The sequence below is a fragment of the Schistocerca cancellata genome, chromosome 5 (assembly GCF_023864275.1).
Source record: "Schistocerca cancellata isolate TAMUIC-IGC-003103 chromosome 5, iqSchCanc2.1, whole genome shotgun sequence".
Taxonomy (NCBI): domain Eukaryota; kingdom Metazoa; phylum Arthropoda; class Insecta; order Orthoptera; family Acrididae; genus Schistocerca; species Schistocerca cancellata.
In genome coordinates, this window is record NC_064630.1 from 304,289,367 (window position 1) to 304,433,545 (window position 144,179).

Sequence of the window (144,179 nt, forward strand, 5' to 3'; positions counted from 1 at the left end):
GGATGTAGCAGAGACATCAAAGTTCGATGAGGGCGACCGTGAAGCAACTCAGCCGGCGAGCGACCATCTCGAGGCTTAGAGCGATACGAGGACAAAAAGAGCAATAACGCGTCCTCCCGAGAATGCGACTCTTTTAACTTCAACATCTGTGACTTGAAAGTCCTGACCAAACGTTCAGCGGCACCGTTTGACTGTGGCGAAAACGGCGCGGACGTCAGATGTTGAATACCATTGGCCTTGCAGAATGACTGAAATTCTGCGGACATGAATTGTGGGCCATTGTCGGAAACAATAGTCTGTGGAAGACCTTCAATGCAAAAGATGGTGGATAACGCTTGGATGGTGGCAGAAGACGTCGTGGAAGACACCCGGACAACAAAAGGAAAATTACTGAATGAATCGACCAGAACCAACCATCGAGAATTCCAGAAGGGACCAGCAAAATCGATGTGTAAGCGTTGCCAAGGGGTAGTGGCTTTCGGCCATGCAAAGAAAATCCGCGGTGGTGCGTATTGTTGTTCGGCACACGCCATGCAAGAAGAGCACATATTCGTAATCGCAGCATCGATTCCGAACCAAGTACAGTGCTGACGAGCAAGTTGTTTCGTTCTCACTATACCCCAATGTCCTTGGTGGAGAAGCTTTAAAACAGAGGACTGTAACGAACGTGGGACCACTACTCTGTACTGATCATTATCAGAACGCAACAGCAAAACATCACGTCGTACAAAAAGTCTCTCCTTGTGAGCAAAAAATCGGCGAACCAACGGATCCTCGATCCATGACTTTGACAAGGGCCATTGCGTAGCAACAAAACGCAGAACGGTAGCAAGGACAGGGTCGGCAGCTGTGACTGTAGCTACACGACGAAAATCAATCTGAAACGATTCGACCACGTCATCGGTTTGCGAATCAATGAACATGCAAGCAAGTTCGAAAGAATCGAATGCTCTATCCTCAGCAACAGGCAAACGGGACAACGCATCGGCGTTTCCGTGCTTAGCAGTGGACCGATACAAGATAGCCGGCCGGAGTGGCCGAGCGGTTAAAGGCGCTACAGTCTGGAACCGCACGACAGCTACGGTCGCAGGTTCGAATCCTGCCTCGGGCATGGATGTTTGTGATGTCCTTAGGTTAGTTAGGTTTAAGTAGTTCTAAGTTCTAGGGGACGTATGACCACAGCAGTTGAGTCCCATAGTGCTCAGAGCCATTTGAACCATTTGATACAAGATATCGCAGCTGTACTGCGAGAGGAAGCTAGACCAGCGAATGAATTTCTGCGCTGTACGTGGAGGTACAGGCTTGGTCGGATGAAAAAGCGATGTCAAAGGGTTGTGGTCTGTGATGATGGTAAAGTGACGACCATACAAGAAATCATGAAACTTTGTAACACCAAATACGGGAGCCAATGCTTCTTTCTCGATCTGGGAATAATTTCTTTGCGCAGACGACAGAAATTTGGACGCAAAGGCAATAGGGCGATCGTGCGAACTATCTGTGTGCGCAAGCACAGCACCGATCCCGAAATCCGATGGATCCACCATCAACAAAAGGGGTTTCTGGGGATCGAATGGCATAAGGCAAGTATTGGAAAACAACGCCGATTTCAACTGGCGAAAGGCGCGTTCGCATTCCGTCGTCCAGACGAACGGAACACCTTTACGGCAATAGCGATGAAGCGGAGCCTAAATGGAAGAGGCGTGGCGCACATATTCATGATAATAATTAAGTTTTCCCAGTAAACTCTGGAGCTGCTTCAAATTCTGCGGCGAAGGCAAGTCTTGTATGGCACGGAGGTGCTCTGGACTGAGATGTATGCCTTGGGCATTGAGTACATGTCCCAGATATGGCAAATCACGAGCAAAAAATACACATTTGTCCTTCCGCAAGCGAAGACCATTTTGTCGCAAGACCTGAAATAATGTTCTGAGATTGGCTAAATGTTCGTCTTCCGTCTTGCCAGAGATCACAATATCGTCCAGATAGTTCGCTGCAGTAGGGACCGACGCCCAAACAGTTTGTAAATATTGCTGAAACAATGCAGGGGCGGATGCACACCCGAATGGCAGTCTTTTGAATCGGTACAAACCAAGATGCGTGTTAACCACCAATACGCGCTGGGATTCTTTGTCCACCGGTATTTGCAAGTAAGCATCTGCTAGGTCCAACTTCGAAAAATATTTAACCGGGCACAGTTTGTCAAAAAGATCTTCCAGGCGGGGTAAAGGAAAAATTGCAGTCACTAGTTGTGGCTTCACTGTTTCCTTGAAGTCCACACAAAGTCTCAATTTTCCGGAAGATTTTTGCAAAATTACTAAGGGTGATGCCCAGAGAGAAGCCTGCACACGTTCAATTACACCTTGTGATTCTAAATCGTTTAATGTTCTTGCAACCTCATCACGCTCTGAAAAATTTCTGTTGCGTGGTTACTTTCAGTTCCAAATGTGCTTCATAGTTCTTAGCACAACCAAGGCCCGGTGCAAAAATGTCTGCAAATTCTTCACATAGACGAGAAACACTGTCTGAAGGCACAGTCTGGTTCATTGATAGGACCTGATTTACTATAGACAAGTTAAACAACTGAAATAAATCTAAACCAAACAAGTTCACTGCAGCAGAAGAACGAAGGACGTAAAATGACACAAGTTTTGTTTGTCCCTTGTATGTTGCAAGAAGGCTGCACTGTCCTAACACAGGGATCGCCTGTCCAGAATAACTACTGAGCTTAACATTTGCGGCACGCAACGGAGGTTTGCCCAGCTGTTTATACGTGTCGTGATTGATTAGTGAAACCGCAGCTCCAGTATCGAGCTGGAATGGTATCACTGTGCCGTTAAAGTCCAAGTCTACAAAAAGTTTGTCCTGCCGACGACAAGAGCGATTGTCTCGTGCAACGTGAACAGACACTGGTACAGAATCACTTGCGACGTGACGGGATTTCCGTCGACGTCGACGCACACTTTGTGTGGGACGAACACAGTCACTATTAGAGAGAGGAGCACTGGACGGAGTGGCATGAACTACATGAATGTCCATGGGCGACGGTTCACGAGCCCGAGTATTCTTGGTTCCTCTCCGGCGTGGAGCAAAGGGCCTGGAATGGTTGGGAGTGTCCGTTCTGAGCTCTTTCTGGCAAACACTTTGGACATGGCCTTTTTTATTACAGAGAAAGCAAATAGCCTGGTGTGATGGGCAATTCTCATGCGAATGTCTAGTAGCACACCGCGGGCATGATTTTACTGCATTTGAACACTGGCGCGGGACACGTGGCGGAAAGCCTGGCGGCAGCGGCGTGGACGGGCGCGAGGACTGTTTACTGTTACTCCCCCGGTGGGCCGGTTAACCTGACACACGGGTGGCGAAGTTTCAAATGATTCCTGAGCAAAGTCAAGTGTGTCCTCCCGATCCAATATGTCCAGCACTTGTTGAAGGGAGTGATTGACTAGTTTCAAAATCTGTTCCCGTATTCGAACATCAGAAACGTTCTGTGCAATTGCATCACACACCTTAGTATCAGAATAAGGGAGTCCACATTCACACTCAAAAGCACAATCCCTAGTAAGGCCTTGCAAAGTGGCAACCCACTCCCAATTAGTCTGACCTGCCGTACGTTTTGTACGAAAGAACGTATACCATTTGGCAACTACATTGACTAATTATTTGAAATAGGCATCTAAAGCAGACAAAATTCCGGCGTAGGATAGAGTTGCTACGTCGCTTCGGGGAAACAATTTCACCATCACACGGTACGTTTGAACGCCGATGCACGCCAATAAAAAAGGCTGCCGCTCGTTACCTTGAATTCTGTAGGCAGCGAGATGGAATCCAAATTGGCGTGACCACTCCGTCCAGTGCAGCAGCAAAAGGACGAAAAGGTGGTTCAACTGCGTGTTGTGGCTGTGGTAGCGGTGGAGCGGCGGCTGCCGCATCGTTTTGCATTGCACGTTGACCCTGGACGAGCTGTCCAAGGGCATCCAATAAGGCCTGCGTCTGCTGATTCTGCAAGCGACAAAATTCTGACAGTACATCTGGAGATTGTGGCGAAGCCATGACACAAGTAATTTAAGCAAGTATAAAGAAGGAGACCGTTTTTACACTCGTCGCCATGTGCTGTTGCTAGAGTAAGCCAAAATGCACGCTCACGCAGACTGGCGTGAGGTGTGGAACAGGACAATGTAATTAATATAGCCAATAAGGTACGTTGCTGCAGGAATACTTAACTTTAATCCATAATTGGTGTACATCGCTCTTGATGGTACATTAATAACAATCTCAATATAAACTGGTAATGGCGCCTTGCTAGGTCATATCAAATGACGTAGCTGAAGGCTATGCTAAATATCGTCTAGGCAAATGAGAGCGTATTTGTAGGTGTAGCTTCGCTAGCAAAGTCGGCTGTACAACTGGGTGAGTGCTAGGACGTCTCTTTAGACCTGCCGTGTGGCGGCGCTCGGTCTGCAATCACTGACAGTGGCGACACGCGGGTCCGACGTATACTAGCGGATCGCGGCCGATTTAAAGGCTACCACCTAGCAAGTGTGGTGTCTGGCGATGACACCACACTTTCTTCTTCTGCATTAAACACACATTTTTCTACATCAAGTCCTAGCTTACCAAAATTTATCTGTATGTCACGCTATTAACCTCTGAATATTCCTCACATTTTCTTCTCTTCTACTGAGCTCTGTTTGTTCTACAATGAAACACGTATGTAACATAGCAGCGATGGCGAGACATTGTAGCATCTGTGACCAGAGAGTATGCGCTTGACCGCGCGAGTGTTGCGAGCGGTTCTCAGTCAGTCAGTCAGTCGTTGCGAGTCTGTAGCTCTGTCTAGTTGAGGGCAGTACTCTGTTAGTTGTCGTTGAGAGCAGTTCAGTGGTAGTCGTCGTGGAGTACGCTAGTAGTCGTCATGCAGAGCAGTCTGTGGGCAACACTGGTCAAGATGCTGAATGAGGTATATTGTTAATTAAGGTAATCATCAGATAATTTAAAGTTTATTTATTGTAATTAATTTCCAACAAGTGCCCCAATAATAATTTTGATTTCAAAAGCAATTTTACAAAAAAAAATTTATTTAATTGAAGTTCCACTTCCCTTAAACAAAAGTCTCAGTTAAATTAAAAAAAAAAAAGGAATATTATTATTTGCAATGCAGTTCCTCCAAGCTGTGCGCAAGAATAAGAGCAGAAATGTGACTAGCAGTTACAATGAGGTAAGAATTTAATTCTGATTTTTGTACAGGGCCAAAGACCGATATTTCGGTTTAATTGAAATTTCATTGTCACTGATTTTCATTAGCACTGAATTGTTTTTCATTATTTTTGTGAGGAGCTTATACTTGGGTCAGATTGCGAATTTTTGTTTAATTGTCATTGTCAGTAGATTTCATTGCGGGAGGTTACACTTGGCTCCCATTTATTATTATATTATTTTATTTAAATATTTCTGTGGGGACGATATTGCTTCTTGGCTCCATTTCTATATAACATTGTCACGTAAAATTTTGTGGGGAGGTTACACTTGGCGACACCCAGTCCAGGATCGTATTTCGTTGAGAATCTTTTGAACAACAGTCAGATATCTGCTCTTATTTGCTTAGATATAATTAGGATTTGGCGCAACGCTTTTATTAACTTGTGACTTTGTTTCTACAGGTCAACGGCAATTCGTTGCTCTGTTGTATTTGTGTGTTGTTTTTGCATTTGTGCTTATTGTTTTGTGAATATTTGTGAATATTGTAAAAATGCCGCGAAAGACTGTGAATAGTGTATCGCGAGGTATTGTGAATGAAATTACCGACTTAAGCAACTTAACCGATAGTAATTGTGACACGCAGTGTAATGATGACAATCCTGCGTTCAATAACAATCAGTGCATTCCAACCACTAATGATGACTTTTACCTTAATGATGAACGAACGAACTCGATTGTGTCTTGTGTTGATTTGACGAGAATCGATGACGCGGGGCGCCCTATTGTAATGAGCGCTGCCCAGCTTAACACACCCGATTTGGAAAATTCAGGTAACGTTCAGACGAATTCTTCTAATGAAAATGAACTGGATACACAAAGTACGACGGATCCATTTAATTCCGAAATAGTGACCGACAGTGTACATTCGACTGACAAACCTTTTAGTAAATCTCAGAATAACCAAATGGTTACAGAAAGCGAAACAATTTCAGATCCACCATTAAACAGCACAGAGAATAGAAATGCTGACTTTGGGTCGAATCCAATTATGGCATTGTTGCTACAAATGACTAAGCAGTTTAATGAAAAATTTGATAAGAATTCTAAACAACAGAGTGAAGATTTCAGACAACTTAGGGAACAGAACAAACACTTAAATGAAAAACTTGACAATAATGACGAAAAACTCAAACAACACTTAAATAAAAAAATAGACGACAATTCCAGACAGTTAAATGAAAAATTAGACGACAATTCCAGACAGCTTAGTGAACAAATTAGAGCTGTTGCCGCGCAGTGTCATGACACTAAGGAACAGTTGCGCGCAGAAATTGAGGCTTGTTCACGAAAAAATAGCGAAGAAATTAAGTCTGTTGCGCAAGAGTTAAGGGAAATGCAAACAGCCGCAACAGAAACACTCAGAGATGAAATTAGCGGAGTCGCTAAACAATGCTCTGAAAAAGCTACACAATTACGCGATGAGTTTAAAGCAATGACAACAGAACTTTCGCGCACAATGGATGAAAAGATTGACGCGAAATTCGAACAGCAGAACACTCAGATTAACGAGCGCTTTAATCAGCACATAGAAAACAGTAATACGCGTTTCCGCAAATTTATTCAGGATCAAAACAAAGTCAAACGTCAGGTCATGGAAACAATCACTGCACAAAGACAAGAAGACAAACGTAAAATGTTCGCGAAAGCGAAGACGTATGTAGACAATAATATTACTACAGTGTCCGACAAAATTAATACCATAGAACAGTTGAACGCGGAATTACGGAATGAAATTTCTGATCTTAAATCAAAAACAGATACACACACAGTAGATATTCAAACAGTGACAGACAGATTCGAACAATTAGAACTAACGCAGGATTGCGATGTTATCAAAGCTGATGTTAGAAAACTGAGCGAAACTACGCGTAAGTTGCAGAAACAGATTAATGCGTCCGACTCTAAAACTGATGATCAGGCAAAAATACTGACTGAAAAATATGATGAATTGGCCAGTCGTATTGATGCTATCGAAAGTGCTAATGAGAATAAATCAGACGATACTGCGCCGGTTTCCTTTAACCAAACACCAGAATTTCAAAATTTGCAGCAGACAATTAATGAGATCGACTCGTCTAACAACACGTTGCGTAGAAAACTGTCAAGTTTACAGCAAGAAGTAACAGAGATTAAAAATATTTCAGTTAATAACACATCACAACAGTCGCCACTTTATGAGCATTTGTCAGAGTCACGCAGCGTGTATAATGTGAACAATTTACGGAGACTACGCGAATTAAAATCCGAAAAGCTACGCGAATTAAAATCTGAAAAGCTACGCAACTTGAAGTACGAAATGACACAGACAAACAAATTCTCACACAAACCCGAACGTGTTCTCAAATTCAGTGACGAGAATGTTGATAATAAGCAGTTTGCAGTTGTAAGAAAATGTAAGGAATTTAATAATGACAGCGTACAGGTACACGATTTGAACTGGATACGACGATTTATTTTTGTACTTTCACCGCTATTACCTGTAACGCAGAAACTAGCTTTGAACTGGATACGACAATTTGCTCTTGAATTTTTACCAACATTTCGTGTAATGCAAAAACCTGAATTAGTATGGATACAGCAATTCATTTCTGAAGTTTTACCGGCATTGCCTGTAAGGCAAAAGTTGAAAAGTATTTGCAGTGCGTAATTAACCTCAGGGGATTCATTACACTTTAATGAATATGTGCCGTAGCGAGCATAGGGCCCCGAGCTGTAGTAGTGCTGTTTCATCTTTAGTTTTCTGCACTGCTGCCTTCTCTTCTACTATCCTTTATATCTATCAGAACCGCTCTTTAACTATTGCTCTACCTAGAATTAAGAATATGTAATGAAAACCCGATGTGACAAATTTTTACCGAAAGTGACAATTTTTATTAGGCACTCCAGAATTACCAGCGTAATTTTGACATCAAGGAAAATTTTAATCATCAGTGTGTGTAAAAATTATCAGCAATAGCAAACGTATTTTGGCAACAATACAGGTTTTCTCCGCAACAGCATGAAAGTCGACCGCTTTGCATACCTAACCAACAATGTAGTCTACAAGGTCAACCAGGCTTTAATGTTTCGCCGCGTGCACGTATAGTCCCTGATACAAGAAATAGTAACGTACGACAGCAATGAAATAACTACGTACAGAAAACACAGTATTTCAATCTATCGCAATGCGCCGTATGGAAATGACTATCACGACATACGTAAAATTAATTAGCACAATTTTCAGCGTACATTCAATAACACGTCAGATAGAATATGATTAAATACAGTACAGGTTGCATATTCCAATAATGTAAGCAATACTTTTGACACACAGAATCTTGTCCACGAAAATGTTATTTGAAATACGCTTTGTTGAATGCTCCACTTTTATCGCACCCAGATCTTACCAGAAATTTTTCCATTGCCACCGACAGTTCTAACACCGCTTTAGGCGTACACATTTTCCAGGAAATTGAAAAAGATGGTTCAATAATAATTAAAAACATCGCATTTGCAAGCCGCATTTTGTCACCTGCTGAACGAAATTATTCCGTTACAGAACTGGAAACATTATGTGTTGTATGGGCTTTCACGAGAATTAGGCACTTTCTTTATGGCAGACATACAACCGTTTACACAGACCATAGAGCTATACAATTTTTACTTTCGGCTAAATTCACGCACGACAGATTAAGCAGATGGAAATTATATTTACAGGAATTTAATTTTACAATAGTTTACATTCCCGGTACACAAAATGTTGTAGCAGACGCATTATCCCGTTCTCTTTGCAACAATCAGCAAGACGTCGCAACCAACTTCTGCAAAGCAAATTTCAGCGTCATGTACATCCAGCAAGTTGCATTTGAAAGTTTTATTTCGTCGTCATTACAGGACATAGCACAAGAACAAAATAAAGACAATGTGTGGAAAGAAATTAAACACCTTTGGCAAGATAAGAATAATGTTACGATTAGAAACCATTACACTGTACGCAATGACATTTTGTTTCGCCGCTCTCACCCTGACACCAACAATTGGTTATTATGTATTCCTGACGAAATGGTTAACAAATTAATCTGGTACACTCATTTAAGTTACGCACATTACGGAGCACGAAAATGTTTTCTTATACTGAGACAGAACTGTTATTTTAACAACATGGAGAAACGTATACGACGAGTTTTAGCGTCTTGTAAAATTTGCCAGAAAGCTAAATCAGACACCACTTCACATATTCCTCCTTTATATCCCATTGTACCTGTTAAATTAAGACACATGGCCGCAGTAGATATTTTTGGTCCGATTCCGAGAACTAACAGACGTTTTTGCTACATCTTTGTCGCTGTTGAGCTCACTTCAAAATTTGTTACTTTCACTCCGTTACGCAAAGCTACTGCTAAAACTGTTTCGAAAGCATTTGTAAAACATTTTCTATTTCATGTAGGGCATGTGATGAGAGTAATTTCTGACAATGGATCTCAATTTCGTAGTAGCATATGGACACGCATGTTACGAGCCAGAAACATTTCTCCGATCTATATATCCAAGTACCACGCTTCTTCGAACCCCTGTGAACGGTTAATGAAAGAAATTGGTAAACTGTGTAGAATATACTGCCACAAAAGACATATTGATTGGGACACACACATACTCTCATTCCAAGATGTAATTAATTCCATTCCAAATGAATCCACTATGCTATCTCCGTCCGTTATACTGAAAAACGTTGAACCACCAAACAAAATTAAAGAATTAATAAATTTCCCTACATCTCGTCGCTTACGACACCACGAAATAATTGACATTGCGCTGAACAACATCAAACGTGCCGCAGAGCGCCGGAGAAGACAGCAAAAACAGGTTTGTACACGCCGCGACTTTCACGTTGGACAGAAAATATTAGTACGTACACACCATTTATCCAGCAAATTAAAAGGTAAGTGCAGTAAATTTGAACTTCTATACGCAGGTCCATATCGGATTCGCAGCATCCCTCACCCCAATGTTGTACACGTCGAAACTTTGAGAACCAGAAAATCGAAAGGCAACCACCATATCTCAAACATTAAACCGTTTATTGAATGAAATCACTTTATGATTTAACAAGCTATAATGCCATTTGCTAATTTTATGATCACGTATGCAATTATACTCTCATGAATACTTACTGATGATTATCGTATTTTTTCTTGGCAAGTGCCCGGCAAGGTAAGGTTAGCAGGTCGCTTTTCTTGTCGTTACACATCAGACCATGCACATTTTCCACCTTTTTTATGTACGATTGTATTCCAGTTTTGTCTATATGCACTGTGAAATAGTTAAGATATAACACACACCAGTCGACTTTGACATTTTTTTTTTTTTTTGGCCTTATGACATCTCAACATCGTGACTTTTACATTTTTTACTGCTGCATTGTGATATTCTCTGTACATTTTGGCTTTGAACACTGTCAATATCTTTGACATATTATGTTGTCTGTAATGTTATGTTGTATGGTTAATTGTCTCACCATAAACCAGTCATTATTTAGTGGGTATATGATTTAAATGCAAGACGTTATTCTCTATTCATCATTTTCAGAAAGAAATAACGTGTAAAGAAAATAAATTAAACAGAAATGGGAATTTCACCTACGGAATAAACGATAGAAGATGCAATAACTTTATGAGGAAGAGTAAATGGATCAGGATTAACAAGCATTAACAAGAATATACTATACTCATCGTAGAATAGCAGTCTTAACTAATTTTTTCTTTCAGAATACAAGGTGATTGATGCAGGCTGTCAGACAGAACTACACGTCTTAGTTTTAGTGATGAAATATGCTAGAGATAAGGAATAGTTGTATAATGAGTAATGAAGTGATATTTTTGCAGATGATAATGAATACTGATGAATAATGATGAAGAATATGCTATTATGAATAATGAAGTTTTTCTTTACAGGTGATGATAATGATGGAGTTATGATTAATGAAGTGATGGATAATGAAGTTTTTTTTTTACAGATGAGGATAATGTTGAAGTTATGTATTTATGCTACGTAGTTATTTAAGTATTTGTTGCAGTTTGTTTTGACAGCAGGTGTTATATTGCATAGTAGGATGACGGAAAGTTTTGGAAAGGACAGCTATGAAGCACATTTTATACACATTTCACTACTTGTTAATTCGAAGTTCACTACTTTTCAGCATAGTGTGCGTTTCTTCTTTCAGGTCAATAATCCATTTTGTATTTTTTCCAGGAGAAGTTTTTCATGATACTTACTAAACCTGTTACTTATTATACCTGTTCTAGTACTTGCATTTTTTTTAACCCATTTGTGTTTATCATTTATAAATGTGATCACATATACTGCCTTGTTACATAACCTTGCTACAGCTGACTCATGACGAATGACGTTACACAGGAACAACCCAGTACCTTTTTTTTTCTCTTTTTTCTCTTCTTGCTTTCTCTTGTAATTACCTAAAGCAATGCGTTGCTAGCACAAGAACAAACAAAATATATATTACCAGTCCCCAATAATGCCTTGTAACTGGCTAATAACTGCCACTGTTTATTGTAATGAGACTACTTATAATGCCCAGGGTTATTAATGCTATGACTATAATTAGCTGATTTTTAATAATGACTTTGTAATGATCTGAATGTCACTCAATGAATTGTTATTACTTCTTAATGATCTGAATAATACTGAATGAGGAACAATGTTTTATACTATTCGATATTTGCTGGGCCACTGAGTGCCAAGAATGAGTGTAATGTTCTGTAATATTCAATACTTGCTGGCCACTGAGTGCCAATGATGAACATTATTCTGTCATACTAAATAGGCTTTGTAACTGGCCAAGGACTGCCACTGTTTATTGTAATACGATTACCCATGATGCCAATAATTTAATTTTGTGAACATTTTTCTGTAATACTACATTCATGGTACAGAAATGTTCAACACTGGGCTATGAATGCCCCAAATGAAAACTGTAATTGTCAATATTATGTGACTTAATGTCCTTCACCTCATGAGCTAACTACCCTGAATTACTGCAATGTCCATTTGTCCTGTCTATCCTAGTGATCATGGAGCACTACCTTTGGGTTTGCACTACTTCTACGTTGGTGTGCCTTGTAAAAGCGTGGTGTTGACACGACATGCTGTCCACCACCATGAGCGATGAAGACGTTATTATGGTCCCACTGTTTGGTGTACCTAATGTACTGCCAAAATGAGAACATGAAATATTACTACGAGAGTTCAGTGTCTTGGCTACACTGGTAAATTCTGATGGGAAAAGAACTGCAAATTGTGTCACTTGGTGTTGTACTTCTGTGGAAAGATATGGACTTTCAGAACAGCTGTGTGCAATCTAAAGTGCCACAACCATGATGCAATCCTTCCCTTTCCTATCCTAATTCTTGTCACATAGTGAAAATAATTTTTTGCTAACATTATTTATGTTCATGACTATACATATTTTGATTCGCTGAACTCCAGTGCGAGTACAGTTATGTCACTTGTCGATATGATTTTTGCCATTATGTTTATTTATTGCAAAAAATACCTAAGACATTTTTTCGATTTGTTCTCAAGTACAGTATGTGCACTCTTGTCTTTTATATTGTATATACATTTTTTTAGTATTTTATTTTAATGATATGTTCTGAATTACAGTGCATGTGCACTTATGTTCTGTGTTAATATGTTTTCTACTGAACTTCAGTGCCTGTGCATTTTTCCCATTTTTCAATATGATTTGTACTCATTCTGTATATTCAATACTTCAGTGCATATGCACTTATGTCATTTGTTACTGATATGTTCCCAACTGCAGTGCATGTGCACTCATGTCACTTGTCAACATAATATTTTTTTTGCCAGTCTGTTTATCTGTTCTGAATATGCTAAAGAATTTTTTTTAGTGCCTGTGCACTTTGTTATCTGTCAAATAATTTGTATATACATTTTTCTGATTTGCTACTATGTTTTGTATTCACATTTTGTCTTTCTCTGATATATCTTGTACTCAGTGCATGTGCACAACATTTAATTTATGTACTAAATTTGAATATTCTGTAAATTGTAAAAATTTCTTGCGATGGCAAGTCCAAATGACTCACCATCGCTGCAAAATTTTTGCCCCCCCAGTGGAGGGTTATGAAACACGTATGTAACATAGCAGCGATGGCGAGACATTGTAGCATCTGTGACCAGAGAGTATGCGCTTGACCGCGCGAGTGTTGCGAGCGGTTCTCAGTCAGTCAGTCAGTCGTTGCGAGTCTGTAGCTCTGTCTAGTTGAGGGCAGTACTCTGTTAGTTGTCGTTGAGAGCAGTTCAGTGGTAGTCGTCGTGGAGTACGCTAGTAGTCGTCATGCAGAGCAGTCTGTGGGCAACACTGGTCAAGATGCTGAATGAGGTATATTGTTAATTAAGGTAATCATCAGATAATTTAAAGTTTATTTATTGTAATTAATTTCCAACAAGTGCCCCAATAATAATTTTGATTTCAAAAGCAATTTTACAAAAAAAAATTTATTTAATTGAAGTTCCACTTCCCTTAAACAAAAGTCTCAGTTAAATTAAAAAAAAAAAAAGGAATATTATTATTTGCAATGCAGTTCCTCCAAGCTGTGCGCAAGAATAAGAGCAGAAATGTGACTAGCAGTTACAATGAGGTAAGAATTTAATTCTGATTTTTGTACAGGGCCAAAGACCGATATTTCGGTTTAATTGAAATTTCATTGTCACTGATTTTCATTAGCACTGAATTGTTTTTCATTATTTTTGTGAGGAGCTTATACTTGGGTCAGATTGCGAATTTTTGTTTAATTGTCATTGTCAGTAGATTTCATTGCGGGAGGTTACACTTGGCTCCCATTTATTATTATATTATTTTATTTAAATATTTCTGTGGGGACGATATTGCTTCTTGGCTCCATTTCTATATAACATTGTCACGTAAAATTTTGTGGGGAGGTTACAACAACAATTTCCAACTTCTCAAATGTCTTCCCGAGTACCACTATGTTAGTCTTTGAATATTTCGCGCACTTTCGTATATTAAACTCTCCTTTCTCCACACTTTCCAAATGTCACACTCTTAGCCTCTGAATGTGGCTCGCTGTGTCTCATTTTTATTAAACTTTCCTTTTTCTACATCAAGATCTAACTTCCAAAATGTCTAAACCAGAAGTCAGACAATTAACCTATGAATAGCTAATATCAATTTACAAATGGTTCAAATGGCTATGAGCGTTATAGGACTTAACATCGCAGATCATCAGTCCCCTAGAACTTAGAACTACTTAAACCTAACTAACCTAAGGACATCACACACATCCATGCTCGAGGCAGGATTCAAATCTGCGACCGTAGCGGTCGCGCGGTTCCAGACTGAAGTGCCTAGAACCGCTCGGCCACGCGTGCCGGCAACAATTTACAACCCATAATGATTTACTATTGTTATAATCATCGCCAGTGGACACTGTTAGGCGCGAAAATTATTAGAAACAGGGCACAAAGTCTGTCGCTGTTCTTGAAAGGCCGCCCTATGCCATTTACTGGAAGTGATTCGGAGAAACGAAACTAAACCAAAATTTTACTATCACGTCATCTCGTTCTTCGTTGTATCTATGGTTCGCGCAACAACTAGCTCTGTGCGTCCTCACGATCCGCTCTCCTTTCACTGATCAGAAACTCCAGCATCTACGTCCGTCGCAATATCGAGAGACAACGGAAGATTAACGGTCAGCTGTCAGCACACAAACGCTGACACCCATCGTGGCGACAGCGCGTCTCATAAAAAAAGGAGGTTATTCCCCCTGCTCGACAGGAACTTAATTGACACAGTGATTAACAGAGGGGCGTCAGTATGCAAATGGCACACACAGAGCCTCGCGGGACGGGAAAAACGCACCGTGGCCCAGCACGGAGCGCCGCGCACGGCCGGCCGGCGTGGGCCGGCGGCGGCGTCGGCGGCGTCGGCTTTTTGTTCCTGGGATGAAACAGGGCGCCGCGACGCCGCCGACGCCAGCGCAGCCAACTCATTTCATTAAGGACCTCCGCGCGGCGGCCAGTAATGAAAAACGCTGCGGGCGGCAGCGGCCGCGCGCTCGCTTCCAGTTGCTTGTCCCTGTCTGAGCCACACAACTCTCTCTCTCAACCCGTCACCCTCTTGTACTACTTTTTTTTTAAATTTTAGATGTTCATTTTTTTACGGTGGCCTCTCTCGCTGTGTCTGTTTAGCTGCGACGTACAAAGCGCGAGAGCTCTGTCCCAGCGCCTGCTTTTGTATGTGTGTGTGCGCGCGCACGCTCGTGTGTGTGTGTGTGTGTGTGTGTGTGTATGTGTGTGGGCGGCCCAGCTAAAATGCTGCTCTTCCGCGCTGTGAAGTATTGTCGGCAAGGGGACAATGTGCGCGAGGACGCGTTTAAGCGAACAGCTCCTCTAAACGATCACGGACGCGCACTGCGGTACTTGGCTATTAGTCTAACTCTCCCCTCGCAGCGAAAATATATTTTTTTTCTGTTTTCTCTTTCATCTTGAGTGCCGAGCCACTGGTGTATATACTTTACTCGTATATGAAGTTGAGAAAACTGTTTCCAAGGTTTCTTTGTGATACGAGGCTAGAAAGTGAAAGTGAAAGTCTTCTAACAATAAACTGTAGGTCCCATTGTGGAGGTTTGCAGTCAAAAAACTTCAGCGCGTCAATGATTTTGTGTTTCGCATGTTTATGGTACACGCCTATATGGAACAAATGCTGCTCCGGTACGATGCGTTTCACAAGCGTGTTCCAGGTTCAGAAACCTAACGAAACTTTTAAACGCCATACGAGATTGCTGGCCGTCTAGCGGCATCGTTCGTTCTACAGGCTACGTGGCGATTCACAATGGATGTCGACGGAACGGTGCGGAACGAAAGATGACGTGACTGGGTGAAATGGAGGTTGCTATAGACGACGTATTCGTCTCGTGAAATTCAGTAAAAGTACTGATAATTATAACTATTTTCAGTTATTGTTCATCTCAAATAAATGCAAAATATTCCCCGGATCCACGCGTCCAGTACCTGCTCAGCCTCCACACGTGGTACCATCAATCTCTTCTGTTATATACAGTAAATTCCAGTTTTCTTTGCCGCTTTGTAACTGGCTTTCCATGGCTACACTTTGCATTTTTATTTTATTTTGGAACATAGACCTTCAATTCCACTTTCTTCTTCTCTCATTCTTCGATGGCATCTTTTTCTTCTCATAGTGTTGTAAACCCTTCAACTGCCTCTTTCATGGTAATTTATTAGACGTAGACTTGGTGACACCTATTTTTTTGCACTCTCCTTTCGATTTTCCTCTTACCTATTTCTAATTTCCCACTATATCAATGCGAAAAAAGTAAGAAGAAGAAAACATAATTTAAAATTTTCAGTCACTTCTTGCCGGCACTGAAAGAAAAAATTGGTTCAAATGGCTCTGAGCACTATGCGACTTAAATTCTGAGGTCCTCAGTCGCCTAGAACTTAGAACTAATTAAACCTAACTAACCTAAGGACATGACACACATCCATGCCCGAGGCAGGATTCGAACCTGCGACCGTAGGGGTCGCTCTGTTCCAGACTGTAGCGCCTAGAAGCGCACGGCCACTCCGGCCGGCGCACTGGAAGACAATCGGGTGGGCGGTATTGCATGACAAAGACATAGTGGGCTCTACTAATACTGTACATTATTTAACAGAAACTGTAATGAAACTTTTGTTAGATGTCATTCCTTACATAAAACAGATAACTGAAATAAATCTACGAAATTAATCACTTATCTTAAAAATGGGTAAAATAGGCCTCAAAATATCTTCCGTACGCTAAGAGATATAGACGTGTTATGAAGCACTCAGAGCAGACAAAGCACTGAAAATAGGAAGAAGATATCCGACTCCAATGCACAAGGAGATACACAAGCTTGGTTCTGCTTAATGTACACTCCCGCCATTTGGAGGAGGAAAGGGAAATCACAGTAGTGGTCGGTACTGTAACTTGGCCGACATTGCACGGCTATCCCCATATATATCATGCCTGATGGAAAACGCCCGAATATGGCATCAGAATGAGAAGCTAGCAGTGATAAATTTAATTGTTGACCTATGGATTCGTTATGGATTTTCTTGAAAAATTTTGTATGAAAAACTCCTAAGACGGAAAACACTAGTAAAAATGTCATTGAAAAATTGCAAAATATCGATAGCTATTTACTAGAGATTAAGTACAGTGTATTACAGAAACGTTTTCCATATTTTGAGAGATTTTGAGAGGTAAGAAGTCAAACAAAACAAGAAAAAAGGTAAGAAATACATTGAATATAAAATGCGGAACTTAGGCAGCTATGGCCACTTGTTTATTTTCCTTACTGCGAAGCATATCTCTTCTACTGCAAGCTGTTTGCTTTTACGTACTACCTACAGAATGCAGTAAACAAACGATAACTTATTCCTTTGTAGTTCTAAATGAATACATCATGCAGTAACTACCTGTTCCTGTTTTATGCTGTAAACAGTACTAATAGTACTTGCTAAGCGCTGTGCATACACCGATCAGCCAGAAAATTATGAACACCTACCTCACAGCCAGTATGTCCACTTTTGGTCCATTATCACAGCTGCGGCGCGTCGGGGCATGAAAGCAATGAGGCCTTGGTAGGCCGCTGGAGGTAGTTGGAACCACATCTGCACACTCACTCAAGTCACCTATTTCCAGTAAATTCCGGAGAGGGTGGCGATGAACTCTGACGTCACGTTCAATCGCATCCCAAATGTGTTCTATCGGCTTCAGATCTGGCGAACTGGTGTGCCAGCACATCAATTGGAACTCGCCATTGTGTTCCCGAACCACTGCATCAAACTCCTGGACTTATGACTTGGTCTTACATCTTGATGAAAAATGCCACTGCCATCGGGAAACATGATCGTCAAAAAGGGGTGTACGTGGTCTGTGAACAGTCTGCGATACTCCTTGGCCATCGTGGTGGTTTTCACGAGTTCCACTGGACGCATGGTTGCCCATTTGATTTTTTCCCAGAGCCGCCGCCAGCTTGCCTCCATCAGCACTAAAGGTGTCAAGGAGCTGTTTCCCAGGAAGACGACGTATTCGCGCACTCCCATAGGTATGATGGTATCAGGATTCATGACACCACGAAACGGTCTGTGACTGCACCAACGTCCAGTGCCGATAGTCACGTGCCCATTTCAGTCATAGTTGTCAATGTCGTGGTGTTAACATTGGCACATTCATGGGTCGTCGCCCATGGAGACCCCTCGTAGGAGTGTTCGGTGCACTGTGTCTTCAGGCACAATTGTACTATGCCTATCATTAAAGTTGGATGCTGGTTCCGCAAGAGTTCATCGCATATCCTGTTTTAACAGTCTGCCCAGAGTTCGACTACCGATATTTGTAACGAGGAGTGGCCGCCTAGCCCCATGACGTCTGAACGTGGTTTCACTTCTGTTTCACCGCATGCTGAAGAGACTCACCAAAGTCGTCTAATTTCCGAAAAGCTCGTGTCGAGCCTCCAAGCCTTCACAATGCCCCCTCGGTCACACTCAGATAGATTGTGCGCCTTCACCATTCTACACACGGACAGAACTCTCACTGATACTATATGCACCGTGCTTGTGTGTGACTAGCAGTTATTGCTCTCCAGGTGACGCTGCTATGGTCTCGATCGGTTTATGTAGATAGCACGTCGGTGGTCATAATGTTCGTGCTGATAAGCTTACTTTCTTTCTGGTTGAATCAGTTTGTGTTTTGATAAATTGGTTAAATGCGTTTACTTTGTATTTTTTATTTTTGCACTTAACAGGATAATGGATATTTATTATCGTACAGGACAGGGATTCTACAGTTCCTTTCGTTTGATAGACTGCACGAGATAATGTCTACCATTTCCCATGTGGAATATTTGGATTCCATTATGCTGGTAAATCCAAACATAAAATTAGAATGTAAAAGAATTTCACAAATTTTTCAATACACAAAATGAACTCATTGGAACTAATCTATGTATCGTGCTAGCACAGAACCGCGAATACGGTTTACAGCAAAAAAAAAAAAAAAAAAAAAAAAAAGCAAAGGAGTGTGTTTCACATCAGAGGTGACGAACAAGGGCTCATAGAGCTTACGGTACGCAGTTTAGAGCCCACTTTTACTCGACAGTCACTGGTTGGTTGGTTGGCTGGTTTATTTGGGGGGAGGGGACCAAATGCCGAGATCATTGGTGCCATCGGACTAGGGAAGGAAGACGGCTGTGCTCTTTCAAAGGAACCATCCCGGCATTTGCCTGAAGCGATTTAGGGAAATCACGGAAAATCTAAATCAGGATGGCCGTACGTGGGTTTGAACTGACGTCCCCCCGAATGCTAGTCCTGTGTGCTAACCACTGCGCCACGTCGCTCTGTTATTGGTCCACACAACCACTTCTCAAAACATGACAAACTTTTTTAAGACCTTGTAGACATACAGAAACATCAAGCAGCACTCCCTTTATCTTATCTACTGTGTTTCTTTTTTCACATTTTAAATACGAAATAGGGTAGAGAGCTACTGTAGTTTTCTGTTTTAATAGAACCGATTTCAGTTACAAGAGAAAGGTTGATTAACAAAAACATCTGCCTCAGTTTACGTTCATATCTCGGTTCCATGTAGGCTTTTTCTTTCTCTAATTATTGTAAAAATTAAATCTTTTCTCGCATTCACCTACCTGTAGAAAAAAACACTTACGGTAGAAGTATCCTAAGTCGTCACAAAGGTCTGAAGGCACTGGTATAGCGTGAGTGAGCGCGGCGAGATTTCCTTCGATATCAGCAGGCCATGCATCCGTCGCCCCACCACCGTCAATATCAAAACCTCCTTCCCGAGAATCCTTCACGTTTAAGTCCTGTTTAATCCCGTCCCGCTCGCTTTCGTTTCGATTGTGCCGCCATTAAAAATGCAGCGTGGAAATTTTTTGACGTTCAGTTCCGGCCGTTAAATTGAATTCATCTTGAGATGGAAGAAATGGGGATGAATTTTTGCAAATTTTATCTGCGTGTGCAGCCCAGTATAGATACTTACCAAATAATGCTCCTATACAACCGAAGGACAGAAATTTATATTTCCCCCCCACTCTAAAACTGGGAGTTACCAGAAACGGGGATTAATTATCGTAGTCTAACAAACCTCAGTCACTTGGATTTTAGATAGACTGAATTTTAAATCTATATTCACGTGATAAAAGTACACAGGGAAGCAGCGACTATCTCATCTGAGTTCCAAAAAACTATAACACAGTATCAGCTTCAGGTACTGTCTTAATTTTTTGTTGGAGAATTTAGAAAAGCTACTGCTACTGCAACCCCAATCCTTAAAAGCTGTACGTTGATTAAATCCTCAAAGCTAGAATCAGTTAACCATTACTTCTGGCAAGCTGCCGCTGTGATAACAGTGCCTAATTTCAGATCTGCGCTTGCGGCGTTCAGTAATTACAGTGCCGTGATGCCTCTCTTTAAAACGCTTTCTGCCACATAAAATCATCCTTAGGTGAGCGTTGTCAGCATTCATAAGCGACACAACAACGAACTTTGTCATACGCAGCCTATTTTGTGAGTCCAGTTGAGAGAGGATGAGACACTCTCTCGGTATTCTTCATATTCAAGGCAACAATTGAATGCTGAATTCTCACCCAACACATCGTGTTTATGAGAAGGCAGGAGGTTATTAGCATGAGCAGCATGAGCGGACACTCATGGAAGCGTGTACAGCGTTAATGCATTCGGGGCCATTGTGGTGGCTCTCCTCCAAATAGTACTTTTCCGGTGCTGAGGAAGGGAGGCTGTTTGGTCATTTAATAGTACATCTTGCAGTGGACGTCTAGGGATTGAAAACCGTGTGCAGCTGTTAGGGAAAGGAACATCTCAAAAGACTCACTGGGGACATATTGCTGGGCCCAGGAATTTCTCCCATGGTGTGATGTGTGCAGACAGTGCGTTTAGTCGACGAGGTGGAAAAACGGCCTACCTGGACCTACCAATGAGACCCCTCTCGCCACAATGGAGGCTGGAGGGCGTGAGAGAAATCTACGTCTCCAATTCAAAGTGTTACGACAGTATTTTAAACATCCTTTGTGGACAGAGATCGAAACCATAAAAATTTGCGAGTCTCCATGTTCACCGCAGACAGGACGCTATCAAGGGAGCCAACAGGTGGTGCCGTCTCTCGGCCTGCACAGTTTCTTTTGGAGAAGCCTCAGGCCCTGAAAACAATTTTTCAGAGAACACAAAATTTACGGCGACTTTGAAATAATTTATGTTGGAACACAAAAGCACTTCTCTTGGTTTAGCTGGAGCTCCAGGTCGGACACGCGGTAACGTTTTGGTCGTCCAGTTAACGATCTCCATAATAAATGTGTTGCTGACTTTAAGGCTGTACAGGAACTCCGAATAATATGCTGCCTCAAGTGACTGTGGAAAAAAAAGAGCAAGTCTGAAGCACAGCGTCTCCTCCTCTCAGCGCGGGAATTTGCAAATCAGGGATTGGCCGCTTCTTCTCAAAAAAGAAGAACGTTGTTAACTTTGATTAGGATTGGTCAGCGAGTAGAGCAGTCATGTTACAGGGGAGATGTGGAGCTCTTGGAGTCATATGATTCGCACAAAGCCCTTGTGGGAGTGGTTATGAGAGTGTTTCTGTGGAGTTTACCGAGGTTTGGTGGAAAGTGAGGAAAGGTGATACTGGTCTCCTTACTTGGCTTTCGTCATATGTGGGCTGCGCTAGGGACACTTGTCCTGGGCGTGACTTTGCACTAGCACAGAATCTGGCTGGGGACCCTGTGGTGAGGACTTAGCTGTACCAACAATTTAGAGCACAGTCATCTCGAACAAATCTCTGTGCCGAATGCAGTCTGATTCGTGACAGGTCTGCCGCTCTGATGTTTCATCACCTTGCATGCACTGCCTTCTAAGTTTCTCAGATAGGTCCACGGGATGACCGGCTAAAGGCTGTGTCACACGCTGGAGTCTGGAGATATTTCAGGGATACGACAGTGATTTCGATCCATCTGACAGATTGCAAGCTGCGACTTTGCATATTTCTTGTCCAGGGCAGGGATTTACAGGCGCCGCTCATCGCTGCTATGCGGATGCTCCAACTACAACCATCACCTGAGACAGCGCTGTACATCGAGAAAAGGAATACTGTACTGTTGCTTCGGCTTAGGGAAAACAAGATCACAGTCACGCAACTTGTTCTTAGCTGCCCCAGCGTAGACTAACTTCCGTGTAGAATAAATCCATCGGAGCATATTCACTGTTAGATAATTTAAGAGTGTGTTATCCATATTTTCAGTCAGAGTAATTAGTTCAATAAGATAGATCTTAGCCTTTGCCAACCAGCCGCTAAACAGGTTGGTTAACTGTTCTTTGCGTATTTGTGCTTTCATCAGACCATATTTATTTTTTTGTAATCACGCTTAACATATATTTTTGTCTAATTTTTAATCAATAAATATGTGTCATTACCCTTATAAAAGATCAAACCCATGTTGATATATTGACAAAAATGACAAGGTCACCATTTCATTAATAATATCTTACCAATCAAATTAATGTGTCAGGAAGCGAACGCCATCTCAGTCCCGATGGTGCTCTGGATCTTGGCCAGACCCTACCCCCACACCCAGGAGGACATCGCGCAAGGTCGGGTGGTGAGACTTAAACGCAGGAAAAACATGCAAGACGTCGCTACAGAATCCCTGAAACTAAGACGACAATCACTACCTTCGTCCTGGAAGTAACTTAGCGCAAGGTAAGAAACAGGCTTAACAGCCTAAGCTTCCAGTGAACAGTTAAATATTTTTATTGGCTATTTTTGGATAATCGGTGTGGTCCATGTCCGAAGCTCAACTACTTAGCCCCACGAAAAGTATAAGTGTCACAGAACAGGAAAGAGCGTTAGCAATTGAGTACTAGGGTAAGGTTTTAACCACCAAACACAAAGCCAGGAAAAACAGACTCAGACTTTAGGAATAAGGTTTTTACAACTTATACTTAGTGGCCAAGCAGATAACTATTAAATAAAGCCCAGCTTAGCAACAAGGCTTTTAAAACTTATTACACTGCTCTTAGTACTGGCCAAACTCAATGACCACTACATTCAAACAATAGGCTATTGCCACCCAGACGGATTCTACGTTGACAGGGCCCTAACCGCAATACAGTAACTTAACCGTAATGGGGCGCAGCAAAGGAAGCGAGGCTGAACACTGGCCAGGCTGTAAGCGTGCAGACACTAAGGTGCTGCTTAGAACAGTGTTAAAGAAGCCCGTGCGACTGTACGCAGCCCATCGGTTGCGGTCAAGCCCTCTTACTTAAAATTTACTGAGAGCGGATGTGTACAACTTTATTATTTCGCAGAAGCGAAGCGCGCTACTTCAAACAACACACTCCTCAATATAACCACCCCGAATGGCAACATACGCACTTTACAATGAAAAATTTAGAGCCACTTCAGAGGAACAATACAATAAAAGCACTGACCATACAATGCTCTATACTACCACGCCATTGTGAACACACTACACAGTACGTGGACGTCTCAACTTTGCACATCCTAAGCTTCAGTTTTTTGACAACGCATCCTACTCACGCCACATACCTCCAGTACCTCCGCCTTTAGCGTTACGACATTAGCAACAGCCAGATACGGAGGATCCAAATCGCCAAAGCCAAGAATAGTGTAACTGCTGAGTAATGATCAGATGATTCAAATGGCTCTAAGCACTATGGGTCTTAACATCAGTCCCAGCCGGCCGGAGTAGTCGAGCGGTTCTAGGCGCTTCAGTCTGGAACCGCGCGACCGCTACGGTCGCAGGTTCTAATCCTGCCTCGGGAATGGATGTGTGTGATGTCCTTAGGTTGGTTAGGTTTAAGTAGTTCTAAGTTCTAGGGGACTGATGACCTCAGAAGTTAAGTCCCACAGTGCTCAGAGCCATTTTTTTTCATCAGTCCCCTAGACTTAGAACAACTTAAACCTAACTGACCTAAAAACATCACACCATCCATGCCCGAGGCAGGATTCGAACCTGCGACCGTAGCAGCAGCGTGGTTCTGGACTGAAACACCTAGAACCGCTTGGCCACACCGGCAGGCGACTAATGATCTTTTCCGTCATCCTACTACGACGGGTCCATGTACTAACACTCCGTTGCAACTAATGAATTTTCTGCCACCAACTTTGCCACCGGAGGCAATCCTTACAACATTTCGCAAAGACTTCAGCATACGATAACAAGATAACAGAATCAAACGCAGCTACGTTACTACAGTGGACATGTTTTAGCAATTCTCCTTGACAACAAGAAGGTTAGCAAGCACATCTGTCGTCAAAGCCAGTCCCTGCAGTAACTCACAACGGCCGCGCCACAAAACAAGACAAGGAAAGCAACAAGTCGCAAACAGAAGAACAGTAACGCTAACAATTGGCAGTCGCTACTGGCACTTTAATATGATAAAAAACAGCACCAAGAAGCTAAGGAACCAACGTAACTGTCTTAGCCAGTCCTCGAAGTCAACCACCGTGGCAGCACCACACTGCTTCTTATCGTCGGCGTGATCTGTCGGCGATAGAAATAAATATTAGGTAGAAATAAATGTTACAGCGACGCTATTCATGAATTAATCGAATCCGGTCGGTAACATGAAGAAAGACAACTGGAACTGGAACACAGATCTTGGCTACGAATTACTCTCTACACTATCCAACTAACGAGAAGAACAATGAACCGCAACGTGGAACCGAACCATCACAGACGTATTTCAACAGTTTGAGAGAGCTTAACGCCAACGGACACACTTGCTGTCAGCAGCCACGACCCTGGAAACCACAACATTGCATCGTCGCTGAGGTCCCCACATGCAACGCTGCGGCCGTAAACACGGACAGTCAAGAATTGATTGCACAGCCTAGCTCGCACTACTCCGTGCTGTCACATTTGACGCTGCTAGCGCCAGCACGTTGTAACTCGCACACCTACGCACAACCTATACATGAGGACTGTGGTAGAAGCACAACGGCGTTAAATGCAAATTGTCGGAGGAGGAAACCAACCAGCTCAACACTATTCACACATCTTGCACACTGTGAAGTAACAGTGACAATAATTAAAAGCGTTCGCTAAAAATGCCAGACACTTAACAGTCAGTAATGTAGTTTCTTCTGCCCGAAGCTTGGCTAACACAAAAGGCAATCGAGACGCCCCAGTCAGCTGCAGAGCCGATAACGTTAACGGACGTCATTGACCATACCATGCAAATGGCGTCGGATTCATTATACTGACAATATTTACTGGACATCAAACGCCCATCCAAGAACATCACATACCACAGACATTTCTTTAGATAATTTCAAAACAGCCATTATTAATTCCTGGAAACCAACACCACTAACAGCTGATACCCACAGAAAATTACCAAAGTCGCAAGACCGTTGCGGTAAGCCGAGCGGTTCTAGGCGCTTCGGGATTTTCTTTGCCTCGTGATGACTGGGTGTTGTGTGATGTCCTTAGGTTAGTTAGGTTTAAGTAGTTCAAAGTTCTAGGGGACTGATGACCATAGATATTAAGTCCCATAGTGCTCAGAGCCATTTGAACCATTTTTTTCTAGGCGCTTCAGTGCGGAACCGCGCGACTGCTACGGTCGCAGTTTCGAATCCTGCCTCGGGCATGGATGTGTGTGATGTCCTTAGGTTAGTTAGGTTTAAGTAGTTCAAAGTTCTAGGGGACTGATGACCATAGATATTAAGTCCCATAGTGCTCAGAGCCATTTGAACCATTTTTTTCTAGGCGCTTCAGTGCGGAACCGCGCGACTGCTACGGTCGCAGTTTCGAATCCTGCCTCGGGCATGGATGTGTGTGATGTCCTTAGGTTAGTTAGGTTTAAGTAGTTCTAATTCTAGGGGACTGAGGACCTCAGATGAAAAGTCCCATAGTGCTCAGAGCCATTTGAGCCGTTAGGGTGACAGATTTGACAAGAATTACCTCTTTCTTAACTTAATTTCCCATAGTAACAACACAGCTGCCTCACATCATAAGTTAAGAAATCTTGTGACACCATAAAGTCCTATCTGCATTCATGTACAGACTTTAATCAAAATATGTCGGATGGTAATAGGAAGCACTTCCATAAATGTGCACCTAATTTAATAATGAAGAAATGCCTATAGCATAATCAAAATGAAAAAAAAAGATGTTGCTTTGTATGTCTACGTGGTATGCCTACCAATGCAAACCGAACTTCCGAACTCACAGCGCTAGTGCCACAAGCAAAATGCAACACACCGTATCAGCCCACAGAGGCTTGGTCTGTGGCATTCGCAACTCTCAGAAAGACTGTGGCGGAATGAGAAACTGAGTTTTGCACGAATAAAACCTGCTACTAATACAGTCAAGCCATGGGCACTGTCACAGCCATTCGAAGGCTGTAAACGTGAACGTGGAGTAAACTGTCACCATTCGTATACACCATGACTTGAGCAACCGGAAATGCAGACCTTCACTGAACACGGCAGATGTATGTATAGGACATAGGAACACACAAGCTGACGTACAGCATCCATCCTTTGCTCGGTGTAGGCCTGTCTCAGTATTAGTCCCGTTAGAAAGTCCGATAAGCCTCACTTCAAACCACACTTGTAGGACCTCCCCTAGACTATCAAACTCGATTAGGCATGGACGTACACCAGAAGCAACAAATTGCCGTTTCCCATACAAGAAACTTCGTAATCGCCTGCGCTGCGCGTACACAGTGGACACCAACCGTCCTCCCGCACCGAGACTCGTTAACTCACTCTCCCTCCACGCTCCTCCGACTTCAGCGAGTGAGGGTGCCGACGACAACCATCAAAGAGTCACTAAGTCGCAATGTGCCACTAATTGGCACACCGGTGCCAAGGCAGTTTCAGGCTGTCTCAGACGTGTTCTATTGCTGTGCACACTGGTTCTCCACAGTGCTGATGACTATCGATATGACACAACTGCAACGTTTGTTTAATTTATCGGAGAGTGTCACAGAGCTGTTGAAAGAGCTGAACTGGAAGACTCTTGAAGACAAACGTAAACTATCCCGAGAAAGTGTATTGACAAAGTATCAAGAAACGGCTTTAAATAATTGCTCTAGGAATATACGACAACTCCTTACATATCACTCACATGGGGATCGTGAGGATGAGATTATAATAATTACTGCATGCACAGAGGCATTCAATCAATCATTCCTCGTGTGCTCCATAACAGGAAGAAGTCCTGATACACTGGGACGTACCGTCTAAAATGCACCTCAGGGAGGTTTGCAGACTATAGGTGTAGATTTAGATCTGGATACAGGAGGCAACAGCCGTACTTAAACCAACACCATTCTTTAGAGAGCCTAGACGGACCCTCATCTTATATGGTCGTCGAAATCAGTCTTCAAACCGTCTTTCCACAGATATGACCAATGCTGTTGGAAACGATGCATGCGAAAGGCAACAATGCCTTACACTTAGATGCCACGTAGTTATTTTCATTACTTACTGTATAGTCTGTGAAGTGTGATCTTCGCTTGCGTAAGGCGGTTGTCTGCCGTATCCCCCTGCAATGTATTGGTCAGATTGTCAGTCCGGATTGGTGTAATGAACGTAAGGACGACACAGGCTTACAGCAGCCTAGCAGATCTGCTACTCCAGAACTTTGCCTTGGCACTTATCATCCCATGTCTTATTATAACGCAGATATTCTGGCATGAACTTCCATCTATCGGAATAGTATTATTAAAAATGCACTTGAGATTAAATTAGTAAGTGACCTTACAAAAAAATGGCTCTGAGCACTATGGGACTTAACTTCTGAGGTCATCAGTCCCCTAGACCTTAGAACTACTTAAACCTAACTAACCTAAGGACATCACACACATCCATGCCCGAGGCAGGATTCGAACCTGCGACCGTAGCAGTCACGCCGTTTCGGACTGAAGCGCCTAGAACCGCTCGGCCACCGCGGCCGGCTAAGTGACCTTAGAAATACACTGCTCAAAATAATTAGGGCAACATAACTTTGGGCGTCTGCTATTCTCCACTGAACAATAGCTGAGGACTGGGTATGATACTTTTTTCTTTCACAAATTAAATACACAACAAAATACCATCACATCCTCGTTCATTTACATAACAAGAATAGAAATGTCGTACAAGTGTCGAAAACAAAGTGGAAACAATCATTTATCTCGTCATCCTCGGTGCTTTTCATCTGACCTTAACAGTTCGAATAATGTGTGTATCATCCGCGATCGTTTATCACCGCCTTATAACTACGTGGAAGTTCCATGTAAGTCTGCCGATCATTTTCCAGTCTTCAGAGTGAGCTCTTGACAGGTCTTGCTATTGTATCCTGCCTACTCTTCAAATATGGGGCGCCTAGGAAACCTGATTCCTCGGATCGCTAGACAACATTTCAGGCAATTCGTATTAATGCATTTTATTACAAAAGAAAATGATTACAATACTTAACTTTGAGAAATACACAGACGTGTCGCAAGCAAAGGGTGACATGGAACATAATCAATGTCCTTTTGTATGACGATTCCAATACAAGTGAGGAAATACAGTGGATGCTTCTATCCAGGTTGCTGGTCTTGACACTTTAGTAGAGCTCGGGGAACTGGGCCGCGACCAGTCGGGAGTGGCGCTTATGTTCTCTTCATCTAGAGGCCGCTGCTGTCGCGTTGTCGCCGGCCAGGGTGGCCGAGCGGTTCTAGGCGCTACAGTCGGAGAGGGTCTGTACCCGCCGTAGCCCACAGTGGTACACAACCCCACAACAGGCTACAGCAGTCCACTTACCCCACACCGAACTTAAGTGTTATTGTGCGGTTCGGCCCCATCGCGCACGCAAGTCATGCACATATCGTGAGAGTGCCCCCAGTCGCCACTCCTAATGACCGCTACGGTCGCAGGTTCGAATCCGGCCTCGGGCATGGATGTGTGTGATGTCCTTAAGTAGTTCTAAGTTCTAGGAGACTGATGACCTCAGAAGTTAAGTCCCATAGTGCTCACAGCCATTTGAACTTTTTTTTTCTTTTTTGTCGTCCTAGAGAAGGGTCGGTCAGCATGCTATTGGCTTACGTCTTCTTCATAGCCCTCACTGCTCTAACGTTCGCAACTGACGTTTGGGCGCTTGACTTTGGGCCAGAACATGTGGAGAGTCTGTGAAGCCAAACATGTCTCACATATGCGCCATGTGTGAGACATTGGGACTCATCGCTGGCCATTAAATTACTTCAATGTCCAGACTTCGCAAGGCATCCCTTCTGACTGCCACCACATGGGTCCTGGCGTTATCGAGACTGAGAAGCCATTCACGTCTACCAACGTGTGCAGCTACTATCACGTGGTCCTGCAGGGTCTGTTCGATGTGCGCCTGGTGGTAAAGTGACCATGGACAACGATACCGCCCGTAGGATTGTCAATATCGATGCCTCCCCACAGCATCACAGGACCTTGTTCTAATCTGTCGGTATACTGGGCAACATTTGGTAGCTACCGCTCACCATGCCATCTCCACACACTAATATGGCCATCACCTTGCGTCAAATCAAATCTGGACGCTTTGTTAACACGTTTCGCCAGTCACCGTAAAGTGACCATGGACAACGATACCGCCCGTAGTATTCTCAATACCGATGCCTCCCCACAGCATCACAGGACCTTGGTCGAATCTGTCGGTATACTGGACAACATTTGGTAGCTACCGCTCACCACGCCATCTCCACACACGAATATGACCATTACCTTGCGTCAAATAAAATCTGGACTCTTTGAGTAACACGTTTCGCCAGTCACGAAGTTCCTAGTTGACATGGGAACGCCAGAACTTAAGGCGAGCTGCGAGATGATGTCATGTCAAATGGGGCTCTTGAACAGGGTCTGGATTGTAAGGTCATATCTCGTACCTGTTCCTCACAATGTGATAGGACACAGCGGCTCCAGCGGCACCTCTGAGATCGTCTTGCAGTGACCTTGTGGTAGAGATACGACGTCCCAAAGCAGATATGCTTGATATTGGTCTTCACAAGGGGGTCTAATGTGTCGGAGACCTTGTTCATTCCGCCTTATGTAGTGACCTGTCTCCCTGTAGAGTGCCCGCAACCTAAGGATGACAGATGGAAAAGCACGGCCATTTGCAGCAACACGACGGAATGTCCAGTCTGCTTGGATCAAATTGCACTGCACTGCACTGCACTTCCACTGAATTAAGACGTAGCATTGCATGCACTTGGCTGAATACAACGTCCACAAATGACGACTTCCCTTCTGTGTACCTCACTAGAAATTACTGATAAACCGGTACTCAGTCCCTTCTTAGGGTCACCTGATACTATTTGTCACCTGGTACCGTTTGTTGCATACATTGAAGCGACGATCTCAAGCTATGCGATAATACCGTAGCTATGGCCTGCATCAAGACAGATTTAATATACCAGCCGTTTACGTATATATCCCCCTAATTCCTTTGAATAGCATATGTTTGCTTAAATTCTGCTCTTCCCTGTTCAAACAACAGAACGATAAATTTAACCCTAGTTGTTCACTTTTATAATTAATGTTTACTATCGATAGTTTCGGACGGTCGTCATAACCGACTGTGTGGTGATGCCTGTTGGTGCGGCTTATGTGTTGCCTTTCTGAGATATTAAGTTTCCTTCTACAAAGCTCTCTCGTTGCATTTGTACCTTTAAAATGACAGATTGTGCACCTGTCGAACTATCGGAAGTTTTCGCAGAAGTCACCCTGCTGCAATCCCGTAAGGTGTTTCAGCACTTTATCTGCCCAAGGAAAGTTTCACAGAAAAAACGTGTTCGGACGACAAGTCACCCTTACTTCTCCTGTACGCAAAACTAGGGTCTTAACCAACTATTCTATCTGTTATAACGTCAAGTTTAACACATATATTTCAGAACGACACAACACATATAAGTCACAGAGTAAGTTGACAAGCAACACATATGTACACGTTAGCATTCGAATGAGCACTGAGCCCCAGTCTAGCGGCCGCTGCTCGGCTGGCAGCTTAGGTGGCGCAGCTGCTGCATGGCTGGCAGACAGCGCCGCACGTAGAGGACGCGCGTAATTGCGCGGCGGCGCTTTGAATGATCGGCGAGTCACAACACTTTTCCTCCCTTTGAAATTGTTGCACTGGTCTTGATGGAGGTGTACTGGAGATGGCTAACGTCCATAGGCGTTGTTTGACTCGCCGTAAAGTCTCGAGGAGGAGGCTTCCGGTACGGACGGAAGTGTCCCCTATGATAACGAGTCGAGATGACAAGAGACGTAGGGGTCGAATCTGCTGGGGCCCCATGCACCAATCTGCCCGTTGCGGCAAGTCCAGTTCATATGACAGGGGACATGGGCGATGTGTCGGCGTCCGTTGGAGGAGGAGGCGAGTAGATTTGCTCTGACAGAGGATGGTCATCCGGTTCCTGTATGGGCACGCCTCCTGGTGGCGTCCGTTCTTGTGCTGGCATCGCGATGACGGTGAGAGGGCTGCGTTGTGAGTATTGAGAGATGCCAAGATCCCGAGCGTCAGGTAGAGCCAAAGGTGGTGTAGCGGCATTCGGAACAGGTGTTGCTGGCACACGAGGCCGAAGCTGGTCCGAATGACGCACTGCAACACCCGTGTCAGCCTGGATTTCATAAGGGCGTCTGCCACGGTGTCTTAATATGCGGCCCGGGCACCATTTTGGCCGCCTGCCATATCCCCGTACCCAGACGAGGTCGTCGGCACTGAACCGGCCAAGTGAAGGCACCCGCGGCCGTGAGGTGGAAGGCCGTAGAAGATGAAGTAGCGTGCGGGGATGTCGGCCATGTAAGAGCTCAGCCGGGCTGTGGTCGCCCATGGGGGTGAAACGGTAAGACGCCAGAAACTGGAGAAGCGCATCATCAGCAGCAGAAGAAGTCAGAAGTTTCCGCATCTGAGCCTTAAATGTGCAGAACAGTCGTTCAGCCTCACCGTTGGATTGTGAATGGAACGGCGGGGCCGTGACATGCATAACACCGTGACAAGCACAAAAATCCGCAAATTCGGAAGAGGCAAATTGCGGACCATTATCAGTAACAAGAGTATAGGGAAGGCCTTCCAAAGAAAAAATGTGGGTGAGAGCACTTGTGGTTGCAGCGGTGGTAGGCGACGTGCAACGGACAATGAAAGGAAAGTTAGAGGAGGCGTCAATTACGAGTAGCCAATAAGTACCTGAAAAAGGTCCCGGGAAGTCAGCAAGAATGCGCTCCCAGGGCTTCTCAGGCGAAGGCCACGGTGACAAAGATGACTTCGGGGCAGCGGCCTGTGACGCACAAGGGCCGCAGGCAGCGACCATGTTTGCTATTTTAGAGACGATGCCAGGCCAGTACACATGACGGCGCGCCAGAGATTTTTGCGAGACACACCCCAGTGCCACTGATGAAGGAGGCGCAAGACCGAAGCACGCAAAGACGCAGGTACCACAACACGCGGCGAAGCATTGTCAGTGGGGAGGAGGATAACACCATCCCTAGCCGTGAGGCGGTAGCGCAGAGCGTAGTAGTTCCGCAACGGATCAGAAGTCTTAGCGGACGGGCGATCTGGCCAACCCTTCTGAATACAGCGTAAAACCCGGGAGAGGGTAGGGTCAGAACCCGTAGCAGCCGCCAGCCTGTCCCCAGTGATGGGGAACCCGTCCACAACCAGCTGCTCGGCAACATCCAGGTGGAAACACAAAAGTTCGTCCCCATCGAATGCCTGATCAGGACCCATGGGAAGGCGAGACAGAACATCAGCATTTGCATGTTGAGCCGTTGGCCGGAAATGAATCTCGTAATTGAAACGAGACAAGTAAAGAGCCCAACGCTGGAGGCGGTGTGCAGCGTTGTCGGGAAGTGACGTTGATGGATGAACCAAGCAAACCAGTAGTTTGTGATCCGTAACAAGATGAAATTTTGAGCCATAGAGAAAAACACCAAACTTATGAAGAGCATAAATAATGGCCAAAGCTTCTTTCTCAATTTGAGAATACTTTTGTTGGGCATCCGTGAGCGTTTTGGAGGCATAAGCAATGGGTTGTTCCGAACCGTCAGAAAAACGGTGCGCAAGGACTGCACCGACCCCGTATTGAGAGGCGTCTGTGGCAAGAACAAGATATTGGCCAGGTCGATATGTAGCCAGGCACGGGGCCTGTTTCAGCATAGTCTTCAATTCCTGGAAAGCCGCTTCGCATGACGCGGACCAGTGAAAAAGGCACGTTTTTATGCAACAGGTGATGCAACGGCTGAGCCACCGAAGCCGCAGACGGTAAAAACTTGTGATAGTATGCTAATTTCCCCAAGAAGGCCTGCAGTTCCTTGACAGACGTAGGGCGGGGGAGGGCATCGATCGCAGCGACAGTTTGCTGAAGCGGACGAATACCATCCCGAGAGAGTTGATACCCCAAGTACGTGATAGATGCCTGAAAAAAATTGTGATTTCTGAAGATTACACTTAAGACCGGCAGTCTGTAAGACATGAAAAAGTGTGCGGAGATTTTGAAGATGTTCTTCAGTGTTGGAGCCAGTGACAACAATGTCGTCCATGTAATTGATTCACCCAGGGATAGGGAGCAATAATTGTTACAAGAATCGCTGAAAGAGAGCAGGGGCGCTAGCAACCCCGAATGGCAAGCGTTGGTATTGATAGAGGCCGAAAGGCGTGTTAAGGACCAGAAACTGCCGGGAAGCAGCGTCGAGAGGAAGTTGATGATAAGCTTCTGACAGGTCAATTTTAGAAAAATACTGGCCTCCAGCAAGTTTAGTGAACAGTTCTTCAGGACGGGGCAAAGGGTAAGTGTCCATGAGGCATTGAGCATTTACAGTGGCTTTGAAATCGCCACAGAGACGAATATCACCATTTGGCTTAGTAACGACAACGACAGGAGAGGACCACTCACTGGATGTGACAGGAAGCAAGACCCCTGAAGTAGTGAGACGATCCAACTCCCGTTTTACCCGATCACGAAGGGCCACAGGAATGGGCCGAGCCCGAAAAAACTCAAGCCGAGCTGTGGGTTTGAGCGTGATATGAGCCTCAAAGTCGTTTGCACGGCCTAACCCAGGAGAAAAAAGGGACGAAAATGTCGTCGACGAGGAATCCAGTTGAGCATAAGGAATAGCATCAGAGACAATATTGACAGAGTCATCTATGGAGAACCCAAAAACGCGAAAGGCATCGAAACCAAACAGATTTTCTGCGTTGCTCTGGTCGACCACAAATACGAGAACAGTTCGAACGACGGATTTGTAAGATACCTCAGCATTAAACTGTCCCAAGAGAGAAATCTTCTGTTTATTGTACGCCCGTAATTGCCGAGTGACAGGGGACAGGAGTGGAGAACCCAACTGAAGATACGTCTGAGAATTAATTATAGTGGCAGCAGAACCGGTATCCACTTGTGTGCGAACATCTCGACCAAGGATTTGGACAGTGAGGAATAACTTCCCTGAAAGGGAAGAAGTGCAATTGACAGAAAACACAGAATCAGAATCAGCGTCATGTTCATGAACATCATGTATGCGGTCGGATTTGCAAACGGAAGACACATGACCTTTCTTTTTGCAATTGTGACACACAGCCCAACGTTGGGGACAATCCTCGCGTGAATGTTTTGTAAAACACCGCGGACATGAAGGAAGTTGCCGGGGGTTTTGCTGCAGTTCCTTAGCGGGTTGTTTACGGCTAGGCCGAGGCTGCGCGTGGGATCGTACTGCAGCCACGTCGGCCGGCGGGGACGCGCCGCACGCGTCGTCAACAGCGTACAGAGGTTGTATTTCCCCGCCATCACCCCACGCCTCTATTTGCGCTCCAGCGGCGCGAGAAATTTCAAAAGAATGCGCAATGGAGAGAACTTCATCTAGAGTCGGATTCGCCAACTGAATGGCACGTTGCCGAACATTGTCGGGCGCCGACCGGATAATAGCATCCCGTACCATGGAATCGGCATAGGATTCTTTGTGAACGTCAGTAACAAATTGACACTTTCGACTGAGGCCGTGAAGTTCAGCAGCCCAAGCGCGATAGGATTGATGTGGCTGTTTTTGACAACGATAAAAGGCAACACGAGAGGCTACCACATGCGTTTGCTTTTGAAAATAGACAGACAGATGTGAGCACATTTCAGCAAAGGACAAAGACGCAGGATCCTTCAAAGGAGCCAATTGCGACAACAACCGATACATTTGAGGTGAAATCCAGGAAAGGAACAGAGACTTACATGGTTGTTCGTCCGTGACATGAAATGCCAAGAAGTGCTGTCGAAGACGTGTTTCATAATCAGACCAGTCTTCCGCCGTCTCGTCGTAAGGAGGTATAGCCAACGACGAGCAACGCCCCGCATTTGACGCCGCGGCGAAATCGCGAATCGCCGCTGTTAGAAGCGTTTGCTGTTCAAGGAGATTTTGCAATAGTTGCTCGACAGTAGCCATGGAACCCTGTGGGTCAACGGTGAAAAGGAAAAATCCCATCCTCGTCGCCAATTGTTATAACGTCAAGTTTAACACATATACAGGGTGTTTCAAAAATGACCGGTATATTTGAAACGGCAATAAAAACTAAACGAGCAGCGATAGAAATACACCGTTTGTTTCAATATGCTTGGGACAACAGTACATTTTCAGGCGGACAAACTTTCGAAATTACAGTAGTTACAATTTTCAACAACAGATGGCGCTGCAAGTGATGTGAAAGATATGGAAGACAACGCAGTCTGTGGGTGCGCCATTCTGTACGTCGTCTTTCTGCTGTAAGCGTGTGCTGTTCACAACGTGCAAGTGTGCTGTAGACAACATGGTTTATTCCTTAGAACAGAGGATTTTTCTGGTGTTGGAATTCCACCGCCTAGAACACAGTGTTGTTGCAACAAGACGAAGTTTTCAACGGAGGTTTAATGTAACCAAAGGACCGAAAAGCGATACAATAAAGGATCTGTTTGAAAAATTTCAACGGACTAGGAAAGTGGCGGATGAACGTGCTGGAAAGGTAGGGCGACCGCGTACAGCAACCACAGAGGGCAACGCGCAGCTAGTGCAGCAGGTGATCCAACAGCGGCCTCGGGTTTCCGTTCGCCGTGTTGCAGCTGCGGTCCAAATGACGCCAACGTCCACGTATCGTCTCATGCGCCAGAGTTTACACCTCTATCCATACAAAATTCAAACGCGGCAACCCCTCAGCGCCGCTACCATTGCTGCACGAGAGACATTCGCTAACGATATAGTGCACAGGATTGATGACGGCGATATGCATGTGGGCAGCATTTGGTTTACTGACTAAGCTTATTTTTACCTGGATGGCTTCGTCAATAAACAGAACTGGTGCATATGGGGAACCGAAAAGCCCCATGTTGCAGTCCCATCGTCCCTGCATCCTCAAAAAGTACTGGTCTGGGCCGCCATTTCTTCCAAAGGAATCATTGGCCCATTTTTCAGATCCGAAACGATTACTGCATCACGCTATCTGGACATTCTTCGTGAATTTGTGGCGGTACAAACTGCCTTAGATGACACTGCGAACACCTCGTGGTTTATGCAAGATGGTGCCCGGCCACATCGCACGGCCGACGTCTTTAATTTCCTGAATGAATATTTCGATGACCGTGTGATTGCTTTGGGCTATCCGAAACATACAGGAGGCGGCGTGGATTGGCCTCTCTATTCGCCAGACATGAACCCCTGTGACATCTTTCTGTGGGGACACTTGAAAGACCAGGTGTACCGCCAGAATCCAGAAACAATTGAACAGCTGAAACAGTACATCTCATCTGCATGTGAAGCCATTCCGCCAGACACGTTGTCAAAGGTTTCGGGTAATTTCATTCAGAGACTACGCCATATTATTGCTACGCATGGTGGATATGTGGAAAATATCGTACTATAGAGTTTCCCAGACCGCAGCGCCATCTGTTGTTGAAAATTGTAACTACTGTAATTTCGAAAGTTTGTCTGCCTGAAAATATACTGTTGTCCCAAGCATATTGCAACAAACGGTGTATTTCTATCGCTGCTCGTTTAGTTTTTATTGCCGTTTCAAATATACCGGTCATTTTTGAAACACCCTGTAAGTCACAGAGTAAGTTGACAAGCAACACATATGTACACGTTAGCATTCGAATGAGCACTGAGTCCCAGTCTAGCGGCCGCTGCTCGGCTGGCCGCTTAGGTGGCGCAGCTGCTGCATGGCCGGCAGACAGCGCCGCACGTAGATGTCGCGCTTAATTGAGCGGCGGCGCTTTGAATGATCGGCGATTCACAACACTACCTCACTGAAGTGGTCTGAGATTATTTCTTTGAGGCTATCAATTGCATGACTGATGAATTTAAAGGACTGTAAGTCGGAAAAATCTTTATATGTTCATGTGTATTCTCTAATTTTAAAACTTGCACGAAAAAGCTGTTGTAAAAGAAGGTAATCGGTAGTGGAAGTTTAAAACAGTATACCGTGAAATTTGTGGAAAACAAACAGAATTTTGTATTCTTGGAGGATTTATAAGTTTCAATAAACTCTTAGGAAACCTACTGACTCTTTATTTGAATTAACTTGCTAAGTTGTTTATTGTATGGAGTGTAGCCATGTATGGAAGTGAAACATGGACGATAAATAGTTTAGACAAGAAGAGAATAGAAGCTTTCGAAATTTGGTGCTACAGAAGAATGCTGAAGATTAGATGGGTAGATCACATAACTTCAAAAATGGCTCTGAGCACTATGGGACTCAACATCTTAGGTCATAAGTCCCCTAGAACTTAGAACTACTTAAACCTAACTAACCTAAGGACATCACGCACACCCATGCCCGAGGCCGGATTCGAACCTGCGACCGTAGCAGTCCCGCGATTCCGGACTGCAGCGCCAGAACCGCTAGACCACCGCGGCCGGCGGATCACATAACTATTGAGGAGGTGTTGAATAGGATTGGGGAGAAGAGAAGTTTGTGCCAAAACTTGACTAGAAGAAGGGATCGGTTGGTAGGACATGTTTTGAGGCATCAAGGGATCACCAATTTACTATTGGAGGGCAGCGTGGAGGGTAAAAATCGTAGAGGGAGGCCAAGAGATGAATACACCAAGCAGATTCAGAAGGATGTAGGTTCCAGTAGGTACTGGGAGATGAAGAAGCTTGCACAGGATAGAGTAGCATGGAAAGCTGCATCAAACCAGTCTCAGGACTGAAGACCACAACAACACAACAACAACAACAACAACAACAAGTTGTTTATCAAAGCTGACTTGCTACTATACGCGAAACAATTCCTTTATACAGCATGCTGCTGCCAGTGAGTGGTTGGAATCGGTTGGTCAGAGAAATCCGGGCTTATTTAGTTGTATTCATAAAGAAGTTAATTCATGGGATGTCGACAGTACCTCAAAAGCGCTGTCTACGAAAGTGCCCGGCGTAAACGAAACGTTACAAATGTGGATACTATAGTATAACCAGTAACCTGTTAAATCAGCGCCTTGTACTAAATGTTATTCTTGCGAAACTGCAGCAGGTGTCTCGGAAATTGGCCAGACTTAGGCCATAATTTTCGAGCTAGTATCGAACATGGCTACTGCATAATGGCAAATTATTGTCAGATGATACGCGTGTTATATCCTGTGATGAAATAGTTAATAATTTATAACTTGCATTTAAGCATGTTAATGTATATAGATCCTTCGTGCTATATTTTGCCGGCCGGAGTGGCCGAGCGGTTCTGGACCCTTCAGTATGGAACCCCGCTGCCGCTACGGTGTGTGATGGCCTTAGGTTAGTTAAGTTAAGTAGTTCTAAGTTCTAGGTGACTGATGACCTCAGATGATAAGTCTCTTAGTGCTCAGAGCCATTTGAACCATTTGCTACATTTTTGCAATTGTTGCCATAGTTCCACAGTTGCTAGTTCAATGCTATTACTTTGTAAATACAGAATTATTTTTAACACTCCTTTGGTTATTACAGTCAGTAAATTAATTTAAACGTTTTAGCGATTCTTCCGTTGGAACTCTCCTAGGTTATTCAGGTAAGTTGAAAACGGCAGTAATAGTTAAATATGTACGGTTAACACTTAATTCTACCTCTCCTGTCCTCTGTATCTGTTCATTAGGAGTGGCGACTGGGGGCACTCTCACGATATGTGCATGACTTGCGTGCGCGATGGGGCCGAACCGCACAATAATACTTAAGTTCGGTGTGGGGTAAGTGGACTGCTGTAGCCTGTTGTGGGGTTGTGTACCACTGAGGGCTACGGCGGGTAAAAACCCTCTCCGTCTTTTCTAGGTCCCCAGTTCCATACAATACAATACAGTACAATGGTGTACGTTATAACTTTGCAAGTGAATTGTTGCAAGGGAAGATGACTTTCTCGATCGAGTGGTGTTCCGGGATGAGGCAACAATTGTTAAGGTAAATATCCATAACGTCAGTGTTTATGGGTTTAAACACACTCACGAACTTACACAGTATGAAATAGATTCCCCAAAACTAGATGTTTAACAGGATGCAGCCCCTCACCACTGGTATCTCTTTGTAGGAGAGTGGTTGAACGGTAAGGACCCTGACGTTAGATTGTTCGTAATAGTCAATACGACAGAACGCTTTTCCGCTGGTCTCCAACGTTATCTGACTTCACATTACGCGAATTTTTGATTGGGAGCTTTTATAAAATATCGAGTTGATCTACCGCCTCTACCTGATGATTGGCCAATGTTAGACACAGAACTGAAGAGGCAACTGCTTCCAGTACTGCGATTTTGTTTACCACAGTGTGGGAAGACTTCGATATCAGGTTGGTTGTGTGCCACAGAACTAAATTTGAGTATGATTTGTTTTAAGTAGTCTAAATTAAACGATTAGTAACGTTTTCCTTTGAGGGTGTTGCTGTAGCTTATAACTATGTGCAACGTAGCCCGACTCCGGTGTAGGTATTACACTCGACGCCACATTGGGCGACCTGCGTGCCGGATGTGGATGAAATCATGATGGAGACAACAGAACACCAAGTCCCTGAGTGGAGAAAGTCTGCGACCCAGCCGAGAATCCAACCCGGGCCGTAGGACGACAATCCGTCACGCTGACCACTCAGCCATCGGGGCGGACCCGGAACTCAATATAGTGCTGCATCGGATACGCGTCACAGTAGATGTTCAAGGCGCCCTCCATGGGATGCAACATCATGCAGGATATACATAATCGTACCTTAGCTTACACTATGTTGGAGGGTCACTTGCCTGGAGCCTGTACTAGGGTTGGTCTCAATACAACGTGGAAACCGGTCCTCCAAATATGGTGCACTAACAGTTTGCTCCCCCGCCTGATAGTACCCATGATCGCATAAACGCCGAAAAAGGGCTTGAAATGTTGTATGAGGCGATTTGCATAAGTGAGGGTACGTGTTTTGATATAACCATGCTGCCTGTCGGCTGTACACAAACACTGTATCGGCTGGCTGCCGTCATGAACACCGGATCATTCGGCTGCTTACCTTGAAAGAGGTCTTGAAGGGTCGACGATTCCTGTCGATCGAAGAATTGCAGCAGCTAGTTACTGACTTCTTCACGCAGCTGGTCACGGGTTTTACCAAATGGGTATCCTCAACCCGGTGTGTCCAAGGAATTATTGTCTCATTTCTCACGGCGATTTTGCCTGATTGGGGGACCGATCCTGGACTGTATGGCCTTTGAACGGAAATGTTTTTATGGTTCCTTATAATATAGCTTTGAAATTGGGTCATTAATTTGTGAATACCCTGTTAATTACTGAAATAATTACGTTAAAATAATGAATGCAAATTTTGTAAATGCCACAACAATCACTGAATACAATCAGTGAATTTTGTGGCATTTACAAAATTTCTTATAATTTTATCGCTATCATTTCACAGTACTGTGTCAGCCCTGATCAGAATTGATTGCCGCGTGGCTAACAAAATTACAAAATCCTTGATGATACAGCACTTCCTTCTTATGGAAGAACTTTCATGCTCTCCAGCTGTGACGCTTCAACGTTACCATCCCGTCCTCTGCACTGGGAAGCCGTAAGGTACAGGAGCCTCGCAGTACTGGCTAAATGACTGAGGCACCGCCGCTTTCCCATCTGGGCGGCAGTTACCAACTAACGTAAACAATATGAGACGCGCGTCGGCCCCGGCGGAGAAGTCGAGACTTAATTAGCAAACTGACTGAAGGCGTGAGAAGAGGAGACGAGCAGAAAAGATAGCCTCCGTCAGCGCAGAACGCTCCCTCCGCCAGCCGTCCCACAGGAAACCCCTGACAGCCGACGTGCACGCTACGGCACACTTCAACTCTTCGCCGCTTCCGCGAAGCACTTCGCTCAGCTGAGATGCGCGCTGGCAGGGGTGCCGCACCAACGCGGCGAGCAATCAAATTAACCACTACGGCGAGACGGAGGCGCCTCGCCTGCTCTCTTGTCTTTGATATGCCACCGCCCTCCGGGCTCAGCTAAAGCCAACAGGCTAGCCGTTTCCGTGGGTTCTTCCTCCTTCTCTCTCACTTATTATCCCTCTCTCGGTCTCTGTCTCTTTCCCTTCTTCATTCCACCAAACCAAACATTTCACACTTCCCTGTCCTCAGATTGCTTGTAAGGCATAGTGCACGTGTGTCTATGAATTTGTCGTATGAAAAATGTTAGTAGTAGCACATCTATGGGATGTGAAATCCCAGAGTCGTGAAGTAGCGTGTTGTCATTTCCAGGACCCTCCGGGAATGCCAATATAAGTTTGAGCTGGTAAGCATTTGACACTAAAGACGTCGCTATTTATGTGATCTCTAAGTCGAATGCACGTCTTCTTTTTTTTTCCTTTATTGTATTTCGATTCCCCCCGAAGGGAGCGGGCTGGCAGCAGCTAATTACGCTGCTCTGCTGCCTACAGACTTTTTTTAAAACGTAAGCAGAAGTTAAGAAACAATAAAAGCAGGTGATAAAACTGGGACTTAAATTGTAAAACGGCGGAAATTTGTGGAAAGTTAAAATATAAAGCAAAGGATTGGCAAAGCGAATAAAATACACAGGATGCAGACAGGTAACATAGTAGACAGACAATTAAAAAACATGACGACAGTCTGGTTTCTGTTCGCAAGAGATATAAAATCACACCCAGCGACAGTATGATGGCCGTTCGCAACACTTCGGAAAAAGACACACAACACTGAACACTCACTGTAAACACTGCACTAAATTGTCGTCACAAAGAGGACACACCATAGCCTAGGGCAGTTGGGGCGGGGGGGGGGGGCTGGACAGATGAGGCGAAAAACAAGGAGGGAGGAGAGGAAAAACGAAAAGGGGGGAACCAAAGGAGGGAGAGGACTCATAAGGTGGGGGAGGGGCAGGGCAGACACGAGAGGGAATGGGAAAAGGCAGAGAAGGGAAATGCAATAGGGCTTGGGGGAGAGAAGAGGGGCAGAGAGAGGGTAGGTGGGGAAAAAGATGGAAGGGTGGGAGAGGGAGCCCAAGAAAAGGATGGAGGAAAGGAGGGGGAGTGAGGATCAGAGTTGATAGGAGGGGTAAATGGAGGGAGAGAGGGCATCATCCGGGAGGGGGAGTTGATGGAAGCCACCTCGGGAAAGGAGATGAAGGGTGTAGAGATGGAGGGTAGGGGGACACAACAGTAAAGACGTGGCAGAGGGCGGGGAAGGGAGAGGAGAGGAGCAACCAGGGGGTGAGGGGATCAAGGCGACGGGAGGTGTAGAGTATGCGGATATGTTCGAAGAATAGGAGCAGATGGGGGATAGGTATGAGATCATAGAGGATCCACGTGGGGGACGGGAGGCGTATACGGAAGGCAAAGCGGAGTGCATGGCGCTCAATGATCTGGAGGAACTTATAGAATTTGGGGGGGGGGGCAGATATCCAGGCGGGACTGGCATAACAGAGGATGGGACGGATTAAGGATTTGTAGGTGTGGAGGATGGTAGAGGGGTGCAACCCCCAAGTCCGGCCAGAGAGGAGTTTGAGGAGTCGGAGGCGGTGTATGTCTTCCTGCATTAATATTCTCTATATATTATAAACTGAAATCCCCCTGCGCCGTCTGTGCTAATCTCAGAACCTGGTGTAGGGATTCTGACTCGGTTTTCACTAAGAGAAAGACGAGGAGGGTTTGTGCGTGTAATTTACTACCGCTGAGTAATGGTGAGCGTCTCATATATGTATTTTTATGTGTTCAATATTTATTTAGTGTTTGGTGTGACATCTAGCAGCAACGATGTGAGCTACGAGCTGATTAGCTGGAGAGGAGGCGACAGCTGTCGGGAGCAGGAGTAAAGTAACAGTCGCCTCAAATTCAGAGAGCAGCGAAGGTTGACTTGAATACACGTCACACCTGGTGATCTATTAGCTGGCCTGGCACCTTAGTGTTTTCGGTCAGAGGGCTACCTTCGCTATATAATAAGAAAAAACTGAGTGAAGGGATCAACGATTAACTTCAACGGGTGTCATATGATGATCGACTCGAGCAAATGCAACGAACAATAACGAATAAAATGGGGGGGGGGGGGAGGGAGGGGAATGTGTCTAAGTGCGTGCGAGGAAATTGAGAGGTAGACCGAAACCCAGTTGGACTATGGATTTTTCTATCGACCTCTCAAGGGGAAAGTTTTCCCATTGCTAAGTACAATCATCCGTCTCCCCTGCTGAAATTTCCACAACACTGATATTCTAGAAAATAGTGTGGTTTCACGTTAATCTTCCTATCCTCCCGATGAAATTCGCCTCATCGTGGCATAGTCATTCATAATCTGGTACGTGCAAATGAACGCTTCCATTGCATTAGTGTTCGTCCGACTGGTCTTTGCGACACATGTCATCAACCTGATACATTAACGCAAAGGCTTGTCTCTTGCGGACGAGACAGTGGCACTGGATTCGTCGGCAGCTAGCTTTCCTTATCAGGTCTGCCGAAACTGCTTTCTCGGGCGAACTTCTTCTCTGTCCGTTCTTTTGCGTTTTCCCTCCGACGAAGACGTGTGATCGCATTATTTCTCAGATACTACGCTCGCTTTGTAATCTGGTGGATAACTATACCGACCCCATCTTTTTCAGCAATATATGGTAAACGCACTTTGGAAGTGGCAGAGGCTTTCTCGTTATCGTGCTTTACTTGCCAATAACTTGCGCCTTATCTTTAATCGTCAAGGTAATGAATAATTTTTGCTTTTATCCCTTATTCTGGCGGCTTCCATCGTTACGCTCTCCCTAGAGATAAAAATTGTTGTCTTTTGCGTGCCAGAATTACGTAATTTCTTTAAAAAAAAAACGCCAAAGCTCTTGCGAGTAAATCAAGAGGTCAACGGATCCAGTCCCAGTTGGACAATAGATTTCCCAGTCGATCTTTTAACCCGGTATTCACCTCCAAATGATGTGTGGATTCACCATAAGCGACACGCTGTTCGGTTTCCACGATAGATCATAAGCCTCCATTTCCCAGCTGGATAACTGAGGAAGGTTAGGAAAATGCAAGTGACATACATTTAAAATCTCGCACCAGGACAACACGTCAACCGAAATTATTATTATCAGAATATACAAATATCTTCGCGTTCAGTAAATATTATAAACGGAGGTATCCCGCAGCGTTTTTCTGTCTGTATATGCAAGCTAATCACAGGAAATGCTGTAGTGACTTTGGTTCGGCTTTCTCTAATAGACAGATCAATTCACGACACAATTGTGTATGTATACAAATTATTACCACTGAGTCAGACATGTCATCCAGCCGTAAATATCAGGGAGTGCTGAAATGTAACTCATCCAAATTTTATTTTTATGTCGAAGTTCTTGAAGCATTTTTAGTGATACAAATTTTATTAGCATTCTGCATCGTTATGCTTCATGTCTACACATTTATTTCTCAACGCAGTCACCCTGGCAACGAACACACTGCTCCCAACGAGAGACTACTTCTTTGATATTGTCACTGTTGTATGTTTGACTTCGTTAACAGAGTCGCAACTGCACCTCTACTTACTCTGCTCCATCACTATCAAAGTGAAGTCTTCGAAAGTGCTCTTAGGTTTTGGAAATATGAAAATCGGATGCAGCTAATTCGGGACTATATAGAGGATGATAGACGGCAGTACACCCAAGGCGTCGGATTGTTGCAGGTGTCGCATATTACTGATGTTAATAGGACCACAGTAAACAGCTTTCAATCTTCTATGGATTTCAGTTTGAGGCACGTTTTCTACGGCTACAAACTCGATTTCAGCGAGCTGTTTCTCACGCACCGACGTAGTTACGTTACCCGCCGCCAAAGCACACGCTACAATTACGAGCTGTCTAGCGGCAGAGAGTAGCAGCTTGCGTCAGCAAAGGGATAGAGTCGACCGACTGATATTCAAAAAAGATAATACCTCAACCGATACTGTGAACGGAATAAAAAATTCGTAGGAATTACCTTTCAGCATGCCCTCGTACTTAGTACTACTGTGGCGAATAATATATAAACTGACACATTCCTAGATATGGTGCGTACTAAACCCAAATATGGCAGCTAGATTCGGCGTTTGCCCGAAGTGTAAACACGATATTTGAGCACTCTGTTACTGACACGTAGTTAGCGACAGTAGCAAGCGGGTTTACCGAATCTGAACATCGGTGAAAGGCGCAAGATCGGAATTTCCAGAAGAATTAGGGGTTCCGTGATGAGCAGTGTCTTCTGGATCGTATAGACAGTATTTCCGTACGCGAAACCCACCGTACAGAACAACTACAAGTGCTGGACATATAAACGTTATGTCACCTACCCAGAGTCCTATGGGACGATCGACAACCTACTGCCAATCATACCCCCACCCCCCCATCCACCTCCATTAAAGTGTCGGGCATCACGAAAGAATTTTTTCCACTACTGTGTCGGGACAAATGCAACGCATAGGGTTCAGCAGCAGATGACCAACTCTTGTCAAGTGCCTTCTCATGACTTTAGCACTCCTAGGAGTCGTTAGTTTCGCTTTCCATTATTTTTCGACAGATATTTGCAGTTTCGTTTCTAAAATTAGGAGACTGAGTCGGCTCTAACAGGTACTACTTTTCTCGTGTTTCATACACCTCCAATCCAAAAAGTTCCGAGACTGGTTTTATTCATAGCGCGTAAGACACGTCAGTGCAGTAACTACGGCGGCCGCTTAAACTAACAGCTGTAAACAACACGTGCTTCGGACTAGTCAGTTGTGTGCAAGCAGTGTTTAAGTATCGGAAGTGCGGCCGCAGTGTGTTAATGTTGTTGTGTCAGTAGTCGCAATGCAGCAAGACCTCTAAATCATATGTTCAAGACAGTGTCTAAAATGTTTGAAGAAGAGAAAAGTGTGTTCAAAGTTTGCCCCGCGCATCTTGACTTCAGAACAAGAACAACATCGCTTGGACGCCTACCTCGACTTGACTGAAATGAGAAACGAGGACACTTCTTTTCTAGAAAGAACCATCACTGGAAATTTACACTAGAGTCAATTTGACGCCTTGGCGCCATGCTAAATAAAGACTGTTCTGACAGTTTGACTTGGTTGTATGCACGTTCCGTCCGCTGTATTCGAGATGGGCTGAATGACGCAGGGCACCTGAACCGTTTAAAAGCCATCTTAACCTCTTTTTTTATTAATCCAATCTTGAATCACTTTTGGGCTGACGGGATATGACATGTTGTTAACGAAAAGCGTCGATTGTTTCTCGTTCCGAATGACATAATTTATCAAGTGGAATTTCATAGGTGCATTAGATGGAATTGTGCTAAATGAGTGATTCTGGCTTAAAGTATCGTCTTTGCAAGCACAGAAAAACATGAAGACCATCTAGTTTCTATCAGTAGCTGAATGGAGCTGCAGCAGAGCGGTAATAAACGAACACTATAGTGTAACCATCAAGCGACACAGAGCAACTCGTACACGGAAGTCGTGACCAACAGATTTTTACCGCCAAGTGCTACAAATGGTTCAAATGGCTCTGAGCACTATAGGACTTAACATCTGAGGTCATCATTCCCCTAGAACTTAGAACTACTTAAACCTAACTAACCTAAGGACATTACATACATCCATGCCCGAGGCAGGATTCGAACCTGCGACCGTAGCAGTCGCACGGTTCCAGACTCGGCCACCGCGGCCGGCCAAGTGCTACAGGTCACAATGTGGGCTTCTGTGGCAGTTAACACTTTTAATAAAACGTTTTCGGGTACAAGATCGCATCGTCATTTGGTTTATAAAAGCAACGGCACTGCCACTGTTGCAGCTTGATTTTATAAACGACATGACGATACGGTTACATACCCTGGAAAGTTTTACTGAATTCCTGGAAAACAGTGGAACGGAATTATTTTTTTTACAGTTCGAAAGCAAATAAATAGGTATACCCATGAGAGACACAGTTATTGAATCATCAGGCCGTTCTGGGAAAAGTCCAAAAACTGACACTCTTACCTGCCTGTTCCGTACTGTGGCTTTGTACTGTTTTGTTGTGTGGCCCAGCAATCGACAACTTTCTCATGCTTCCGATAACAGTGATAGGAATCTAAATAAAGAAAAAGATGTTTTTCGGTCTCAGCTTATTTGTCCGAACTTTCCCTGTCTGCTGCGTCGGTTCGCGTCACGCTATCAACGTGCTATCGTCATGCAACAGAACTTATCCTGTCCCTACTGGAATTCTGTCTCGTTAAACGTAGAGTTTTACTGTCCATTTTAACCCATACTGTAGAATCGAATATCACAATATAATAATTTTTTTTAATTCACAAAATATTACTCTTGAAAAAAATCTTACTTGTAACAAGAAGCAAGCTATTATTCCCCACCGATGCAGGGCACCTCGTGGACGAGCAGTTAAAGGACAAAAACTTGTCCGTCTAAACTTAAAGTGCATAATACTGGAATAGAAATGAAGTCCCATGCTTCTTGACACAGGGTACGGGAATGATGCGGGAGACACGCACCGCCGTACTAAGCAAGCTCTTAATGGAGGTGGTTTGCCGTTGCCTTCCTTCGAGCGTTATGGAGATAAATGATGATGATGAAGACGACACAACAGAACCCAGTCATCTCGGAGCAAGTGAAAATCCCTGACCCAACCGGAAATCTAAACCGGGACCGTGTGCTCGGGAAGCGAGAACGCTACCGCGAGCTGCAGTCTGTATAATACTAAACAAGAATAAACGAAACGAAGTGGTAAACTATGTCACATTTGTATGTTAATTTATTCCCTGTGATGTATTTTTTGGCGTAGGAGATACGTGGCTCAACAATTCCTGTTTTATTACAAATAATGCATCTACAGCAATTCCACATTGAACAGCGTCCCTTAGAGGATCGGCAGCAAGACGAGGAAAAATATCAGTAAGATTCAAATGGTTCAAATGGCTCTGAGGACTATGGGACTTAACATCTGAGGTCATCAGTCCCCTAGAACTTAGAAATATTTAAATCTAACTAACCTAAGGACATCACACACATCCATGCCCGAGGCAGGATTCGAACCTGCGATCGTAGCGGTCGCGCGGTTCCAGACTGAAGTGCCTAGAACCGCTCGGCCACTGCGGCCGGCTATCAGTAAGAGATGACGCGAAAGTGCCGTGTTACAGTCACATGCATTTCAGTGGAGGCTACCTTAACAGGAAAAACCTGTAAAGAATGAACATGTGTATATAACAAGAAATCAAGTAAGAAGCAGTAAATAAGGTACTTTAACTAATGAAAAAATTCAGAGGCTCCGCAACACTACGAAAGCTAGTAACTCAAAAACTTCATGTGTAGTGTTACAGTGAGTCTCAACAAAGTAGTACTGGAGTGATGCGATGGGTGGATTTATCGACAGCTGCATCTAATCTTCAGTTTCAAATAGGTAAACTTGTTGCCTCATATAATCTGGAACTAGTAAAATATTTCTCACTGTCTACATTCATCATTAGGCACTTGAAAGGAAAGGTTCATTACGAAAATTTATTTAATATTAAAAAACTAAGTGAGGTAATCTTGTGATTGTAATTATCATTTTGGAAACTGTAGTTCCACTACGCTTCCGGAGCCTGAAATGAATCTGGAAAGTTAAATTTTTTGCTTCCTGAACAGGAAGGTGGCCACAGAGATGTGACATCATTTATGCATCAGACGCAGAACGGAGCACTGTATTGAGTTAAATCAGGTAATTGGTTGTTTTTTTTAAGAGCACATAGTATGAACATAACTTGGTTCAAAGCATCAGTAAATTGAGGATGTTTCGAAACCGCTTCATTCTAGCTACGATTTGTTATAATACAATCACAGAAAACTAAAGATTGTTACATAAAGGCTGCCTGTATTCGATTGTTTTTTATGTTGTAGCATGTGTGCTGTGAAAGTTCAAATCAAATGGCTCCGAGCACTATGGGATTTAACAAGTGAGGTCATAAGTCCCCTAGAATTTAGAACTACTTAAACCTAACTAACCTAAGAAAATCACACACATCCATGCCCGAGGCAGGATTTGAACCTACAACCGAAGCAGTCGCGCGGTTCCGGATGGAAGCGCCTAGAACCGCTGTGTTTAGTGCTACGGCGCATTGATGTTCTGTCAAAAGTGCGACGTTGTGATACAGTTTGTCAAATAATGATGTTTGTAGATACAGTCTTTACACGGTGTGTACAGTACACGCAGGACTGGCTGCAATGTTGAACTCGTAGTTTATTTGGCAACATTGTGAGCTGTGAAGAGAAAAGGAGCAGGATCGTGTCAACCTCCATGCAATTTCTCATGTTTTCTTTCCTAAAAGGTTCTCGCTCTTTCTTATTAATTTAAAAGGAGTATTACCTATAGTATTAGATTCTTTACTTTACTATACAAAATGTATCTGCTGTAACTTGCGTTGCAAAGGCCAACGACTGGAGTGCTTTCCCAGTGACCAGGAATCTCAACGTAACCGCCAGTCTCTCAGAAAATAACCACAATTAGAGCCGCTGGAGGCGTGGGCCCAACGGGCGGGCACCATTGGGTCAGCCAGATCCCATGCGTAAGACGTAAACTTGCAGTTCTGTTGCTGTGATGTCCTTGGGATGGTGTCGATACATGATACCACATTTTCGGGGATGGTGAGCAGTTCCGAAGAAAGCTCCTCTTCCATTCATATGAAATTACGAAAAAAAATCTCGATCTTGGAATAAATATGATGTAGTATGTTGTGACTCTGCAGGTGCTGCTTGGCCCCAGTGCACTGCTCGTTCCAGACTCCTTCTGTCTGCAGCTCGTTTGTTGGGCAACGACAGAGGACACTGTGAGAAGCGCTAGCGTCGAAACCCGCGCATAGCAAGAGCCGTCTCACGCAACTCCACAGAAAACGGCCAGAATCTTTGCACTGGCAGCGTTAAGTCCAAATGTTCCGCCCACTATGACAGAAATAAACAGAGTCTTTTACTGTTTGATTGTTTGCGGATTCATGCCAGCATTTATGGTACTACTGGAACCTGTCTAGCACAGAACGATCACTTAGGCGGTCCAGACGACTTTTTTAGGTGTCATGTTTGGCCTGACACAGCTGCAACATTTCCGCTGCTACGGAAAATGAGTTACTACACGATATTCCATCACGTCAGTTAGCTACGATATTTGTTTTGGCCTCTCTAACGGTGTGCTATGGTGTTATGTAGGCAGGAATTCCAATGTGTACTAGGACATGCACCTGCATAACAATATATATATCTGAATTAAGCAACATATCATCACGTCGCTTACACTTAACAGAATTAAGTAAAAATCAGTAGAGTTGCACGATGTTTCCAGACATGATATTCTATACCCAGTTTGTTTCACAAGAGAGCTCTTACAACCCTTACAAGTGTGTCAGTACACTTTTGTTGGACCCTGTGTACACCTAAACTTTCATTACTTGTAAATAGACACTTAGCAACATCTTCAATTTTACCTGCTGGTAAGACACTTAAGACGGAGAATAAATCTATGTTAGTGGGTGGTTATAATTAAAGTGCAGCTGCTCACAGAAGTCCAGTGTGGGGTGTAATTATCATACAAAAGCGAAACTTGGGTAGATACGCTGAAGCGTTAAATCGGAATCGATTCATATTGCAAGAAATGTTAGTTCAAATTTTGGCCTCTAGGTCAAAATCTCCAGCTTGTTGAGGTCTCCAGTTCTCATATTGAACAAACTGTGCAATGGCAGTTAATTATAAAACTGACATTATGCCTTTCACTTATCTGATCCTTCCTGCCGTGCCATGTTCCTAATCTACTACCCATGAAAACATTTCTATACGTTTTTCTTGCATTCACTGCACCAGATTGGCACCTGATGGCCTACAGCGGAACTGATTTTTTTCCAACCTAAATCGGTACCGCATTAAAGCTTCAGAATATCTACCAAGTCCCGCTGCCAGACGATTATTACAGCCCGCATTGAACGTCTGTGAGTAGCTGGACTTTAACTGTAACCTCATGCTAATAAGAGACTTTCCCTACACTGGTACCAGTTGCATGTTGCCTACTTCTATACACTACAATAGTTTGACTATCAATATTTCACTTAATTATTGACCGAATTTTAACATTTAAAGTCATTAAGACAGTATGCTTAAGTTAAAACTTTAAGCTAATAAGACAAGTATTACAAACTGTGTGTTTGTCCAGGCAGTGTAAGTGACGACGCGCAAATTCCTGCAATTTATTCATCGAGTATTTAAGAATGAGAACACTTAGCGACTTCCAACAAACTCTACACGTAATTTACGAAACATTTAACGCCGATCCGTCCCCCCCCCCACCCCATCCACAACCATCCAACCCCACATCCCCTTCCTCCAGAATAATGAAACGAAAAAGTTTATAACTTACTACATTTTTCGCTGCTCATGATGTCAAACTTCATCAGGCTTAACATTTTAATTTTTTACTTCTTTAGTACGAACTCCATTCACAGCACACTTTGAAGGCAGTGTCTACATATATACACCTGCAAAATTATACCATTATATGACATGTAGTTCAGAAGATATTGCGTCATAAACATTGAAATGCCTGAAAAACCTGCTTTCCCTTAAAATGCAGCTCAAATTACCCAGAGAATGTTTATCAAGTGTTTCGTAATGAGGACACTTAGTGAGTTCCAACGAACTCTATGCATGATTTCAAAGCTTTCCCCAATTTCACCTCGCTTACACGCTTAACGTCAGATACACTGATGTGCCAAAGCATTTGACCATCTGCTTTATAGCTTGTTTATCAGTCTTTTGAATGAAATACGTCAACGTTTCTGCGTATCAGAATTGGTTGGTAGATTTGTGAAAATATGTGGCCTTAGATTCCTACGCACACACATGTAGCGTAAATAAGGGGCAACTGATTTGCGTACCTTGATGGCGCCCGATACCAATCGGGATGGGTTCCATTCATGGGTTCCATTACATCAGGCGAATTTGCTAGCCGAGATATGTACGAGAGTTCATTGTAATGCTTCTCAAATCAGGGCAACATGGTTCTGTCTCCGAGACACGGACAATCATACTGCTGAAAGATAACATAGCAGTCGGGGAGACATCAAACATGAAGGGCTGCGAGTGATTCACAGCTGTCTGCTTGTCTTCGATTACTACCACAGGTCACATGCAGACACAGGAGAATGTCTCCAACAGCATAATTATGCTTCCACCAGCCTATGTACTTGGAGCGCTGCACGCTTCGAGACGACGTTCATCTCGATGACGCCTTTTGTGGAGACGACCATCAACGTTGTGTTGCATAAATATAATTCACCCGAAGAGCCGATACCTTACCATTGATCGACGGTAAAGTACAGATGCTTCCGTGCCCACACCAATCGCAACTGTCTATGTCATTGGGTCTACTGTGAACACGTGGGAGTAGTCTGTTGCGGAGCCTTATGTTCAACAATGTGCTATGAACGGTATGCTCAGAAACACTTGTGCTTGTAACAAGCATTATGCTCTTTCAGCAGAGATGGGACAGATCACCTCCATCCCACTTTACGGAGTAGACAAGCCTCCGAACCCCTCGTTCTGTGAAGTCGTGGACGTCCAACCATTTAGCGCGTATTGGTAGTTTCACTGCCCTACCTCTTTCTGTAGATGCTTACAACAGTAGCACGTGAACATTCGAGCACTTCGCCTTTTTTAAGACAGTCATTCACAGGCTCTGCGCATTAATAATCTGCCCTTTGTCAAAGTATCTTACCTCAATGGATCTCCCCTTTTGCAGCCCATACCTTCGCTAGGATGATCTCCTGTCCGTATCTGCTCTGCTTACATACTCTTGTTACCTGTTCACGTGCCCGCGGAGCCACCAGGAGGCATCCAACGTCCGGTGGGCAGTGGGCATAGCCTTTTGGCTTATCAGTGTACAGTTTTAGACAAAAAAGAAGAAAGATGCACGTCGAGGAAATAAACCGAATGGGACAGAAATGTGAAGACATGATGTAAATATACAGAAAAACAAATCATTACAATTTCAGAAAATTGGATGATTTATTCAAGAGAATATTCTTCACAAACTAAGATAGTCAGTAACGCATTGGTCTACCTCTGTATCTTAAGCAAACTGTTTTTCTGATTGGCATTGACTGAAAGAGTTGTTGGATGTCATCCCAAGGAAAAACGTGCCAATTTATGTTCTGTTAATGCGGCAGATCGTCAAAATCTCGAGCTAGTTGGAGGGCCCTGCTGATAATGCTCCAAACTTTTTCATTTGGAGAGGTATCCGTCGACATTGCTGGTCACAGTGGGGTTTGGTGCGTGAAGACAAGCACGTTCCCTCGCCGGGTGTGACCAGGCACTATCTTGCTGTATTGTAAGCTGAAGATGGATTGCCATCCAGGGTAAAAACAGGGTGTAGAGTATAGTCAACACATAGCTGTGCCGCAAGGGTGTCGTGGATGACAACTGAAATGGCCCTGCCGTGAAAAGAAATGGCACCTCAGACCATCACACCTGGTTGTCGGGCTGTATGTCGGGTGACAGTGGCGACAGTAGATTGGTATCCTACCACTGTCCAGGGCGTCTCCAGACACGTCTTCACTGGTCATCGGGACTTTAACTCATAGCTGGCTTCATAACTGAAGACAATTCTACTCCAAGAAATGAGATTACAGGCCCAGATGTCCAGCAAAGACGTGTCTCGAGATGCCCTAGACAGTGTGGGAAACCCGTCATGTGGTAGTGATGATCTGGAGTTCTGTTTCATTTCATAATTGGGCCCATTTGGTTGATATCCACAGCACCCTTACAGCACATCCTAGCGTCGGCGATATTCTACACCCGTCTTGATGCCCTTCGTGACAAGCCTTCCTGGTCTTACACGTCAGCAAACTAATGTCCACCCGCATACAGGAAGAGAATTTACTGCTTCGTGATTGAAAACCGCACCTGAATTAACAAGATCGCCAGATCTCTCCCTACTTACGAGCATCAGAGCATTATGGGCAGGACCCTCCAACCAGCTCGCGATTTTGGTGGATCTAACGTGCCAACTTGGCGGAATACTGAACGATACCGCTCAGTTACTCTATCGCTCAGTGCGAAGCCGAATAGCTGTTTGTACAAGGGTCAGAGATACACTAGCGCGTTATTGGCTCAGATTGTGAGCTCTTTCTCTGCATTAACTCATCAATTTTTTCTTTATGTGTAGTTATTTGATTGGCTGTACACATACACCACATACACACATTTCCGTTCTATTCTGTTACAGTTGTTACGAACTGTGTGCTTGTTTTGAGGCAGTGTAACCCAAGTCCCCGCAATACCCGGACTTTTTCTCGCAGTATTTGAGGATAACAGCACTTAGTGACTTTCAAAAAACTTTACATTTAATTCCAAACATTAAAAAAAACTTTTTGACGCAGACATAACTTACGAAATTATGAAATGGAAAAAGTTTATCGTTTTACTATATTTTCGCTGTTTGTGCTGTCAAACTTCATCATCAGGCATGACGTTTTAATTTATTACTTCTTTACTACCGACCACGTCCGCAGTAGTATGCACATATAAGTACTGACAAAATTATATCACTGACCGACAGGTTGTTCAGGAGATACTATGTGACAGACAATTCGACGTGTTGAAAACCAGCTTCTGCTTAAAATGGTGCGCAGTATAACTTCCACATCAGGTATGACATTTTATTTCTAACTCCATGCTCAACCCAACGTGAAGACTTTATGTTCATATATAACTAAATACATCTGAAAAGTTATATCATTCCACGACACATAGTTCAGATCATACTACGTCACAAACATTGATAAGCTTGAAAAAATCGCTGTTGCTTATAATGGAGCGGAAATTAACTGGACTATAATCATACTGTGTTTCATAATGAGAATACTTATCGACATCCACAAAACATGAAGCGTAAATTGAATCCTTACTTAAAATTTTGTCACTTACATGCTTAACGCCAAATATTTCACACGTTAACTTAATTGTAAAACAATCATCTGTTTGAATCTATTTTACAGATGAGACTTCGACTCCTTAAAGAATCGTTGGTCTACTGGAAATTCAGTAACAGAACGCGGCTCTCGGCGTGCTTCGATATCGTAATTAGTGAGAGCACAACTGTAACGCTCGTTTTAAGTTCATTTGTAGCCAGAAAGCAGTTGTCTCGAGTGCGTCGGCGTTTGGCGGCTCGGTGCCCGTGCTGCCCTCATCCTTACCGCCAGCTAGACAGAGCGTACGCTTTGGTGTCAGGCGTCGCGCAGATGACATCAGAGGACCGCGAGCAGTGCTGGAGCGCCGCCACTGCCAGACCTCCGTTGGCTGCAGCGCCCCCCTCTCCCCTTGTTACCAAAACCGACCGCCGCGCCGGCAAATTGCGCCAATTAGCGTGAATTTACAGGAGCCGCATGCTGCACCTAACCGTGTGGGCTCGGACTACGTTTCGAGCGGAGGGGCTCGAGTCATGCTTCCCCAGAGGCCGCTGATGGCAGGGAAATAATGAACTCCTCTGTTAGCTGAGTCGGCAATGATAATGTCGATGATACAGTTCCAATCACACCACGACGTGATCATCAGTACCAGGATTAAATATGACGTACAGATTGAGGTTGAAAGAACGACATCTGCTCCAAGAATTGGGAATCTGAAACAATGGACCAGTGGCGATTTTCATCTGAACTTCACTAACTGAAACACAGTTCAAGGAAGCCAAGAAAACAACAAGAGCATGTTGGTCTGTTTGGACGCATTTGGTAATAACGTCGCCATAGTTTCGTTTCCGCAGTTACTGCACGTGCGTCGAAAAGACGTGATTGCCACAGTGAAACCTTGCCTACGTGGAGGTGCTTATATATCCGCATCGGGGTCACGTTACTTTGCTTTCACACTGCAGCAGTGGGCTCAAACGGAAACTTTTTCTTCGCCCCTTGTATTAAGAAATCAGTAAATTGACAGTATCGGAAATCGATAGCTGAGATTCAGTTTGCAATTATCTCACAGAAGAAATATTAATGCCTCTTAATCACGTTCCTATTGCCTAATCTAAGTATCAAAGTGGACACTGAGTCTAGAAACATGTCACGTACCACGTGAAGGAGTATGTAACATGACTCGTTACGAGAAGTACAGGGCTTCCCCATCCGTTTAAGAATACAAAAATGAGACAACCCTGAATAAAGGAGTATCAACTTATGACAGTCCTAGTAATGCTACGGACTACTGACGAGGTAAGTATTACTTTCGCATTGACTATGGCCTTTGGGTGAAATCTATGTAGCGTCGCTGAGGCTGAACACAAAAAAATCTCTTTCTATTGGTTATAATCCAAGAGAAAGGTACTTAGAGTAGTTGGCCTCCAAGAAAAACATCGTCAGCGTCATCGTCGGAGGCCAGCCATGAGGGGAGCGCCACCAACCGTACTGCATAACCTTATGTCGACTCCCTCCAGAGTGGACACGTCTGTGTTGCGTTTTCGACTTTGCGATTTAATTTTTTGTCGAATATTCCTCGTGGCTGATTCGACACTCATTTCGAGTTCACCTTTTTTGTCTAACCTGATTACATAATCACCTTCTAGTTGTGAGAGCTTGCTTTAATAAGCGAAATTTCGATCTCCGCTGTTGCTACAAGGCTGTCCTTTGAGTAAGACGGCTATCGACTTATTTGATAATGTAGCCTTTGGAGAATGGCCTAAAGCGCATCGCATCAGAATCAGAACCCTACCAAATAGAATTTGTTGTGTCTGAAGCATTCCACTTCTTCCCTAGGTTTTTCTGATGTTTTTGTCGGTGCAAGAGATTTATTTCAACAGAGTTCAGTAACAAATGAGACACATAGGACTAAATGAAAGCTCGTCATCGAAAGCCAAATTCCAGAACCATTGAAAGACTGCTAAATGACATTCAGGAACAAAACAAGCATGAAGACTTCGATGTGGGTTAGAAAACCGCAAACTCTGTAACAGAAGACGGTCCCAGTTATATAGTAGCACACAAGGTGACTCAAATCCTTAGAATCAAAATTATCTCGACGGTAGATGATCATAAGCTTGGCATCCGTAGTAAAATGCAATAGGCTGTTAAAACACTACCACTCAGTTTCAGCTTTTATGCTCTACTGGTTTTCCATACACGACCGATGCAATATAATCCCATAGGGAAGAGTTCATTGAGAATAAATTACATACGATTGTGTATTGTTTCTCACGACAGCTCTGAATGCATAGATGTAGATAGGTATTAGAAACAGTTCTGCCATTCTTAATGATATCTTTCAGTAACCACGTTGTATCATGTCGTGACTGCTTAGTCAGTGTTACGTAACCTTAATAAATTCGACATTTGTTCCAGACTGCTCCATGGTGCCAGCTAGGTCTGTTGTCACATGTCGAAGTTTTAAGAACGTCACTTGTATAAGGAATAAGGAACTATACTGAACTGTAGCTCAGATGGCTCTTTCGTACTTCATATTCTCAAAGGATGTGCCAGAAAAACTGTGCTTAACGTGAGTAAAAGTATTTCATTGTTGTAGGATTTCGAACGTAATTAGCAAAAGCCATCGAGCAGTAAGCACATACGAGAAACTGGGAGCTACGGCCTCGTACTTGGACACTGTCGTGACCATTGGTATTATGGTAACAGCTCGTATCATATGTCCCCTCGTGCTGGCAGTGCCACGAGCAAGGCGTAACTTACTATCTCCTGAGGGTACATCAGTTACGTGGCACCACCGCTTCGAATTAGCGTCCATACTTTCAAACAGGGTATTTTCATTTATTTCAGTTTCATTTTTTTGTTTTCACACACGGAATTTTCCATCTACAGACACTAATAAAAATAAATCTGTCGCATGTTCTTTCATTGTCTCTAAAATAAGCAGGTTGCTCTTATCCATCATTCGTTACTTCAGAGTAATCATTCTTCTGACTCGTTTGAAGTGACAGAATTCCTCTCCTATGCCATGGTTTTCATCTCAGATTACCACTTGCAACCTACGTGCTCAGTTATTTACTTGATGCTTGATGTATTCCGACATCTCTCTTCCTCTCCATAGCTCCCTGTAGTGCCATGGAGGAAAGTCCATGTTTTCACAGATGTCCTAGCATCCTGTCCATTTTCCTTGTTAGTGTTTTCCACACATACTTTTCCTCGTTCCTCGGTGATTATGATGATAACTTCTTCATTCCTTATCTTATCAGCCCACCTAATTATACTGTGTTTATTTCCACTATGATGAATAAGTGTGAGTTACTTCGTTCTGATCAGCCAGAACATTACGACCACCCACTTACTGCCGATATAAAGCCATCCACTTAATAACCACGTCACCTGACGAGGAAAGACTGGTACTGTAGGCGCACATAGCATCAGTGCGCGTGCTGCCCATATGTACTGTAGAATGGGGAAGGCGTGCGATCTGTTTGACCGAGGGCAGATTGTGATGGAGCGAAGGATCGGCACGAGCGTTTCGGAAACTGTACGACTTGTCGAATGTTCTAGGACTTCTGTGATGAGTGTCTTCAACACGTGGCGAAACCAAGGCGAGACCACGTCAAGACGTATTGGGGTTGGCCGACAACCCCTCATTATGCCGGACGTCGTAGGCTGGGAGAATTGGGAATAAGGACAGGCGGCAAACTGTGGCGGAACTAACATCCGGCTTTAAAGCTAGGCAGAGTACGGTTGTGTCTGAACACACAGTGAACCGAAACTGCTAACCATGGGCCTCCGAAACCGACGATCCATGCATGTGCTAATGTTAACACCACAACATCGATAACTGCGCCTGAAATGGGCATATGACCACTGGCAGTGCCAGAGGGTTGCATGGTCTGCAGAATCCCAATACCTTCTTCACCTTGTCGATGCGAGGGCGTGAATACGTCATTTTCCAAAGGGAACCACTCTTTGACACATGTACTTTGGGACGGAGACAAGCTGGTGGCGGCTCCACTGTGCTCTGGGTACTACTCACGTGAGGATCAATTGGTCTAGTGGAGCTCTTGCAAGGCACCATGACGGCCAAGGAATATCTTATACTGAACAAGTACACCAATTCGTGAGGGTTATGTTTCTTGCTGGCAGTAGCATTTTTAAACAAGATAATGTCACAAAGCCAGGAGTGTGATGGAGTGGTTCGACAAACAGTGTAGCGTGTTCCAATAAATGTGCTGCCCCACCAACTCGCCAGACGTGTACCCAGTCGAACACATTTGGGATGTGACTCAACGTGGCGTTAGATGAGCTCGTTACCCCCTTCCCCAAAATTTTTCGGAATTAGTTTCCTTGTGTGTTCAGATGTGTTGCCAACTCCCTTCAGCGACTTACCGAGGCCTCATTGCTTCCATGCCACGACGCGTCGCCGCCGTTATCCGTTCCGAAGGTTGACATACCAGCTAGTGGGTAGCTGGTCATAATGTTCAAATGGCTCTGAGCACTATGGGACTTAACTTCTAAGGTCATCAGTCCCCTAGAACTTAGAACTACTTAAACCTAACTAACCTAAGGACATCACGCACATCCATGCCCGAGGCAGGATTCGAACCTGCGACCGTAGCGGCCGCGCGGTTCCAGACTGTAGCGCCTTTAACCGCTTGGCCACCACGGCCGGCGGGTCATAATGTTCTGGCTGATAAGTGTATACAAAAAAGAAAAGCTGACACATACGCAGATGCGCGTTTCCGATTGACTAACACTGCCGTGAAGGTGTTTACATAAAAATAACACTCTTATAATGAAACAGTGACATTCATCTGCTATTTAGGAAAACCGTTATAGAAAGACACTAAGTTGATTTACTATTAAACTTTTCTTGCTGTGTTACACATTACTACTTACAATTTCCATACTCCATTGAGGTGATGGTAGATATATTTTTGTGTGCAGTGAGCTCATTATTACCTATACTACATTTAGTAAAGTGCATCAGGATTGAGGAATTTGTTGGAACAGTTTTGTAACTCAATCTTGATAAAAATTTTAGACATTTTATGTTTTCTGCTCCTCTTATTCATCTTCTTATTCTAGATGCGACTGGATGGCATTTCACTTTTTGGTACCAGGTATCTTTCTGTGGTTGAATCTCGTCTTACCAAAAGCAATCCAGAATTACGTTGTGACACCTTTTCTTTTTACTACCGCATACTGTCCACTACACCTAACTAAATTATACAGACTATTAATTCTCAGTAGCTCTCTATGTTTCGATCTGTGATATATCTAGGTTGTTCACACTCGACGAGGATCTGCTCATGAGTCTCTGTTAGACGATAAAACCAAACATCATTTTCCTTTCTATTTATCTCTTCCAGGTCGATTCGATACGGAATATGTTCACTTATGAAGTGAACTAATCTCATTCATAACTGAATACCATGCATTAACAACATCGCTTCAACGTTACGAAGTACTTTATACCTCACCTCTTTCCTGTTTATTAATACATATACATTATTTCTATCTTCCAGTCTGCATATTCTACTGTTATGACTTTGATTTCCTCTCTGTCCAATTATTCAACCAGTTCACTGCACCTTGGAACGTATGTTATAATAGTTTACCCATAACCCCAGCCTGTCCTCACTCTGTAAGTCAGTAAGCTTGGTCCATATCCCTTTAACCATGACAAAGTATTTTTATTCAACTTTGTGGTGCCAAAAATCATGGGATTCCGATATGCACTTAGACAAATTGCGTTGGCGGAGCTGTCGTTTGTAACCACGTGATTCATGTGAAAAAGTTTCTGACTAGATTATGGCCGCACGACGGAAATAAACAGACGCTGAACGATATCGGAAGTCATCAGGGAATTCAATATTCCGGGATCCACAGTGTCAAGAATGTGCCGAGAATGTCAAATTTCAGACATTACCTCTCAACACGTACAACACAGTAGTCAACTGACTTCACGCAGAATTCAATTTTTTGCGTACAACGAACGCTTCCATTAGGACAGTGCTGCAAATTTTGTGCTAGTGACCGTATCGGTAGGACCCCAGAAGACTGGAAAACCGTGACGTGGTCAGATGAGTTCCGATATCAGTTCGTAAGAGCTGATGATGGGGTTGAGCGTTGTCTAGACCCCATGAAGCCATCGACCCATGTTGTCAACAAGGCACTGTGCAAGCTGGTGGTGGCTCCATAATGGTGTGTGCTGCGATTACATGGAATGGACTTGGTTATCAGGTCCAACTGAACTGATCATTGATTGGAAATGGCTATGATCGCACACCTAGAGATCATTTACTGCCATACATAGAATTCATGTTCCAAAACAGCGATGCACCATGTCACCGGGCCACAGTTTGTCGCAAATTATTTGAAGAACATATTGAAAAGTTCGAGCGAATGATTCGGCAACCCAGACTGCTCGGCAATAATCCCGTAAAATATTTATGAGACATAAACCAAATGCCAGATCGTGCTAAAATTCCTGCTCCGGGAACACTTTCGCAATTATGGACGCCTATAGTGGCTGCATGGATCAACATCTCTGCAAGGGACTTCCAACGATTTGAGTCCGTGCCACGCCAAGTTGCTGCACTACGCCTGGAAACAAGAGTACCGACACGAGGTTGTATTCCACGAGTTTTGTCACCTGAGCGTATATTTCTATTAATTTTTCCCGCAACGTGGGAAGTTTGTGTCCTACTAACTTCGTAATTTTTAATGTTCACTGTAAATTTTTTCACAATTTCTTATCCTCTTGAGACTAGCTGAATTCCTTACAATTCACTGCATAATTTGTGTTGACTGATGTTCAATATGTGTTACAGCTCGAGGAGAACGAATTGCTCTTACCCTATTTCAAGACCTGCAGCACGGAGGCAATGTGATGGAACTCCGTAATGTCTTTGCATCACAACGAATCTAATGAAAATGCTCCTGAGAATCGGAATCCACTCTGTTGACAGTGCTTCTCAAGTGCTCAAACAGAAATGCAAGCGGAAGATAGGGGAATGTTAGTTTCGTTGTAAGCATATGACTACTGCCGTACTGTGGAAGGACAATAAACACGGGACCATTCTCACAACAAGCCCTTCTGAGCAAAAAGCACATCAGAAAACGTTCTAGTTCTCAAAGCGAGGGTTCACATAACAGCCTTGCAACACATATACAGACATTTTCATTATTTTCGACGAATGTGAGAGACTAGAGAACAAGGGAAGTATGAAGTTGCTGCAACGTTCACTTACGCATTGTGTTTTCTTTTTTTTTTTTTTTTAATTCGATTCAAAATTAATTTTTAAGTGGCTAGTTGATATGAAAAAGTGGCGAGAAAAAATGTAACAACAAATGACTGGCCTTGTAATATCATATTTATGAATATACGGAATTGTTAATATTTAGCCGGTCGGAGTGGCCGAGTGGTTCTAGGCGCTAAAATCTGGAACCGCGCGACCGCTACGGTCGCAGGTTCGAATCCTGCCTCGGGCACGGATGTGTGTGCTGTCCTTAGGTTAGTTAGGTTTAAGTAGATCTAAGTTCTAGGGGACTGATGACCTCAGATGTTAAGTCCTATAGTGCTCAGAGCCATTTGAACCATTAATATTTAACTTTGAAAAGCAAACGAATTTTCTATTTATTCTATTAGTATTTGTCTGCTTCAAACTAGTTTTCGGCTTATTGAATAAACTTCGGAAAGCAACGGAGTAGCGTTCAAATGAGGCACTAGCGTGTGGTAAACCAAACAAAAGACGGAGAGAGATTATGAACAGACCGAACCATTGGTCGTGGCATTGGGTGATAAATTTCAAATAAACGCTCATCGCTCGTGTTATAGCTAAGCACCTTAAACTGAATTACGATGTGTAGTAGAATTGTGTTTAACACAATACTTTTCCATTTACGTGAAATGTATTTATTATTTGGTATTCTGTTTAATCAGCTGTTTAATGGAATGAGGCAATGAAAATTTGCGCTGGATCAGAACTAGAACCAGGATTTTCCGCTTATCGCGAGCGGTTGCATTACAATCCCCCTCCCCCCCCCCCTGGCCGCTCTTCACTTTTGTCGGTATTTTTCGTTGTGTTCGTTCTAAGCGGACGTCACGTGACATTCCTTTACTCAGTTTTTTTACTACAGATGGTAATCAGAACCTCTGAAGGAACAAGCTGGACTACCGTGCCGTCTCATGACGCTAGCCAGGCAGACTCACGGCCTGACCCAAACTTCTACATGTCATCAACCACGTTTCTACAACCTGCAATCGTACATTCATTATGTATATTCCCATACAGGGGAGACATTTCAATTGAAAATCACTTGCCCGGTATCGGCGGCTAAATACGATATTGCAGTGCCTGTGGTGTTCAGAAATACATTGCAATGTTTCTTGGAACATGTGTGCATGGCAGTAGCAATATTGCAGCGTATTTCTGAATAACACAGGCACTGCAATATCGTACTTTTCAATTTGTTGGCTGCATGTAGCACGTCTGTGGGAATTTTCTATCTACATCTGCATGTTGAGTAAAAATGAAATTCTACTTGTGTAATCTCCAACTGCGTTCATGTTCAGCCAGTCAGGCTGCTATAGCTCTGCCTGTTGACCAATCCACAGTTTGTTACAGTCAATGCGAGTGATTTCATGAACGTCATTATTACTTAACATTCACCACCGTAGCTAAGTGTTCAGCGTAGATGGATGTCATGTGGAGGACCCAGGTTCGATTCCCAGTACCGCCAGGGATTTTTCATTGCTGAGTGGAGCTGTACGGGGTGCACTCAAAATTGTGGTGGCAACTGAGGAGCTACATGACCGAACAGCAGCAACTCCGTTGTCTGGAAAGCCTGCAAAACAGCCGCGAGAATGGTGGCGTGGTGACCACGTGTCCCTTCTTACGGCATCTTCATGACTACACGGTGGGCGGTAGGCTACCCTTGGGCCTTTACAGGCTACGTGTCGACACCGGGTTCCACCTTCTGCCTTCTCTCATCACCTCCAACACTAACATGACACTACACTACAAATTCCGGCCATCACTGTCACCTACACTTAACACATATATTTCCGTGCACAGTTCTCGTCTTTCGTGAGGGAAGGGTGTCTATGAGCGTGAAAGATGGGGAAAAACGTTCCAACTAAGCGGCTGAACCTGCCCTTCGGGGTCTCCCAGCCTTTAATGCCATACGCATTTCCTTTACTTTAGAGCCTGCACGAGGAGCTCGTTTACTACCACTTAATACCCGTATTTTATCCTTGATGTTGAATAACAATTGAGTTGTGATGCCTCTAACAAGAAAAAAAGCTTTATATTTTGTAATGCTTGGGAGTTTTGGCTAATTTGTTAGATGACTTTCGTTAATATGTTATAGTTCACCGATTAATTTTAATTTGCTACTGAAGAAAAGGTTAAAGTTAGAACAGTATCTTTCTTCTTTGCTTCACGTGTAGAATTTTGTTGAAATAAATCATGACTATAGTCGTTGCTAAGCGCAATGAATTTGTCTGTGATTAAGCTTCCTTTCGAAAATTGTTCCTGGGAAACGACGATAAAAAAATGAAATATACGTTTTTAAACAATAAAAGTTTAGTATCGCATGTAAATTGCTAAACTTTATAATTTATTCATCAGTTGACCGGCTTCGAATCGCCGTATGGTCATCGTAACACCATTAGAACTCCAGTGTTTATTGTCACTACATAGAGGGCTGCTCCTCGCCACTCTCTCCACCCGGTATTACACAGTTTTAATAGTCTGATGATGATCGTATCACGATCGAAACCGGTCACATGATTAACAAATGTTAATTTTCAACAACTTTCATGCTATTTAAAAACGTTTAATTGTGATAAGCTCCTTTTGGATATTCTATTTTGACATTTTTACGGGTAGAAGATGCTGCACCGTGGAATAAAAGGCGGCTAGTTTGTGTGTTCCTGGATGTTGTTAACAGGAAGGTGTTACTATGTCTACTACAGCAAGTTTTGAAACAATTTGTATTTGTTGAGATGTCTATATTAAGATCCAAGAAATTAATGTTTTTTTTTCACCAAGCTCCATGCTGAAATATATATTCTTTGTGTTATCGTATTAGATGTTCCAAAAATGTGTTTTCAGTTGGCACCAGTCCATTGTCAGTATATTGTCTACACATCCAAACCAGTTAATATGGCGAATGTGAAGATCTTCGTCTTCGTAAGATGTTGTGGGCCTAGAAGAAAGTGTCATAAGAAAATATACTGATAATCCTTATTATAACTGCTGCTGCCTTGTAACTAATTTGCCTTACATGAGATGGAAAGCTTTGCTGATAAGGTTCCTGTTAACAATGCATAAAGATCAGTCAAAGTGATTCTGTCTGAAGGCCGTATAGTCGAGAATCGGTATGGCAATGAAGCAAAATCACCTTGAGTATTCTGGTAACCATCCCACCGAGGGACTATGTTGGTCATACCTGTCTTACAAAATACCGTGTCCTGCTGCCTGAAGAGATCCGGAATTCCATTCTGCACATTCTCGTTCGGCTAGAATCGTTGACTTTTCAAGGCGTTTTTTGAGGGACCAAAGGAGTGATACTCACATGACGTCCCATTTGAGTTCGCGTAACTTTAGCGTTACGACATTTGCGACTTGGGGACGTGCGTTATCATGAAGCAGCAACCCCCTCCCCCCCTTGTCACAGTTTTTACACAGCTTCGGTTTTCAACTGACATGCTGCCTCCCACAATGTTCATTCTCCGACGGATGTTTACAAGTGTTTGTCCTCCGGCAGCCAAGAAAAGAGTAACACCATTTTGTTCCTGTTTGGACGCAGTTGGTTTGGTAATAACATCATTCGTGTTTCCGCGCTGCCGCTCGCATATCGGAAAGACACGAATGCCACACTAATCCCTCGCCTACACGTCGCTGATTACGTAGCGTGACTGCAGCACCCTGGACCACGCGTCGCAGTAATGGAACTGTCGCTAGGCGGCCTCCTAAGAAGGTCCGAGACTCCTTCATCAGCCTCGTCGACGGCGACGCCGACACCGACGCCGACGCCTAGCGCCGGTGGGCCCGCGAGAAGTAATCAGCGCGATCGCCGGGCCGCAGCGTCAGCGGCAGAGACGCTCACATCGACCGCGGGCGGGGGCGGCGCCGGGGGCCGGGATTGGGGGCGGACGGAGGCAGAGTCAGCGCGTGGCGGCTGCTACATCCCCCGTAACGAGCTCATCCATCATAGCCGACACGACGCGCCGCGCCGGGCCGCGACGCCTCGTTCGATGCGCGCACGTCACGCCGACAATCGATGTTCGTCACGCGTTCAATATGGAAAAAAATTCGCCACTGCTTTCAGCGGATCTGGCGCTATCTCTCCTGCTTGAAAAATTTGCCACTGTACTGTTTTACAGCTGTGTGAATGACTCGCTTTTGAGTTCACCAGTACAATTTAGCCTCGTGTGAAATACAACTTTTACAGGATGTATCATAATTAACAACGCAAACTGACACGGGTAAAAATACGACAATAGGAACAAAAGCGTTCCAGTAAACATCGGTAGGCAAATGACCATTTGCGAGATAATTGCGAATGTGTGTTCACAAGCCGCCACTAACTTCAGCACGAAATATTGTACTAGTTAGTGCAGATTTATTTGATATATAACGTTTTCGACTAAATGCCTGTCTGATTGGGCTCGTTTTTCAATGGTGTCACACGTTTGGGGAATGTGGTTAATGCATGATGAGGTGCCGACTCACAAGTGGAAAAGTGCTTCTATCGGAACACAAAAATGGAGAATATATTCCTGTTTATTAAAAGACTCTGACCAAAAAGTGGGGAGCTAGCTGCCTTATTCCACCTTCCTTAGCACCTTCAAAACTTTTCAGACAAATTTTGGGATGCTGCAGTGGCCGTGGAAAGAGACCGAAAACTAATAAATGCTGGAAGATAGTAGACACTGGTTTTGGAGTAGAAAGAGCGATGGGGACAATAGCAGTGCAAGAGAGGGAGATGGATACAGTAGCAGTGGAACACAGTTGACAGTGAAAGAACAGTGCTACGAAAAGAGTGAAGGAGACAGTGTCAGTGGGAGAGGGATAAAGAAATGGAGAAAGTGTCAGTGGGTGTGAGCCAGCGATCACGATAAAATGTGTCTTTGACCATGACTATGGGGAACTGAGAGATTGTTACAGTGAGAAAATACAGCAGCAGCAGGAATGAATGAATGAGACAATAGCAGTAATAGACAGCAAGAGGGAGATAGTGACAGTCAGAGGAGACAGTGACAGTAGGACAGAAAGAACGACATTGTACCTGTGAGACAGTAGACAATAACAGTTAGAGAGGCACAAAGAGATAATGACAATGACTGGGCTGAATCAGTGAGTAGAATAGGCAGTGGGAGTGGATGAGTATGGGCGACTTGAAAGGACGGACTAGTAGTGTGAGCGAGTGACAGTCAGAGGAGCTAATGGAAGCGAGAGGTGAGTTACATGATAGAATGTGCAGGAATATTTTCACACGACAAAATTTTTAGGAAAATTATTAAAGATGCTGGGGAAGTAGAATAAAGCAGCTGGTACCACACTTGACAGTGTTTTAATAAAATGAGCATATTTGCTTTCTTTGCGCTCGGATAGGAAATATTTTCAGCTATTTCCCTTCTTTTCCCTGCTACACCAGCGCACGTCACTCTTGTGAAAGGAACGTCATGGGGTGGTAAAATCTTGATGTGCACTTGCCTGAATTTTAAATAGCGCCAAACTAATTTTACACTAGAGACCGGCTTTTACGTGCAAAACAGTTTTACTTGTGCTTCGGTCGCACAACGTGGGGTTCCCAGAACACTTATGATGATAATGATGACGGTGTACATCATATTTCCCTGTTTACGCCACCTTATAAACGAAGTTTTTGCCTCACATCGTATTTTATGGTTTCTAGTAGGATAACTTTGAACCTTCGCATCTCAGAAACGAATAAGGGTGTCAAGAAAAGTTTCGAGGTTAGTTGACAACCAGATCATATGAATACATCAAAAGAATTCCAGTCACTTGCTGTTCGTAGCCGTCTCGGAGTCGGCGGCACGGTTTTGTAACAAAAACATACATGTTTTTTGGGTGGTTATCGATAATGGATGAAAATTTTTGAAAACGGAAGGATAGCACTTCTACATAAATAAATGCCTAGAGAATATACCCGTAAAATTTGAGCAATTTTCTGCTGTTAGTTACTTAGATATCCGCTTTGAGAGCAGATGAAGGTGGAAAACGATTTTTTTCGGATTTTCTCAAGAACAGCCCATGAAATAAATAGAGCTTCCGTAAGCCCCTTAAGATGCACCAGATACTACATTAGATACAAAGGGAGCCAACCGGTTTGCTCTATTTTCCTAAACTGGAGGAAGCGTGTAATATTCAAAATTTGACCCTGATTTATACGATAGTTAAGACGGTCCGTCTGTTGAGTATTTAAATGCTCCCTAGTACAAGGTCTACCCAGATACTTGGCCCTATTTCAGTGTCGCCAACAGAAAAAAGATGTATGACTCTTGGAAAAATCCTGTTTTTTTGTGCCGCGTTTTGGAACATATTCATAGCTCAATGAGTCTCAAACGTACTGGTTTCGGAAAGCTGTAATGAGACGTTTAACGCTCCAACACGGTCCAAGACAGATAAGTCGAAAAGGACATGTATTTTGGCCCTCAGAATAACCCGACATCAGTCTCCTTGTCCCCCGCTCGTGGTCTCGCGGTAGCGTTCTCGCTTCCCGAGCACGGGGTCCCGGGTTCGATTCCCGGCGGGGTCAGGGATTTTCACCTGCCTCGAGATGACTGGGTGTTTGTGTTGTCCTCATCATTTCATCATCATCCAGGAAAGTAGCGAAATTGGACTGAGCAAAGATTGGGTAATTGTACGGGCGCTGATAACCACGCAGTTGAGCGCCCCACAAACCAAACATCATCATCATCATCATCAGTCTCCTTTATTTTCGCGTTTGGGTTATTCCCGAAAACGAAGTGTACAGTACTGGCGTTGGTACTGTTGAAGAACTGGAGCAGCAAAACGTACACTCTTATCAAGCTTCGCAAGAGGATCCCAGGATGTTTAAAGAATATCGTTGTTCACTGCAGAGATGAATGCAGCAACGTATAGCATACAAATGCGTGGACTGTACATGAAAATCTGCTCTAACGGGTACCAGTGTACAGGACTTTGTGACGTATAACATGTTGGAGAACGGTGACAGGAAGGCTTTGCGGCCATCCTGTAACATTTATAATGCAAAATCCGTTAATAACCGAGTCAACCTCGTACACGTGTATCATAAATGCAAAGGAAAGAGATGAAAAATAAGAGGAACGTGCTGAAAAATTACTTCTTGGTAAGGTAGGCCGTGGGTGAAATTTAAATCCGTTTAGATAACATTTCAAAACCATTTTTACTCCTAATATCATGTACTGTCTTTCATTCGTGTCAGTTTTCACTATGAATTATTATGCACACAATATGCTTATTGACGCTACTAACTAGACGGCGTTAGATATTAAGAAAATAAACCGACGTTCCAGTTCAAAATCTCGCCTAAGTTGTGAATGGTTACTAAAAAATTATTTCACTTTAACACTCATCAGTAATAGGGCGCTGAATTCATCTATTTCATCGCCCTTTCCATTTCTCATTTTTCTTCTCTGTTCGATACTTCGCTTCTCATTCTCGCGTACGAAGATGAGAAGGACGCTGGTGCAAGTTAGTGGCTACAGCTGCTTGATACTGACCTCCTTGAGGGCCTTACCGAACTAGTACCTTAGACTCGCTAAAAGGGTTTCAAAAATGAAGTAGGAGTAATAAAAGGAGAAGATCTGCAAACTAGATATACACTACTGGCCATTAAAATTGCTACACCACGAAGATGACGTGCTACAGACGCGAAACTTAACCGACAGGAAGAAGATGCAGTGATAAGCAAATGATTAGCTTCTCACAGCATTCACGCAAGGATCGCGCCGGTGGCGACACCTACAACGTGCTGAGATGAGGAAGGTTTCCAACCGATTTCTCATACACAAACAGCAGTTGACCGGCGTTGCCTGGTGTAACGTTGTTGTGATGCCTCGTGTAGTGAAGAGAAATGCGTACCATCACGTTTCCCACTTTCATTAAGGTCGGATTGTAGCCTATCGCGATTAATGTTTATCGTATCGCGACATTTCTGCTCGCGTTGGTCGAGATCCAATGACTGTTAGCATAGTATGGAGTCGATGAGTTCAGGAGGGTAATACGGAACGCCGTGCTGGATCCGAGCGGCCTCGTATCACTAGTAGTCGAGATGATAGGCATCTTATCTGCATGGCTGTAATGGATCGTGCAGCCACGTCTCGATCCCTGAGTGAACAGATGGGGACGTTTGCAAGACAACAACCATCTGCACGAACAGTTCGCAGACGTTTGCAGCAGCTCGGAGATCATGGCTGCGGTTACCCTTGACGCTGCATCACAGACAGGAGCGCCTGCGATGGCGTACTCAACGACGAACCTGGGTGCACGAATGGCAAAATAAGATTTTTTCGGATGAATCCAATTTCTGTTTACAGCATCATGATGGTCGCATCCGTCTTTGGCGACAACGCGGTGAACGCACATTGGAAGCGTGTATTCGTCATCGCCATACCGGCGTATCACCCGGCGTGATGGTATGGGGTGCCATTGGTTACCCGTCTCGGTCACCTCTTGGTCGCACTGACGGCACTTTGAACAGTGGACGTCACATTTCAGATGTGTTACGACGCGTGGCTGTACCCTTCATTCGATCCCTGCGAAACCCTAAGTTTCAGCAGGATAATGCACGAGCGCATGTTGCAGGTCCTGTACGGAGCTTTCTGGATACAGAAAATGTTCGACTGCTGCCCTGGCCAGCACATTCTCCAGATCTCTCACCAATTGAAAACGTCTGGTGAATGGTAGCCGAGCAACTGGCTTGTCACAATACGCCAATCACTACTATTGACGAACTGTGGTATCGTGTTGAAGCTGCATGGGCAGCTGTACCTGTACACGCCATCCAAGCTCTGTTTGACTCAATACCCAGGCGTATTAAGGCCGTTATTACAGCCAGAGGTTTTTGTTCTGGGTACTGATTTCTCAGGATTTATGCACACAAATTGCGTGAAAATGTAATCACATGTCAGTTCTAGTATAACATATTTGTCCAATGAATACCCATTTATCATATGCATTTCTTCTTGGTGTAGCAATTTTAATGGGCAGTAGTGTAGTATTAGTGAGCGTGGTGTCCGTGTGTAGAATGGGGCAGGTGCGTAACCTATCCGAGGAAATACACCAATGCTTAATTTCCCAGACTTGCGAAACTATGTGGTTGGATTTATGACAGATTATCTAGAGTTAGATGAGGGAGGGAATGTCGAATGGCAAGGTTCCCTTATGTTGATTAGTTCTTGAACCAAGCATGAAAGAAAGAGTGGGATGACAGGCAAGAAACTAGATGAAACAAAGTTGTCAAACCAAGAAAGATACCTGAAGAAGACCGACGCAGGAAGAAACTTAGTTTCAAGGAAAAGCTACATTAGTAACGTATCTGTATGCTTCTGCTGTTATCCAAGTGACAACGTGAGAACGTTTCCGAAATTTTTCGAAACCATGTAACTGAAAAGGGAAGCGAAATCAGTCTGGTATTCACGTAGTGGGGTGCGGGAAACCGGCTAAAAACAACACCTAAGATCGGCCGGCACTCCGGCCCTCGTCGGAGTCCACCGGGGAGATTCTGCGCGGGGACAGCGTGCCTCCCCGAATCTCGGATACGGCGAGCTAATAGTGAATCCCACACGCGTCCTACGCAATATTACCGGTACTAAAACCATAAACGATGCTGAGTAATTAAGAAAAAACAATTCTGAGCTTGTAACTCCAGTCACTTCAAGCTCTGCCAACAATTCATTTGTATCTCATACTTGATCGAAAATAGTTTAAATAATATTTAGCACTTAGTAACGGTGAATACAGTGTTGTGGACAACATTCTTGTCAGGAGTCATATAATCAGGTTCACGTTTGATATTACCGTTGTTCCTTGTCTATCGTTTCCTTGAAGACCATTAAGTGAATTTGAGATGAATAGAAAATGCAACTTCCATCAAGAAGTAATCTTCCATTGACATCCATTGCTGAGGATTGTGATGGAATGTATACGTTGAAAAGACATTTAAAACGCCTGGTGGTTACAGTATTTATTATTGTGTTTGCCACTTATTTTACTTTTTTAGCGATAAGTGACACTTCTTTCGCTTTTAAGCAAATTGGCTTTTGATTACAATAGACGGTGCGAGTTATTTAACTTCTTGATATCAAAATTTAAAAGCTTAATGTTGCAGTTGTGTGACACTTTCATACATCCAGCTACTTGTAATATAGTTGTCGCTTCTACTTCCATTTCGTGTGGGCTACTCTTAACAGTGGTGAGTCAGGTAGATTTACAAAATGGTTCAAATGGCTCTGAGCACTATTGGACTTCACATCTGAGGCCATCAATCCCCTAGAACTTAGAACTACTTAAACCTAACTAACCTAAGGACAGCACACACATCCATGAACGAGGCAGGATTCGAACCTGATACCGTAGTGGTCGCGCGGTTCCAGGCTGAAGCGCCTTGAACCGCTCGGACACTTCTGCCGGCGTATATTTACACCAGGTGCTTTTTTAACACAGAAAAAATCACACCACTGAACTGAAACATCAATAATAGGTTTTAGGTATCCTTAATCTATCTACCGTAGTTAGTGAACTTTATTTCATTACTTTCGAATTTCCATACCGGATTCTTTGATATCTTTGCTCTTCTCCAATCATAGGTGAAAGTTTTTCTTTTAATTATTGAATTATACCGATTAAAAAAATGCTTACAAAGCTCCCCAAATAAAACTGATCCTTACAAAAATGTTAGAAATGCTCTCCTTTTGCATTTATATATCATATAACTCGCGGCTGACTTCACACGTGGAAGTGCTGAAGTGTCGTTGGAATATCACTGGCACTAATGTACCATAGAAAAGAGGGTTTAAGTCTAGAACGTAGAGGCCAGAGAACTGGTGCTTCACTTTCCATCCAACTGCCACGGATTCTGTTATGTGGGTGCTGACAGACATTAACACTGTTAGAAGCGGAGCTCCATGGTATATTAACTACATGATTCATTGCACTGATAAAGGCGTATCCTATAACAATTTCGTCAGACTTTCCTAAGGAACCAAGTAAGTTCACTTACTGAGCTGGGCAGATTGACATAAAGACTCAGAAATAATTCATGACAACGCTGGCCCGAATATTTAAAGGAAATATTTGTGGTCGACGTGCTTCAACAGGTGCTCAAATTTCCTTGCACGTTTGCCTGAGCCTTATGTTGTATTCTGCAAACGTACATTCTTATTATGAAAATAAACCACCTCGCACACTGCTGTTTCCTGCCAAGAAAAATGTAACAAGTATTCAACTGTTAAGAAGATTATTCGAAATACATAATACTGGAAGGAAGACGGGAAGGAAGAAAGGGTTTAACGCCCCGTCGAAATCAAGATCAGTAGAGACGGGATGGGACAGGATATCAGCCGTGCCTTTCCAAAGGAAATTCCAGAAGTGGATGACTGGACGCAGATTTGAACCGTTACATTGGAGTTTAAGTACTCTTCCGATAATCATGATCTGAGCTCTGTTCGAGTTCCCTAGGTCATTTCAGGCTCATATTTAAATAGATCGCAATTCCATGCCGTAGCCAGTTTCCTTGTTCTGGTTATGTACTGTCTCATACGACTTACATTTCGACTGGACCTAGTACTCGAAAAACTCTCACTTCTACATACTTCATTAGTGAATATTTTTCACATTGATTTAAGTTTTTAATTAAAATTTCTTTATCAACTACATGTTCTGCAGGACTCTTAATTGTTTACAAACTTTAACAGATCAAATGAAAATCCATTCAACCTCAACTTAAAAATATCTGTATCGGCGATTAGATATCTTTCAGTGGTAGCTGTACTGACTGCTGCGTTGTTGATGTGTGTAACAAGTCTCTAACAAAGATACCTGCCACATGAGCAGGGCCACTGTGTGGGCCTTTATTTTCGTGAACTCGACGCTTTTCACGAAAGTAATCTGAAGTGTTGCCAGCGCTCAAGAATCTGTAGCACGAAGCAGTTTATGAGTTGAGCCGCGTGCGCTGTCCCGGGGATATGAGTAGCTGGGCCGCGAACTTTGTTCAGCGCAGGAAATATGCAGTCCAACTTTGCAGGCGCGTCTGCGAGCACACAAGTTGGGCCCACCGGGATGACATGCCAGCAGACGAACGAGCCGGGCGCCCGTTCCGGGTGTCGGCGACGCACTCCAGAGGGCCGCAGCTCTCAGCCGTGGACACGTGTCGTAATGATGAAGTCTACGGCTAATCTTAAAATAAAAAACAGCGCTTTTAACTCGAGGAAGTTTCGGGACTGCATGAGGATGACGTCGCCGGCCGCGGTGGCCGTGCGGTTCTAGTCGCTGCAGTCTGGAACCGCGGGACTGCTACGGTCGCAGGTTCGAATCCTGCCTCGGGCATGGATGTGTGTGATGTATTTAGGTTAGTTAGGTTTAAGTAGTTCTAAGTTCTAGGGGACTGATGACCACAGATGTTAAGTCCCATAGTGCTCAGAGCCATTTGAACCATTTTTTGTGGAGAGAAAATAAATCAAGGGGTAAAAATGTGGGGCACCATTTTAAAAAGAAATAGTGTTGTTCAGATCTTCATAGCAAAGAAAGTTACAAGACAGATAGTCGTGATAGTTTATTTCTCCCTAATTCCTACATTTGAAAAAGAAAAAGACGAAAATCACATAAAAATGTATTCGCCTTTTATCTAAAAAATACTACATTTCAGTATTTGACTCTCAAATTTCTTCCAAACTAAGTATTGAAATAAAAACAATAACTTAAATAATTCAATGTCCAAGGTGGTCAGAAACATTGTGAAAAGCTTGAAAGATCGTTGCACAGTACGTTGTGCTCATAAATGACTGTTACCAAAAAAATTGATACATTGCGCCGTTTCCTAGTTAAGTCAGCCAGTCAGGCAGCTGCACCCACAAATTAGACCTATTCCTGCATTTCCCCTGCTTGATACTTTTTACTCACTTCATCCAAAGTCATGTTCATCCTGCCACAAAACTGCATTAATTCTCACTAGATCTAACTTCAAATATGTCCGTTTCCGTTTTCAAATTTCCTAACCTAGCATCCCAGTTAAAGGGCTCTAAAGTTGCACTCTCCAACCGTATGGTACCATTATTGTTTTTGCTGATGACGATATCGTCTTTAGTAGTCCTACCTGGAGATACGAAAGGGGGGACAGTTTTTCTCTGTAATATTTTATTCTAGGTGATATCATCATTTAATCATACAGTACAGATACATGTCCCCGTGAAAAATAACGGCTGTAATTTTCCCTTGCTTTCAACTGTTCCCAGTACGCGCATAGCAAGGACATGCTGATCGATGTTACAAGGCCACATCATTTAGTCATCCAGAATGTTGCCCCCCCACTACCGAAAAGTTTTCTGCCCCTCTTCCATACGTTTGTCTGACTTCTCAACAAATACTCATCCTTTGTACTTGCACCTATGGTATCGTTATCTGCATCACAGCGGCAATCACAGAGGCCACCCCCCTATTACAAGGTCCATATTACACACCATTGTACTACCTACATGAAGTGCCGAATGAGAGCAACCCCAATATATGAGCCAGAACATTTTGACCTTTGCCAGCTGTGAGACCGAACACCGACTGGTGACGTTGTGTGCACGTAAAGTGGCGAGGAAAGTACACCTGTCAGACAAAACATTATGACCGCCTCGTTAACAGCATCCTGCCCATCTTTGGAAATTAATATTGCTGTCACTCTGTGTGGCATGTGTTCGACAAGTGCTTGGTAGTTTTCCAGAGATATGTGGCAAAAAATGTCTTCGCGCAGGTCACGTACTCTCCATAAACTATTAAGAGGTGGTTTATCAGCCTCTACCTGGAGTCCGATAGCGTCCCAGATGTGTTCATTGAGTTAATATCACGTTACATTGGCAGTCAACGCAACAAAATGAGTTCATTACAATGCTACTCAAACCACAGTATAACGGTTCTAGCATCGAGGCACAAAGTTACCCTGCTCAAAGATCCCCTCGCCTTCGTTCAATCAGTTTCCTTAGAGGCTCATGACAGCAACATGTCAACAGCCGATAATATCTGCCGTTTGCAAGATGATGTTTCCCAAGCGCAGAGCAATAAGTATCAACCCTTTGTCAAAGTCGATTATGTCAGTGGATTTCACAGTTTTCGGCCTGGTTCCTCTATTTATACACGTATTTTTCTTAATTCCCCACGTGCTCTGAACGCGCGAAGCGGCATTAAATCTCGCGATGGGCATTTCTCAGAAAATTCTGGCACAGTAGAGTATTTAAGTGGAGCATAGGCGAATGATGAATCCCTCGCAGTCAGTTTGAAGACCTAACAGTGCTCACATCGCTAATGTGTACGTAGTGACATTGTACGATGACTCTTGTCTGACATTTCTAGGACTCGCGTTTAATGGAGACACCCAGAGTAGCTGGTTTACGGTGCGTTATTTCCACGGAATTTACAGATCCAGGTCCTAGAGGCGGGACCAGTTCGAGGTCTGGGAGGCAAGAATTAGTGCGAGAGACGAAAAAGACCGCCGTTATTCCAAAATTGCCAGTGCCGAGAGAAAGCGTTCAAGGCATGACCAATTACAAACGGAAAACCTCTTAAGATAAAAGAGGGCAAAACAAAACAAAAGCACATAGTCCACATGGAGAGAAAAAGAGTAAGGTAACAATAAATGGGTGAAATTAGAAAGATATATTGAAGTTTACTGGAGGACAACACAACTTCTCTTTTCAAAAGAGGAGCAAGCGTCATCAAGCGAAAACTGCGACACTACAAACAGGACGCTCAAGAAAAACAGAGGTACTAAAGATTACTGAGATCCAGGACACGTAAGAATCCCAATGCACAACGAAGAGAAAAACCTATTAGCAAACGAATAAGTCGAGCGCTGAGAAAAGAGGATTCAGACGATCAACAACTGAAAGCGGCAACAGATATAGACAGAAGTCGAGAAAACGAGACAGACGGCTGATAATTAAGAATCATCTAAGTTCACAGATCCCGAAAGACCACCAATAGCGATTTTTCACTGCTCCGATCATCTCAGGTTGCGCAAGTAATTGAAGTACATGATACCGGCAAGCATGCGATCAGCAGCGGGCCGGAGTGGCCGAGCGGTTAAAGGCGCTACAGTCTGGAACCGCACGAGCGCTACGGTCGCAGGTTCGAATCCTGCCTCGGGCATGGATGTGTGTGATGTCCTTAGGTTAGTTAGGTTTAAGTAGTTCTAAGTTCTAGGGGACTTATGACCACAGCAGTCCCATAGTGCTCAGTGCCATTTTAACCATTTTTGAACCATGCGATCAGCGTACAGCAGAGATAGCACTAGATATTACGCATATTAAACTGCTGATAACCACACAGTGTTTAAGTTCTGCTATGACGTGGAAAAACAATTCCATACATATTACAATGCATCCAGCAGCGACAGGAAGGTTGTCACTGTAGACTTACCACTCACGTAAGAACTGACGTGAGGAAAAAAGGATTCAGTATCAGACATATTCGTCTGTTCAGAGGCAAGAGCTCAAAAGAAGGGAGAGTAATTTTAATGTCTGCATACGCAGGACACTTACGCAAGGACATAAAATCTGCCACCATATACAACGTTACATATCTTAATTGTCTGTAGGTTCGTGGTGAAACTTTGTATGCTGTATTAACGAAACGAAACAGTTTTTCTGCTTCTTTATTGAGGTATGTTGCACCTTTGCAGCTACGTCAGAGGCGGTTTGTTTCTTGACATTGACAGAAATTATCATTTTGGTAGGAGCACTCGCTACCGTAAAGTACCCAACATAGGAAGATCCCGAACCATAGTGAAAGATGTCAACTGTACTCATCATTGCCAACGGCGTACAATACAGATCAGAATCAACACTTGTGACACACAGATACACAAATATAGACACCTTAAATAAAAGATAAGGCAAATAACTACTCAGGGAGCTTAACGCCAAAAAGTCAATGGCACCAGAATGAAATTTTCACTCTACAGTGGAATGTGCACTGATACGAAACTTCTTGGCACATAGAAACTGCGTGCCGCACCCATGCTCGATTTCAGGACCTGTGGGTTTCGTGGAAAAGCGTGTCCGCAGCTCATGGTACAGTAGGTAATGTTGCTACCTCTGGATCCAGGGGCCACTTGTTCTATTCCCGGCCGGGTTGGTAATTTTCTCCGCCTGGGGACTGCGTGTTTGTATCATCCTCATTATTTCATCAACGTTCAGGAATTGGCCATTTGTACGGAGGCCAATAACCACGCCTTTGAGCAACCCACAAACCAAAATCATCATCATCATTGTGGGCAAAGGCTCCACCGACTGATCCACCGAAGCGCGACTCACAGGACCTCTTCCACACAGATTTTCATTTTCCGGTACCACATCTTCTACCTTCCAGACTTCACAGAAGTTCTCATGGAAACATCTCCCAGGCTGTGGCTAGGCCATGTCTCCGCAATACCCTTTCTTTCCAGGAGTACTAGTGCTACAAGTTTCGCAGGAGAACTTCTGTAGAGTCTGGAAGTTAGGAGATGAGGTACTGGCAGAAGTAAAGCTGTGAGGATAGGTCGTGAGTTGTGCTTATCTAGGTCAGCTGGTAGATCACTTGCCCACGAATGGCAAAAGTTCGGATTTCGAGAATCGGTACGACACACAGTTTTAATCTTCTAGGAAATTGTATGCTTAATCCCTTACTTTAACGATAATTAATACACATGGACAACACATACAGAGACATTATTTTATCAGATTTTATCTGAGTGACAAGTTTCTTACGACAGACACTTTGCAGTATCTTGAAACTGAAGATTTCATCAACGCTGTAGGACTAGCAAAAGTTGTGAATGATCCTGCCGAAAGACTGCAGTAATTCATTTATAAAAAACGAGAAAGAGGAGCAGTATGTTCATCAGGTATATAAGGCTACCAACGTAAATTTTCGGGTATGGATATGTGACTTTATCAAGAAATGAGGATTTGTAAAGCAATACATAATTTTCTCGTCTATTTTCCCCAATTTTGTAGTACGTAATAGTATTACATATTTAATTATTAAAGTTAATGTATCAAATTAAGTATTTAAGCTGAAAGTAACTGGTTAATCAGATACCTATAGACTTGAATTAAACGAGATTTTTAGCCTTTTTTCCCAGATGTTGGGGCCTAGTGAGACAGTTTGAACTAACAGTTGTGGACAACAGATACTCCAAAATTTGAATCAAGGACCGCTCCGAACACGAAGAATTTACGTGTAAAAAGTTTGGAAATTTAATCGTGACAACTTACTTATCTATAACATATGCAAAATAGATACGTGTTCCAAAATTTTACTGTCCTTCAGTGAAGTCACCAGCATTGTGTACAAAGCGTTTCCAGTTACTGGATATCGTAGGATACCCTTAGCCCCACCAGTTGTGTTGCTAGTTCGAGTGGAGTTGTTTATAGATTGACGAATCTCATGACTGTTCGAAGCAAATGCCATGAAGTGCATCCATCACCTTGAGAATCAAGCTGACGTCACAAGGTCTTTGGTCTGGGGAAGGTGGTGGGTGGTACAGCAATTTCCAGCCCTGTGCACCGAACAAATCAGTCACGACGTGCGTGATAAGCGCCAGGGCATTGTCCTGCAAAAATGATGGGTGGGTCATGCAGAAAGCGCCTCTGCCTTTTTCTCTAAGCTGACCGTAGGCTGCGGTCCAAAATGAACAGCAGAATAGACACAGGGAAAAATCAGAGGCCGCACAGAATAATCTAAATTTTCGTTTTTCCAGGCTGTTGTTCGGGAATGGAATGCTAGAGAATTAATCTGAATATGGTTTGATGAACATTCTGCACAGCCATTTAAGATTTAACTGTTGTGTAGTCATGCTCTAAAGCAGTTGAAGCATTAAAATTTCTATCTTAACTTTTCTCCAATTTTTTAATAATCCAATCTCAAAAGTTCATGTATTGATAACCGATTCCACAGACCGAACGTGAGGAGAGGGGCTAGTGTAATTTTTTAATACAAACCATACAAAAATGCACGGAAGTATGTTTTTTAACACAAACCTAGGTTTTTTAAAATGGAACCACGTTAGTTTTGTTAGCACATCTGAACATATAAACAAATACGTAAACAGTGCCGTTTGTTGCATTGTAAAATGTTAATTACATCCGGAGATATTGTAACCTAAAGTTGACGCTTGAAACCTCCGACGTTCAGTTGCGTGTCGTAACAAACACGGGCCGCGGTCGGCGAGGAGCATCTGCAGGGACATGTTTACGATGACGACCGTGTTTACGAGTGTGGCTGTAGTGCACTGTTGTGGTTCGGTCTAGCTGTCGCAGTGTTCGCATGTAGCGCTTGCTGCTATTGTTATTCTGCATTCGTCTCCTCATGCAGACCAACTGTAGTACACCGTGTTACCAGACGTCTGTGATAGGGTAGTGTTGTAGGAACTGTGACCATGGTGTATTCGAACTCTGAAAAGGCGGAGATGATGCTCATCTATGGCGAGTGTCGACGAAATGCAGCTGAAGCCTGCAGGGTGTATGCAGAACGGTACCCGGACAGAGAGCATCCAACGTGCCGCACATTGCAAAACATCTACCGCCAACTGTATGGAACAGGTATGGTCGTAGCTCACAAACGGGTCCGTAACAGGCCCGTCACAGGAGAAGCGGTTGTAGTTGGTGTGTTAGCTGCTGTTGCCATGAACCCACACATGAGTACAGGGGACATTGCGAGAGCCGGTGGACTGAGCCAAAGTAGTGTCAAGCGCATACTGCATCGTCACGGCTTTCACCCGTTTCATGTGTCGCTACATCAGCAATTACATGGTGATGACTTTAATCATCGTGTGCAATTCTGTCAATGGGCATTAACAGAGAATGCGTTGCAGTTCTACCTGTTTACCGATGAAGCGGGTTTCACAAACCACCGGGCAGTGAATCTACGGAACATGCATTACTGGTCCGTGGACAATCCTCGCTGGCTCAGACAGGTAGAGCGACAGCGACCGTGGACTGTAAATGTATGGTGCGGAATCATTGGCGACCACCTCATTGGTCCTCATTTCATTGGTCCTCACTTCAGCTGCAACATACATCGCGTTTCTACAGAATGATCTGCCAACGTTGCTCGAAAATGTCCCATTGGAAACGCGTCGACGTATGTGGTATCAGCATGATGGTGCGACTGCGCATTCCGCAATTAACACTAGGCTGACCCTAGACAGGATGTTCGACGGGCGTTTCATAGGACGTGGAGGACGCATAAATTGGCCAGCCCGTTCTCCTGATCTTACACCTCTGGACTTCTTTCTGTGGGGTACGTTAAAGGAGAATGTGTACCGTGATGTGCCTACAACCTCAGAGGATATGAGACAACGTATTGTGGCAGCCTGCGGTGACGTTACACCAGATGTACTGCGGCGTGTACGAACATTCATTACGCCAGAGATTGCAATTGTGTGCAGCAAATGATAGCCACCACATTGAACATCTATTGGCCTGACATGTCGGGACACACTCTATTCCACTCCGTAATTGAAAACGGAAACCACGTGTGTACGTGTACCTCACCCCTCATGGTAATGTACATGTGCGTCAGTGAAAAAGACCAATAAAAAGGTGTTAGCATGTGGACGTAATGTGCTGTGCCAGTCTCTTCTGTACCTAAGGTCCATCACCATTCCCTTTGGATCCCTACGTAATTCGGTGCTCTCCGATACACACGATCGAACGGCGGAGGAGTGGTACTCAAGCGTCAACTTTAGGTTACAATATCTCCGGATGTAATTAACGTTTTACAGTGCAACAAACGGTATTTGTTTATATGTTCAGATGTTCCAGCAAAACTAACGGGGTGCCATTTAAAAAAAAACGTAGGTTTGTGTTAAAAACATACTTCCGTGCATTTTTTATGATTTGTATTAACCAATTACACTAGCCCCCCTCCTCACGTTCGGTCTGTGGAATCGATTCGTCAGTATTTGATGTGGTTTACAAAATATATCCAGCGGTAATGTTAGGTGACTCACCCTGTATATGGTACAGTGGATGCTGGCGCGACCGTATCCACAGGGGGCAGCTACCTGGTCAGCGTCTGTCCACCCAGAGGCTGCGGATGCAAATGAAGGCTCCAGGAAGTAATAATCCCTGGTTGTAGCTTGCCACCGGAAACACTGGATCGACAAGATTACAAGCAATCATAATTCCTGAGAGAAATAATAACAGTGCCATAGGTGGCAGCCAGTCCACCCGTCAACAGACTCAATGAGGAACCAGAAGTCTGGGGAACCTAAAGTTACTTGAACACAGAGAAAGTTGAGTTCTCTAGCAAACTTCCACATAAAATTTCTACAATTTGGAAACCTTCAGCATAAACACACTGACCCAACCAGGGAGACTGCACACCCTTTAACTAGAGCACGGTAAACAAAATATAATGATACTTTCCCTGCAGGAAACACGCATAACAGACAAAGAAATTGCCGTATTTTCAAGAGCAAAACAGAAGAACTAGTCGCGAAGGGTGCTCCACTTCTGGACACACCTTCGATGGTATACAAGAAGATAATCAATTCAATCAGACAAGTCATTCTCGTAAACAACAGGCTAATGACGATGCACCTTCGATGCGGAAAAGAAAATATACAATAATCAGCGTACACTCCCCCATCAATGGGAATAACAAGAAGCTCCTCAAATCAACTGAGCTATTCTGGACAACATTAGAGAACAGTGATGGCCTAGACTGCGAAAACTTTGCTAGGTTATGTCAATCCACAAATCGGCAGATAAAAAAATCACCAGAAGACTGTAGGAAAGTCTCCCGCACACAAATATGCTAACAATAATGGCAAAAGACTCATCTATTTGAGCAGATCAACCTGAAGATTATATCAACTTCCCTTACGAAATTCCCGCGAAAACAGAAGACGTCGAAGTCACCTATACAACAGATGAGAGAATTCCAAAGAGCCAAGGCCTACTCAGTCCAGAAAGAGATGCATGACATTCAATTTCGCAGAGGTGCGGATGTTAATTCAGACCATTACCTAAGTCGAATCAAAATCAAATTTACACTAAAGAAAATCCATCAGAAAATAATACAAGTAGAGAAGCTTGACACAAAACAGACCATAGAATCCAACATAAAGCAGATATGGGAAAGAACAAGCAAACATATAGGAAGAATCCCATAGAAAGATCACACAAAAAGCAGAAGAATTTATACCACAGAAAAAGAACTCTAAACATCTGTTGCCACATTCTGAATGTAAAAAGGCACTAGAAAGACGCAGACAAACCTTGCAGAAATACAACAATAAAACATCCCCAGAAAACTTACATCGTCTTATCGAGTCCAGGAAACCGGCAACAAACTCATTAGGCAAACCAAGAGAAAGTACATGAGGGAGCTAGTGGACGCTATAGAGGAAAATTCCCTCAACCACGACATGAGAGAAATCTACAGGACTTTCGCAAGGAAAGTCTTTGGGTACACATCTCAAAATTTATATTGCGGAAAACATGATGGAAACATCGCATCAACTAATGAAGAGAACTGTGAGGGACTAGCACGTTATTTGTCTGATCTTCTTAACTACCCTGAACCGCAAACAAGATTCCCAACATTTGACTTCACCTCGAGTCACCCAGAATTATTCCCACCAACAAGTGAAGATATCTGCAAACATTTACTTAAGAAACAACAGGACATCTTGTGAAAGCGGTAAAAAAACACAAGGCTATAAAAAATACTCCAATCATTTGGATTTTCATAGATGTAGTAGAATGTTAGGTCAGAAAATGAAGTCTCAAAGAAAAAATGTAAAAAGTGAAATGAGGATAGGAAGAAACTCCATGGGGGGAAATAAATGGAAAAATTGTGGAAGGTCAGAAAGAATGGTCAAATGAGGCAGATGCATTGTGTAACGCTAAAGGGCTTGACATATATGGGTCGATCAAGAAATTTCCGTTTGAGAGCTTTGCTGCAGCGTATGTGCAACGCAGCCCTACTCCAATGCGATGTACATAAGTACAGACATGTGCGCAAAGGAATATTTTCTCGTTATTGTCTTTCCGACGTGCTTACGGCAAATGCGGAAACGTGAACTATGGCGACGTTACTACCAAATGCGACCAAACAGGACCAACGTGCTTTTATTCTTTTCTTGGCTGCAGAAGGACAAACTCTGGCAAACTTCCATTGGAGAACGAAGAAGGTGAATGGGGCAGCATTTGTGTCGAAAACCCCCGTTGTGGAATGGAGCGTGACAAGGGGTGCTGCTTCACTGTAACGCACGTCCCCATACCTCAAATATCGTAACGCAGAAGTTACAAGCACACAGGGATAGAATCTTGCCCCCACGCTATGGTTCTAATCTCTCCCTACACGATTATCATACGTCTGGTCCTCTAAAAAGGACTTGAAGGGTCGACGATCGCTGTCGGACGAGTATTTCCAGCAGCCAGTTGCGGACTTCTCCATGCAGCAAGACACCGTGTTTTACCAAACGGTTATCTTCAGACTGGAGAATCGGTGGGGTGATTTACTCCTACACACACGCCGTGTTTGCCTGACTTGCGTACCGATTCTGAACTTTACGGCCTCCGAAAGGAACAGAAAGAACCCACTCCGTCCCGTCTGAGAAATCGAACTGTGGATCTGGATCGCCACTACCGATGATACGATAGTAGTGCAGTAGCAAAGAACCAGAAAAGGGAGGAATCACTCCAGCGACGATGTGGACCGCGGTTGCGGCGCGGGTGCCTCCAGAGCGAGGCGCCCTCCTCAGCGGGCGATCGATGCCTGCGCCCCACACCTGCAGCGGCCGGCGGCTCTTTTGGCCGCGTGATGCCTCCTCGGCCTTACGGGCCGCATTAATTTTCAATGAATATAAATTAGTGACGCCGGTAGCTGGGCGACGCGACGAGCAGAGACGCGGCGGCATCACGCCTTCAGGCGCTGCTCCTCACGCTGACCGCTCAGTCGGAGAGGAGGCCCTGCCGGCACGGTCGTTTATACCGGCGCCTCAGCGCACTCCGTGCCTCAGGGTCTTTATCTGGATGCACGTGTAGCACGTTCAGCATTTCATAGTACTACATATTTGACACTGACAAAATATACATCCTATTACTAACACTTTTAATGTTCTATCCTACTTGTTCATGACGCAGTCACTTTTTTTCTGTGTTCTCCTTCGTGACATCTATGTATCCTTAGCCTCATCCGCCGCATTTCTCATACTGAAGAAGTAAATATTGCTGAATATCGTGACGACCTTGTTGAGTCTCTTCCACGTGAGGTACCAGACACCACATAAGAACAGAGGAGAGGCCCCAACAAAGAAGATATACGACAAATAATCAAAAACCTAAAAAAGGCTTTCAGAAAGTGTCAAACTGCAGGACAGGCAATCAGGAGTGGAGAAGCGGTTCTGCTTAAATCAATCACAAAACTGTTGAAGAATGTTTAGAAATATAATAGATTGGGAAATGACGACTGGGAAATGGCCGTAATCTGCCCAATACCAAATACAGTGGAACCCAGATTTTTGATAAGTATAATGGGTTGCACTAAGTAAAGTAAGCCACAAAATTCCAACAAAATCTCTGCTGAAGAGAATTATCCCAATTGCAGAAGGAATTATATGGGATTATCAATGTTTTTTCAGAAGAAAATGGTCAACTAGAGACCACCTTTTTACGGTGAGACCGATAAGAGAGACAACTTGGGAACATAACCTTAATATTCATACGGTTTTTGTAGAGTCGATAAATCTTATGACAGCTTACATAGGGCACGTTTTGAAAGAGTTCCAGCTACCACGAAAGTTAATAAAAGTAGTACCGAGGTATTTAGAGGACACCTATCACTGAATGAAGGTCACTCCAGCAAAGTCATACGATTTTGAAGTCGTACGTAGACTTAGACAAGGATACGCATTATCCCCAGTACGTTTTAAACTAGTTTCAGATATGATAGGCAAAGAATACGAAACATTAAAGCAAGCTGGTATAAAACTGACTAATATCCCAATAAATCGGGTTGCATATGCAGATGATGTTGTTCTAATAAGTGGTGGCATAAAGGACTTGCAGCTCACGACAAGTTCTTACAGAAATATTTCAAGGAAAACAGGGTTATAAATTAACCAGGAGAAAAATGAATATATGGTCGACAGGAAGGCACCCAACTATCATACGCCAATGATAGCTGATGAATTAATTTTTAAAAGAGTAGAAGTGTTCAAATACTTAGGAAGCAGTTTTAGCGAGCAGAACAGAATTGAAATTAAAATTAAGGCAAGAATCTCAGCGGCAAATAGATTATATATTTACTTAAGGCACATATTGTGCAGTCGGGCAGTTTCGATACGTTTTAAGATGAGACTATACCAGAGTACACTTCACCCGGTAGTTCGGTACGGCTCTGAAACATCTCGGACATTAAGGAAAACAGATGAACAAAAGCTGCTTCCCTTCGAGAAAAGGTATTTAAAAAATATTTGGCTCTAAGATGGACGCACAATCGCAGGAATGCAGTTTATTAAAAAACGACGAACTGGCAGACCTATACTCACAGACTGAAAGTTTTCGAAGGATGAAAGAAATAATACTGACGTGGGCTGCACACCTAATTGGATGGAAGAGGAGTGACTAACACGAGTAGCATTCTCAAAATCCTTGGAAGGAAAAAGGGGCCGTAGAAAGCCACGGGCAAGATTGGCGGATGATATCAACAGTGATACGGAGGCATTGGGTCTTAGAAAAGACGAATGGACCACGAAAGCTGCAAACAAGAATAATAAGTGGAGGAGCGCGGAGAACGCATATTATCTTCCAGACCAAATAGATAGTTACGAACAAGCATACTGGCATGTGGTGGCAAACGAAGAAGTCAAGTGATTTAATATGCAGGTAATTCTAAGGATGAAACTGGAACATCTTGACTGAAGCACTCGGATTACAAATGGTGTAGAATCCTGATATATAATCAACGACGCCAATAAAAAGAAGTTGAAAAAGGTGACCAAATTCATGGTGAAAGTGTATCAGTGACAAGACAAGATTCGCTGATAATATTGCTGTCCTCAGTGAAAGTAAAGGAGAATGACATCTTCTACATAAATGGAACAGACACAAAATGGAAACACAGCGGAAGTGCATATTTGAACAAAAATCCACAAAAATCCCTAGGCCTACAGGTCTCGTTGTTTTATTTGGAAACGAACGGCACCTCTGTAATATCTACAGTACGCTACAAGTGTCAGTCGCGGACAGAACAGCGTTCTTTGTAGTTGTGAGTGCACCGAGTCGGAGGTAAATGAATTCGAATTTGCAAAAATTGTCGGTGGTCGTGTGATTGGTGCTTCCCTAACCAAGGTAGCAAAATCGTTAGTTCTTTCAAGAGGCACTGATCGAAAATTTGTCGGGTATACTAGGATAACGGAGAAACATCATAAGAAAAGTCACATCGCGGACGATATTGCGCGTTAAGCGATCGTGACAGACGATCATTTAAGAAGGCTGAGACACAAATTAAGGGGAAATGCTGGAAAAGTCACTGTAGAACTGAATGACGTACTCCATATCCTCCATAACTAGGGAATTGCAAGGCGGACTGGAATCTCTAAACCACCCTTCAGTGATGAAATTGCTCGTAACCGGAAAATGTTAGGCTGGTGTTATAAAAACGGAACAATGTAAGGTAGTCATTTGGTACAATGTGTGTTGCTTCACACTTCTTATAACTTCTAGCCTAGTTTTTGCCCATAGTGTGAAACATGATGCGGGTTCGGTGACGGTTTGGATTAGCGTATCATAGTTTTCTATGCGTCTCATGCTTTCTCTTCAATGTCGCTTCACTGCCAACTGTTGTGTAACCATTTTGGCTGATCAGGTCCATCACATGGTATAACATTTATTCCCCAATGTGAATGCTGTGTTCGAAGACGACAGGGCACCTATTCACACATCTCGAATCGTTTAGGACCGGTTCTGTGAGCGCGAGACTGCCTTGTCGCATCTCTCCTGCGCACCACAGTCACCTTATCTCAAAGACATTGAGCATTTGTTGTGTAGTTTGGAGAGAAGTGTGCGTGATCGCTATCCAGCTCCATCACCGTTACCAGAACTTGCCACTTCCCTGTAGAAAGAATGGTCTAAGATTCCCTCAATAATCACACAGGACATGTATTTTAAACATACCTAGACGACTGGAAACCGTTCTGAATTCTGTCGAGTTTCCTGTACTTTATTAGACACGGTAAAATATTGTGTTTTTGGTGTTTCCGTAGTTTTGTCCATCTCCAGTACGTACTCTATAAGGCACCATATGGTGCTTGGCGGAGGGTACTTTATATCGTTACATGTTATTCCGTTTCCGGTTCCACTTGCAAATGAGGTGAGGGAAAACCGATTGTCTAAATCTTTTCATAGGAGCAATAATTTCTGTTATCTTGTCTTTGTGTTCCTACACGAAACGAACGTCATCTTCTCCCCAGAGATTACAATTTGAGTCCAGGGAGTATTCCTGTAATGCTCACGTGTTGATCGAACCTACTGGTAAATATTCAGCAACCTGCATCTGAATTCGGCTCATGACATGCCACACATTCCAGAAGTACTCAAGAACTGGGCACACGAAGAGTTTCATTAGCGATCTCATTTATTCCTAAGTTACACTTTCCTATAATTCCCCCAATCAGCCGAAGTCGGCCATTCGCCTTTCTTATTAGCGACCACGAGGGCTCATTCCATTTGGCACCGCTTAGCAATGTTATGCCTAGATATTTAATCGCCCTGATTGTGTCAAACAGCACACCACTAACACTGTATTCGAATATTACATGATTGTTTTTTTCTACTCGTCTGCCATAAATTACATTTTTTTTCTATATTTAAAGTGATCTGGTATTCATCACACAAAGTGATAATTCCGTATGAGTCATCTTGTACCCTGCCACAGTCACTCAAACGCGACACTTTCCCGTGTGCTACAGCGTCATTAGTGAATAGTCGCAGACTGTTGCCCGCCCTGTCCGTCAGATTGTTTACGTGCACGGAGAACACGAGTGGTCCTATCATACTTCCCGGAGGCACTCCTGACGATACTTACGTATGGTTCAAATGGCCCTGAGCACTATGGGACTTAACATCTATGGTCATCAGTCACCTAGAACTTAGAACTACTTAAACCTAACTAACCTAAGGACATCACACAACACCCAGTCATCACGAGGCAGAGAAAATCCCTGACCCCGCCGGGAATTGAACTCGGGAACCCGGGCGTGGGAAGCGAAAACGCTACCGCACGACCACGAGCTGCGGACGATACTTACGTATCTGAATGGTGTGAACAGTCTAGTAAGTACAGAATAAGCTGATAGCAGTAAAGAGCGACGGGATGGAGAAAAGATTAACACAACATTTCGTTATAAATATCAAAATGAAACGGGTGGATTCGCCTACCTTGGAAGCAAAATACTATGACAACTGAAGCTAAGAGCACGTAAAAAGCAGAGTGGGACAGGTGAATATCACATTCCTAGCGAAAAGTCTACTAGTAGCAAATCTGAGAAATAAATTTCTAAGAATGTACGATCGGAGTTTGGCATCGTACAGAAACCAACCATGAAGTGTGGAAAAAACTGAAAGAAAGGGAATCGAGCTGTTTGACAAGTAATGGCATATGCTGCTATCGAAGTATGTTGAAAATAGGTGTACACCTAAGATAAGAAGTAAGTTCTCCGCAGAATCGACGAGAAAAGGAACATATAGGAGACACTGATGATAAGAAAGGACATGATGATAGTCAGTGTGTTAAGACATCATAGAATAATCTCCATGTCACTAGAGACAATATATGCATATATGCGCAAAACATGTGCTTATCTTAAGGATAAAAACTGTTGGGGTGGACAGAGATTGGAATGAATCCAACAGACAATCGAAGACGTTGGGTGCAAGTTTTACTGTGGGATGTAGAGTTTAGCAAAGGAATGAAATTTCCCCTTAGGCAACTTTCTATGTGAAAATTTAATGAGTCGGCGTATTTCAGTTCCGTGTAGAAGATGGTAAATACGAAGCTCGCTATTCGATGTCTTTCGAAACTGTCAACCCAAAGCATGGAATCCTCGCTTAAGATCGACAGGCAACTCTGAACACATGCATATTTAGTTCGAATCCTAAAAGTGGAAGCGTGAAACTGTGTCAAACTTAAAGTGTATTTCAGTGAACATCCCCTAAAATAAAAGAACGGTAATGTCACATAGCTGAAGTAAATCGGGAATTACTCTGGAAACTATATCAGGAAATGAGACACTAAAGTAGTATACGAGTTTTAACATTTGGACAGAATAATAACTTAAGATAGCAGAAGTAGAGAGGATGTGAAAAGTGAACTCGCACTAGCGCCAAAGCGCTGAAGAAGAAGAATGCTATGTTTAGTGTAACGTGGACGATAAACAGTTCAGGCATGAAGAAAATATAATCTTTTTAAGTACATGGCGTTACAGAAGAGTGCTGAAGATTAGATGAGTACATCAAATAATTTATGAGGAGGAACTGAAGCAAACTGGGGACAACGGAGTTTGTGCCCAACTTGACTTTAAAAGGACACATCATGAGACATCAAGAAATCGTTATCTCGGTAATGGAAGCAGTGTACCATATAAAAATTATACATGGAGACAAAGAGATGAAACCAGTAGGTAGACTCAAGTAGATGTGGGCCACACAAGTTGTGCGGAGATGACGAGGCTTGCACAGGGCAGACTAGCAGGGAGACCTGCATCAAACCAGTCGACGTACTGGAGATCACAACAAGAACAAAAGCTCCATGACATTTTCTTCTAATTTTTGTCTCCCAGGTATGTTTTGACACACTGGGCCATTTTTATGGGAATTCTTTAAATCTGTCAGAAATAGTTTAAAGCTTTGATTGTCTTCCATGTTATTACTTTCGGCTATGGCTTTACTATATACTCATATTTTTTAAGTGTTAAATGAAAAAGGTGAGTGGCGCAGATTGTTGTCAGCAACCCCAAAATTGTATCTACACCCTACAAAAACTGTAGAAAACAATTGACGGTGTCATGTTCGGTGGGCAGGGGTGTGGGTACCACTGATAAACTTCCGCATCTGACTATCTCTAAGACACAGAACCACCTGTCAGTTGGGTAACTCAGATGGTACACCACTTGCACGCGAAAGGCAAAGGTCCCGAGTTCGAGTCTCGGTCCGGCACACATTTTTAAACTGCCAGGCTGTTTCATATCAGCTCACACTGCATTGCAGAGTAAAAATCTCATTCTGACAACAAAATTCAGTTTTAGCTTGCATGTAAGAATAGAAACGAATGGTTAAATATAAGATTACAATCTATTCAGACTGCGTGACGTTGCTTGTCTGCACAAAACATGTAGGAATTGGACACAAATGACTTAAATACATCGGCTGCCATTGCACACTGATTTATAACAATGGAGCAAGTTGAATATTTATGCTAGAATATAATTCGAAACTCAGCCTCCTGCTTCCTAGGCAGGTGTGCTGACCACCACACCATCCGGTATGCTTGTGTAGTCCGTGTGGTTGTGGTGACCGCTGTGCAGAAGAACTAGTTGTTAGCACATCTGCTTAGTAAGCAGGCCCCGTATTCAAATCTCAGTCCGGCACAAACTTTCATCTTGTCCCGTTGATTTAATTCAATGGCCACTAGCAGCTAATATTTCTAATGCCTTTGTGTCCTTCATACTGGCAGCAGGATGAAAATGACGTCTGTCCTTTGGACATGTCCTATGGAACAGATACTATATATATTTAGAAAGCAGATTTACCTTGTAATCATTTCTTACTACCAACCCGCTCCGGCTTCGTACGAGTATCACTAGGATTCGGTGGAAGGACGACTTCTCTGGCGCTGCAGTAATGAGTTACAAATATAAACCTTCCTCATGCTTAAGTCTTTCTACAAGGGAAAACCCTTTCGAAACCGCTACAGCAGCTTGTGAGTTATGCCCACACACAAAGACAGAAAAACGCCATGGGGGATTTTAAATTACAATGTGTAATGGATTTCCCATCTTCTACCTAAACATTCATACTTGCTATGAATGAAGACACACTGCGAGGTATTTAGGGTTGTGAATCTCCGGCCAAACAGAGCATTTATTTATTTATTTATTTTAATTTTTATTTACATGTCAAGTTCTGTAGGACCAAATTGAGGAGCAAATCTCAAAGGTCGTGGAACTTGTCAGTACATGAAATTAAAACATAAAAATAATAACAGGCAAAAATAGACTGTTACTTCACCCAAAAAAGCCACAAGTTTAAGTACACGCAATAAACAATGTAACACAGGAATCAGCCTAATTTTTCAAGGAACTCCTCAAAAGGATAGCAGGAGTGACCCATGAGAAAACTGTTCAGTTTCGATTTTGAAAGCGCTTGGATTACTGCAAAGATTTTTTAATTCTTGTCGTATCTTATTGAAAATGGATGCAGCAGTATAGTCCGCAGCTCGTGGTCGTGCGGTAGCGTTCTCGCTTCCCACGCCCGGGATCCCGGGTTCGATTCCCTGCGGGGTCAGGGATTTTCTCTGCCTCGTGATGACTGGGTGTTGTGTGCTGTCCTTGGGTTAGTTAGGTTCAAGTGGTTCTAAGTTCTAGGGGACTGATAACCATAGATGTTAAGTCCCATAGTGCTCAGATCCATTTGAACCATTTTTGCAGCAGTATACTGCACAACTTTCTGCACAGGAACTAAATAAGTCCTATCCAAATGCAGCTTTGATATATATTTTGAGAGTCCAATGTCAAAATACTGAGACTAGAGAACAGGGGTTGACAAGAGGTTCGCGAACTTACACTACTTATTGCCCGAACCGTCCATTTCTGAGCCAAAAATATCCTTTTAGAATGAGAAGAGTTACCCCAAAATATGATACCACACGACTTAAGCTCATGAAAATAAGCAAAGTAGGCTACTTTTCGTGTCGAAGAATCACTTACTTCAATAGTAAAATGGCAGCAGTAAGTCTTTGAACAGGGTCTTGAACGTAGGTTTTGCACGACAGTTTACTATCTACCTGGACACCTAGAAAATTGAAGTGCTTAATTTCACTAATCATATTCCCTTTCAGTGAAATCAGGACCTCAGGTATTGTTGAATTCTGTGTTATAATTTGCAAAGACTGAGTCTTACTATATTTAGCGTTAGTTAATTGTTTCCACGCCATGAACTTAGGTCATGGATTGTAGTATTTGAAATCGAGCCAGCGTTCCACACAACATCCTTTACTACCAAGCTAGTCTCATCAGCAAACAGAAATATTTTAGAGTTACCTGTAAGGCTAGAGGACATATCATTTATATAAATAAGGAACAGGAGTGGCCCCAACACTGATGCCTGTGGCACCCCCATTTGACCATACACCACTCAGACCCCACATCACAGCCGTACTCAACACTGTGAATAATGACTTTTTGCTGTCTATTATTTAAGTAAGAGGTTAGCCAGCTACTTCCAGTATTCCGTAATGGTCCAACTTCTAGAGCAATATTTTGTGATCAACACAGTCAAACGCCTTGGTTAAATAAAAAAAAAATATGCCTAGCGTTCGAAACCTTTTGTTTAATCCCTACAGTACCTCACATAAGACCATATAAAATTTTCAGTTGTTAAACTATTACTGAAGCCGGTCTGTACATTTGATAACAAATTATGTGATACAAAATGAACAATTTTCCTTACATAAACAGGTTTTTCAATAACTTTAGCGAACGCTTATGGCATACAAATAGGTCTAAAACTGTCTACATTGTCCCTTTCTCCCTTTTTATAGAACGTCTTCACTACTGAGTATTTCAATCGTTCAGGAAACTGACCATTCCTAAACGAAAAATTACAAATATGGTCAAGTATAGGGCTAACATGTGCAGCACAGTACTTTAATATTCTGCTAGGCACTCCATCATATCCATGAGAGTCGTCAGGCTTCAGTGATTTAATTATGACTCAATCTCCTTCTTGTCTGTATCACAGACGAGTATTTCAGACATAAATCTCGGAAAGGCGTTTGCCAAGAGTGTTATATGATTTTCTGTAGAAACTAAATTGTTATATAATTCACCAACAGTGCTCAGAAAATGATTGTTAAACACTGTACACATTACGGATTTATCAGTAACAGAAATAGTTCTACTAAGAACCACATACTCTTTGACACCTTACAATGCTGTTTGTTATGGGCCAGTGTAGGTTGATTGTGATTACTTCTAACATTCTGAGATACAAGGCTTGTCGCGAAAGTAAGTTCCGGTCAGTCGCGAAGCGGAAACTACATAGCAAGTCAGAAGTGTTTTATTTGCGACAGTTGGTTCCACCTTCCAGGTACATCTCTACATAGTCGTCGCTCCAGCTAGGACATCTGTCGCACCGTTATACCAACTTTTCAATACCCTCGTCATAGAAGGTAGCCGGTTATGCTTCCCTCCAATTCTCTACGTTCATCTATAGCAAGTTGTCTGTGCGAAAATGTTGTCTTCATAGCCAGTAGATAATGTGAGCAGAGATGAATCACAGAGGGAGCCAATTACCTGCTGTAGTGCAGGTGATCAAACACTTCCCATCGGAAACGCTACAGGAGCATTTTCATTGCCCCTGCAGATTACGACAGAGAATTGTCACGAACTAGGAACCGTAGGACGGTTCTGTAATGTGGGCTGCATAACATCAGGCGAAATCTCTCAGCAGGACCTCATAATTGGCGGGAGACTCTATATTCTACGCATCTTTATGTGCTCACCATGCGCTCACAACTGAAGAGAGCTAAGTGATGCAACCGACAGGGATACTAGAGACGCTGTCAAACACATATATGCAAAGCTTTATTAGGTTTTCACAGTGGTTTTCATGTCTTGACCGATCGGAACTTTCTTTCCGAATATCCCTCGTAATTCCTGCTTTGTTCTACATGATATCCTTATATCACAAGTCAGCCACCTAGGCTGCATTTTACTGCTAGTATCCAGTTCAGAACGTTCTAATGGAAAGCAACTCTCAAAGAGCATGAGAAATGTGTTAAGGAAACCATTATATTTGTTATCTATGTTTCGGCACCACATCCCGCGACTCTTGACGAGTTTCAATAACTGTCTATTGCCGTTGGATTAAGTTCTCTACACGGTTTTTAATTATGTGTGACATTTGTTGGGGTACAAAAGCCTTTTAGTGTTAGAACTTGTACATCGTAGTCTGAAAGGCCATTCACACTTTTACTAATTGAATGTCCATCTAGTAATGAAGAATGAATAAAAATATTGTCTGTGATTGTGCTATTATTCCCCTGCAGCCTAATTGGAAAAAGCACAGTCTGCATCAGATCATATCAATTTAGTAGATCTATCAACATCTTTTATCTTGCACAATCATATACATAATTAATATTGAAGTTTCCACATATAATTAATTTCCGGTACTTCCTACAAAACGTCCACGAATTCCCGCCATAATTATGTTTTCTTCGGTTCTCCTAAATCACTTCCGTAGAACGACAGTTACTCTGAAGATAACGCTACTGATTTCTTGTTTTGTGTTGCGAAATCAGAATCGAGGTTGCATTCCGTCTCTACCTCGATTTTGCTGCGACGTTGTACTGGAGTCAACTTGTTTTCCTTTTCACGTAATAACAGCTGTTATAATAATTCACAAACTTCACCATCCAAAATTATCTTCGAAAACGGATCATTTTGCGGAGGACAAGTCTCGCCATACTATAGTACATTCTACACGTTCTCTCAGAAGCAGAAATATAACCGCAAAAACATGTGCGGTAGGCATATTATTTTTCAGTTTTAAAAGAAACAAAGAAATTAAAAAGAATTTTGGCCTTTTACCATGTACCTTGCAAATTACAAATAGATTACTAGTTTCACTAGATGCTATAAATGCTTATATTACAGCAAGATATTTCTGTTTAAATGCAATAAATACCACTAGTGTTTCAGAATTGTAATTATATTCTGTTGCTTTGCTTCTAGGTGGCGATATTAGAGCGTAAGCTGCTGAAGTCATGGTAAGTTGTAGTGAAATTATCATTTACAGTATCTGGATGCTTCATGAAACAGACATAATACATTATTAAATTATCATCGCACTATAGATTTATTTGTTTAACTCTACTTTTTACGCACTATGAATGAAACAGTACTTCAGAAACAGACTGTTATAGTAACGTAACCAGACTCTAAATTAAGGCGAAAATTTCGGAAAAACCAATGGCAATACAAATCAGAAACTTGAAGTAAATTTGTGAAGTTTCAGGTCACCTCTAGAATGTAAGACTTTCAACTTAGGTTTCTGTCGGCTCCAAAAATCTTTATTTCCCTTCTGAAACTGTTTAATGTTGTCGTGAACGTTTTGTGGAGGCATTACTTTAAGGGGAAATGAAAACGCACAAATTGCTTAGTAATGCTTTATGAGAAGATAAAAATAAAGAACATTAAAATTGAAGGTTTAGTCATCTATAGATGACGCTATGAAAACTAGGAGAGCGACTAAAATGACACATATCAAAGTATGATCTGTGTGAGTAGATTATCAGAACAGTCTGACACCAGTATGTGACTCACAAATTTTAAATGGTGTAAAGCAGCATTAGGCCTGATCTTTACAAAATATCTGTTTATTGCTGTCTGTATACTATCATTTGCTAATTCATATAGTGTCAATCACGTCACGGGTATCATTCGCGACAAAGAAACGCTTCTCCAAAACGCAATTCCTTCTTTATTTCTGTCAGTTTACCGATAGATATTTTAGATTGATTTTCCAGCTCTCAAGCTCAGAGCAGCTCTACAATCTGAAAAATAATGGCAGTTGACCACGTGTGAGACAATAAACAAAAATAGAAGTAATTTTTTATCGGTCATTTGAAGTTTTTGTCGACTACCATTTCGTGCATAAATTCCAGCAAGTTTGCGCTCCGACATCAATATAAGTACAACGTAGGAAAATGGTACTATATGTGGGTTTACACTTTTAATAAATTTACTTATGTCTTGACCACACTTTTTTTCCATTAACCTTACGCGTTTAGACTTTCCGTCATTTTCTAAAGCTACAAAAATACAGCATACTACTGGTACCAGGCGACATGAAAATATATTTCACCACTGATAAGAGACACATTACAACGACTAGAATATGGATCCCTAGCTTACTAATGGTATGCCAGTCATATAAAAACATTACATACATTGTATCACGTTAACGTTCTCGAGCACGAAACAACTGATAATGAGCACTGTTAATCATGAGATCAGGAGATAGAATAGTCGACGGTGGTGTTCCATGAGTTGTAGTACTGCATTGGCTGAGTGGTACCATTGTAGTTATATTATGAGTAAGTGCAACATGTTGATTTACTGATTAATTGTTTGAGACGAGGAAAGCATTTGAAGCATTTTGAGACCAGTATTTAATTATGACTCTTATGATGAACAATAGAAGAGGATTTTTTTTTGGTGTATTAATGTTTGTGAATCAAAGGAAGAAATTACTTATCAATATCGAACTTTTCCACTCAGAAAACTAATCGCATTTCATGTTATGATTTATCCCAAATCATTGTCCGAATCCTGAGTCCTTCCCAAAATCTAAGTTATCATTTTTACTTATTCATATTGGTTGTGAACCAAGTACGCTTTGCCTGGTTTTAAAAGAGAACGCAATGGAACAGGAGAATGTCAGTGGTTCGATGTAGCTCAGCAAATGCAACGCGCATTCAAGACAAGAGCAGTGTTACGGAGTTTACTTGTGCAACAGGTAATCAAAATGGTTCAAATGGCTCTGAGCACTATGGGACTCAACATCTGAGGTCATCAGTCCCCCAGAACTTACAGCTGCTTAAACCTAACTAACGTAAGGACATCACACACATCCATGCCCGAGGCAGGATTCGAACCTGAGACCGTAGCGGTCGCGCGGTTCCAGACTGAAGCGCCTAGAAACGCTAGGCCACACTGGCCGTCGGTAAGCCAAAATTAATTAATAAGAAAAGGGAGCACTGAGTTATTCCAGGGTTATTTTATCAATTTAAAAGTTAAATGATTCATAGTGTTGAATTCAGACGGTATTCTTGCCATTACGAATGTTTAAACAGGCACTTTCAATTTACGTTCTCGCAGCCAGATTTTGGAACACATTCTCGCAGTCGATTTCTCATGTTCATCGTTTCCTAATTACTATGTAGAAAGTTTACGGAAGTTTACAGATAGCTTACACCGTCAGCAAGCGAAACATTTAATGAATTATAACAACATTATTATTTTTATTGGGATAGCGTCATGCGAACGTGTGGCATCACCGCAAGCACAGTAAATATAGTCGAAAGACTGCGGCAAACATTACCGAAAATAATCCACAGAATGCGACCTCATGCGAAGATGTGTCACTACCAGCGCATTAAACATTTAGTGTGACGTTGGCTGTGTTACAAGATGGATCCTCCCCCACTCACCTCACACACCATACCTCAGTCCAAGCGACTTCGTTATCATTCCACAATTGAGAAAACCATTGCATGGGATGCACTTTGCAAAAAGAACGAATGGTCTCACGTCGTTGAGGCGAAAGCTGGCTAACATTGTTGAAGATTTCAGTGACTTTCAAAGCGTTCCCCTTCGTTGGCAACGCTGTGGGTAGACGCTGTAGAATTATTTCAATTCAGAGCAGTTGATTTTCATGCAGTTTTGTTCCATTTGTAATCGTACACAATAAATTTACATCGACTACCAATTCGTGTGTTTCATTTCAACCTTGACCGTGACCTCGTGTACTGGAAGCTCGATGTATGTTGGCATTTAGATACACACTGCAGCATAGGTTCAATGCACATCGTAGAATTCTCATGTTGCTGCATTATCGCAAAATTCACCACAGTTGCCATGACTTTTGGAATGATCCTCGTATATATACTGACGGAAAAAAATCGCATCACCAAGAAGTTGTGCAACATAACCGAAAGGTAATAGGCTTGTTTCTACATCTGAAAGATCGTGTCTATTCAGTATCGCACCAGTCATAAAAGTGTGTCGCAAGCAGCGCTGCTATAAGGCTGCAAATCACGTTTGCTTTAAATACACACTAGTTAGTTACCACTGAGACTGTACGTGGTGATTAGATGTTTGTCAAGAATACTTTTAAGACAGGGCTTAACAACTGGCCGGTTTTGAGCGCGAGTACTCGCGTCTGCTCAGGCACGTGCTCGCGAGCAGGTGCAAGGTCTCTGAGTAGGGTGGGGCGGGAGGGGAAAAGCGCGTGCACGTTTGAATAGGGCCGCTGCGTGCCTATTGAATTCGCGCCAACTGTGTAACGTTTAAAGTACTACGATCAGCTCTAACAGCCACTTCGCTGGTTAAGAATCATGTCAAGTCGCCGTTGTGTAACCCCAACCATGCTTTCGCAGTTCAACCCCCATTGAGAGGAATTGTATCTGTTTACAGAAAAAGATGATGTTGCAAAATGTTTAGCATGTCACAAAACGCTGAATTCTTTTAGGAAATTTAATTTGCAGCGACATTATATGTCGTACCACTCGAAAGACTACGGAAGTGGAAAATGTGATGGTCCAGATCGTGCACAGAAAGTTATTAAACTTAAAAGGAAGCTATCCGAAGAAGATCTGGACGACGAAGAAAAATCAACTGAGGTAGCTCTCAGAGTAAGTTACAAAATTGCTTTGCTCTTAGCAATATCCCTGCGCCCCTTCACTGATGGCGATTTAATAAAATAATGTTTGGTAGTTGCAGCGGAACATTTGTGTCCATCTCAAGTTGAACAGTTTCGGATTGTGTCATTATCTAACATGACCATTATGCGTCGCATACAGGACATTGCAGACGACGTCCAGAGCCAGCTTGCAAATATCTGTAAAGATTTTATGCCGTATTCTCTAGCTCTGGACGAAACTGTTGATATTACTGGAACAGCGCAGCTTGCCATATTTATTAGAGGTGTTAATAGAGATCTTCAGGTGAGGGAGGAGCTCCTCGATGTAGTAACCATGAAGAACACTACAACCGGAGGTGATATTTTAAGTAGTGTTGAAGAAAGTGTTGAAAATATAGGATTGTCGTGGAATTCTTTAGGTTCAGTGCCTACAGACGGTGCACCAGAGATAACAGGTAAAAAATCAGGTTTCGTTGCGCTGTTGAAGGAGAAAATGCAAAAACTGACCGTGCCGAATGAAATAAGGGGCGTGCACTGTGTGATCCACCAGGAAAACTTACGTGCAAAAAGTATCACTCTAAAAACTGTGATGAGTGTTGTTGTTCGTACAAGCAATTATATAAGGAAGCATGGGCTACAACACAGACAGTTTAAAAGCTTTCTTGAGGATGTAGAAAGCCAGTATGGTAGCCTGCCTTATTACAGCGAGGTCCGCAGGCTTAGTCGTGGCGAATTATTAAATCGATTTTTTTGTCTATTAGATGAGATAAATATGTTCATGGAAATAAATAACATGTGTGTTCCTGAATTGAAAGAGCCTTCATGGAAATGTGATCTCGCGTTGTTAGCAGATTTAACTAGCCATCTGAATGCTTTGAACATTTCACTAGAAGGCAAAGATCTGCTAATTACTCATTTCATAGATCGAATACGAGCTTTTAAAATGAAATTGATACTTTGGGTGAGTCAGCTGGAAACAGGAAATCTAGCTCATTTTCCTCAATTATCATCCGTGCAAGATGTTCACAAAGACTGTGAACGTTATTCACATAGTTTAGTTGCCCTTAAGGAAGAATTTGATCAACGCTTTCAAGATCTGACAGCACTAGACAGTGATTTTGATCTGTTCTCCTCTCCATATTCAGCGAATATTGAAGAGATTCGTCCTGAGCTGCAACTAGAAATTATTGACCTGTAGTGTGACAGAGAATACAGAGACAAATTTCAGAACAAGAAAAACATTTTGGAATTCTACAGGCACTTCCCTCAGGATAGATTTCCTCGTTTGCACAAACTGGCGGCTACAATAATATCAATGTTCGGTTCCACGTATGTTTGTGAACAATTGTTCTCTGCAATGAAATGTAACAAGACGCGCCTGAGAAACGCATTGTCTGATCGAAATTTAAACTGCACGCTGCACCTACAATGCACAAGAACAATTACTCCGAACATAGACGCAATTGTAAAGGGCAAAAAGTATAAGATAATCGAGAATCTCACACTTCAGTGACACCTTTTATTGTGTAACAGTTCACAAATTAATACGAATGTAGAGGCATACACTAAGCTAATAAAATTATATGGCACGTGTACATTCTCCTTTATTTGTTTCATTTGTCGCAGTTATAATTCGTGAGTGATATCCCTGCAGGTGGCCGCGGATTTACATTGGCGGGCAGCTGTTGTGTGCCCCACGTGACTCTCCCCACTCTCCGCTCTGGTCCGGTAGTGGGGGTAGCGTGCTCGCGCTGTTCCGTGCTCGCGCCTTGCTGCTCACACCTTGCTCCGCGAGCATGTATGTTGTGAAGCCCTGTTTTAAGAGAACTAAGACGGCATTATCAGTACCTAATTGGGTTTGAACGTGGTCATGCTATAGTGCCACGAGGAGCTCCTGACGGCCACTTGGCCCTATCGTGTTCGGCCTATGCCTTTGGCGCTTCGTGTTGCATCTGTAGCAGCAGTCTGAGCAACAGCTGGTACTACAGTGACACAAAGAACTGCCACAAATCGGTTAGTTTAAAGACAGCTCCGAGCTAGAAGCACAGTAGCGTGCATTCCACAGACCTCAAACCATTGCCGTTTGCGACTACAGTGGTGTTGAGCGAGAGCTCAGTGGAGTGCAGGGTGGAGGTCTGTCTGTTGTGTTTTCTGACAAAACGTGGTTCTGCCTCCGAGCCAATGATTGCCGTCTGTTGGTTATAAGGGGGCCAGTTGAGGGCTTGCAACCAATCTGTGCGCGTGGTAGACACAATGGACCCACACCTGGAGCCACGGTCGAGAGTGAGATTTCACGTGACAGCAGGAGCACTCTCGTGGTTATCCACACACCCTGATTGCAAATTTGTACTCAGTCTCGTGATTAGACCTGTTCTGCTGCCATTCATGAACACCATTCCTGGGGTATTTTCGAACAAGATAACGCTCGCCCACATTCCACTACTGTAACCCAACATGCTCTAAAGGGTGTCGATATGTTGTCTTGTCCTACTCGATCACCAAATTTGTCTCCAGTCGAGCACATGTGAAACATCATCAGAAAACTTCAGCCTTATCCATAACGAGCATTAACCGTCCATCTACTGACCGACATTGCAGCAGGCAAGGAACGCCATCCCACAAACTGATATCCGGGACCTATACAATACATTGCAAGCAGTTACCTTGCTTGCATTCAATGTTCTGGCGTTTACAAAGGCTATTCATGTACTAGTGTTTCAAAGTTGCGATTGGCTAGCGTTACTGCCTCTAGATCATGGTGTACTGGGTTCGATACCCAGCTGGGTTGGACATTTTCTCTGACGGGGACTGGATGTTTGTGTTGTCCTGATCATCACTACCGTCGTTCTTGACAGTGGCTAGTTGGGACTGTGTAAAAATAGAAATTGGACTGTGTAAATTTAAGTCCGGTTGCTGGTGACCACGCTGTTGTGTGCCCCACAAACCAAACATCATCATTACACTTTATAACTGCCCACGTCGTGTTGTGCCGACTCCATTGTAGCTTGAATGGATTTTTAAGTTTGTTTTATATGCCCGACTTCTAATTTCACCACACAAGTCTCCAGGGTTGAGCAGTTATTGCCCGATGACGACACGCAATACAGTTTGTTAAAGCGGAGTTCGCCGTTATTAATTATGTTTTAGATTTAATTTTATTACTCTACAGTGACTCGACGTTCCTTTGTTTAACAGCGCGTCGTCAAAATAAGTATGAAATACTAATGTCTTTGCAATACATAATGTCGACTATTGAGTTAAAGTTCGTACCTATTTTGCCATTTTAGAGAAGAGAAACCTTAAGCGCTTCTGCTTCCACAGTCTCAGTATCAAATGTTCACTAATTTCAATTTACTTCCTATATCCGATCAGTATTTAACACAAATTATATATCAATGTCATTTCAGAGATATTACGTCGGTTCCACACTAACGGAATAACACGTAATTGTCATTTAACATCACTTTTATTAATAATCCTTTTTCTTATGACGTAAATGTTAATGAATGATCACTATCTAGGAGGAAAGAGGGATTGATCCTAATTATGAGATAATAGCTTTTAATGGGCCCGCAATCGTTAATTAAATAAAAAGTCACGTTAAAGTATGATGTGCGAACAACTTTCGTTACGTATGTTTTCACGTATCTGTCAAAACTAATCCTGTCGCCCACAATTCAAATTAACACTGACGTAAACCCCTTTTCTCGGAACATCGAATCGTAACTATTATGTGAAAGTTTATTCTAGTCCTCGAATTAATTCCTTTCAGATACGCGCACGACCGAACAGCAGAAAGGAACACAAACGACTTGATTTAACAACCGAATAACGCAATGACGTTACATTACGACAATGTCCGCCCAATGAACATCTCTTTGACTTTATCTTTTCTACTCTGCTTAATTATATTATTCCTAATAACAATTTATTCAGATATTTAACGAAAACATCTAACAAAAAATAAAATAAATTTATCCCAACGTAAAAGATCCGTTATAACTTGCAATAGAGTTTGTTTCTACAGGATATTGGGACGAACCCTAGTACAAGCTTCAGCAAGTGGCCCGCCAACAAGTGTAAACGAAAATAAGATTATGTGTATCCTGCATGACAACCGCTACTATCCCTATCACCTGCAATATCAGCAGCGGATTTCACACTATGGGAAGGAGTTTGTCGTTGGGTATTGCACCAGATCATCACAGTTACGAGATTTATGCCAACGGTCCTCTTTATCGACAAAGTAACCTTTACCAGAACTGGCATCATCAGTCTCCATAATCGTCACCTGTGGGCTATAGACACGGCACTTGGTCAAAGGTACTTTCATTCGTTAGCGCCTTCTACTGTGACAACGATCCATTTCCGGTCAAAAGTTCATAAGAATAGTTTTCTCCATTTTTTGTCAAATGGCTCTGAGCACTATAGGACTTGCACCGAGCGAGGTGGCGCAGTGGTTAGACACTGGACTCGCATTCGGGAGGACGATGGTTCAATCCCGCGTCCGGCCGTCCTGATTTAGGTTTTCCGTGATTTCCCTAAATCACTCCAGGCAAATGCCGGGATGGTTCCTCTGAAAGGACACGGCCGACTTCCTTCCCTAATCCGATGAGACCGATGACCACGCTGTCTGGTCTCCTTCCCCAAACAACCAACCAACCAACTATAGGACTTAACATCTGAGGTCATCAATCCCCTAGAACTTAGAACTACTTAAACCTAACTAACCTAAGGACATCACACACATCCATGCCCGAGGCAGGATTCAAACCTGCGACCGTAGCTGTCTTCTTGTCCGCAGCTCGTGGTCGTGCGGTAGCGTTCTCGCTTCCCGCGCTCGAGTTCCCAGATTCGATTCCCGGCGGGGTCAGGGATTTTCTCTGCCTCGTGATGACTGGGTGTTGTGTGATGTCCTTAGGTTAGTTAGGATTAAGCAGTTCTAAGTTCTAGGGGACTAATGACCATAGACGTTAAGTCCCATAGTGCTCAGAGCCATTTGAACCATTTTGAACCGTAGCTGTCGTGCGGTTCCAGAACCTAGAACCGCTCGGCCACCCCGGCCGGCCATTTCTTGTCAGATCCTTTCCTTAGGAAATGTGTGGGGAACAGACGTTACATTTTGAGTGTCGTTCATGATGGAAGTGTGTAAGCATACGGTAAAGACAAAACCAGTTGTTTATGAACGACTAGAAAATAGTTCCGGCCACAGTTACGAAGTTATCGGAAGCTGGAAATGGTTGCGCCGAACGCAGAGAGCGGGCGCGGCGGCCGCCTGTTGGCTGTGGGCGGCCTCCGCTCCCACCTCCACCTGCCCCTCCGCCCCTCACGGCGAGTTACAAATGGCGGCAGTTAGCCGGCTGCCCGCCCCCGCTTCTTACGGCGGATTAATTGAGCCCGCCCCGCCCCACCCCACCACGCCGGCCAGCTACGCGCCACAGGTATCACACCTCAGCGCCGCACCGGGGCCGCCGCGCTCTGAGAAACGACGATGCGTATTACCCGACTCGTCGTCTGCGACTGCAAATCAGATACGGCGCGAACCAAGTGTCTGAATGAGTTCGCTTCACCTCCACTCTGAGCTTCACTTCAACTAGTACGTCTTCTCTGGGAGACACTGCGAACAGAATTCAGATTTAATCCCGTATTATCTAATTTTCTGACGGAGTCTAATGTTTACAGTACCTTATTTTCATTGAAAATTTTAATTTTGCACACCCAAATTGCAAATTTGGAACGGTTTAGAAGGGTTCGATAGTTAGAGATTTTAAAACTCCGCTCTCTGCAAAACATAATATATTTCCTTATTTTATTCCATACGCAAACAGGCGTCGACACTACGTCCATCTTCAGTGGGTCTCGTTTTACTTATGTAAAATATTATAAAAACCATTTGATTTGCTTTCTAATGTAACCTAATAATGTGACATGCGCATTTTTGTTTCGTTGTGATTGCTCACAGAACTATACTAATTTTACTTATGAAAATGTACAGGTACTCCTGTCACGCCTTAAAGCTATCCTACGTGTACTACTCTACATGATATCAATGCCGTTTCGGATTAACTATCACATCAAAATAAAAAACGCACCTGTTAGCCTTTAGGACTAAAATAGAAAATCAACATTACTTTCTGTTTAATTTTTTACGGATATTAAACCAGGCTCGCTGTATATGGCACTATGGTGTCCACATATGTTTGGATAAGATACAAAATTACGAAAAAAGGTGTGTGAATTTTATCCATAATGGATGCAGTTGAACTCCGTGGCTGTTTCTTTATAGGAGTAGAGTAATAAGCACTACCAGTCACAACAGGTCGTTTTATTTAACGCACGAGTGGTTTCGGACCTGAGCCCATCTTCAGGCAGTTTTACATTCAATTATACGTTTCAAAGCTCAATGTTGAAGAGCACTGTCTAAATAAGAAAGAAGTAATGTGATGATGATGAAATAATCCTACTAAAATAATTGGAAGTAGCTAAGCGACATGTGTTGAAAAATATTATAGTACTTACATAAAGCAAGAGTATCCATCCGTTTCCACATCACATTCACTACATTTTTTACAAAAATATCTCGATTTTTTTACACATTCACTGTACATTATACAGTCCTGGAAATTGAAATAAGAACACCGTGAATTCATTGTCCCAGGAAGGGGAAACTTTATTGACACATTCCTGGGGTCAGATACATCTCATGATCACACTGACAGAACCACAGGCACATAGACACAGGCAACAGAGCATGCACAATGTCGGCACTAGTACAGTGTATATCCACCTTTCGCAGCAATGCAGGCTGCTATTCTCCCATGGAGACGATCGTAGAGATGCTGGATGTAGTCCTGCGGAACGGCTTGCCATGCCATTTCCACCTGGCGCCTCAGTTGGACCAGCGTTCGTGCTGGACGTGCAGACCGCGTGAGACGACGCTTCATCCAGTCCCAAACATGCTCAATGGGGGACAGATCCGGAGATCTTGCTGGCCAGGGTAGTTGACTTACACCTTCTAGAGCACGTTGGGTGGCACGGGATACATGCGGACGTGCATTGTCCTGTTGGAACAGCAAGTTCCCTTGCCGGTCTAGGAATGGTAGAACGATGGGTTCGATGACGGTTTGGATGTACCGTGCACTATTCAGTGTCCCCTCGACGATCACCAGTGGTGTACGGCCAGTGTAGGAGATCGCTCCCCACACCATGATGCCGGGTGTTGGCCCTGTGTGCCTCGGTCGTATGCAGTCCTGATTGTGGCGCTCACCTGCACGGCGCCAAACACGCATACGACCATCATTGGCACCAAGGCAGAAGCGACTCTCATCGCTGAAGACGACACGTCTCCATTCGTCCCTCCATTCACGCCTGTCGCGACACCACTGGAGGCGGGCTGCACGATGTTGGGGCGTGAGCGGAAGACGGCCTAACGGTGTGCGGGACCGTAGCCCAGCTTAATGGAGACGGTTGCGAATGGTCCTCGCCGGTACCCCAGGAGCAACAGTGTCCCTAATTTGCTGGGAAGTGGCGGTGCGGTCCCCTACGGCACTGCGTAGGATCCTACGGTCGTGGCGTGCATCCGTGCGTCGCTGCGGTCCGGTCCCAGGTCGACGGGCATGTGCACCTTCCGCCGACCACTGGCGACAACATCGATGTACTGTGGAGACCTCACGCCCCACGTGTTGAGCAATTCGGCGGTACGTCCACCCGGCCTCCCGCATGCCCACTATACGCCCTCGCTCAAAGTCCGTCAACTGCACATACGGTTCACGTCCACGCTGTCGCGGCATGTTACCAGTGTTAAAGACTGCGATGGAGCTCCGTATGCCACGGCAAACTGGCTGACACTGACGGCGGCGGTGCACAAATGCTGCGCGGCTAGCGCCATTCGACGGCCAACACCGCGGTTCCTGGTGTGTCCGCTGTGCCGTGCGTGTGATCATTGCTTGTACAGCCCTCTCGCAGTGTCCGGAGCAAGTATGGTGGGTCTGACACACCGGTGTCAATGTGTTCTTTTTTCCATTTCCAGGAGTGTACTTACGGTAAAAATTGGTATATGCATGTTAAGTCTTTCATACAGCAGTTGTTTATAACTACAGAGACAATACCGTCTGTTATTTTTATGTAAGCACTTTAGATGTGAGTGTATGTGGTCCTGAAGTTATTAACGTCTTCTGTAGCAAAGGCGTAACATGGAAATGCCACGATGTGTAATATACAGTTAATACAAAAATTCCTGATATCTTAGTAAAAAGTGTCAGGAATATAATTTAGAACGGCATGGATACTCCAGCTGCATGTAAGTGCTATAATGTTCCACAACACATCTGATTATTAGCACCCATTGCATGTAATCCTTAGAACATTAACAATGCTTAATAATGCCAGTTAATGATAACTAAGTAAATATTTAGCAGTGGAGACTCTTAACTTACTGTTAAGAGCTCAAAGTAAGTGCGCCCTTATTTAACACATAAACTAGGTCACTCCCAACTTAAACATAAATACGTGAAATAGCAAGTTGAAACATTTACTGTTCGCCACTTGTAATTTCGGAAAGACATGTTAGTAATTTACTTTAAAATAGTGGGTGACACCATGATTTACATAAACAACGACATTTTACTTTTTTGTACAATTTCAGCTGTGTTCACTATGGTGACAAGGTATGGGGCACACTAAATCGTACTTGGTGTACTGAGAGGTCTTACAAAGTGAAACATAGACCCACACACACGTTTCGTTTTGTGATTAACATGTTGATCACAGAATGACAAGTGCAAGTGATGTAAGTGATGTATTGTAACAAATGTGGGTGAAGAAACGCCGGAAATCCGCCAGCTCGAGCATAGGGACTAAAATTTTCCTCTTTGGCGCTGGTGCCATACGAAAAACTAATATCTGAGTTGCTTTCTGTAGTTTAGGCTTCGGATAGACAGCACAGTCCCAGACCACACATCTCCCTAGAACCATGACGTCTTGTGTGACTTCGCGAATTAACGTTGAGCAGGATGTAAGTGGCCTGTTACTAAATATCGTCGATGGTTTTCTTAGTAAAAATTGTAAAGTACGATGTTTGTAAACTAAGCTGTTTATTCCAAATATTTCGTCATGATGAATGTGTGGTTAACGTGGAACCTGAATGTAGAAATTAAATACACACAACTGCCAAAGAAACTTGTATAGGCTTGCGTATTCAAATACAGAGATATGTAAACAGGCAGAATAGAACACTGTGGTCGGCAACGACTATATAAAACAAGAAGCGTCTGGCGCAAATGTTAAACTGCTAAAATAGCATGTTATCAAGATTTAAGTGAGTTTGAACGTGGTGTTACAGTCGGCGCACGAGAAATGAGACACAGCAACTCCGAGGTAACGATAGAGAACGTATTTTCCCGTACGCCCTTTTCACGAGCTCACCGTATCAGGAATCCGTGCGAACCATTCAACGAAACATCAGCGATATGGGCTTTCGGAGCCTAAGGCCCATTCGTGTGCCATTGAGAACTGTACCACACAAAGCTTTACGCCTCGCCTGGGCTCATCAACACTGACATTGGACTGTTGATGACTGGAAACATGTTGCCTGGTTGGATGTGTCTTGTTGCAAATTGTATCAAGCGGATGAAGGTGTACGGGTATGGGTACAACCTCATGGATCCATGGACCCTGTGTGTCGGCAGGGAACTGTTTAAGCTGGTGGAGGCTCTGTTTCGGGAATGTGCAGTTGGTGTGATATGGGACACATGATACGTCTGGATACGACTCTGAAAAGTGACACTTATGTAAGAATTCTATCTGATCGCCTGCATCCATTCATGTTCATTGTGCATTCTGACGGATTTGGGCAATTCCAGGAGGACAATGCGACACCCCATACGTTCAGTGTGGCTCCAGAAACACTGTTCTAATTTTAAACACTTCCACTTGTCACCTAACCACCAGACATAAACATTATTGAGCATATCTGGGATGCCTTGCAACCTGCTGTTCAGAAGAGATCTCTACCTTCTCATACTTTCACGGCTCGGCTGGTGCTGTCAGAGGATTACTTGGAAGACTGAATGGCCCGCCATGATCTTCAGCTGTCGAAGCAGATTCTGCCTGCACGCAAACAATAGTCGTTTTCGCGTGGTGAGCGTTGTTTCGTAGAGCGAATTCGTCCAAGACACGGTGGTCCCACCCTAGGCTTTGTGGTTTGGGATTCGTTTATCTTGAACTCTGTTTCACCTTTGCTGTTTCTGGAGGGATCGCTGATTAGCACTCAGTACGTGTAGAATGTTGTTAGGCCCGTGTTTATGTCGTTCTGTCAACAGGAAGGTAATGTGTTGTTCCAAGAGCATAATGCTCGCTCACACGCTGCACGAGAAACTCAGCGTGATCCGCAAGATGTATAGAAACTTCCCTGGCCAGCACGATCTCTGAACCTGTATCCAGTCGAGCAGGTGTGGGATATGATGGGACGAGCAGTGACTCGTGCGACCCACCAACCAACAGCTCTTACTGAACTATTGTCCGCCTCCGTAGCGTAGCGATAGCGTTACCGCATGCCAAGCAGGGGGCCCGGGTTCGAGTCCCGGCAGGGGACTGTGTGTTGTCTGTCCTTCATCGTCGGCACGGTAGCTCAGCGTGTTCGGTCAGAGAACTGGTTGGCCTCAGTAATAATAAAACCGAGTGAACGGATCAACAACGAACTTTAACGGTTGTCATGTGACTTGGCTACACCAAGCACGAATATGGTTGTTTCAGCATAGGTGAGACCTGGTACCTCAGAACCGATTGCGCTGTTAAACTGTAAATGTAATCGTTTCATGTTCTCTATATGCACTCCTCCACAATTGATAATGAGTGAAATGGAAACATCTAAAAGAGTGTACTAATTTCTTTGCCAGCAGTGTATTTATGTTCTTGTTTAGCACAAATATTTGGCTGTTTCTTTCCGTATATCGCACTATTTCCGAAAGTAAAGCCAGGCAGGAAGTTAAGTATACAACTTACATTGTATTCAGTGAAACGATTAATGATTATAACTCCAGTGTTGTTTCCCGATAGTTGGGTGGTGAGGGGGTGGAGGTGTGGGGAGGGAGGGGGGGAGGAGCCACTTGTCCCCGGGTATGGGTGGCATTGAGCCTACGTGCTGAGCTCAAATGGTAGTGAGCGAAACCAGTAGTGGTCCTATTTATAATTCTGTTTCTTACAAATAGTTGGTTGTCTTTTTTTGAATGCGATGTGGTGCAGCATATTTGAAATTGATTGCTTTTATAGGGGTCGTCTTGTAGGTATTGGTGGATCTCTGACATAGTGAATGTTTCTGTTTGTAATGTAGGTTTGTAGTAATTGTTTTGTTAGATCGAATGTTTGTGTTTGTCGTTCGCTTTGGAGCTGTGTTTGAATGTGTTTTGTTTGCAGTACCATGTGTGTGGGAAAAGGGCTTGGGGGGGGGGGGGGGAGGGGACAACCGTGTATAATTTGGTGTTACACACTGTTCGTAAGTATGTTTTTTATGAGCTTTATTGCACATTTTTGTGATAGACATCTCTTCCAAATGGGCGTTTCCATATTTGTTTCTGGTTAGTTTAATATGGGACAGCGAGGGGGATTGGATTGACGTGTGCGATTTAGCGACGTACATATGGCTAAAATTGCGGTACTTATATTTATGGTTGTGTGTGGGCGCCTGATATCGCTGTCTTTGTTTGAGCTCAGGTCAAGAATAATACTCAGTTTCAATCTTATGTTTTCCGTATTTTTTTTTTATTTTTTTTCGTGCGGTTTACTCCGGAGGAATTCGTGCGTGTAACTTTTCGATTTCATTGTCCATTTTTTAGTGGGTCCTCGTCCAAAGCCCTATCATTCCCGCGGTTGTCTCGTTAGATTTAAGTGAATAACTAACTGAAATTTTTCGTCCCTTCCTAATGTTTGTTTTCGATCCTAATGGTGTAGCTCGTGGTAGCTGTCTTGAAGAATATAATCCTTCTTTTAATATATAATATCTGTGGTTGTATTCGTAGCTCGTGTAAACTATTCTGTTTCATGGAAATATGTCGTCATGGGACAAAGCAGACGAGTGGAATAGGACCGTGTTCTAATTTCCAGGGTTCTATAGGCCAAACAATGCAAGTGAAGGTAAATAAATAAATTACATGAGTTTGGTGGAACTCTCAGAATCATGTTATGTTGGTTCTGAAATGAGCTTCGCTTAAACCATTGTCTGTAAATAACTATTAGAAACTTTTTTCCATTGTTCTGTAGAATCCAGAGTACACAGCTGCAAAAAAGAGCCGATTCATTATGAACGAAATCTTCAATACCCTGCCGTTACGCAGAGGTGCACATGAAGCAGTAAACTACAGAGGGAATAGTACGTACAGCCCAGCTGGACCGGGACAACAGAGGACACTGGTAGTTATTAACGTCACGTAAAGCGTGCTGCGAGCGTCCTGAAAATTTGCCGTCCGGCGGAGCACTTACGTTAGATACGCTTTTGGCAGGACGGCGCGGCGGTTAGCCCGTTAGAACAGCGGCCATTCAGCACGTATCCGAAGCGAGCATCCGGCGGCAGCGAGCATTGTGCTTTGTGCCGGCCGTGTTTACGCGACAGTGGCGCGCCAGCCAGAATCGGTGGCACACAAAGGCGGCTGGCGCGTCATTATCTGCGTCCCCTGGCAACCGCGGTCAGCGCTCGTCGCCTAGCAACCGCCCTGCCAGCGCCCACTTGCCGCGGCACACCTACCCGACAAAAGAGCTGCTTTCCGTCACCGGTCTGAACGAGGACTGACGTAGAATTTGGTGCGAACGAGGCAACTGTCGTACATGTTTCGTACCAGAGCTACTGCCTCATTGCAAGTAAATATAGAACAGTCAATTATTGATAATATTGTTGTCAGAAGGATATCGCGTAGATGTGAACCCTTCCAAACCCACCAGGCTACATTTGTCGATCATTTTCTCTTACACAGCTCGTGCTACAAATATCTCTTTGGAATAACGAGGTGACTGCTCTTAAGTCTTTCAGTAGATTGTTATTTATTCTAACGCAAATATTTTTGTAGTTGTCAAAACTAAAACAACATCTTCAACAACTGCTATTGAGAGTGATCTTTTATTTCTTGACATAGTACGGAAAGGCTGTGACGAATTGTGTATCATTAGGTCTTCAGATCTAATAACCCTCTTGCAAACATTCGGTTTAGAGCAGAAAAGTAAATTTTCTGGTAAGTGCGTTTGAGGCTTCAACAACAGTTGGAACCGTAGCAAGGATATTCTAGGACTGTAGACAACTCTTCTTCGTCGCTTCATTTCACAGCTTTCCTCCTTTGTCTAGACTGCCTCTCCAAATACTTCTGTTTCTTTTGAGCATTCATCTTCATCTCACTATCAATTAATAACATGGCAGTGATCATGTATTTTCCACAGGAAGTGACACTAAATAGTAATTCATTTTTCGTCTCTGGCAGTAGATCACACAACGCGAAGTCTAAAGTGTCTACAGATCTTCGGCATTTAAAAAGTTTATGTCAGAAGGACAAAATGTTTGTTGCAAATGCGATGTATACCAAGCCTATTTGTACGTACAGCCTCAGCCTACAAAAAGTTGTTCAGGACATTCTCAGAGATCATTCAGTTACTAAGTTGTTCAAGAAATATCATCATAGACTTAACACAGAATCACAATGGAACATTGATTATTTGTTTTGTATCAGTATGAAGTTCCACGACATGAGAATTAATGCTTAGTATCACTACCTGTAAGTCAGCTTATTCTTAGAAAACAATCATTTTGAGGTTGAAACTCTTATGTTTTGTGTTTAGTTGTAAGTAAATTTGATTTTGGGTGCGATCTGCTTTGAACAAACACAGTTTTCCTTCCTTTTATCAATACATACACTCCTGGAAATGGAAAAAAGAACACATTGACACCGGTGTGTCAGACCCACCATACTTGCTCCGGACACTGCGAGAGGGCTGTACAAGCAATGATCACACGCACGGCACAGCGGACACACCAGGAACCGCGGTGTTGGCTGTCGAATGGCGCTAGCTGCGCAGCATTTGTGCACCGCCGCCGTCAGTGTCAGCCAGTTTGCCGTGGCATACGGAGCTCCATCGCAGTCTTTAACACTGGTAGCATGCCGCGACAGCGTGGACGTGAACCGTATGTGCAGTTGACGGACTTTGAGCGAGGGCGTATAGTGGGCATGCGGGAGGCCGGGTGGACGTACCGCCGAATTGCTCAACACGTGGGGCGTGAGTTCTCCACAGTACATCGATGTTGTCGCCAGTGGTCGGCGGAAGGTGCACGTGCCCGTCGACCTGGGACCGGACCGCAGCGACGCATGGATGCACGCCAAGACCGTAGGATCCTACGCAGTTTGCCGTGGCATACGGAGCTCCATCGCAGTCTTTAACACTGGTAGCATGCCGCGACAGCGTGGACGTGAACCGTATGTGCAGTTGACGGACTTTGAGCGAGGGCGTATAGTGGTCATGCGGGAGGCCGGGTGGACGTACCGCCGAATTGCTCAACACGTGGGGCGTGAGGTCTCCACAGTACATCGATGTTGTCGCCAGTGGTCGGCGGAAGGTGCACGTGCCCGTCGACCTGGGACCGGACCGCAGCGACGCACGGATGCACGCCAAGACCATAGTACCTACGCAGTGCCGTAGGGGACCGCACCGCCACTTCCCAGCAAATTAGGGACACTGTTGCTCCTGGGGTATCGGCGAGGACCATTCGCAACCGTCTCCATGAAGCTGGGCTACGGTCCCGCACACCGTTAGGCCGTCTTCCGCTCACGCCCCAACATCGTGCAGCCCGCCTCCAGTGGTGTCGCGACAGGCGTGAATGGAGGGACGAATGGAGACGTGTCGTCTTCAGCGATGAGAGTCGCTTCTGCCTTGATGCCAATGATGGTCGTATGCGTGTTTGGCGCCGTGCAGGTGAGCGCCACAATCAGGACTGCATACGACCGAGGCACACAGGGCCAACACCCGGCATCATGGTGTGGGGAGCGATCTCCTACACTGGCCGTACACCACTGGTGATCGTCGAGGGGACACTGAATAGTGCACGGTACATCCAAACCGTCATCGAACCCATCGTTCTATCATTCCTAGACCGGCAAGGGAACTTGCTGTTCCAACAGGACAATGCACGTCCGCATGTATCCCGTGCCACCCAACGTGCTCTAGAAGGTGTAAGTCAACTACCCTGGCCAGCAAGATCTCCGGATCTGTCCCCCATTGAGCATGTTTGGGACTGGATGAAGCGTCGTCTCACGCGGTCTGCACGTCCAGCACGAACGCTGGTCCAACTGAGGCGCCAGGTGGAAATGGCATGGCAAGCCGTTCCACAGGACTACATCCAGCATCTCTACGATCGTCTCCATGGGAGAATAGCAGCCTGCATTGCTGCGAAAGGTGGATATACACTGTACTAGTGCCGACATTGTGCATGCTCTGTTGCCTGTGTCTATGTGCCTGTGGTTCTGTCAGTGTGATCATGTGATGTATCTGACCCCAGGAATGTGTCAATAAAGTTTCCCCTTCCTGGGACAATGAATTCACGGTGTTCTTATTTCAATTTCCAGGAGTGTATTTTTCTGAAGTTACGGCATCATCAATGCCTTTTTCTATTTTGTTTCTTTTCAACAATAAGATAATGTCCTTTCCTACCTGTACATATATAAATTAGAGTTTTTAAGAAATTATTCACAGATTTGGAAACAGACTAGACTTTCCGTATATGTTGCGAAGTGCTATGGTTTTTCTGATTTTCTGTGTTTTTCATAACATTTCTTTTTCTCAGTTTGTCATCTGCAACCACTCAAAAGTTAATGTATAAATTTGTTTGTATCATGAACTGGTGACTGGAATCTTTGTAATTTAAATTTAACAACTTACATTTTTTTTTTTTTTCTATTTGGCATTGAATCTTTGAGATGTGTGTCTCATACTGTGTCTGTGTGTGTTTAAGGGTTAGCGTTGTTGATGGATCTTTGAGGGCTGAAAACAGAGTTACATTTAAACATTCGTTTACTGTTTCTTTGCCTTCAACCATGACTTTCTGTGTTTGCTAGCTTCACTGAATTGTTAGTTTTTGTTGGAGCTGTTGCTGCACTTGAGAATTTCTAAGTCTGTGTTCATGTCTGTTGGTCTGCGTTTCATATCCGTAAGGAGTTCTGCTAATGTAGAATGACAGTGCTTACTTTTAGTGCTCTTCCCTTGTTCACAAAATCAGAATAAATATGAAAGGGACATCTTCCACAGAAAAAGTAGCAGGTCATCACCAGTATACAAACTTAGACACACCGTAAACACAGACACGGGGAACACACACACACCCAAGCACACGAAACGAGAAACACTCACAGCAACAAGGAAATCATACACTCTCACGACAACAAAGAAGCCCTCAGGATAGGCAACATGACCTACTGAGCCGATAACTCAGTACAGAGAAAACTAAGTACAGACAACAGCATGACAAACACCACACATCTGGTATTTACCATCTGACATGACAGGACTGCAGTGCAGTTTATACTGGAGAGATACTCAGAATGTTCATCATTAGATTGGCAGTACACACAAGAAAACAAATATCAGTACGGACTTGAAAGTTCTCAAGTGCAGCAATAACCCTTCACAAAAAATAACTGAGGAAAACTCTGAAATACAAAATTAAACACACACATAAACACACAATCTTCCAGACAGAATTAACTGACGTTAAGCCTAACCACAACATTCACAGTCGTAAAATTTCGATGTAAAGAGCTTTTTCACGGTACATGATAACAGCCAAACAGTTGCAGGATAAAGATTTATAAAAATCCTTGACCACGGTTTCGGTATATCTAAGTATACCTTCATCAGAAGTAAAATACACTGAAATCACATCCTGCAGTGGAGATACATAAAACAATCGTGCCAAAGGGGTCGACAGTAGTTAAAACATCATCTCCATTTATACAACATAATTATGAACAGAGGGTCGATGAGAATACAGCATAGCATCAGTACTTCGCCTGTGAACTACTGGCTAAGTACTAATGCTATGCTGTCTGTATAATTTCCGCCTTTCAGATCCTGGACGCGCAAGGCATCTTAAGTCCAATGCAGTTTTGGTTACGAACCGTAAGGGCCTAAAGTATATTCCCAGTGAACGTCCAACCATACAGATTATAGAAAAGGTAGTACATGTGAATATGCGTTCCACATCTCCTAAAGTACCCGACCGATTTAAACAAAAATGGTACACATATCACTCTCTGTCTGGAAAGTAGCACTGTGGGGTAAGAACTGCCTACCTATCGAAGGGGTGGGGATGAAAAAGAAGCCGGCCGCGGTGGCCATGCGGTTCTGGTGCTGCAGTCCGGAACCGCGGGACTGCTACGGTCGCAGGTTCGAATTCCGCCTCGGGTATGGATGTGTGTGATGTCCTTAGGTTAGTTAGGTTTAAGTAGTTCTAAGTTCTAGGGGACTTACGACCTAAGATATTGAGTCCCATAGTGCTCAGAGCCATTTTTGATGAAAAAGAAGTGTGTCGCACGATTTGCAAATATCCATCATCTAATTATCCAGTGTTTTAAAATGAGGTTACGTAGTCTCTAGCAACATAATTTCATATGTTTGCGAAACATTTTTTCGCTTACACCGTCACAAGATCATGAAAGAAAAAAACATCATGGCTAACATTTTCGTTACCCATGCAGAAAAACTGCACATTAGGCATGAGGTTTTAGGTTAGAGTATTACTTCTTTATTACTAACACTGTTCGTGACAACTTTTGCAGAGAGTATCTAAATATATACATGGAATGCGGGGAAAACTGCCGCATCATGCAGGACTAATTCTGTACAATTAATTATGTTACCAATACATTTCACAGACAATGTCCACGTATGAAGCTGAATGTATCTGCAAAATTATATTACAGTAAAAAACATAGTTCATGAGATAACAGGTCATAAATATTGAACTGCATGGAAAGGAAACTGCAACGCGAAGTTCGATGGAAATGCAGGTGAAGTATGTGTGAAATACACATATCAAAAAAAGTTTTGCATCACACCGATTCCAAGAACTGACGCTGACTGTGGATATTATATCACAGACACAGTCCCTTTGACTGTTCAGAGACGTCACTAAACCCGCAAAAGGTGTAAACAACCATGCATGAGCAGCGCCTATTAGTCAGAGGGTGTTAGACAGCCGATCAGTTCTAGTCATTCCGCCAGGAAGGAGGTACACGGCTCTTGTGGTCTGGAGTTCAACCATGCCACGGTTTGATCGCGTCCGCATTGTTACTTTGTGCCAGGAAGGGCTCTCAACAAGGGAAGTGTGCAGACGTCTCGGAGTGGACCAAAGCAATGTCGTTCGGACATGGAGGAGAGACAGACAGGAGCTGTCGATGACACGCCTCGCTCAAGCCGCTTAAGTGCTACTACTGCAGTGTATGACCGCTACCTACGGATTATGGCTCGGAGGAACCCTGACAGCAAAGCCACCATGTTGAATAATGCTTTTCGTAGAATAACAGGACGTCGCCTTACGACTCAAACTGTGCGCAATAGGCTACATGATGCGCAACGTCACTCCCGATGTCCATAGCGAGGTCCATCTTTGCAACGACGACACCATGCAGCGCAGTACAGTCGGGCCCAACAACATGCCGAATGGACCGCTCAGGATTGGCATCACTTTCGTTTCACCGATGACTGTCACATCTGCCTTCAACCAATCGTCGGAGACGTCTTTCAAAGCAACCCAGTCAGGCTGAACGCCTTAGACACAATGTCCAGCGAGTGCATCAAGGTGAATGATTCCTGCTGTTTTGGGGTGGCATTATGTGCGGCCGACGTACGCGTTTGTTGTCATGGAAGGCTCCGTAACGGTTGTACGATACGTGAATGCCATCCTTCGACCTAAAGTGCAACCATATCGGCAGCATATTGGCGAGGCATTCGTCTTCACGGACGAAAATTCGCGCCCCCATCGAGCACATCTAGTGAAGGACTTACTTCATGATAACGACATCGTTGGACTAGATTGGCTTGCTTGTTCTCCAGACATGAACCCTATCGAACATGCCTGGGATAGATTGAAAATTGCTGATTATGGACGACGTGGCCCATCAACCACTCTGAGGGATCTACGCCGAATCATCGTTGAGGAGTGGACAATCTGGACAAACAGTGCCTTGATGAGCTTGTGGGTAGTATGCCACGACGAATACAGGCGTACATCAATGAAAGAGAACGTGCTGTTGGGTATTAGACATACCAGTGTGTTCAGCATTCTGGACCACCACCTCTGAAGGTCTCGCTGTATGGTGGTACAACATGCAATCTGTGGTTTTCATGAGCAATAAAAAGGTCTGAAATGGTGTTTATGTTAATCTCTCTTCCAATTTTCTGTACATATTTCAGAAATCTCGGAATTGAGGTGATGCAAAGCTGTTTATGATGTGTGTATATTGTAATATGGGTAGACGGTTGTAGCTTTGGGTAACAAGTTCCTTCAATATGCAGCATCGATCTCAGCCAGACTTGGTACACATGTTACTTACTATCTGGCAAGATGTGGGAGTATGAACCATCAACCTCCTACTGGGGTGGGGTTGATGGACAGAAGGATTTTGGGGAGAGGAGGTCGAGAGAGAGAGAGGGGGGAAGTATGAGATGGATGTAGATAAAGGGTAAAGGATGGACAGAGAGTAGGTGAGGAGGAGGTGGACCGAGAGCGGGGGAAGAGCAGATGGCAGAGGGAGGGGAGAAGGAGAGATAGATGGGGAGAAGGGGATGGACAGAAAGAGAGAGAGAGATAGGATAAGAAGAGGTCAGAGAGAGGAGGAGGGCGGGATAGAGAGAAGAGGAAGGAGGCGATGGACTAATAAACTAAATTAAATACAAAACAAGGCAAAGACAATTCTTCAGCTAGTGGTCTGTTAAATGATGACTCTGACTAGTAATTTTTTTCATCTGACTGCGTGACACGTATTTCATTCCTACTCATGACCGTAAAAGCTCACTTATTTCTGTAGTTATTTCCAACTGATAAAATCCACTCAGACTATTAAATAACACAAAACTACTTAGCACAAGTATAAAAATGGTGTAAGTTACTGTAAATATATTCTTCAGAGATTACGCACTATCTTTCGCATAGTTAATTCAAGTTAAGGTTCAGATCAGTAAAATACATGGTATAGAGCAATATAGCAAATTCACATCAGTCACAAATCATAGCAAGACTGACTGTAAATCATTTTGAATTATATTTCTTGTCCTGCTGCGGTGGTTGTATTAACGCCCTGCAGTCGTTACTGACACAGCCGGATGCCAGGTAACTTCAACTCTTTCAGTCCTTCTCGATACTGCTTGGCTCGCTACAGTAGATACATCGTGTAGCACATTTATGCAGACGTTACTAAATGTAACTAAACTGTATCGGAAAAAGTCTCGGTAAGGACCAACAGTGGCAACCCACCGCTGTGTCATCCTCATCCGATTCGCAAATATTTGCAGAGATAAATCCTCAATTCTTAATCTCCTATGCCAGCAGAAACGTTTTGTAAACGCATATGTGGCAAAGTATGTGGCAAAGTAAGCAAGCAGCGAGCTACTCAGAATACAGATCGCAAGGGCATTGCCTGCTTCCATCAATGTCGACATCAGTGGGTGGTATCCACAGTTCCTGCTCTGTGCCATCGTCTCCACAAGTTATCAGTGGAGTATGGTCCGTAAATAATCCACATCTGGTCGAAATCGGTCACCATTCATGAATGAGGGTGTTTTTATGCGATCAGAAGTGTTCTATATAACATTTTGTTACAGTTTATTGCGGTCGTTACTATGCCCAACATGTTTACAAAGGTTAGCGTGGCAGTCGCTTTTCTAAAATCTAGGAATCTGTAACAGTTTCGAAATCATCGGCTTTTCATTCTTCATAATCCGATTAGTAGGTTTGGAGAAATTGCAGAATTTAGAACTTTTAAACCTGAACTTCTCGTTCTTTGTTCTATAGGACCTTGCTATTTTCGACTTGCGCTTTTCTTTCAAAGTTCTGCCGAAGCCAAGAGCTGAACTGTTACAGGAATTAACTAGTGAAACATCTTTAGACGCCAAATTCTTTGCCTTCCAGTTGATGTGTTAACATAAAGCCGAGTATGATTAGCATCAATCTTAAAACTTTTCTACACTGCTCCACTATTATAGTAGACCCTCTTAGCTGTGTCAAGCTAAAGTTTATCAGTCTGACTCGACAGTTCCAGGCAACACACAAAATCCGCGTAAGACAGCAGCCAGTTTCATGTTTTAAACGGGTTGATCCTTGATCCTAAATAATATACTTCATCCGAAGCTACTAATAGGAGTTTTAAGAGTGTAATGCCGTTGATTTCGTCTCTTTTCGAACTGCAATAATGGCAACATAAATTTCCATAGTGTGTTTTGAAGAAGTGAGTTGATACCTATATCTCTGCAAATAATATAGCTATGGAGAGATCCAGTCGCCATTTAGTGAGAAATTTTTAGCAGTTCATTTGGGTGAAAACAGAATTACAGCCTGTAAAATAGTTCAGGACTTATTTGAGGTGTATAGTTTAGCTGAATGGCTTCTTATAATATACATCTACAAGGTGTGTCTGAAACGTTCGGTGAATGATCTCAGGAAATAAAGGTGTTCATCGTCTTCCCCACCTCCCCCTGGTGGGAATTCGTATTGAGACAAGCTCTTTCTGTCGAAAAAGGCGACCAATATAGTCTTAATCTTGGGTTTTGTCAGCCGACGTTTTTGGGAGGCGGACAAGACGATGAGCGCCGTGCCACTGACTGTCGGTCTGTCTCAGAGCTGTATTGGTGGCATCAGGTCCCATCTGCTGTAATGTGACCATGGTGCTTCAAACGATTCCCCAAGAAGTGTTTCCTGACTGTTCCCAACAGCTTTTAACCGACGCCAGAAGTATGTTTCAGCTAATAATCATTGCTCTGAAGACCATTAAAGGTATTTTGTTTGTTTATTTTCTGAGACATTCCACGGAACTTTGCAGATGCACATTGTACACTCCGCAAGTGAATTTTATATGTTTCCCCTTTTCGAGGGGGAAATACTCTGAATAGATAGCCTTGCTTCAGAAATACATAGATACATAAACCCACGGTCAATTGGTTTAACAGATCGGAGTGTAGAGATGTGACAAGTCACATTAAATGCAAAAAAATCTTGGTAATTTCGAGCATTTCGACAATTTTTCCCTGCTATATCGATACTGGCAAGATCTTAACGTATGTGACATAAATGACCGCATCTTTTGATTGCACTGACGCAGAAGCTTAATTTTTTACTCCACAAAGGGACTAAGGACTTTAATATGCGATATAGATTTGAACTTGATATCTCTACCAGTTGTTCGCGGTAGCGTTCTCGCTACCTGAGCACGGGGTCCCAGGTTCGATTCCCGGCGGGGTCAGGGATTTTAAACTGCCTCGAGATGACTGGGTATTGTGTCGTCCTCATCATCATCATCATTCATCCCCATTACGGTCAGAGGAAGGCAATGGCAAACCACATCCACTACGACCTTGCCTAGTAGGGCACATCGTCCCCTACGCTCTGTAAAGGAGTATGGGACATTATTATCATCTCTACCAGTTCCTGAGAAAAAGGGGACTCAATAGAAGGACGCACAGACTGACAGACGGATAACAAATCGCTGCATGTGTGTGTTTGTGATATAATTACAGATTAACAATTTCAAGATTTTTTTCGTTACTTAGTATTGCGAAACAGTGCTACTTACCAAATTTCATGAATCTAGGTAAACGGGATGTACAAAGTAGGTTTTGGTAAGTGAGTTAGCGACTGTCAAAATGTGTGACATAAATGGCCGCATCTTTTGACAGCATTGACTTACAAGCTTAAATTTTTATACCGCCAAGCGACCGTAGATCTTAGTATGCGACACAAAATTCAGCTCATTCTTCTACCGTTTACAGAGAAAAAGGGTTCTTAACAGGTGGATATAATAATATAATTACAAATCAATAATTTTAGGATTTATTTCCCTTACTCGAAGCATGAAACCTTGCTTTCCATCAAATTTTGTGATTTTCAACAGAAAGTACCCTACAGGTTTTTTATGAATTCGTTTGCAAGTCTCAAAATGTGTGATATATATAGCCGTATATTTTGACTGCATTGACTTACACTCTTATATGTATTATTCTGTCAGGGGAATGTAGACCTTAGCATTACATTTCAACTTTATACGTCTACCCGTTGTCAAGGAAAATGATTCTTAGCAAGCGGACACACAGAAACAGAGGCAGACGGAGACAGTACGGTGATCGTATAAGGATTCCGTTTTTACGGAATGAAGTATGAAATACTAAAAACGTTGAAAATAACGATCTGAACCGATTCAAACATCTATGGCCATCAGTCCCCTAGAACTTAGAACTACTTAAACCCAACTAACCTAAGGACATCACACAACACCCAGTCATCACGAGGCAGAGAATCAGACCCGGGAATCGAACCCGGGAACCCGGGCGTGGGAAGCGAGAACGCTACCGCACGACCACGAGCTGCGGACTCTGGACCGATTCGGGAATAAAATTTAGTAGCTTAGAATTTCTAATCGGGAGAATGTAAGTTAATTACCATACACACAGACACACACACATACACACATATACACACATTCTCTCTCTCCCTCTCTATCGCTCTCTCTCTCTCTCTCTCTCTCTCTCTCTCTCTCTCTCTCTCTCTCTCTCAGACATACACACACAGTATACACATATAGAGTGGAGATTTAATCATACGGATTCGTTACTGAGTTGCTCGCAGAAAGCCACAAACAACTACGCTGGTATTACTCTTCGGAGTACCACGATGATTGTTTTCTAACAGCAATCGAGAGATGCGAGCTTAAATAGCTTGGAACGGAGGATGCGGTCTTCCTTGGCTCCAGTTCAACCGCGCACGACACGATCCGTTTCTGTAGAGGCGACGCGAGACGCTGCCTGCTAGATTCACCGAGTAAATCCACGAGTGTGTGTGTGTGTGTGTATGTGTGTGTGTGTGTGTGTGTGCGTGCGAGCACACATGTGTGTGTTTGTGTTACCCCCTGGGGCGGGCTGTTTTCGCGAGACGCTCCCGGCAGAAGATTGCGCGACCGTTGCGGCGTCGCAGGCGGTCCAGATAAGGCGCATGGCTGGTGTGGGAGGACGGAGGCGGCAGCGGGGGCGGGGATGGGGATGGGGAGAGGCGGGGGCGGTATTGTGATCCGGGCTGCTCCCAGGGGGCAGGCGCCCGACAAGTAGGGCCTTTCTGGCCGCGCCTGCTCCGTTTCATCGGCCCAGTATCTTACGTGGTCTCACGATGCTGCTGTCTCCTGCTCTGGTGCGGATTCCAGCAGTGGGTCGGATCTTTTCCTTCCTTTTATTTTTCAGATATGCAACCTAGGCCATCAAAATACTGGACACACTATATTTCTTATGTTTTACATTATTCTGGATGGCTTCAGGCTTCTCTGATTCGGTGCACGAAGGTACCAGACTTGAAAACTACGGAGATGGAGAAAATGACATAGCCCAGGTTCTTCGAAACTGTACTCTAATGGCACTGCGAACTGCAACCCTACTGACAGTGATCTCACCCCCCTTTTCAGTGCAGAGTGACTGCAGTTTTTGTTGCGTCGTACTGGGGGGAAGCACTAGACACCTTTCAAACCATCCAACGAACTCTGGAGGTGATCCGCAGCGGTAACGTGTTCTTATGCTTTTTCATTCCTTCTTTCTCGCCCCCTTCGTGTGACGTGCTCACGGGAGGGTTAGACATAGACACAAACATGAACAAAATGGCAAAGTGTCCCCTCTATGAACATCCAGCCCTGCAATACCATCGGTTCCACCCACACTCCTACATTGTGCACCTTACAAACGTACCTGTCAGCAGCTTCGACAGCAGTTCAGCCGTGATGCTGCTCTAGCGCCTGAGAGTTAGGCAACCCCTTTCACTTCTTTAGGTGAAGTTAGATAGACCAGTAGAAAGGCTGAACTGGTGTTAAGGGTTGTGACAATTACATTTGTAACGAGCTCAACAAATGTGCATGGGTGGCGAATTGTTTTGAACGGTCCCTTGTGGATCCAGCCTGTATGGTACAGCAAAAGCTGCTGTCACGCTACACCTCACACGTGTATGGTCACGTCCAGTGGGGTTGAAATTCACAGGGGGTGGCGACAGTGACCAGAATGTCGTCCTGTTATTCATCGCATTGCGAACTGTCGTTTTCGACCACGGGATGTGTCTGAATCAACGTGCCAAGGTTAGGTGTGGTGTAATTGACACTCTTTATGTCACCCTTTTCTGTGTCGGTTATGAGAGGAAGTATGTCTGAAATGTTTTCCTCTGCCACATACAGGAAGACTGCGTAATTTCAACGCTGTCGCGGTCGTGACCCCTATCACAGAGGAGTCAAAGAGAGGGGCGAAATGTGGGTAATGGTGGGTGCACTGACCTTCCCATTGTGTAACGGATCCATGTTGGCGTTGAGTATAATTGTGGTGAAATCTGGTGCCATTGCGACATAATTAACTCACTTTATAGCCCACATGAACTTCTGAGCTGTGGCTTTTTTTTTTCCTCATGTGTCGACACCTTGCTGTTTGAAGGGCAGCCGAATGAGAGGGTGAAGTGGCAGAGCCCCCGCTTTTGCACCATTACACAAAAAGGCTGTAGGCATCTTTGAGCTAAATTTTAAAATTATTTGTGGGAATGCGAGACAGTGAGGAGGTTTCGAAAAAGTGACCCTTTAATTTTGTTGTGGAGTGTAAATCATATCCACAACCGTACGCGACTGCATAGTTATATCGAGCTACATTGGTGGTTTTATCTAGTTGCTGTTTCCTCAACTGCTTTTTTACAAACCGCTGCGAAGAATTTTTTGGATTAAGTATTGGATACTGATAACACTCGTTCACCACGCTTGGTGTTACAGGCTATAGTGGACCAATGTCACCAGTTAATACGGAAGCTCAAAGCATCTACAAATGTGAAAAACGATTCTCTTGCTTCTTTGAGGTGTCCAATGAGTTATCAGGCACTGTATTTGCATTGCTACAGTATCCTAATTGTCAATAACATAATTAAAATAACAATTAGCGCTCATTAATTAAGGGGGGTAGGACGTCAAAGGGGACGACTTTGAGCAGGAGAGGCACCACAGGACATTTTAATTTCCACTGTCTATACTTTTACAAATAAATTCATAAACCTTTGTCAGCATGACCAGGAAGGATTCGGAATTCACACTATTAGCGGTGGAAGTTCGAAAACATAACGAATTAAATTTTTTTTACATGTCAATTTTCATCATTTTTTTCACTTACTTATGGCAGCATTTGTTGCTATAGGTACACTTTTCATCATAAGTAAGAGAGATTCTTCGATGAATTCTGCGTAAGATACAAACCATACTTAAAGGTGAATGAAACTCTAGAATTTTCCAATTCTATTAAAAACTGTGGTAAAAATTGAGGTATAACTACAAAATTTGTGTTTTTTCTAAACATGAAGTTTAAAATACAACACATCATTCGTTTTTCATAAATTAAATAAATTCTAGAGTTTTATATACCGGTAATTATGGTGTGTATGCTGTGCAAAATTCATCGAAGAATCTCTCTAACGTATGAAGAAAAGTGTACCTATAGCAACAACTGCAGCCATTAGCAAGTGAAAAACTGATGAAATTTCACACGTACAAATTTTATTTTCTTTTGTTTTCGAACTTTCACTGCAACGAGTGTGAATCCTGAATCCTTCCTAGTCATGCTGATAAAGTTTTATGAATTTATTTGTAAAAGTGTAGACAGTGGAAATTAAAATGTCCTGTGATGTCTCTCTTGCTCCAAGACGGCCCGTTTGACGTCGTACCCCCTTAAGGATTTACATGACAAAGACTGTTACGGAGGCTCAGATTTCTGCCAACCGCCTTAATATGTGCAGTAATCTACAACGATCGTGAATATTACAGAAAATTAATCTGCTTGTATACTGGTGTGAGATTACAGTGCCGCGCGATGTGGCCGCGCGGTTTGGGGTGTAATGTCATGGATTGCACTACCCCTCTCGCCGGATGTTCGAGTCCTCCCTCGTGCATGCGTGTAGTGTAGTTCTTAGCATAAGTTAGTTTAAGTAGTGTATAAGTCTAGGGAGCGATGACCTAAGCAGTTTGGTCCCTTAGGAATTCACAGACACAGACAGATTACAGTTTTACTTCCGTGTAATGGCAGTTGTGACACTGTGCAAATTAAGCAATTATTTTTTTCCAAGTTTTCGGTATAACGTTCCTTGTAGTCGTTTTCCGAAGAACAGATATCTATTAAATTTTATGTGGCAGGAATTTAATAACTTTCTGAATATTACTCTCAAGAGAAAGTGTATAAGCTCAGAAAGTTGTTCAACGATTTTTGCCAGTATTTTTACTTTGCGTTACCGGTCCAAAGCGTCATAAGTTTGCTATATACGAGGGCAGTTCAATAAGTAATGCAACACATTTTTTTTCTCGGCCAATTTTGTTTGAAAAAACCGGAAATTTCTTGTGGAATATTTTCAAACATTCCCGCTTCGTCTCGTATAGTTTCATTGACTTCCGACAGGTGGCAGCGCTGTACGGAACTGTTAAAATGGCGTCTGTAACGGATGTGCGTTGCAAACAACGGGCAGTGATCGAGTTTCTTTTGGCGGAAAACCAGGGACATCTCAGATATTCATAGGCGCTTGCAGAATGTCTACGGTGATCTGGCAGTGGACAAAAGCACGGTGAGTCGTTGGGCAAAGCGTGTGTCATCATCGCCGCAAGGTCAAGCAAGACTGTCTGATCTCCCGCGTGCGGGCCGGCCGTGCACAGCTGTGACTCCTGCAATGGCGGAGCGTGCGAACACACTCGTTCCAGATGATCGACGGATCACCATCAAACAACTCAGTGCTCAACTTGACATCTCTGTTGGTAGTGCTGTCACAATTGTTCACAAAAATCTGAACGAACTTCTCCTTCTTCATGACAACGCAAGAACTCACACAAGTCTTCGCACCCGAGAGGAGCTCACAAAACTTCAGTGGACTGTTCTTCCTTATGCACCCTACAGCCCCGATCTCGCACCGTCGGATTTCCATATGTTTGGCCCAATGAAGGACGCAATCCGTGGGAGGCACTACGCGGATGATGAAGAAGTTATTGATGCAGTACGACGTTGGCTCCGACATCGACCAGTGGAATGGTACCGTGCAGGCATACAGGCCCTCATTTCAAGGTGGCCTAAGGCCGTAGCATTGAATGGAGATTACGTTGAGAAATAGTGTTGTGTAGCTAAAAGATTGGGGAATAACCTGGTGTATTTCAATGCTGAATAAAACAACCCCTGTTTCAGAAAAAAAATGTGTTGCATTACTTATTGAACTGCCCTCGTACTTTTCATACTAAATGAACTTGTTAACCTATTTTGAAATACTTAGTTCCTTGATCTTCTTACAATCAATCTATCAGTGCAAACTGTGAGACTGTAACACTGTCATCAATTATTAATAAGTTATATACAGTTCAGCAGTGCAGCACAAATTATGTCCTTATCAATCCTTGTTTCGCTGTGTAGAAATGTGATATTCGGATCAAATGTAAATTAATTAGTGGTTAATCGTATACGTGCCCTTGGTGTGAAATTTACAGTTAAATATGTAACTTGCGTAAATTTTGCCAGGTGAAAAAGCCGGATATAAATATATGTAATTATGTAAATCTGCACGCTTTCGTGACCGATGTTAACGAACGTATGATCTTCTAGGTTCTTAGGCTGCGTCGTAAGTTCTTCTACGTGATCGACGTTTAGACAATCTGCTGTGATCTTCTTCAGGATCTTCCAGTGTTTATGGTTAGGTGAACTCTCGGCTCTGCTGAGAATGAACACAAGAAAATCCTGAAGATGACCCAACGGAGGGAACGAAATATCGCTCACGTAGAAGAAACTCAGGAACATGAAATATCCTAAAAACTTAGAAGATTATACCTACATTTCAGTTACCTTTATCCTACATGATTCATTTACTCTCTGATCAGGCCAGCGTAGAGATAAATTATGGTTACCGTTCAAAATAACCCACAAAGGTAGACCTATTACTCCAAAAATAGTTAAACAAATAAGTAAAACTAACCTGAAATGAGAAATAAAACGTGCAGATATACTCCCTCATGTCCATTATAATTATCCGGGCTCTTATGCCATGGTCGGTTGATGAATTTTGTCTCAATTCCCAACGTTTCGTCTCCGACTACGGGAGACGTCTTCAAGGGGGTCCGTAGATCGATGGAAGGTCCAACACACCCACTGGCTCGCTACTGCCGCTAAATTCCGTGCCCACGCGCTCCCGCGCCGCGGTGTGACGTCACGTGTTTTGAAAACGTTAGTGCAATTGGCCGCTGTCCGTCGCTGTCGATCGCCGTTGCCATCACCCAGTAGTGGACGGGTGGTACACATCTTCTTTAACACCGGCATCCATATACCGTTTAATTTCACGCCCTCCTCCTTTCGGTTGAAATTATTTGGGTTTTTAACGATTTCGATTGCCTCCCTGTAGAGCCTTTCCTAATATCCGCTTGTGGCCGCTAGTACATGCCTCTCCTCGAAACGAATATTGTGGTTCCCTGGCATGCTCCGCAACAGCTGATCGTTCCGTTTCTCCTCTTCTACAATTTCCCTTGTGCTCTTCCAAACGTTTAGAAACAGTTCTTTTAGTGGTACCCACATAAACGTCACCTCAGCTGCATGGGATCCTATACACTCCAGCTTTTTCCAATGGTTTGCGAGCGTCCTTGGCAGGCTTAAGGTATTCCTGTATGTTCCTGGTGGGCTTGTAAATTACAGTAATATTCCGCTTCGTCAAGATCCTCCCTATTCTTTCCGTTACATTTTTAACAAACGGCAGGAAAACCTTAGATTTTGCAGTAGCCTGTACGTCAGTATGATTTCTGCGTGGCTGCCTCAACGCACGTTTTATTTCGGCGGACGAATATCCGTTCTTCATTAGTGCATTGTGGAGATGTTCCATCTCAGCGTCGAGCAACTCAGGTTCAGAAATATTTCTAGCTCTGTCCGCTAACGTCTTGATAACACCCCGCTTCTGTTGTGGGTGGTGGTTCGAATCCCGGTGCAAATAACGGTCCGTGTGCATGGGTTTGCGGTATACTGAGTGGCCCAAACAACAATTTTCGTTTCTAAAAACAAGTAAATCCAGGAAATGTAATTTGCCGTCTACCTCCTCCGCCATTGTACACTGGATTCTCGAGTTTATACTGTTCAGATGTTCGTGGAACCGGCTTAGTTCCTCCCTACCATGTCTCCACAGCACAAACGTGTCATCCACGTATTGGAACCAAACATTTGGTTGTTTGCTGGCAGTACCTAAGGCCTGTTCGTCGAATTTCTCCATACAGAAGTTTGCAATTACGGGATTTAGGGGGCTTCCCATAGCCACGCCATCCGTTTGCTCATAAAACTGTTCATTCCACTTGAGTTATGTGGTCGTCAAACAATACTTAAACAGTTCTGAAATATCGGCAGGAAAAATTCGATCCAGCTGTTCCAATACGTCATCAAGTGGAACCCTGGTAAACAGTGATATCACATCGAAGCTGACCAATATGTCCTCCGGCTGGACCACTATGCCATTCAGTCTGCTGATGAAATGTGTCGAATTCTTTATATAAGAGTCTCAACGGTACACATGTGGTTTTAACAGCGTAGTCAAAAACTTGGCTAACGAGTAGGTGGGAGAACCAATGGCACTTAGTATCGGTGTTAACGGCACATTTTCTTTGTGAACTTTGGGCAATCCATAAAGCCTCGGTGGTACTATGAGAGCGCATTCAGCAGACCCGACGGGACCTGGCAAGCACAAACTGCAAGTTAATGTCTCTCCATATTACGATCAGTAATAAACTGTGCAGCAGTGACTGGGATAAAGTTGATAGACTATTGCATGATACTATGGGGAAGCGTATGTTGACAACGTCTAGTAGAAAGAAGAAGAAGTTTGATAATTTGTTACCTAATCAGACTGTTCGGCATTTAGACGTTTCCCGGACCGTTATCAATTTGTCCAAACGTTCGTTATCAGACGATGAGACATCTGTGCTTGCCAAGGGAGGAAATTTTGCTGTTAGTCAGCGTTTTGTGCCCACGGAAGAAATTATAGCAAGTGTAGAAGCAGGAATTCGCAGTGTGGATTCTGTAACGGCTGAAGAAATCCGTATAGAAACAGTGAGAATATTAGCCAATGCAAAACCGCCGAAAAGTAATATAACTGTGGGTGAGAGAAGAGCTTTAAAACTCCTGAATGACGACGATAGTATTTTGGTCCTCCCAGCTGACAAAGGAAGCGCAACGGTGGTTATGGATGTGGCCGACTATCAGAGTAGAATTACTGATCTACTGGATCCGCAAGCATATAGGAAGCTGAATGAGGACCCCACTAACAACGTTCTCAGAACTGTATCGCAGTTAATAAAAAAGTCCTCCATTGAAGAGAGCGTACAGAAAGGTCTCTGCAATTCGGATGCGCTACCACCGAGACTTTATGAATTACTAAGTGCCATTGCTTCGCCCGCCTACTCGTTAGCCAAATTTTTGACTACGCTGTTAAAACCACATGTGGGCCGTTGGGACTCTTATATAAAAAAATCGACACATTTCATCAGCAGATTGAATGGCATAGTGGTCCAGCCGGAGGACATATTGGTCAGCTTCGATGTGGTATCGCTGTTTACCAGGGTTCCACTTAATGACGTATTGGAACAGCTGGATCGAATTTTTCCTGCCGATATTTCAGAACTGTTTAAGTGTTGTTTGACGACCACATACTTCAAGTGGAATGGACAGTTTTATGAGCAAATGGATGGCGTGGCTATGGGAAGCCCCCTAAGTCCCGTAATTGCTAACTTCTTTATGGAGAAATTCGAAGAACAGGCCTTAGATACTGCCAGCAAAAAACCAAATGTTTGGTTCCGATACGTGGATGACACGTTTGTGCTGTGGAGACATGGTAGGGAGGAACTAAGCCGGTTCCACGAACATCTGAACAGTATAAACTCGAGAATTCAGTGTACAATGGTGGAGGAGGTAGACGGCAAACTACATTTCCTGGATTTACTTGTTTTTAGAAACGAAAATTGTTGTTTGGGCCACTCAGTGTACCGCAAACCCACGCACACGGACCGTTATTTGCACCGGGATTCGAACCACCACCCACAACAGAAGCGGGGTGTTATCAAGACGTTAGCGGACAGAGCTAGAAATATTTCTGAACCTGAGTTGCTCGACGCTGAGATGGAACATCTCCACAATGCACTAATGAAGATCGGATATTCATCCACCGAAATAAAACGTGCGTTGAGGCAGCCACGCAGAAATCATACTGACGTACAGGCTACTGCAAAATCTAAGGTTTCCCTGCCGTTTGTTAAAAATGTAACGGAAAGAATAGGGAGGATCTTGACGAAGCGGAATATTACCGTAATTTACAAACCCACCAGGAACATACAGGAATACCTTAAGCCTGCCAAGGACGCTCGCAAACCATTGGAAAAAGCTGGAGTGTATAAGATCCCATGCAGCTGTGGTGATGTTTATGTGGGTACTACTAAAAGAACTGTTTCTAAACGTTTGGAAGAACACAAGGGAAATTGTAGAAGAGGAGAAACGGAACGATCAGCTGTTGCGGAGCATGCTTTCCAGCCAGGGAACCACAATATTCGTTTCGAGGAGACTAGTGCTTCTAGTGGCCACAAGCGGATATTACGAGAGGCTCTACAGGGAGGCAATCTAAATCGCTAAAAACCCAAATAATTTCAACCGAAAGGAGGAGGGCGTGAAGTTAAACGGTATATGGATGCCGGTGTTAAAGAAGATGTGTACCACCCGTCCTCTACTGGGTGATGGCAACGGCGATCAACGGCGACGGACAGCGGCCAATTGCACTGACGTTTTCAAAACACGTGACATCACACCGCGGTGCGGGAGCGCGCGGACTCGGAATTTAGCGGCAGTCAGTAGCGAGCCAGTGGGTGTGTTGGACCTTCCATCGACCTACGGACCCCCTTGAAGATGTCTCCAGCAGCCGGAGACGAAACGTTGGGAATTGAGACAAAATTCATCAACCGACCACGGCATAACAGCCCGGATAATTATAATGGACATGATTTTTCCGTCCGTGAAAGTCTACATTTTAGTAATACTCCCTCGTCACCAAAATTAACGTTTTTGCGCTTTATTTTTCTTTCCACTCATAATCTGACCTCTGTGCATAGCGGTACCGATAACACCGTGGTTTTGAAACAACAACATAATTTTTTACTGATTGTTTTTGTTAAATAAGGGTCATCTAATCACAGGAAAAGTTGTTGAAAGTTGGGTTCATAAATGGAAGTCGATTTCACAAGTACCGAACTTTTATTTACGTTTAAAAACCAACGAGGAATGTCTTTGCAATGTTACTCTCAAAAATACCGATAAAATTAGCACGGAAAACTGAAGATAATTGTGTGGGACTTGGTTATAATCGTTAGGAAGACTGAAGGAAGAAATAACTGGATTTTGTCATCTGGCCAGATTGCATTTTCAAAAACGAACAACAGAAATAACCCTTTGAACTCTGAATATTAGATTCCACAAGAACACATGAAAGTAACATATTAAGCTATCAGCTAAAGCAACCCTACATCTTCAGGCTTCACAGACACTACGACAAGAAAGCCAGGAAGAGACCGATAAAAATTTCAAAGTTCTCTGTTCTCTTCCCAAGCTCCGTTGGTTTGGCAACAGCTTGCTTACAGCCCACGTGACGAATGTGAATGTTTTTCCCGACGAATACATCCGTTCGAGTTGATTTGACAAATCTTTTATTTGGAGGAAATAGTATACGATTTTATCAATGTAAATGATTTGTCAAATACAGTCGGAGTGGATTCATTCATCACGTAAAGGTTTAGTAAAAATTATGGATGTCCAGCAAACAGTGTATTATGAACTTGAATGCGCCTTAAAGCTTTTACAACTCTTCAACAAGTTCGTTAACGTGGCCTACAAATACACACAAAAAATTTACTGCTTTGGTATCGGTCATCACGACTTTTTGCTGTTGGTAGACCTAGCACACAGTGCCTAGTAGAGGTTGAATGGACAGGAATTCTGTTGAGATGTTAGGAATTTTCTCACGTTCCAGTGAAACGAAAAGGCTTAATTCTTGCTGATATCGATGCTAAGAAGATACTTGTCTCAGCGCAGTGGGAACTTCGGTCTCAGGCACCCCTGCGGCCACGTGTAGACGTTGTCGCCACAAAACCGAAATTTCAAAAATCGACGACCAGGCCCTGAGAACTCCCAGGACTGCCTGCCATGCCTTGAGGAAAACTCCTCTACAGCTCAGCTGTAAACACGGGTTGCTACAGAATCCACTTCCTTACGTGAGAACCTTTCTATCTCATCGTAATAGTTTGTACAGCCTCTTTTATCTGCGAAACAAATATAATAAACTGCTACAGGATAATGAAGCGATACGTGCCAAGCATAAAGAATCATTTCCGATTCCTCTTATTACCTCTTGGTCAACTTATTAGGGTTTTAAATATTTAATACGCTCATAAAACTTGGAACACTGGCTGAAATTGTTCTTTAAACGTGCACTGGCTCAGTTCAGTAATGGATGATGGGGAGAGGTTGTACCATTATGGTAAAAATTGTGGTACTTACAGACCAGTGAGCGTCATTCATCGGTCAGGAGCTAGTGATCACCCAGAGAGTGTACTGGGTGGCTATAATTAAACATCAGTGCTTGAACCAACCGTACGGGTACCCAGCTTTACAGGAATAATGTTCAGACTGTGCGCTGCAGGATTTCCGTTGTTAGTAGTGTTATTGTCATGACTTGTCGTTAGGCGGCAGTACAGTTACGACGACCTAGAATTAAAAAACAACCATCAGTGTGCACTGCCGTTGCAGACAGTCTACACCGGTCTGGACAAGGTGAGCAGGGCTTTAATCGTAAAACTGTTTTACTAGAAAGAGTGATGATGTTCTTCGCGAGTATCGACGCATTAAAGAAATCCGGAGACGTCCTCTTTACGCAACCTGAAGAACAAGATTCGGATATTCGAATTAACTGACGATTGAGGAAATACTGCTGTGAAAGGCCGACGGCCAATTGTACTACAAATTTTTTAAGAAGTTCCCATGGCCGAGAATTCTGGACGCAGTGAGCATCCTCAAGCAGCGCACGAACTGTGTCACGACATCTAAACATTCCACGATCCATTCCACGATCCACGTCTCGAAAATTGCTGTGAACAATAGTGAAATGTTATTTGTACAAACATCCAGGCGTCGTAGATCCAGATGGTCGTCACAAGTTGTAACGTGGAATTAAACATGGTACGTAGTTGACAAATCTTACCCTCTATGAGGATATTAAATGTGTTTCTTTCAATGGTTTCTTCGTTATTTCCCTCAGCCATATTCTTACAAATAGTTGCACCTTGTTTCTAAACTACTGGCCATTAAAATTGCTACACCACTAACATGACGTGCTACAGACGCGAAATTTAACCGACAGGAAGAAGATGCTGTGATGTGCATATGATTAGCTTTTCAGGGCTTTCACACAAGGTTGGCGCCGGTGGCGACACCTACAACGTGCTGGCATGAGGAAAGTTTCCAACAGATTTCTCATACACAAACAGCAGTTGACCGGCGTTGCTTGGTGAGACGTTGTTGTGATGCCTCGTGTAAGGAGGGGAAATGCGTACCTTCACGTTTCCGACTTTGATAAATGTCGGATTGTAGCCTATCTCGATTGCGGTTTATCGTATCGCGACATTGCTGCCAGCTTTGGTCGAGATCCAATTACTGTTATCAGAATATGGAATCGAAGGGTTCAGGAGGGTAGTACGAAACACCGTGCTGGAACCCAACGGCCTCGTATCACTAGCAGTCGAGATGACAGGCATCTTATCCCCATGGCTGTAACGGATCGTGCAGTCACATCTCGATCCATGAGTCAACAGATGGGGACGTTTGCAAGACAACAACCATCTGCACGAACAGTTCGACGACGTTTGCAGCAGCATGGACTATCAGCTCGGAGACCATGGCTGCGGTTACCCGTGACGCTGCATCACAGACAGGAGCGCCTGCGATTGTGTACTCAACGACGAACCTGGGTGCACGAATGGCACAACGTCATTTTTTCGGATCAATCCAGGTTCTGTTTACAGCATCATGATGGTCGCATCCGTGTTTGGCGACATCGCGGTGAACGCACATTGGAAGCGTGTATTCGTCATCGCCATACTGGCGTATCACCCAGCGTGATGGTATGGGGTGCCCTTGGTTACACGTCTCGGTCACTTCTTGCTCGCATTGACGCCACTTTGAACAGTGGACGTTACATTTCAGATGTGTTACGACCCGTGGCTCTACCCTTCATTCGATCCCTGAAAAACCCTAGATTTCAGCTGGATAATGCACGACCGCATGTTATAGGTCCTATACGGGACTCTCTGGATACAGAAAATGTTCGACTGCTGCCCTGGCCAGCACATTCTCCAGATCTCTCACCAATTGAAAACGTCTGGTCAATGGTAGCCGAGCAACTGGCTTGTCACAATACGCCAGTCACTACTGTTGATGAACTGTTGTATCGTGTTGAAGCTGCATGGGCAGCTGTAGCTGTACACGGCATGCAAGCTCTGTTTGACTCAATGCCCAGGCGTATCAAGGCCGTTATTACGGCCTGAGGTGGTTTTTCTGGGTAATGATTTCTCAGGATCTATGCACCCAAATTGCGTGAAAATGTAATCGCATGTCAGTTCTAGTATAATATATTTGTTCAATGAATACCCGTTTGTCATTTGCATATCTTCTTGGTGTAGCAATTTTAATGGTCAGTAGTGCATTTCACCCTACCTAAACGTCAATATGGTGTGTCTAGGAAACCTGCTTTCTCGGATTGCTAGACAACATTCAAACAAACCGTATTAGTGAATTTTATTACACAATGAGCAATTACAGAATTTAACTTTGGATTACACAGATGTGTCGCAAGCAAAGGGTGAGATACGAAATAATCGTTTCTTCAATATAACAATTCCCAAGTCCGATACGTAGAGGGATCAAGCGAAGTAATAAGCTTTCACGCTTCCGTGCAAATCACTATTCTTGACGGTGCTGTTCGACTGGGCCGTGACAAGTCGGGTGCTGCGCTTGTGTCTTGTTTACATAGCGGCAGCTGCTGTCGCGTTGTCGAACTGAAGAGGGGTCGGTCGGCATGCGATTGGCTGACGTCTTTTCACAGCCCTCTCTGCTCTATTGTTCCCTGCTGGCGTGCAGACGCTTGACTTTACGCCTTAACACTGCTCCCCCACCACCACACCTAAACACTGTCAATTTGAGCAAGAATCACACCGTGCTGTATAGCGAGGTAATATCGACGTGCAAAATATTGGCGCAGTACAAAGTTCTTTATACTACGCAATGTGCGAGGCCAAGGCTTGCGAATGTATTTGAGCAAAATGTTCAAATCTCAATCATCTTCCGTGGTCTCTGCAATTCCCCTATAGTTCAGAGGAGAGGATTGAAGCAGTTCAGAATCCTGAGCATCGATATTACAACAAGATGCAACGGAAGCGTCAAAGGCCAATCGGTAGACTTGGAAGTGCATCTGCATTACCACGTTGAGCTGTCGGACGATACACAATCTCGTACTGGTATAACAATGACGAAGTCTGATACATAGGGGGATCAAGCGAAGTATTGAGATTTGAGGCTCCTTTGCAAGTCGCTAGTCTTCAGGCTGCTGTTCGACTGGACCGCGAACAATCGGGCGCGGCGCTTGTGACCTTTCCACTGGTATTGCTACAACAACAAAGCACATCTTTGCAATTTTTGGGCAGTTCGGACAGGAACAAGCTTCTTCGGTTAAACTAGGACTTTAATCGCTTGTGTTCCGTTACTAAGTAGAATATTTTGCCATACAAATAGTGCTGGAATTTGGTGACACGATACAGAATAGCCAATATCTCTTTCTCTATTTGTGTATAGTTATACAGAGCCTTGGATATCCCCTGTGATGCGAAAGCAATAGGTCTGTCTTTATCATTAAATTTGTGCGAAAGCACTGCACCGATTCCGTAAGAGGAAGCATCAACTGCAACACAACTGGTTTATCAGGATCAAAGTGAACCACGCATCAAAAAATGGTTCAAATGGCTCTGAGCACTATGGGACTTAACATCTGAGGTCATCAATCCCCTAGAACTTAGAACTACTTAAACGTAACTAACCTAAGGACATCACACACATCCATGCCCGAGGCAGGATTCGAACCTGCGACCGTAGCGGTCGCGCGGTTCCAGACTGAAGCGCCTAGATCCGCTCGGCCACACCGGCCGGCTCAGCCAAGCATCGATCACTGAGCAACGCATCTCTAAGTTCTTGAAAAGCTACTTGGCACTCAGCTGTCCAAAGGGAACGTTTTTGCGACGCAGGCGATGCTATGGAACTGCAATTTGTCAGCATTCGGTATGAACCGAAGATAATAGTTCATTTCCCTAAGAGTGACAGCAATTCTGTGACATTGTGAGGAAGTGGCAGGTCACGTATGGCTAACACATATGACTGAAGGGGATGTACACCTTGACTGTTGATGACGCGACATACTGCAACTCAGGTTTAACAGAATCACACTTGTCCAGTCTACGCTTTAGTGCTGCATCAGATAACGCACGGAACAAAGCATGCATATTTGCATTGTGCTCTTCAGGGGTACGACCTGCTACCACAGTGTCGTCCAAATCACCTGAACAGATGGGTACTTGAGCAGTCAGCTGCTCCAAATAGCGCTGGAGGATGGCGGGTGCGGAAGCACTGCCAAAACGGAAACTCAAATATTTAAACAAGCCGAAATGAGTGTTCACAACAAACACGGATTGAGATTCTTCATTGAGTGGTATTTGAAGACCTTCGTCACGCAAATCAATTTTTGAAAAGTAGCTACCAGCACCTAATCTGTCGATGAGATGCTCTGGGCGCCGCAATGGATAAGTATCAATCACAGTCTCCTTTCTTCCAGGAGTGCTAGTTCTGCAAGGTTCGCTGGAGAGTTTCTGTGAAGTCTGGAAGGTAGGAGACGAGGTACTGGCCGAATTAAGGCTGTGAGGACGGGCTGTGAGTCGTGCTTGGGTAGCTTAGTTGGTAGAGCACTTGCCCACGAAAGGCAAAGGTCCAGAGTTCGAGTCTCGGTCCTGTTATATCCTAGCCAGTAATGCCAACCGAGCCCGCTGCCAAAAGGTTGGCAGCATCAAAGTCCGGACGCCGTCCGCATAAGCAGCGCCAGCGATACAGGAAATCGCCGCAAGTCTGCGCGCGCCACCGCTGGCTTCTGGCTTCTTAAGCGCTGGAGTCGCGAGCGCTAGGACAGTTCTGTATTCGCCGCTCAGTTGTATACTCGCCACCGATTTGTGTACTTGCTAGTCAGTTGTGTGTTCATCGCAGCAGAGTTGTTGTTTGTCGTCAGCCGACGCTGACCTAGCCGCTCCGACTCGAACTAGACAGATTTCTGTAGACACGGAGTTCATACTGTGTTTCTGTATCTTCGTTAATAAAGATAAGTACCGACTTTTATTTAATCAGAGTGTTGGGTTTTCATCTTTCTGTTCACTGTTCCAGCGGACCGGTCGGCCCGCTATTAAAAGTGTGGCGGTGACTTCGTAAGCCGTTTCTACAGCGGAGTGTTTGTCGCTTCGAACGCCGCCACAAAAGGTCTGGCATACAGTTTTAATCTCCCAGGAAGTTTCATATCAGCTCACACTCCACTGTAGAGTGAAAATTTCATTCTAGATACAGTCTGCGGTTTGACGGTAGACTTAACGTCAATAGAGGCGAATACGACTGAAGGTTTGGCTAGCAAAACCACTAGACTTGCTCATTGACTAGCTTCTATGGGCGCAATAGCTCCACTATCTTGCAGTTCTTTAAGTTTAGTAGTGAATTCGTCCCGTAATGCAATAGGAACAGTTATGGCCTGGCAAAATTTCGGCTGAGTATTGCCTTTCATAGTACTATGCGCAACAAAATTTTTGAACTTGCCTAAACCTTCAGAAAAGAGTTCCGAAAATTCTTTCAGCATGCTAGCTACTCTGTCTTTGGCATTGAATGCAGTCACTGATAGCACATTGTTCTGAATTTGAAAGCCAAACAAATCAAACGAGTCAAGGCCAAATATATTCTCTCAGTCATGTGATAGTAGCACAGTGAAAATCACAGTTCGTGTATGTGGGTAATACATGGCAGGCAAAGTACATTTTCTGAAAACAGGGATGTTGAAAATGGCTCTGAGCACTATGGGACTTAACATCTGTGGTTGTCAGTCCCCTAGAACTTAGAACTACTTAAACCTAACTAACCTAAGGACATCACACACACCCATGCCCGAGGCAGGATTCCAACCTGCGACCGTAGCAGTCGTGCGGTTCCGGACTGAGCGCCTAGAACCGCGAGACCACCGCGGCCGGCCAAAACAGGGATGTCTTTTCCATGATAAGCTGTCAGGTGTGTGATAGGTTTAGACAGACATGGGTAGCCTAAAAGTTCATAAATGTTACGATTAGGCAATATAACAGAGGCACCAGTGTCCAAGAGAAATTTCATACGTTTCCCACTAAGATGCAAATGAACAAAAAGCACTGAAGCACTGAAGATACTGTTGGCTTGGCAGTTTGATAATGCACGCAGCAGGCTTTGAATACACAACATAGATTACATGGGCCTTGTAACTAGATTTTTGTGAGAGTTCAGTATTCTTACAGATGTTCCATTGCAAAAATATGTACTGGTATTATCCGTGACCTTTCTTGCCATAAGTGGAACACTGTGCTCGTCTGTACAGGCAGTCTTGGCGTTTGTAGCGTGAATAGCACTGAGGGCATGACTTAATTCTGTTTGCCTGTGAAGAGAACTGCTTATGTGGCCTGGCATGCACGGGCTGTTGCTGCCTAATGGACCAGTTACAAGCAAAGGACGACTCAAGCAGACCAATCGGTGGCAACTCAAATTTATTGGCCGCTACGGCACCTGATTCATACCTCTCTAGAATTTGCAGTAAGTGTTGAAATGATGGATCTGACTGTTTCAAAATCTGTTCTCTAAGTTTGACATCAGTTACACTGTACATGATTGCATCATGCAACATAACATCCGAATATAAAGTTCCACAAGCACCTTTGAATTTGCATTTCCTCATCATATCCTCAAATCTGTTACCCACTTGGGATAAGTTTGTTCAGATTTTCTCTTGCAACGGAAGAATTTGTAACTAGCTGCCACCACATTCACTTGTTGGTCATAATAGTTAGCGAATCTACAACCTGTTCATAGGGAAGTACACTCGGAGTGGCGTTAGGGGACAATTTCTGAATGAGGTGAAACATCGCACTTCCTACCGTTGACAAAAAGTGATGTAGTTTCACAGTACCTGGTACGTATTGAGCAATTACGTGGGCTTCATACTATTGCAGATCCTCGAGCCATTCCTCTTTCTTTCATTAAACTGGCGAAAAGGCGATATAGCACTTGTAACTTCAGTTGTCGCTTGTTGTTCTGCTGGGCACACGGCGTTCGCCACTAACTGCTGTATTATGTTTAGTAGTGTTGAGACTTGCTGGGTCTGAAACTGAAACATCCATGTTAGGACCATTGCATCTATAACTTGCATCTGAGGCGCCTGAGCAGGGGTCGGATAGGTGGGTTGTTCATTGTGGAATATGCAGGTGTTATAAACAGACAAGGCAAGCAATAAAAATAAGCGCACAACAAGACTCTGACGTTAACAGGGCTACATACAGGGTAACTTCAACTTATGCAGTAAACAGAAAACAGTTACAATAGTCGAAGGACTCTTTTCACGAATAATTTACCACTATGAATGCCTGTTCCTACCATATGTTACAGTTCACAATGTAACAGTGTTGAGAGGATTTTGTGTAACTTGAATGAAAATAATCGTAAGTACGGCTTACACTGCTTTCTACAGTGTATATCTGTAACACTGATACATAGTAATTCGATGGGTGGAATTTTCGTCATCAAAACCTGTCAACATCAGTGTGCGTTTAAATGTCCATCGTGAAGTTACAAAATTCTCCTTCGTGTCGCATGAGGCGAGGTCGTATGAGAAAACCGACAATGAGCTGTTCGTTGTCTGATTTGCTGAACACGAAAAACCTTCCGTCACTGTCTTCTGCTCTTGAGTTGAGTTGAGTTGTTTGAGGGAAGAGACCAAACTGCGAGGTCATCGGTCTCATCGGATTAGCGAAGGACGGGGAAGGAAGTCGGCCGTGCCCTTTCGAAGGAGCCATCCCGGTATTTTCCTTGAGCGATTTAGGGAAATCACGGAAAACCTAAGCCGGCCAGTGTGGCCGAGCGGTTCTAGGCGCTTCAGTCCGGAACCGCGCGACCGCTACGGTCGCAGGTTCGTATCCTGCCTCGGGCATGGATGTGTGTGGTGTCCTTAGGTTACTTAGGTTTAGGTAGTTCTAAGTTGTAGGGGACTGATGACCTAAGAAGTGCTCAGAGCCATTTTTTTGAACGGAAAACCTAAATCAGGATGCCCGGGCGCAGTACTGAACCGTTCGTCTGCTCTGAAATGATGTAAAGTGTCACATCATTTACACGAGTTGCAACAAAACTGCAAATGTTTAGCGAAGCAGTAGCCATGTTGTCACTTAGTTTGCTAGTTGTATGTTCCATACATCATATGAACCACCTTTTTATGAGAATGATGTGAAACCAGACTTTTTACAGGGTATGTACAAGTTTAGATGATTATTTTCAGTAGATGGCTACACGCTGGTCGTGTACAAGTCCCTAAATGGCACACTGGCCTAAATCTAACTTTATCGCCTTATTCTTTTCTTTACCACTCACACAACCGCAGTTAGTTCTAGTGTTACTTTTTCTTTCTTTTAATTTCAAATAAAAATTTGTCAATAAAATGAGAGAAGTTTCCCAGAAGAAATGATTTTAGATTCATGCCGTAAAGCCGTTGATCTTAGCGATGTAAATAAGCGGGGATTGTCTTTCAGTCATGAGTGACATGAGACTGTTACCTCTCATTGGTTTTCACCGAGAAAATGCTTCGTGATACACTTCAACGTACACGCCATCCGATAACAAATTTAGATATATTAGAACGTACGTTTCATGAATACACACTTTTTTCAGCGTAACATTCCTTCCCGAGGGACACCGTGTCATCGTGTTCTGCGCTGGGCTACAAGGTTAGCCTCCTTCGTAAAAGCAAAGGACGGTAGCCTTAGAAGCACTCAAGCCGGACGGACTTTGGAGAAGAGCCAGGCTAAGTGTGTCCCTGAGGGTAGAGAGAGCCTTAGAGGCGTTGAGGAGCCACCTTCCATAAAAGAGAAAACCTCGAAAACAAGCCCCGC